The 128,973-nt window shown below is 35.5% G+C and overlaps 3 protein-coding genes and 1 long non-coding RNA gene across 10 annotated transcripts in view; 2 read left to right on the top strand and 2 right to left on the bottom strand.

The window, feature by feature from the left end:
- Positions 1-829, top strand: part of smg5 (SMG5 nonsense mediated mRNA decay factor) — a 41,187-nt gene extending 40,358 nt beyond the window's left edge. The window contains 1 exon segment of the mRNA NM_001024923.1: positions 604-829. Coding sequence (NP_001020094.1) covers positions 604-687 — 84 coding nt within the window. The 3' untranslated portion in view covers positions 688-829.
- Positions 830-6,019: 5,190 nt separating this feature from the next.
- paqr6 (progestin and adipoQ receptor family member VI) lies at positions 6,020-51,405 on the top strand. 6 transcript variants are annotated; one of them, XR_012392525.1, is made up of 10 exons: positions 6,020-6,203; positions 6,726-6,799; positions 22,530-22,774; positions 30,038-30,165; positions 32,410-32,615; positions 42,125-42,251; positions 44,899-44,995; positions 45,132-45,276; positions 48,822-49,684; positions 50,011-51,405. XR_012392525.1 is itself a non-coding variant. In XM_073926728.1 (9 exons), the coding sequence occupies exons 2-9, from the start codon at positions 6,784-6,786 to the stop codon at positions 49,064-49,066; spliced, it is 1,209 nt and encodes a 402-aa protein (XP_073782829.1). In that variant the 5' UTR covers positions 6,020-6,203; positions 6,726-6,783; the 3' UTR covers positions 49,067-51,405. The 6 variants fall into 6 exon arrangements, 3 of the variants coding, with proteins under 3 accessions (XP_073782829.1, XP_017207045.1, XP_699176.3); XR_012392524.1 differs by having other exon boundaries at positions 6,729-6,799; XR_012392526.1 differs by lacking the exon at positions 6,726-6,799.
- LOC141378321 (uncharacterized) lies at positions 31,161-34,113 on the bottom strand. The gene is made up of 3 exons (XR_012392534.1): positions 33,835-34,113; positions 32,385-32,639; positions 31,161-31,938 (listed from the first exon to the last, which is right to left on the bottom strand). It is a non-coding gene; the product is annotated as an uncharacterized lncRNA (long non-coding RNA).
- Positions 51,406-59,250: 7,845 nt separating the features above from the next.
- Positions 59,251-121,588, bottom strand: ntrk1 (neurotrophic tyrosine kinase, receptor, type 1). Of its 2 annotated transcripts, none has more exons than XM_073924580.1 (17): positions 121,269-121,556; positions 109,903-109,977; positions 109,529-109,600; positions 103,100-103,168; positions 102,751-102,902; positions 99,267-99,409; positions 97,617-97,755; positions 88,552-88,884; positions 88,445-88,462; positions 85,119-85,171; positions 84,933-85,035; positions 78,737-78,901; positions 78,518-78,648; positions 76,201-76,373; positions 70,875-71,115; positions 68,701-68,859; positions 59,251-64,052 (listed from the first exon to the last, which is right to left on the bottom strand). In XM_073924580.1, the coding sequence occupies exons 1-17, from the start codon at positions 121,445-121,447 to the stop codon at positions 63,867-63,869; spliced, it is 2,391 nt and encodes a 796-aa protein (XP_073780681.1). In that variant the 5' UTR covers positions 121,448-121,556; the 3' UTR covers positions 59,251-63,866. The 2 variants fall into 2 exon arrangements, with proteins under 2 accessions (XP_073780681.1, NP_001288285.1); NM_001301356.1 differs by having other exon boundaries at positions 63,288-64,052; positions 85,119-85,174; positions 121,269-121,588.
- Between the last annotated feature and the right edge of the window lie 7,385 nt (positions 121,589-128,973).

Below are 128,973 nucleotides of genomic sequence, written 5' to 3' on the forward strand. Positions count from 1 at the left end.
CCGAAAAGTTGTGCGATCCATGACTAAAAAAACCATAATGTGATCCAAACTGTGAGATTTGTGATCTGCACACCCCTACCAAACATGCTTTATAATCAATTATCAGCTAAGTGTGAACTCTTGATATGTTGATTGTGCTTGATCAGACTTCGGATGTGTCTGTGCTCAGTTTCAAACAGAGGAAGCAGTGCTCGGGCATCTGAGGTATACATCAGTTCTCATAAATGTGCGCAATATACTGACACTGAGGTGAAGAAACTGTTTTTAAAAAGTAGTTAAATTTGCTTCTTAATATTCCGATTGAACCACACATGGACAACATGGACTGTTTTGATCATGTTTTTGGTAGCTTTCTCACATAAAAAAGATCTTGGATTTAAAATAACTTGAGAGCCAGTAATTATTGACAGAATTTTCTTTTGTCCCTTTAAATCACATTAAAATTATCAGGGAAAACGATTGTTAGAGTATAAAATAAAGGACCGGCTTGGTGGTTAGTTCCAGTAACTGAGTTCCTGTAACCACACTTGTTTTACTACAGTAGAGTCATTTTGTAAGAAGTTGTTCCGCATTAACATTGTTTGTCTGCTGATATATCTGCAGGCGGCTGTCCAGGCGGTAGCAGCAGCAGGCATGGAGCTAAAAAACATCATCGAATTTTACCGGCAATGGAAAGAGATGGGCTGAGAAACGGTGCGGGACGCAGGGGGTGGACTCGGCATTCGCTGATCGCACACTCACTCCCCCTCACTCTCTCTATCTCTCTCGCTCTCTCTCTCTCCCACTTTGCTGCTCTGTCTGTATATGTGTCTCCAAGACAAAAAAAAAACTCAAAAGATGGAGGGTTGGGAAGGAAGGAGGTGCAGAAAGTGACGGGAGAAAAGAGAAGTCAGAGGCACAGGGGCTTAAAACGTACAGCAGAGCCTCCTCAAACCCCACGCAGGAGGGTTAATAGAAGCTAAAGGGGTGAAATAAAAGTGCGCCATAACCAGGCAGATATACCGATGAAATGAGTGTACATGTTTTTTTGAGAGAGAAACGAACATTCATGTGCATAAACATCACGAAAACCATAAAATCGAAATATATAGAACAAGTTTTTGGATGATTTTTGTTTTGTTTTCGTCTTTTTGGGGATGAACCACCACCGATATCTGTGTTGGAGAACACAAGTCATCCTGTCTAGCGTTTACCCTAGGCTCTGAGGGTCACGACGGATTCAGGGTTTAGGGTGTACACTTCTTTTTTTTGACGATTTGTTCTTTCTAACGTGGCTTTCCCCCAATTTTTCTTTTCTTTTCTTTTTATTTTTGCTGTGTAACTTTGTGGTTTAATGTATTGTGTTATCTGTGTATGAGCAGAAAGTCTGGCAAAATGGTTGCTTTTATTTGATTTTATTTTTGTATGTCGTACTATTGCCTTTGTATGCTGTGCTGAACACACAGGAATGAGACGTCATCTGACTCGGGTCACACGCGGCTGAAGAGTTTCTGTTTAAAATGAAACTACAGATGCTTGTCAGCTGAATCTAGTTCCAGCCGATCGCCATCACATTCTCATAGTAATTGTCCCATATTGCACATTGCAAAGGAATCCAGTGTATGTGTGAGGCAGTGCATTAAACAATAAAAGATTTCATTTAAATGAACATTGTCTCTTTTGTCTGTTGTGGTTGTCAAGTCAAGTTTTTTTCTTTAAGGTGATTGTTGGTGAACGGAAGTGCTTTACTTTTAGACAGTGGTCTCAAACTCTCTCAAAGTCTCTAGTAGACTTGAACACTTTTATTAGTTGGATCAACTGTGTTTGATAAAGGTTGGAGCAAAACTGCAGAGCTGTGGCCCTCCAGGAATTGAGATCCATGCCTTTAGAAAATGTTCGACTATGGTTTTAGTTTTTATATTATCTTTGACTATTATTGTTTGACTATATTATTATCTGTTTTGCAATTTAATTTATTCTTTGATAGTGTTCAGTCTAATATGCTGATATTTTATGGCACACTTCAAAAAATAAAGATGGTTTCGTATTCAAAAATGGTTTATTTATTTATTATTTTTTTTATTAATTAGTCTTACACTTGATAATTTTAGATTTTTCATAGCTTATGTATTAATTCCAGTTCTTTTACCACAAACCAACATATCAAACATTTGGTAGAAGCTGATACTTTAGAAATTATGGGATGTGTTGAGGGGGGGAGGGGGGGGGGAAGCATTGTTGATGCATGAATTAAGAAATGCAATCCAAACGTTTTTTTTTTTTCTTAGTGGGGCAGTTAAAGGATTAAACAAAATTGTTTTTGTTTTTAAGGATAAATGCATTTAATAAAATATATATATATATATATTTTAAAGAAAGAAATTTCCTTGTCAATTGTAAGTTTAAAATGATGCATTGTTCCACAATAAGGTTTTTTATTGATTTATTTGCATTTATTTTATTTAATGATTGGTAAATGTAAGGAAGTCACTGTGTTTTCAAGATTATTTGATGATACTTTGAACAAAATTAAGTTTTTTATTAAATGGTATAAATGCCGTTTCTGACACTTAAATGCCATTTATATATATATATATATATATATATATATATATATATATATATATATATATATATATATATATATATATATATATATATAAACAAACAAACACACATAGGGACAGCATTAAAAAACATGGAAAGTTGGGGTTTTTTAATGTACTTTGACTTATACTTCGTTGAAGGCAAAACAACAAGTGAAGTTTTAGAAACTATTTTCGAGAGGATCACATGCTATGATTGATCACGGCTGGTCCTGTTGCACAATCCTTGTTAAACCAATCAGGTGAATCCAAGTCTAAGCCCCCCCCCCCCCCCCCTTTCCTCTACCAAGGTAAGCTCTTAAGACCTTCCTGATCTCGGACCCCCTTCTATACTACATGACCAGGTGGGAGCCCTGGGCTCGAGTATCTACCGGGACAGCATGCCAAACCTGCAATCAGTATCAAGTACTAGCTAAGTGTGAACTATTCAAACATTATTTAATTGTTTATAATGTTTTTTTTTTTTCTAAATAAACACACATGTATTTTGGTTCTTGCAAAACGTTTCATAACAAGTTGGAACAGTGAATCATTTAACACTTTGTAATGTTGCCATTCCTTTTCACAACACTGAAAAGACATTTTGGGACTGTTCTGCAAACAGTAAGGGGTCTTCATTGTTGCAGTTTGAGCTTCAAAGTGCACCACAGGTTCTCTATTGGAGGCAGGTCGGGACTGCAGACAGGTCAGTCAACTTTGGACATTGTAATGTGTGCAGAGTGTGGTTTTGCATTGGCTTGTTGAAATATATATGGAAAAGAAGGCAGCATATTGTGTTCAAAAATCTATTTTTCAGCAATAATGATGCATCACAGGAGTGTGTTGGAGGTCTAAAGGACAGTAAAGGATGTGATACAAACGAAATAAAGTTGACCAGACAAAACATGAAATATGTTGTTTATATTTTCTGCAATGAAACACAAGTCAAAGTAAATTTGGAAATCACTACTTTTCTATATACTATATGTGTTGTTTTGCCTTAATAGTTTATAATTATATTACAAGTATTGTAATTTTTTGTTCTAACTACATGAAAATGTATTTGTGATTTAGGAAATTAGAAAAGGATGCTGTCTTAAAATATAAAGAGACTTAAATATTGAAAAGTAGAGAATCCTCCATAACCTGGTCATTCTCTCTCCTGCTCCAATCTCTGGCTCTTAGTGTCTGGTTGGTTTAAGTAGGTCTGTGTGCCCTCATTCAACCACGTTCCCTGTCTCGTGCCCTCAGTGGCTCTGGGCCTTCAGCCGAGGTCTCATTGTGGCTTTATGGCCAGTTCTCTGGCAAACACCCCAGTGCCACACTGGCAGAGAATGAGGCTCTGACCCACTTATAGAGGAGAATGATTCACAGTCCAGTCCAATGACCAAATGTAACCTAGGGAGGATGTGAAGAAGATCGTCTACCGCAGATCAAATCTAAACTCCCCTTTCACTGTGTTTGCTAGAGTGGATGCAGCTTCAATAATCAGAATTCAAAGCGTTTTCCTAACAGGCATGGATGGCCATGCTCAAAACATCTTCCATCTTAAATAGACCGATTCACCCTACTGCCCTATCTTCGTTGTAAAAAAATCTCCCCTTCCACCCCATCTCCTTCTTTACCAGAGGGAGCTCTCGAGACCTACCTGATCATGGACCCCCTACCTACTGCTTGACCAAGAAGGAGCCCTGGGCTCATTTATCTCTGAGCTCAGGGTTCTCTCCTGTGACAGCATGCCAAACCTGCTAATAGCATCAAGCAATATCTGTGTGAACTCTTGAAATGCCTGTTCAGAGCCAGTAGGTGGCGAAGTAGTGAACATTAATTAATAAATGGTTGACTCGACTGAATCTTTTTCGTAAATGATTTACAATTTGAGGGTTTTTTTAGGTATACAAGAGATATAGAAAATATATTGTATAACAATATTGTATAACAATAATTAAGTTGAACATTACTAAATTTAATTTGTTTAAATTACGCCCATATAACTAGTTTGCTATCACTTAGGCTGCCTTAAAAAAGTGTAGTAAATCAAACAGAAAAACCTTCGCCCCTGGTTAAGAAGCGACTTGTCATATTCAAATTTACATTGAGCTTTTTGTAATTTTATGAGAGCTGTACATTATATTAGTTATTTTTAGAGTGTCGTACATTTTATTCTTTTAGCAGACATTTAACGCATTGATGCACTGAAAAATGTTCATTGGTTTAATCCTACTATTTTTTTAAAAGTAAGTGGTTGCGAACAATTTATATGGGCTGATTTTAAACCAACAGATTTAGTTGAAAACGACTACATTTAATTTGTTTGTTTCAAAGTTAGCCCATATTGTTTACAACCAGACTACCTTAACAAAATAGTATATTCAATGAATAATTATTGTGCGCCTGGTTAAGAACTGTCACGTGCAAATTTACATTGAGCTTTTGGCATTTTTAGTGTTGTACATTTTTATTCTTATATGCTGAATTTAAACAAACAAATTAAGCTGAATATTACTAGATTTAATTTGTTGAAATTTAGCACATATAATTATTGCAACCACTTAGTCTACCTTAAAAAAATTGTTAATTCAAAAGAATAATTGAATAATAATTCGCACCTGGTTAAGAAGCGTCGCGGAAATTTACATTGAGCTTTTGGCATTTTTAGAGTGCCGTATATTACATTTGTCATGATTAGGGTGGCATACTTTTTATTCCTGTAGCAGACATTTAAAGAAATGACGCACTGAAATATGTTAATTGGAATTAGCCTACAATTTTTTTTAAAGGTAAGTGGTTGCAAACAGTTTATTTGGGCTGATTTTAAACAAACAGATTAGGTTGAAAATTACATTAATTTGTTTAAAATTAGCCCACATAAATTGTTTGCAACCATTTAGGCTACTTTAAAAAAAATTGTAAATCCAAAAAATAATTTGTTCACGCCTGGTTAAGAAGAATCATATGCTATGCAAATTTAGCTTGAGCTTTTGTCATGTTTAGAGTGCCATACATTTTATTCTTAGCAGACATTTAACGCATTGATGCACTGAAAAACATTCATTGGAATTTGTTTTTAAGGTAAGTAGTTGCAAACATTTTAAACAACCAAATTAAGTTGAACATTACTAAATGTAATTTGTTTGTTTGAAATTTAGCCCATTTAAATTTAAAATAAAAAACTTTTTTTTTTTGTTCTCAGTAAATCCAGTTAATATGTTTTTTTTTTCATCGCTCGTCATATGCAAATTTCCATTTAACTTTTTGTCATTTTTAGAGTGCCGTACATTTTATTCTTAGAAACGGATCGTAAAAGTAGCCGAACGGGTTTGTCGTCTTTGTGCTCGCTGGTCTCCTGATTCTGAACACTGGGCTTCTTTCATGTCTCCATCCAATGGGCGCGTGCTCGTGCGCGGAGGGTGGGATTTCGACTGCTGTTTGTGTTCCTTTCCCAAGGAATGTGAGAGACACAAAGTCCGAATGATTCTCGGGACTGTCCGCTAACTTTAGGATCTGGTTCGGCCATGGACCAGTAGCTATTCGCGCTTCTTTTTTCCATCAACCGTAACTCTTCGGATCCCAAACTGGCGACCTCACATCTCCAGCTGGCACGCGCAAATGAGCTCATAGATCAGATCAAGCTCAAAGGTTTGGAATCATTTTACGTCAAGTTTTGCTCTTTCTTCCACATTAAGCTTTATGTTGTTAAAACTGTGGAAACTTTATATGCTTTATAAGCGTAAAACTATAACTTTCAATATAATGGAACGCTTAATATAAAATTGTAGTGTATTACAAATACACAGTACAGTCATTCAGGCGAAAATGTGAGGGAGAAAATCTGTATACTTACGTTAATTTGGAAGGTTGTGTGTTATCATGTTTAAATGATCAAGTTTAAGCATCTAAAACTGGTTTGCAAAGTTGAGGAAATGTTTTTGCGAATTGTGGAAGTGTTGAGTTGACATTGAGCACCTCCTCATGGGTGACTGTAGCTATATATACTCTTATAGCATGCATATGGTTGGAAAGCATGGCTGCTTTTTGCAGAACTGACCGACTTTTCCTTGAACACATACACATATGGTCTATACAGTGCAGGAGTCCACGTGAGTAGGCTTCTGTAAGTAATACAGGGCCTCTTCCTAACTCTTCTTACTGTTCTGACAGCAGCAGTCTGTCTTGGTCTCTTGTTCTGCTGGACGCTTCCACGTTTCCACCAGGAGATATGAAGAAAGTGACATGTATGTGCTTCTCTTGTCTTATTTTAAAAGCTGTGTGGAGTGTCATTGTCAAGTGGTTTTAAACTTTAATAGTAGCCACTGTGCTGCATTTTCTGCTTTTTAGCCTATCAAACAATAGCAAATAAGTAGAAAAAAATAAAGTGTTTTGGAAGTTGGATTCTGCAGTAAATGCTGTTTTTGGCTGCATTTAATTTTATTAGATGGCAATGATCTGCCAAATATGGTTATCCCTTGTGAGGGACATTTTCTTAGAATATACAGACAGCTGTATATTATAATGCATACAGATGCATTTGTTTCAATTTCAGTAGTAGTACACTTAAATATGACACATTGTATGCTAAATTTAAGAAATTGTTGAAATATTATCTTGGAAATTTTTAGGCCATTTTTTGGATGACACAATATATTTTTGACAACATCTATTTTGTTTGACGAGTAGAACGCTTAATTATGAGGAATTTTTTGCAAAATTTAAGTAAATTAAATTTTTGTGTTATCTTGAATAAATGTAGTTGTTGAAATAATAATATACATTTTAACTACTTTTTTACTCATTTTGGCAATTTATCTTAAAAAACATGAAATTTTAAAACACAGACATAGGAAAAAAGGAAGTACGAAGTGCACATTCCTGAAAGCAATACCATTATTGTTAATGTCCAAACTACTAAAACACTTTATAAAATGGTAACTTCATGCACTTGTGACTTACATGTTTAGTCTATAGGCATGAAAGGCAATTGGGCCAAGAGTCTTTAAACCCAACACACTGAATAAATAAATAAATAAATAAATAATGGGTAAGCAAGCATGCACATTTTGTTTGACTGTGTGAAGGCGTCAAATTTAATGGACAACAAAATAACGTCTGGTGTTTGCATATGCACTGAAAAAAAAGTTATTATTAAGACAACAAATATTTTGTGTTGCTCTAATTTATTTTAATAAGTTAATCAGGTTTCATCAAAAAATTTAAGTTATACCAAATTTAAATGTAAAAATTTAGTCAGTTTGATTGATGTATGTTGAGATGACTAACCAATTTAAGTGTTTGTTTTCAGTTTAGCATCACTATATGATTCTCAAACAGATAAATGTTTTTATACATAAATCCCAACATAGCATGTAAATCCTAACATAGAATATGCTAATATAGTCCAAATATAGTTTCAGGTTGTGTCGACTAGATCAAATTTCATTTCGTTTAAAGACTTTCGGCTTCAATTGTTTTCTGAGCGAGTAGTTGAGCGCTAAAACAACAGGACTACAGGAGTGCTTTTGTGCATGTGTGCAGTGTTTCTTTTTTACAAAGTGCCATCGCCATCTAGTGGCCTGGCAGGCATGATACAGCATTTTGAGTCATTATCACGGATATGTGTGTGAAAGCAATTTGTTTGATTTGCAGTTTAAACGTTGTTAGTCATGGAAATCTCACTTAGTTTGTGTTGTCTTTTTTTCTGAATGCATTTGGCTATTTTGCATTTTGGTGAATTAGTGGCTAATTCAGAGAAGTATGATTTTTAGATAAAAAGCTGGGCAATAAAAGGTTTTAAAAGGTTTATTTTAGGCAATAAAAGGTAATTTATGATTAAATTGTTATGAATGTTATAAATGATTCATCCAGTAACAATTAGTGACGTTTAATAAAAATGTAAAAGCTAAAATAAACAAACCCTAACAAACCTTTAGTGAATAGAAATAGAATTAGATGTTTAGAATTAAATAAGATATCTAAACATATATATTAAATACAGTTAAAGTCAGAATTATTCACCCCCCTTGAATTAATTTTCTTTTAAAAATATTTCCTAAATGATGTTTAACAGAGCAAGGACATTTTCCTAGTATGTCTGATAATATATTTTTTTTTCTGGAGAAAGTCTTATTTGTTTTATTTCAGCTAGAATAAAAGCAATCATTTCTATTTTTTTAAACACCATTTTAAAGTCCAAATTATTAGCCCCTTTAAGCTATATTTTTTCAATAGTCTACAGAACAAACCATCATTGTACAATAGCTTGCCTAATTACCCTAACCTGCCTAGTTAACCTTATTAACCTAGTTACGCCTTTCAATGTCACCATAAGATGTATTCACCTTATTCTCAGCTGTCGAGTGGGCGCTGCCATTTGAATCTTTTTGTCTCGCGACTTCCGGTCACATTCACTTCCATTCATTTTTTGACGTTAACAACTGCTCGTTACGCTGCTTGATGTTGCAATTTAATATTTTCTTATTATATTATGCTACTTGGTCTGTGTAGTCATGCAAACATTTGTTTGTTGAGCAAGTAGTTTGGCCATTTTCTGCCGTTTATTATTCCTAGTCATTTCTCCCATAGGCGACTGAATCGGAAGTTCTAAGACAATCGCGAAAACAGGCGCACTTCCGCATTTTAGAATAAGGTCAATAGAAGTGTCTTGAAAAAGATCTAGTCAAATATTATTTACTGTCACCATGGCCAAAATAAATGAGTTGAAAAGTATTAGGTTTAGAAATGTGTTGAAAAAATATTTTCTCTGTTTAACAGAAATTGAGGAAAAGAATAAACAGGGGGCAAATAAATTAGGGGGGATAATAATTCTGACTTCAACTGTACAATCTAGGTCTGTTTTTTTTTTGACATTTTTTTTCTACTCACTATTATATTGAGTATAATAATCTAATTAAAACATTTTAGGATTTTCACATCACAAATATTTACTTAAAACTCCTGAAACGTGCATAATATCAACCCTTATACTAATAATAAAAATACTTTTGTTGCTTGTTCAAACTACTTATTTAAAATCAGCTGCATCAACACAATTCTTAAGCTTTTTTTTGGTACAAATATATTGTTTTATGTTCAATCCACAAAAATCTCAGTCTTGATCTCTGATAAGCCTTTAGAAATTGTGTGATGCATATTTAAGGATCTATCTTTAGCATCTACTGTACAATACAATATGCATGTCACATCAGGAGTTGACATGCTTTCTTTGGCATACAGACAGTAATGTTTGGCGCATACACTCAAAATAATGACGTTTGCTGTTTGTTCAGACTGTTTATGTAAAATGAGCTGAATCAGCACAATTCTTGAAGATTTTTTGGCACAACTTAATTGTTTCATGTTTAATCCACATAAATTTGTAAAAATAAGCTAAATTAGTTCCTTCATGTTGTCCCCAAAGCAAATTAATTTTGTGGAAAAAAGGCATTTCTTTTTTTTACAGTGTAGGAAGGAAGTACACCTTATGTAAATATGAAAAAAATGGCAGCACAGTGGCCCAGTGGTTAGCACTGTCGCCTCACGGCAAGAAGGTCACTCGCTCAAGTCTTGGCTGGGCCAGTTGGCATAAAGTCCAAAGACATGCACTATAGGTGAATTGAATAAACCAAATTGGCCGAAGTGTATGAGTGTGTGTGTGTGTGTGAATGAGAATGTATGGGTGTTTCCCAATGCTAGGTTGCAGCTAGAAGGACATCCACTGCATAAAATGTTCATCATTCCGTTGTGGCGACATCTGAGGTGGAGACTAAGCTGAAGAAAAATAAAAATGAATGAAAAATAGTCTCATACTATTGTAATGATCAGCTCTTGAAATGGTTTCCAAATTCCGCACACGTGTGTTCCATATCTGCTGCTTCTTGTTGGGAACTCCATGACCTGTGAAACGTTTTCTTTTTTTCTCTCTCTCACTGTATTCAGGAAGATTTAGCCTAGGAGATCTGCAAAATAAGCATTTTCCAGGGAAGAGCATGTTATTTTTTCAGTTTCATTCCCTACAAAGTCTGAAATTTGACTGCAAGGCATGTGATTTGGTTTAAGTCATTGTTTAGTGTGCACTCTTGTGGATTTCAACCATATGTTTGATAATGCGGACCGTATTCTGTTCTCCAGCATGGCTCTGAGTTATCAATTATCATCTGTCATATTTTTCATGAAATTGCATTCAGTCTGCTTGCAGGGGTGGCAAACTCAGTTCCTGGAGAGCCGCAGCTCTGCACATTTTAGATCCAACCCTGCTTTAACACACTTAAGCTGCGCTCATACTAGAGTTTGTGCTTGTGAAATTCTGTCGTACGGTGCAATGAAAAGGGGATTAAACAAAATAATAATGATTAGACATTAAAAAAAGCGAGTGATTGATTCTTATTTTTTATTTCTTTACATTGAGGTCATGTTTTGATCTTTGATTGGTCTCACGCAGCCATGTGATGTGCTTTCACAGGTCAGAGTTCGTCAAGCTTGAACTTTTCAAAGCAGCAAACTTGCAAAACTTGCCATTCTTGCCTAGTTGCATGCGTTTAAATGAAAGTCTATTGGGCGAAAAGTGTTGTGTGACCGCAGCTTTACCTGTACGTTTAAAACAAGCCTGAAGGGCTCAATTAGTTTGTCATGTTTAATTAGGGTTGGAACTAAACTGTGCAGAGCTGCGGCATTCCAGAGTTTGACACCTGTGGCTTACTGTATGAGGAAGCCTTTCTGTTTCCATCAGCAGTTAATTCATTAAAAACTACATACTTGCATTTAAATACATTAGATACTTTTGATATTTAAAATACTTCAATGTTTTTGATGTTTTATTGATGTAAATACGTTGTAATAAAATTGTTTTTTGTTTGTATTCATAAAACACATATTAAATGCGCATGTTTTAATACTTTAATGCACATATTTTAAAATACTTATTATTTTGAGGATATATGTAAATAAATGTGATCATACAACTTGTTTTGTTATATTTTAAATTATTTAAACTTGCAAATCAATAAAACCAAGTGGTTTGATAAATAATGGCAAAGTATAAAGATTTAAAATGCAATAAATATTTTATAATATTTAAAAATAATTATGTGATCCTTAAAAAGAGCTTTTACATGCGTATGTCTTTAGATGATTCATGTTGTAAATAAACTATTGTTTCAGGTAGATCATGGTAAAAATGTCTGACAGTTATATTTTGTTTCGCAAAAAAAAAAAAGATAGATAGATAGAAATAAAACGAATAAACTAATTAAAATAAAATAAAAATATCTTGGGCAGCACGGTGGCACAGTGGGTAGTGCTGTTCCCTCACAGCAAGGTAGCTGGTTCGGTTCGGCTGGGTCAGTTGCCATTTCTGTGTGGAGTTTGCATGTTTTCTCCGTGTTGCTGTGGGTTTCCTCCAGGTGCCCTGGTTTCTGCCACAGTCCAAAGACATATGGTACAGGTCAGGGGTGTCCAAACTCATTCCTGGAGGGCAGGTGTCCTGCATTTAGCTCCAACTTCCTTCAACACCCCTGCCTGGAGCTTTCTAGTATACTTAGAAAGAGCTTGATTAGATTGTTCATGTGTGTTAAATTAGGGTTGGAACTAAAATATGCAGGACACCGGCCCTCCAGGATCGAGTTTGAACACCCCTTGTATAGGTGAACCGGGTAAGCTAAATTGGCTGCAGTGTATGTGTGTGAATGAGTGTGTATGGATGTTTCCCAGTACTGGGCTGCAGCTGGAAGGGCATCCACTGTGTAAAACATATGCTGGATAAGTTGGCGGTTCATTCCGCTATGGTGACTTCTGATGAATAAAGGGATTAAGCCGAAAAGAAAATGAATGAATGAATTAAAACAGAATTTTATATTTGACAACTCACATTTGATTAATTGTTTTTTAACATTTTCAATGTTAAATATTGTTTATTATTATAGATAGATAGATAGATAGATAGATAGATAGATAGATAGATAGATAGATAGATAGATAGATAGATAGATAGATAGATAGATAGATAGATAGATAGATAGTAAGATAAACAGATCCCTCTTCTTTTTGTTTTTATGGTCTCCAGATAAAAAAGAAAATCTGTATATTAACGTAATCCTGTTTACATCTTTATGAATCTAAAATACTCAGAAACAAAGGTTATTATAAACATTTTTGTTAAAAAAAATTTTTTTTTAGATGTTAATTATTATTTATTATTTAACAAAAATATTATATATATATATATATATATATATATATATATATATATATATATATATATATTATAATTAACTATTTAATTTAATTATTATTATTATTATTTTATTATTATTATTATTATTATTATCACTTCTCTATATTGTAACCAATTTTTGTTCTTTATATAAGATGATAAACACATTTTTTATATACTTTAAATATATTTAAGTATATATTTAAATATATAGTTAAATATATAAAAGTTTTTAAATATACTTTTTAATTATTTCATAGGGAAAAATTGGAAATCTCCATTACATTTCACAGATTTCTTTTAAACAGTGATGTAAATAGATTCTTCATTCAATGCAATCTTTAGTTTTTTTTTATGGTCTCCAAATAAAAATAAATCTGCATAATAACATAACAAAAAGAGTTTTCCGCTTGTTCTGATTTAAGTTCAAGCAATGCATTAGCAAAACTCCCTAATCATTGGTTAAATCCACTGGAATCTACTGAAGTTTTGCATATAAGGTGAAGTTTAGCTCCACGTGCACTGCCTGGTATGGATAAAAGCTTTCATTTCTAGGAAAAAGCCTCAGGCAACATTTAAAACATTACACAGAAGTTCCAAAACGATGTTTTCTATGAAATCCATTCCTCACAAAACTTAGCAGGTCACCAATTAATATATTTAGTGGTGTTTAAAACCTAAACCACATTGATTTGTTTTGTTTTGCTCCCTGAAAGGAGGTTGCTCAGACTTGGTGGAAAATTCCTGTTCTCCCAGTAAAGCCATTTGCATAATTCTCAGTGTTGGGCATGTAGGTGGTAGCCAGACAGTTTCGTCCCATGATCATGCATTGACATGACAGAGGAATGCTTTGACGGTGAGATGCTGTTTGTGCATTTACACACATGCTGCAGCGAACATGCACATACAGGCTGCATTCATGTAGGCAGTGGGTTGTCAACACACAGTGATAAAGATGCCCATTGAGGCCGATCTTGTGACAACAATCACGAGCCAGAGAAAGAATGTTAGATTTGCTGAAGAGGGAAGACGCAAGGACTCAAGATTATCAAGGTTATTATAAACATCTGTTTTTGCAACCTAAAATGTTCTGCTTTGGATTGCGCAATGGTTTTTCTGGCAACATGTATTTTGCGCAACATAAAATACATTGCTCCGGGTACATTTTGTTGCACGTTTTACAAGACAAATCCACTTAAGGGCGCTGTCTACATTTTTAGGAATCTGAAATTTGAAGAAATGAAGGTTATTATGAACATCTGTGTTAGCATACTGAAATGTTCTGCTTTGAATTGCGCAATGGTTTGTGAGGTAACATCCATTTTTGCACAACATAAATTACATTGCTATGGGTACATTTTGCACGTTGCAGATTTCCGATAATAAAAAAATACTAGAGGGCGCTCTCTACATTTTTACGAATCTGAAATACTCAGAACTCATAAATTAAGGTTATCATAAACATCTGTGTTAGTTACCTGAAATGTTCTGCTTTGAATTGCGCAATGATTTTTGAGGCGATGTTCATTTTTGAGTGATGTAAAAAACATTAGTCTGGGTACATTTTGTTGCATGTTTCAGATGATAAATCCACTTGAGGGTGATGTCTACATTTTTACGACAGCAAAATAAATTTAGAACTCATAAATTAAGGTTATAATAAACATCTGTGTTAGTAACCTGAAATGTTCTGCTTTGGATTGCCAGTGGTTTGTGAGGTAACATCCAGTTTTGCACAACGTAACATGCATTGCTCCGGGTTCATTTTGCATTTTGCATGTTTTCGATAATAAATCCACTAGAGGGCGCTGTCTACATTTTTACAAATCTGAAATACTCAGAACTCATAAATCAAGGTTATTATAAACAGAAAAGTTCTGCTATGGATTGAGCTGTGGTTTGTGAGGAAATGTGCATTTTTGCGCGATGTATAATACGTCACTCCAGGTGCATTTTGTTGCACGTTTCAGATTATAAATCCACTAGAGGGCACTCTCTACATTTTTACAAATCTGAAATACTCAGAACTCAGAAATCAAAATTATTATAAAAATCTTTGTTAGTAACTTTAAATGTTTTGCTTTGGATTGTGCAATGGTTTGTGAGGCAGCGTGCATTTTTGCACAGCGTAAAATACGTCGCTCCGGGTGTATTTTGTTGCATGTTACAGATGATAAATCTACTAGAGGGCAATGTCTGCATTTTATGAATCTGAAATCAGGTTCTTTTCTTGCATGTACAAGATGAAAACATCCTGAAATCATGCTGTATGTCTTCAGTGGTTCAATTAATATATAATGAAGCTACGAAAGTACTTTTGTGTGCACATAAAACCAAAATAACGATTTCAATCAATGGATACTACTGACGGTGAGGAGAAGAAGCTATTGAATAAAGTTATTATTTCTGTTTTATGTGCACACAAGTTTTCTTATCACATAATAATATTTATATGGAACCACTGAAGGCATATAATCTGTTTTGAGGATGTTTTTAGTTCCTTTTTTGGATTTTAAAGGAGTCGCGATCATTGCTCTGGGTCAGAAAACTCTCTTATTACACCGAAAATGTCTTCATTTGTGTTCCAAAGATGAACGAAGGTCTCTTGGGTTTGGCCTGACACAAGTTTGAGTAATTAGTGACAGAACTTTCTTTTTTTTTTTCCTGGCTGACACCTCTTCCAACCATCTGGATCCATTCACACATACAATACGTAATATTAAGTTTCACAATCCAATCAGTTCCTAATGGATAAAATGTCCTGTTCCTTGAATATCTTAGCTGAATCAGAATTACATCAGTGAACTGCGACAATAACAGCTCTTGTTGAGCACATGCGGACAGACACAAGCTTCAGCTGACCTCATCTACTCGTCTTGTTTGGTCTGAATGGTGTGTCATGGGATTGGGTTAGTCAGACTGCAAACTAAAACATCTCCGCCTATCAACAAGACGCATCCAGTTGCGACTGAGGAGAGTTTCACAAGAGGCATTATGTGGAAAACTTCATATCCAGTATCAGATGAATTATGTTTATGTTTGACTTCCATAGAAACAGCTGATGGTGGAGACAGATATTCCTCAATCGGTTAATCCGTAAGATCAACACTGGCCCATGGATAATAATGACAGCATATTCCATTAATGGACGCCCAGCTCAGAGGGAATTCATCCGTTCTGTTGGCTTATGCAAATCTATTTGTTATGTCAGAGTTTATGTGCTTTTTGAAGGAATAATTTGATTAAAAACAAACAAAGATTCATATGACGTTCATCCATAGAGCGAATGGATGCTCTTGTTCAGGGCAACACTAGGGCGACACTGTGGCTCAGTGGTTAGCACTGTCGCCTCACAGCAAGAAGGACATTGGTTCGAGTCCCGGCTGGACCAGTTGGCATTTCTGTGTGGAGTTTGCATGTTTTCCCTGTGTTGCCGTGGGTTTTCTCCGGGTGCTCAGGTTTCCCCTACAGTCCAAAGACATAAGCTATAGGTGAATTAGATAACTAAATTGGCTGTAGTGTATGTGAATGCGAGAATGTATAGTTGTTTCCCAATACTGGGTTGCAGCTGGAAGGGCATCATCTGCATAAATATATGTTGGATAAGTTGGCAATTCATTTCGCTGTGGCGACCCTTTATAAATAAGACACTAAGCCAAAGGTTAATGAACGAACTAATGAATTAATTTAATTTAATGTACTGCAATGGGGCAATGCGGTGGCACCGTGGGTATCGCTGTCGCATCACAGCAAGAAGGTCACTGGTTTGAGCCTTGGGTTTCTGGGTGCTCTGGTTTTTTCCCACAAGTCCAAAGACGTGGTATAGGTGAATTGGGTAAGCTAAATTTTCTGCAGTGTATGTGTGTGAATGAGTGTGTATGGATGTTTCCCAGTGATGGATTGCAGCTGGAAGGGCATCCGCTGTTTAAAACTTGCAATGGATAAGTTGGCGGTTCATTCCGCTGTAGCGACCCCGGATTAAAAAAGGGACTAAGCCGTAAAGAAAATGAATGCATGAATTAATAGTTTAGTGCACAATATATCACTTTATCATCGACATCACAAATCTGCAATAGTCAAATTGCACATCTCGAGCGATTTCAAGTAAATTTAAACGTTTAATTTGCATATTTTTGTATAATTTTGTATTTTTCATGCTGATGTGCTCACCTACGAATTCATCCCAATCCATGAAAATTATGAATTCTTTCCGAATAGTGTCATCTTGTGAAATTATATTCATATTGCAATATAAATAGCAGAAAACCTAAATATCGCAATGTAGTTTTTTCCAATATTATACAATGCTAATTTAATTATTATATTGCAAAGTTTAAATAAAATGATAAATAAAATAAGTATGAATTTAGATAAAAAAAGATATGTTGTCCTGGACTGTATAGCAGACTACAATAAATAACTTTAATGTGACATAATACAATGACTAAAACTTAAATATAAACACAATTCATTTAAATATAATAAAAATATATATTTAATATAATTTAACTAAGTAAAAACAACGTTAGTGAAACTTCAAAACTTACATAAAATGAAAGCTAATTGATGAATAAATAATAAATTTAAAAAATACGAATCAATCCTGTAATATTGTATAAAAAATAATTTAGATAGCTAGCTGAATGTTCATGCTGCTCTGCTTCATACAGTAAAAGCACAGCTGGACAGGTGGGTGTGCTTAAATAAACCATATAAAAATCTAATTAGTTTGTTGGAATTTTGTAAGCTGTTTGGACAGGACTGTGTGTAGATGTAGTGTGTCCACAGTCATATTGGAGTGATAGAAACACAATTTTTTTTTTTTACTTCCTGAAGTTAAAATAGAATCCAAATCCCTCCCATTTTGAGGCCCACCACAACGTGACGTAGAAGTGCAGTTTCCCCACCCACCCAATTGATTGACAGACACGTATTAACATGTCTCTGTAGTAATGCATATAATCATATCAACAAGACAGGACGTGCGCAAAGCAACTGAGATTAAAAGATCTGTTCAGCTCTTTGTGATCAGCAGCACCTCAAGAATGAGGTTTACAAGTTTAAAATGTTTTTAAAACAGTGCATGTGTGTAATAAAGACAGGAAAATCACTGTAATCTATCACCACAGCCGCATAGTGTCAGTACAATTATATAAAAAAGATGCTTCAATCCCGGTTTGTGGACCTAAATTAGGCTTATTTTGATTATTAACATAACGGATGTCCATACAGCAGTGGATATTAACATGTGTGTGTCTGTCCACTTTACAAAAATCCATACATGGATGTGTGCTACTCTGAAAAAAAAAATCATTAATAAAAATATCAACAATTAGCAAATGCTATGAAATTGTGTGGCTACAATACATAGCTAGTTTTAATTATGATAGTCTAAAACACGTTCACAAACTGTGTGAGAGAGGATACCAATTGCTGGACTCAGTAAGAAATACTCTGAACAAATTGCCAAATACTGCTCTGTCTGCATGTTTGGAAAAGACATTATCCTTACTTTGCAGATATTCCTTTTAGTATTTATTTACTTCTTTGTGTTGAGCTGATTTGAGTGTTTTGATATTGTCCTGTAAAAGATATTCTGTGACTATAGTTATTTGCACATTGCTTGTACTGTGAAACATAATGGGCTCTTTGTGATTATTTGGATGCTGTAATGATTTAATTAGTACTAGTCATTCCAAATAAAATAATCCAGTGTGTGTGTGTGTGTGTGTGTGTGTGTGTGTGTGTGTGTGTGTGTGTGTGTGTGTGTGTGCTCGATTTTATATATCAAAACAAATAACAGTTGGGAAAATTTTAGCTGTATGAAGAAATTGTGCATTTTTTACATCACAGGTTTACTCACTTTTTGAAGTATTGCTTTTACAGTGTAATAATTATTTTATTTGCATCAAAAGTAATTTTTCAACAGTGTACTGAGTGATATAATACTTCATTACTAGTATAAATAGTAAGGGAGTATCTATGAACAGTAAGGAAGAAATGGTCAAGCATTTCCATCTGCTTTGTTTAGCCCAGCGTTGTGTGGCTGTGCAGAAAGGCGTGCTCATTTTCATAAAGCTCCACATCTAACAGTCAACTCTCTGACCCTCACAAAGCACATTCTGTTCTAGTTTACAGGAGCGGCCCTTACACACAACAAACCACAGACCCCTTATAGAGAGGCAGGTACTTACAGCTAAACAGCTCAGCTTCTGCTTCTGAGATGATGGTTATTGGTTAATGCATGTGCAAAAATGTTACATGCAAAATAGCTTCATGCAATTTCACAAATGTGCCAAGTTATGTTCCCTGCTATGGGCTGTTGAAATATTGAAATGAGAGGCTCATATTGGGGTCTGAGGTTGATTTTGGTGTTGATTGATCAATGTAATTGTAGCTTGTGCTACTTCACGCATACTATATATCAGGGCCGAAGTGGGACTCCTTTTCAGCCCTGGAGTTTTAAGCATAAGACCGGCCCACCTCAGTTCAGGACTGACTATATTAAAATAAGGTCATTTCCAATTCAGTTTCTAATTACACTATGTTTTAGTATGCCCCAAATTTTAGTATGTAAAGCGTTTCAGCATACCAAATAGGTTTTAGTATGGTTTGTGTTTATGCAAGTGAGACAAGTGTGGTGCTAATCGACAAGAGAAGGCACCAATAACGGTCCATACACCATACTAATCAAGCAATACAACTGTTTATTGCTGTTACACACAGCTGATATCAATTATCACAATAATATTCAATAACCATGAATCATACTCATGAACATCATCAATCAAAATATGACAAAATTGCATAAAAGACTTATAATGCGAAATAAAGATGAGATTACATGAATAAAAGACAGATAATGAAAACTTTAAGCAATTTGATACAAGTATATACAACCTCAGAGACGTGCCATCATTTTCCTCTTCAAAGACTGGGGAGCCCGTTGCAGTCACGTTGGAAAACCAACACGTGTGTCCGAGAATGCCGGGCGATGCACGCTTATCCCACAGCTGAGCTTCCAACGTTTCAGCAAGAAACCCTCACCTTTATAGTCAAAATTTGGGTGCTGGCCAAAGGTCGGCCTAATAGGCAAGAGAGAAGTGTGAGTTGATCAGGCCCACCTCCTCTCTCAGCTAGTTGCACATTATTTCTGATTGCAAAGCACTAATTTGAGGTTTGTAGTGTCCGCATGATTTTCTAAAGTCAATATTCTACCTTCGGAAATTTGGTGAAAGTTAACCTTAAGGTCCGGAGACCGTTCTCTGGTTATTTGGTCATGCTTAAGTGTCTATATTTTACCTCCTGAAATTTGGAGAAAGGTGTGAAGTTAACCTTAATGTCATGAGACCCTTCTCTGTTTATTTGGTTCTTTGTTGAGCTCAACAGAAGAAAAACAAAAAATATCTCATTTGTTGCACATTATCACGTCTTTTTCAAGAAAACAGCTGCTTTAGAACTTCAAATATTCAATAACCTTACAGTTTTATATGTCTTAACAATAAATAAATAAATAAAAAACGGAAAAAAAAGAAATACTCAGGTGAGGTTAGAATACGGATCGACGGCGTTGTAACACAACGTGCTGACCACTGGGCCACAATGGCACTGTTACGCTTGTGTGGCAGGCATGGTAGTTACATCATCATTACCCTGCAGGCTGCATTTTGCTCATGGGGCTTCGGGACAATAAAGAAGAAGAGCGGAGCTGCGGCAAAATAATAAATAAAAAGAGTGAGGCTATGGTCAAATAAATAAATAAATAAGAAAAAGAAAGTGCGACTGCTGAGAGTGCAAGCAGCTAGAAACACCGGCCCTCTCGGCCAAAAAACGGGCCGGCCCACCGGGAATTCTCCTGGTCCTCCCGATTAGCCAATCCGGGACTGCCATATATACAGTTGAAGCCACAAATATTAGCCCTCCTGTATATTTTTTTCCCCCAATTTCTGCATGAAATAATACTTTTTTTTCAACACATTTTTAAACATAATAATTTCAATAACTCATTTCTTATAACTGATTATCTTTTATCTTTGTCATGATGGCAGTAAATAATATTTTACTAGATAATTAAATCATCAGCTAAGTGTGAACTCTTGAAACGACAGTCAAACTTCTTGATCTACCGAGTGTGTTCATGACTATACATAAAAAGGAGAATAATAAAATAATTAAATTTGCAGTTTGCAACATTAATTTGCAAAACGAGCTGGTTTTAACGTCTTCAAACCAATAGAAGTGAATGAGACCTGGGGCCTCATGTATCAATGCTGCGTACGCACAAAAACTTTGCGTACGCCAGGTTTCACGCTCAGAATCGCTCACGTTTGGATTTACTAACAATGAACTGAACGTGGGAATGTGCGCAGGTTCACGGCAGCTTTCTGGCAGGCGTACGCACATTTTTTGTGCGTGTCTGTTTTATTTCCATTGGCGACTCCTAGAGGCAGTTGTGTTAAATTCCTCTCTACAAAGTGTCTGAGCCTTGCAATGGCAGCTGTATGAGACGGGTTCAGCAGGTATATAAGGTTTCCATACCATACATTTGACCAGCTAAACATTAAAGCACAATTTGCAGCAGTCGCCTGTTTTTCCAATGTAATCTGAGCGATCTACTGCACGCACATTGCTATAAAGACACTATCTGAAGATGAATTTGCATGCGTGAATCAGAAACATTTCCATTCAATAAATGTGCAAATAAAATATGATGCTTATTGATATGAACTTATTGATGATGCCTACTTGTCTTTCTCATGATAAATAGTTGGCAAAATCTGATATGTAGCGCGGGAAAAAACAAGAAAGAGTTTTTTAGACGCTGGATTCGAGCTGCGTTCATGCTCGAACGTATCAATTCACGATCACAAGCGTCTTACGAGCGCGCCACTGAGACTGCTAGGCGTCCTGTAACATTTTACAGGTATAAACCACACTATTTGTTTTTTTTTAATGCACTCACTGCGATATGTTCAGACCCAACTGTGTTGACCGCATCAGCTAAACTCTCCCACTCTATTTTTTTCTTTTGTTGTTAATTCCGAAGAACAAACTTGCAAATAACACCACTTTTCTCCGGTCTACCTACAAAAGCAGCACCTCCAATTCACATTCTGTTCAAAGTTTCTCTTTTTGCTTGCTTTTTCCATTGCTTTTTCGTTGGGTTTTGCAATTAGCATAGTCATTAGCATATTCATACGGGGGAGGAGGCAGGGAGGGGTTTTGTGCTCGTGCATGTTGCGCTCAGTTTCACGTTCATTCAGATGTACAAAAGAATATGTGAATATGTGAAAAATATGTGAATATGTGAAAGAATAATAGACCTTGATACGTGAGATTCCGCGTACGCAGTGTTTCATACATCTGAAATTTTTTCTGCGTACGCACATTTACAGCTTTGTGCGTACGCAATGTTTTAGTAAGATTTCCACGCAAGTCTTCGTACATGAGGCCCCTGAAGTCTTTATCCAAAAATATTCAAATGGCTGCACCCGCTCATACGTCAAGAATAAGCTCAATATACAGTTCTTTCAGGACATAACCGTTGTTACGTTTTTTCATTTTTTTGCGCCTAATAAACTCATAGTAGTTCAAATGTTGGATATTTCGGGATATTTTAGGTTCTTTGTTTAGTTGTCGAGCTAGATTCTAGGTCTTGAAGCAAAACCACTTATTCAAAGCTTTCAGCAGTAATCCAGCTTCCTTTTCACCACATGTGGGTCAAGTAATCATTGTGTGTGTGTGTGTGTTTGTCTCTGCAGTGTTTCCTGCGTGGCGGGGGGCTGGAGAGGGCCATGGTTGGGGCTGGGCTCAGTGTGTGAGGTGGGAGGCTGGAGAAGGAGGCCCGTCCCGGGGTCTGGAGTGTCCGCTTTGGTGCGTCCTGTGTCGAGGAGGAAGAGACAGACTTAAGCAGGCCTGCCAGATTGGGAGGGGAGCCCTTCGCCTGCCCACAGACATGCTGAGCCTCAGACTACCACAGCTATTCGACATCCACCAGGTGCCAAAGGTGAGAACGGGACGGCCTTTTAAATAGTAATAATGTCACACATTTCAGAAGGGATGCAATTCTGCTACATCAGTCATAATATCCTGAAGAAAAATTGTTATGAATCATGACATTAGTCTAATAAAAACAGCCGTGACTTTGTTAATAGTAATAAGATAAAAATATACTAGAAGATACTAATAAATAGGCGGACACAGTGGCTCAGTGGGTAGCTCTATCGCCTTACAGGAAGAAGGTCATTGTTTCGAGTCCCAGCTGGGACAGTTGGCATTACCGTGTGGAGTTTGCATGTTCTCCCCATGTTGGTGTGGGTTTCCTCCGGGTGCTCTGCTTTCCCCCTGAGTCCAAAGACATGCACTATAGGTGAATTGGTTAAACTAAATTAGCCATAGCCATCCAGAGTGTATGTGAGAGTGAATGGGTCTTTCCCAGTAATAAGTTGCGGCTGGAATGGCATCCACTGTGTAAAACATATGCTGGATAAGTTGGCGGTTCATTTCGCTGTGGCAACCCCTGATAAATAAGGGACTAAGCCGAAGGAAAATGAACGAATGAATGAAAATTAATTGAGCGTTATTAAATTGAAATTGTTTGTTTAAATTCAGCCCAAATTCATTGTTAGCTCACTGCTTTTAATATCTAACTGAGGAATAACTGAAGTAGAAGAACGTTCTTTAGGTGCAAACCATCTGATTTAAGCAGGTTTAGTAAGTTTGATTCGGCTCAGTGATTCTTTTGAATCTGATTCATTCACTGGTTTGAATCAGTGTCTATTTCTGTGGATCACATTTACACTGCACTATTCATAGGTGACTCAATTCCAATTTTTTTCTCTCATGTGGCACAGCTCAGATATGGCCCATGTACGTGTAAGCAGGAACAAATCACATGGATTCCAATTTACTCAAATCAGATTCAGGCCTTGTTCATATGTGGAAATTGATCCGATGTGAATCGGATCGGTGTTCTCGTGTCTGCAGTGTAAGCAGAAAGATTGGATTTTCACCTGTCAATGGGAGTCGCACATCATTAAAAAACATAGCGAATGATGTCAAGTCTGACACTTTCATTTCAGAACAGACTTCAGCAGGGTCCCAAACCTTAAATCTCATGCGCGAGGAATGAAACAGCTTTTATATTGTCATATCGCACAGGTATTTAAGCATGTTAACGAGAGAGAGGGAGCACAATGTCTGCCACGTAAATAATATAAACTAATACAAAACTAGTGCTTACCTACATCAAGTGCATAATGGACATTACATTAAGATGCCTAAAGGTTTAAAAAAGCCTATATATCAAAAGAAGATGGCCAAATAAGAACCTTTCTGTAATAAACTATAGTAAAACAGCTTGTCAAAAGCGGCGAACAGATTACATACAGGAATAGAGAAAATAGCACTCTTTAATTATTAGCTGTTAGTCAGCGGCCACTCTTTTTTTTTCTGCTCACTGTGCCTTTGCCATGTGCTGTGTAAATGCAGACCATCGGATACGAGTCACTTTTAAAAGACGATGTAAGCAGGTCAGCAAAAAAAATCAAATACAGTCACAAAATTGAAATTGACCATCAAGTTTTGCAGTGTAAATGCAGCCATAATGTTGAAGACAACCTTATTAGCTAAAGTTTTATTCTTAGTCAGATATTTCCTAAATGATGTTTAACAGATTCAGGATTTTTTCACAGTATTTCCTATAATATTTTTTCTTCTGGAAGAAGGCTTATCTGTTTTATTTCGGCTAGAATAAACACAGTTCTTAATTTTTATATTTATTTAAGTAATGTATTAATAGATGTGGAAGTGAACGTTAAGTAGGATTAATAGATGCTTTGAATGTGTGTGTATTATTTAATTAATAATTATTTGTAATAAAAGGTGTTCATTAGGGATGTAACGGTATTGTAAATACCGTCATACCGCAATATTAATTTTTTTCGATATTACCGAAGTCGCATGACTCGGTAAAACTATAGGTCTTCTGAGAAAATTTGCTCAGGCGAATGAAGCGAACGGGAGGTAGCGAAAACTACAATCCCCATCATCCCTTGCGGTCTGTTGTCGCTACAGATCCAGTAATGCGGAAATGGAGTGTGCTGCTAGAAGCGGGGATCAAAAAGAGCTGTAAAACTCTAAGGCCCCTTTTACAAGAGTGCATTTTAGTTTTAAAACGGCGTTGTAGAATGAAAACGATCCGCGTCCACACTCGCGTTTTACCCAGCGTTTCTGAACAGCTCTCCGTCCACACCAAAACGCTGAAAACGCACATCACGTGACCACACACACACTCTCGGGCAAGCGCTCCAGCATTTCTACCCAGATGAGAGCTCTGCTTGTCGGACTGCTCATCAAGCATCTCCCGCTGGATCTGATCTCGCTATATTTGCTAAGCGTGATATTTCATTCATGTTGTTGTCTTTATCTAACGACATAGGCCAATTCCCTGACTTTGGTCATTGGAATCTATTAAGTTACTTGTTCACGGGTAACATGTTTTGGTTAAGCGCAAAGATAAGTTAATGATTAATCCAGGTACATTGACTGATCGCTTGCCTTTATTTCCTACAATGTATAAACTTATTGTATGTTATACTTTTATAATTATCGATTATTAAAACTGATATTCAGCAAAAGAGAGGGTGTGTTTCGTATTTTCACTGAAATTGAAAGGAGGCAGTTGTTATCGGCTCCGTTTTGTTATAAATATGCACACAGTGAAGATGACGCTCATATATGCAGCACGGCGCCTCAACATTTCTGCTGTCTGTTAAGTTGCTAATATTAAAAAGAAAATAGGCAGTCCCTTATATCATGTTTACATTTTATTGATGAGAAAGTGAAACAACGTAGCCAGGGTGATGTGAATGAATTTATAAAGTACACTGTTCCCTTTGAAGATTTACCCGTGTCCTCGGTATGTTTTCCATATCAAACTGAGAAGGGGGAGACTGCAGCCTTGATCAAACTTGCGAAGTCTTAACTTACAAGAAGAGGATGCAAGACTGAACTGTGTGTGGGCTACTTAATATTGAGGAAAAGCCCCAATCAGATAGGCGAACGTTTGCAGCCCCGCCTCCGTTTTCAGATGTCTTCGTCTTTCCCCATCCACACTGAGACGGAGCAGCAGCGTTTTAGAATGAAAACGGCCTTTCCAGCGTTTCCAAAAAGCTCCGTTTTCGGCGCTCAAGAAATAAGTCATATAAGTCATATCTCTCTTGTCCCAGAAACCTCAGTACCAAATGAGAGGTTTTTTTTCTGTTGCAGGGGACATTGTAAATGCCCAGAGATACCAGCTTTTACCAGATTATATTTATATGATAATTTTCCTTTAAACCCATCTCTATCTAAGTGAGTGAGTGATTAAATGTTGAATGTGATGAGTTTTCAACAATACTAAATTAAAAACTTAAATTTTTTTTTACATGGTTTAATATTTTTTTTGTTATTAAAATTGAAGTTCCTGTTTCAAAGCTTACAGATAGATGGCTAATTTGTATGTCATTGACACTTTTGGCACTTTTTTGGAGTATTTTCATAAGTTTTGTTTTTTCCTGTAAATGATTCAATAAATACCGTACCGTGACATTGATACCGAGGTATTACCGTACCGTGAAATTCTGATACCGTTACATCCCTAGTGTTCATAGATAACACAAGCAGAATACATTCATAAAACCTGTACTTTTTAAGTTTAGCTGTTATATATTAATGTATTGTTATTATTTATCATGATTTTGCTTTTATGTTATAAAAAAGTCTTGTTTTTATTTTAAAATTGCAAATACAATAAATGCATAAAGGAGTTGAACAAATATCTAAAGCAGTATTACAGTACTGCAGTAAAACCCTTGCTTATTACAAGGAAATGTATCCAACCCTTGCTTATTACAAGGAAATGTATGCAACCCTTGCTTATTACAAGGAAATGTATGCAACCCTTGCTTATTTGTCCCCTTTAAGGGAAATCCCTGGGAAATCCAGCATTATGGTTAAAAGTTACAAGTCGAATAAGTGGAACCAGCCAGTGCAAGACACCGTTTTCAGTTCCGCTTTAATCTGGAGTTCAGCACTGTTTCAGCAGGATTGCATCAGATGAATAACTTGCGTTCAGGGTGTCAAAGTTTTTATTTTTTATTTTCATGTTAAGTTTTTATTTTTAAGACGCATTTAAAAGAAAAAGGTATGGGCAACACTAATAAAGGTTATGTTTGTTGTTTCAGCTTAGTATAACAGCTGTTTTATATGTTTTTGATCTCATGTCATAATTCTTAAAGGTCCAGTTAAATTAAAATAAAGTGTTTTAGATGTTAGTATCAGTATGCTAGTCTTCAAGGATGTATAGAAGCTAGTTTTCTACAAAACAAAGACAAAATTAATGTTTAGAAGATGTAAAACTGATATAAACATGTAAAGCTTGAAGTCTGTCATTTCTGCCTCAATTGATCTGGGGTTTTTTTATGTTACCTCATAGTTTTTCATCAAATCTTGACCATGACATGATCTTGATCTGACATGCCCCGCCCCCTTTAAGACACTTCACATTTGCTTTATGTTTTATGCACTTGAGCTCAGCCACTCTTACTGGCAGAGCTGTAATGAAGCAAAACGTTATTGGCTGCTTTTTAAAAAGGGGAGGAGCTACATGACTCGCCCTCTCTTCATTTTTCAGTGGAGATTACGTCAAACGTTGAAAATAAAAAGCACATTTCAAAGCATTTCACTGCTCTCTTAAAGTCATGAAGCTGCAGGCAAAACATTTTTTTCATGATTGAAAATTTAGAGAGTTTCTTTTTTTAAATGTTCCATTCTGATAAAAAATGCATGTTTAATATGATAATATTTTAAATATGATAATTTTTTAAATTAGTTTTATTATTTTTAACATTAAAAAAATTATAAATCATCTGCAGCACGTACAATACTAAATAATAAACAGTTTTATTAATATCTGTATTCTTAAGGTTTTTACAGAGGGATTTCATTCATCCATTCATTTTCTTTTCCGCTTAGTCTCTTTATTAATTCGGGGTTGCCACAGCAGAATGAATCGCCAACTTATCCAGTGCATGTTTCACGCAGCAGTTGCCCTTCCAGCTGCAACCCAGTACTGGGAAACACCCACATACTCTTGCGCACACTCATATACTCTATAGGCAATTTAGCTTACCCAATTCACTTGTACGGCATGTCTTTGGACTGTAGGGGAAACCGGAGCACCCGGAGGAAACCAACGCAAACATGAGAGAACATGCAAACTCCACACAGAAATGCCAACTGACCCAGCCGGGGACCGAACCAGCGATCTTCTTGCTGTGAGGCAATTGTGCTACCCACTGCGCCACCGTGCTGCAAAAGAGGCATTTGTTATTAGATCATTTTCCTAATCATACAGAACATTTTATTCAGAAAACAATTGTGAAAATTATGGAGTAAGAAAAAGAGACCTCTAAAAACCTAATAAGAACTTTAAAACAGGGGTCACCAATCTCGGTCCTGGAGGGCCAGTGTCTCTGCAGGGTTTAGCTTCAACTTTCCTCAACACACCTGCCTGGATGTTTCAAGTATACCTAGTAAGACCTTGATTAGGTTGTTGAGGTGTGTTTGATTGGGGTTGGACACCGGACCTCCAGGTACAAGTTTGGTGACTCCTGCAGTAAAGTATCAAAAAAAATGTTTAACCTGTATTTTGTCCTATTTTTGTGCTAGAAATGTTTGCAAATCACCACATACTGTACTTAAAAAAAGAAAGAATGTCTCCTTTGCATTTTTAAGCAGCATTTTTAAAAAGTTTTTGCACTTCTTACTTTAATCAATCAATTGGTGAAGTATAGTGATGATAAATATTAATTTTATATTAATTATATATAAATATTTCTTTATGAATAATATACAGTTGAAGTCAGAATTATTAGCCCCCCTGATAAAAATATTCAGGTGCCCTGTGTATTTGTTTCCCCAATTTCTGTTTAACAGAAACGCATTTCTAAACATAAAAGTTTTAATAATTAATTTCCAATGACTGATTTATTTTATCTTTTTTATTTTAATATTCAATTTAAAGGCTTAACTAGGTTAATTAGGCAGGAAAGAGTAACTAGGCAAATCATTGCATAACAGTGGTTTTTCCTGTAGAAAATTGAACAAAAATATTGCTTAAAAGGCACAAATGGTGAAAAATCTACCTTTTAAGCAGTTTGGACAGACATGTGTGTAGGTATAGTGTATATACCATCATATTGGGGGTGAAATAAACACACCCAGTATTTTTCAAATTTAACAACATAAAAACAGTGGACCAATTGGAGCAGTTTTGAGACCTACCACAACTTGACGTAGGAATGCGGTACCCCCGCCCACCGAATTGATTGACACTTGCGTATCAACATATCAACAAGACTGGAGATGTGCAAAGCAACCGGGAAAAAAAGGTCTTTTCAGTTTGCTAGGATCATCAATCATCATCAAATGTGTTTATAACATTTTAAAACAGTGCATGTTTGAAATGAATTACAGCGAATTACGCTTCAATCCCGGTTTGTTGACATTAAATGAGGTTTATTTTGTACATTAACATAACAGATATTCATACAGCAGTGGATATTAACCTGTATCCTGTCACATTTGCGTGTAAAAAGAGTGCAAAGCTAAACAAGCACGCTGTCTGTCTGTCTGTCTGTCTGTGTGTGTGTCTGTGCGTCTGTGTGAGTGTGTTTGTGTGTGTGTGTGTGTGTGTGTGTGTGTGCATGAACTTTGTAAGGTAATAATAAATAATCTGATAGGTGTTTTGAGCTGAAGCTTTACAGACACATTCTGGAGACACAAAAGACTTATATTAAGTCCAGAAAAAGGGGTAACCTGAGTCCCCTTTAAGTGGGCTAATAATATTGACCTTTAATGTTTTTTTTATTATTATTAAAAACGATTTATTTAAAATGATTTTTTAAAATTAAAACTGCTTTTATTCTAGCCAAACTAAAACAATAAGACATTCTCCTGAAGAAAAAAATATTTTAGGAAATACTGTGAAAAATTTCTTGCTCTGTTAAACATCATTTGGGAAATATTTGAAAAGAAAAAAAATCACAAGAGGGCTAACCATTTTAACTTCAACTGTATAAATCGATTTTTTTAGTCACCTATTCATCTGCAGTGTCTCGTCTTAAATGTTGGTTTAATGTTTGCATGTGTTTCAGTTACTCGTGTTCATGTTTGCAGCTGTTTCAGTGTTTGCATGTGTTTCAGTCACCCGTGTGCGTGGTTGCAGGTGTTTCGAGAGGATGGCATCATGTCTGGGTATCGTCATCCCAGGAGCTCAGCGCTGGACTGCATCCTCAGCAGTTTTCAAATGACCAACGAGACGGTCAATATCTGGACACACTTCCTGCCGACCTGGTAAAGAGCCCAGTTCCACATGTGATCTCCTGTTAGTGCCAGAACTAGCAGTCTTTCAGCTTTGTTTGGGCTGCTTTGTTATGCAAGTATGATTTAGCTTATAAGCAGACTCTTATAGGCTCTTAAATCTTAGACTCTTAAATCTTATCAGATTTTACAGACACTAAACGCATTACTTGGAGAGTAATATTCGTGTTAACTAATGCATTTTATATTGTTTTACATTTTATAGTGAACCTATTATGATGAAAACATAAGAATTCAATTTATAAAACAATGGAGTTATAACACAATGTCACCTTAGAATTATAAGGTTCTGTCTGCGTTCTAAAGGATTTTGAGATATTGAGCTTCAAAGTTTTTGCATTCCATATAGCAAACATTATGCGTGTAACAGTTCTCTTTCATACATTAACATGACAGGGACCCTAAGGGCTCTCTAAATGTAAATAATCAAAGTTCTCTTACATTTGCAAATTGAAGTAAATAAATCACGGTTAATGCAGATAGAACCTTTTAATTCTGAAAAGTATTTTCCACTTGGAATTATAAGGTTCTATCTGGCAGTTCATTCATTGAAGCATTACTTTTCAAGAAATACAATCAAAATATATATAATTTGGTGTTGAAACAATATGTTGATGCTTAAGAAATGGATTTTTTTTGCTTTCTGTAACATTTATTTTGTGTTTTAGGATGAATATATTTTCTTGTTCATATTTAGCATTCAAGGCTGTGCTTAAGATTGTTTTCCAGCGCAGATGTTAATTTTATCGATAATTAATATGTTAATATTTATTAATTTGCATCCTAATATGAATTATTGAATTAAATTTATTGAATTATATACCCCATGATTTAAATTAAGTATTTGCCCTTCAAGGCTTAAAGTTAAATTTAAAGACTTCGTAACAGACGATGAACAAATGAGTTTAATAAACACTGTAAAGTGTTTCACTGACTATATGTAAACAAATAAAAATATTTCACATTTAATATATACATTTTTTAATATTCATTTATTTTTCAACAATGTAAAATTGAACATTTCATCTCAATGTCGGCGACACAGTGGTGCAGTGGGTAGCAAAATTGCCACACAGCAAGAAGGTTTCTGGTTCGAACCTCGGCTGGGTCAGTTGGTATTTTTATTTATATTTGGTAATTTAATTCATTCAAAACATTTAATTGATAGATGTAATTAAACTATGCTTTTTTGAAGATTAACAGGAAACGAAAGGTTATGTTAAAATTAGAAATGATGATGTGTTTTAAAGGCATTTCCCCAACATTTTGCCTCTCTTCTCAGAGGGGATGGAGGGCCAAATCAAAGATTATCATGAGCCCATGGGCACTAGTTTGGGCATCTCTGCAATCTTAAACTGTACTTATTAGTTAACCAAGCACAGGGTGCTATGCTTAAGGTTGGTATATTGCTTGTCAATAAATGCAGTTGTCATATGATATTTGTAAAATACATTTATAAAACATGATTAATAAAAGGCTTCAATTACACCCTGTAATCTGTGATCGGTATCGGTCGATATGAATTCAAGTTTTCGGTGATCGGCCCCAAAAATCCTGATCGGAGCACCTCTAGTTTCCTCCACAGTTCAAAGACATGTGCTTTAGGTGAATTAGTTGTAGTGAATGAGTGTGTATGGGTGTTTGACAGTACTTTGTTGCGGCTGGAAGGGCATCCACTGCGTAAAACATATACTGGAATAGTGGGCAGTTCATTCCACTGTGGCGATCCATGATAATTAGACTAAGCTGAAGGAAAATGAATGAATGAACAATACATACATGTCAATATTCTGCTCAATCAAATAATTTACAAATGAATGTTTTGTGGCTTTACTAATCAAGTCCAATCTGTATAATCACACACAGTTGGACTTAAATGAAGGTGTAGAACCATTTCAAGGATGATCAAAAGAAATGGACCGCACATAACCTAAATATTAGATCTTCACAGCAAAGGGTCTGAATACTAAATACTGATGTTTTAGTAAATCTGCAAAAATATCAACAATTCTGTGTTTTTCTGTAAGTTTGGGTTGCTTCGTGTACATTAATAAAGAAAAAATGAACTTAATTGATTTTGGCAAATGACTGCAATGTAACAGAGTGAACATTTTAAGGGGGTCTGAATACTCTCCGTACCCACTGTAACTGAAATACACAACAGCAAAAAAGAATTATAATAACTATCTGACCTGCTCTCCTTCTCCTGTATTGTAGGTATTTTCTGTGGCGGTTCAGCGTCCTGTGCTCATCTCTGGACTTTGTGACGGATAGCTACACCTGGCCGCTGCTGGTCTACATGCTGCTGATCTGCCTTTATCCCTTCACCTCCAGCTGCGCTCACACCTTCAGCACCATGTCAGCCGAAGCTCGTCACATCTGCTACTTCTTCGACTACGGAGCGCTCAGTCTCTACAGTCTTGGTACGAGCTGCTTTTTGGGTCATCCTAGTGTGAGGGACGGAGGAATTCCTGATGCCTTTTTAACTACATCTGTTAAAGCTCTTCATGAGTTCTCAGCTGATACAGACACCATTAATCGTGTGCAAAATGACGTTTGTTCAAACTACTTATTTAAAATGAGCTAAAACAACACAATTCTTGATTATTGTTTGGGACAACTTAATTGTTTTATGTTCAATTTACAGGGTGGGCCATTTATATGTATACATCCTAATCAAATGGGAATGCTTGGTGATATTAACATCCTGTTTATGGCACATTAGTATATGTGAGGGGGCAAACTTTTCAAGATGGGTGGTGACCATGGTGGCCATTTTGAAGTCGGCCATCTTGGATCGAACTTTTGTTTTTTCAATAGGTAGAGGGTCATTTGACACATCTAACTTATTAGGAATTTCACAAGAAAATCAATTGTGTGAATGGTTTTAACATAACTTTATTCTTTCATGAGTTATTTACAAGTTTATGACCACTTATAAAATGTGTTCAATGTGCTGCCCATTGTGTTGGATTGTCAATGCAACCCTCTTCTCCCACTCTTCACACACTGATAACAACACCGCAGGAAAAATGCCAGCACAGGCTTCCAGTATCCGTAGTTTCAGGTGCTGCACTAATATATGTCTACAGCATCTTCCGTTTCACAAAGACATCAAAGTATCTTTATATTTTTGTACATATTGATCTGAAAGTACAATTTTGCAGTATCAATACTAGGGCTAGTTTTCTTCACAAGAAGAGTACTTTTAGGATGTAGTATAAACAGACGAATTGGGACACAGCAAGTTTAAAGATGTAAAGCTGTTCAACATTTATTTCAGGGAGAGGCGAGAGTTGAGATGTTCGAAACCTAGCAGTAAATAGGTTAAAAAGTGATTCTGATTCAGAGTTTTCAAGTTTGGTATGTGACTACGGGGAATTTGGTAGGCTTAGACCACAGGTGTCAAACTCAGTTCCAAAAGGGCCGCAGCTCTGCACAGTTTAGTTCCAACCCTAATTAAACACACCTGATCAAACTAATTGAGTCCTTCAGGCTTGTTTGAAACCTACAGGTAAGTGTGTTGGAGCAGGGTTGGAACTAAACTGTGCTGGGCTTCGGCCCTCCAGGAATTGAGTTTGACACCCCTGGCCTAGACGATCTATATATAGTTCATAGATATATACATTAGATGTCACCTACCCTGTTGTTGTCTTTTGGAAGGAATGCGTCAATTGAGCCGCCGTTTTAGTACAGGGTAGCACTCCTTTGAAATGAATGCGGGACCAAGCTCAGTGGAGAACTGTGGCCATCCAGAGCCAGAGATATGCACATTTATACAACAGTTCTGTCTGGTTCTTAAATCTGATTGGCTGATAGCCGTGATATATTTAAAGTAATATCAGCACCCGTAAAGCCTCTTTACCCTTTGTGTATTACTCCGCCCACATACAACCAGCAAAAAGCACACACTACAGATCTAAAGTTTAAAAGATGCACGCTCAGCTATTTAACTGTCAGCTTATGATTTGAATCCAAGGTGGAAGAAAGTAGTTCCTCATACAAAAGGGTTTTTGAGACTCTCCATGTTTGATTTTGTTTTTATATACACAATTATGCCGTCAAACTGTTGTATAAACGCAATATCACACGAGTAGCAGTGCGATATGCGGCCTCGTGTCAACGTACGCCTCCCACCAGTGCTGATCTACAGCCATATCGCACTGCTACTCGTGTGATATTGCTCATATAGCTCCTTCATTACTTACAAGTTTCTGGCACTGCAGCATCTTGTCAGATTTCTTTTGCATTGTTTGCCAATTTTATTCAACAAAACTAGCATAAGCTGAGTGTTTTGTGCGAGTTGGTGCTATTTTGCCTTATGGTGAACGCATTAAGAGACTGTATTATCATCAAAAATGTTACTTGTTTAGCACAAAAGTTCACAACATAAAAAAACGTAAAAAACTAAACCTTGCCTATGAAATGTTCTGCCTTTGTGCTTAGTTTTCTTTGTTTGCTTGTTACTACACCCGTAGACAGCGCTAAAGTCCAGCATCTTCACATAGTAACACTGTCTTGACTAGTGAGGTTGAATGATATGTGCCTTGGGAGCACTGTACAAATATGGCGGCGCTATTGACTCATGCTCAAAGTCCGTATGCGATATCTAGTGTATAAATATCTATGTATTTAGTTAATGTTAATTAAGATTCTTTCTATATTGTGTGTATGTAAGCATACGTGAAATGCTTATGCACACTAAAAAAATCTATAATAAAAAATCATGACAACAAACATTTTTATGTTGCTTTGACTTAATTTAAAAAGTGAATCAGGCTTCAACTAAGCTTATTTTTAGTTAGTTTTTTGTTATACAAAGTTTAACATAATATTATTAGTCCGTTTGGCTGATTTAAGCCAGTCAAAAAGTGAATGCAATGCAGAGATACTATCCATTAATCAAGTTTTGAATTGAGGGTGTAATGACGGGGGGGAGAGACAGAGACAATAGGAGGTAAGATCCACAATGCAGGTTTATCCAGTGTCAGGCAAGCAATGATCAAACAGGTGCAAACGGGTATATTCAGGCAGTCCAGAATCGTAGCCGTGTAAACAGGCAATAGGTTGTAAGGCAGGAGGCTAAACAAGGAAGAACAAGGCTAGGGTCTAAACACGGAGATAAACAAAGACAGGGAGAAACGCGTTGTAATGTCACTAGTTGTAAACAAAACTCGGCAAACTAGATGGGTGAAAGAGTGGCTTATGTAGGGTGTGTAATCAGTCTCTGACAAGGCTCAGCTGGTGAGAATGCAATCAGTCTTGATGAGTGAGCATGTGTGAGTGTTACCGGAGAGCATGTGTGAATATGTAGTCCAGGGGAAGGCGGAAGTGTAGTCTATAGTGTTCTTGTGAGAACCAGCGGTCTCTGGAGAGCGATCGCTGGTTATGTGACAGAGGGCAAGCTAATAATCTGCTGTTTTTCCATTAATATTAATCCAAGAACAAAAAAAAGAGAATCATTCAATACGATCGGCTGAATTCTGATGAAAAATAAAAAGAGACAGTAATATAAACAACAACTAAAAGTTGCCATGCAGGGAATTCTGGGAAACACAAATTTGCAGAAATTCCTGGTATATAGTAAGTAAATGTGTTATTAACCAGCTAACTTTTACTGTTTTTTTTTTTTTTTAAACCGTTAGAATCCCAGACATTTTTTTACACTATATATGATCACTTCTTATTTCTGTCAGGGTTTCAGGAAGGATGAGGGAGCGAGGACTCAAGTGCAAACAGGATGATTTATTGATAATAAAAATAAAACAAAATTAGAACAAAAACCACCCCGAGGGGGAAAAACATAACTATGACACTAACAAACTAACTTGGCTGGCATGACAAGAGCAGGAACACATGGGGAGTTTAGACGACAAACTGGCACAGAACAGAAAACATGAGGGGATTATAAAGCAAAAAGTAAATTGACACAGGTGAACATGACAAACTAATAATGAGTTAACAAGGAGGGTGGGACTAGACAATAGACGGGAGAGCGCATGACACAGAGAGACAACACAAGCCATGCGCTCAGGGCCAGAACATGCAGCCAATGAGAGAACTCATTAACCGCATGTTCATGACAAGACATAACACAACACTGAAGCACACGGCAAAAGCACGTGACCACAATGTAAACACCGAGCCACGTGCTTTGACAAGAGACGCAAGACACGAGCACACGATAGATAAACACCTTACCGTGCGCTCACACATAAGCAACGCGCATGCTTCATCTCAGCGCCAACCAAAACTGAAACCAACTAGACAGAGGCGCCGAGAATAAAGCAGCACGATACTGACAGAACAAACACAAACACTAGTACAAGAGCGCGCGCGTCTAAGAAACGCAGCGCGTGCGCGGCCACATCAAGCGGCAGTGCGCGAACTCCGCGTACACCCACGACGGCGCGCGCGCACACAGAGACAGAAACAGGACCAGACATGGGTAGTGTCAGAGCTCTGCCACCAAAACAAGAATTTACAAGACCAGAGTGGCAGAATCCTGACAATTTCATACATTTGAATGATCAGAAATTATTTTGGTGTCGTTTTTTAGTTACAACTACATTACATTCCTATAGCTCAACATTGGCAGCAACGCCAATGGCATTGGTTTGATTTCAAGTGAAAGCGTGAATGGATGAAATCTATATCTCAAATGCTTTAGATAACAAGCGTTGTGCAAAAGAATCCAATGCAAAGGCATGCGTCGCTGTGAGATAAATGTACCAGAATCTGCTGTCCTTGACAGGATACAGAAAACCTGACTGTAGGCCAGTGAAAAAATAAAAGAGGCACAGTCTTGATATATAACGCTGATGTTATATCAGAGGCTTTCATGGTGCTAGAAATGAATGTGTCTTGTAAGGTTGATGCGAGGTTATTTGTAAGGTTGATGCGAGGTTATAGGCGTTTGGAGGAAATGAGGCATCAAACACACACCGACTGTGAGTTCAAAGGCAAACGCTGGAGCTAAAGCTTTAATGTCTGCATTGATGAAGAGTGAAGGCTGAAGAAGTGCACGTATTGTTAAAGCCACTTAAGAAACCAAGTATAAGCGGCATTTTAATATGGGCTGGAACACTTCACCTTACGTTTGAGTGATTTATTAATGTGCCTTTTAAACATTAAAGACTCTTTTTTGTTGTTGATAAAAGAGCGATTATCCTTTCAAGATAAAAAAAATTGATTTATACGGTTGAAGTTAAAATGATTATTTTTATTGTTTTTAAAAGTTTTTCCTAAGTGATGTTAACAGAGAAAGGAAATTTTCGCAGTATTTCATGTATATATATATATATATATATATATATATATATATATATATATATATATATATATATATATATATATATTAGCCCCCCTGTTTTTTTTTTCTCCAATTTTTGTTTAACGGAGAGAAGATTTTCTTAACACATTTCTAAACATATTAGTTTTAATAACTCATGTCTAATAACTGATTTATTTTCATTTTTTGCCATGATGACAGGACATAATATATGCTAGATATTTTTCAAGACACGTTTATACAGCCTAAAGTGACATTTAAAGGCTTATTTAGGCTAATTAGGTGGTGTTTAAAAATGTAAAAATGTAATAACTGCTTTTATTCTAGCCGAAAAAAAAACAAATAAGACTTTCTCCAGAAGAAAAAATATTATCAGACATACTGTGAATATTTCCTTGCTCTGTTAAACATCATTTAGGAAATAAAAAAAAAAAAAAAAAAAATATATATATATATATATATATATATATATATATATATATATATATATATATATATATATATATATATATATATATATATATATATATATATATCAAATGGGGGCTAATAATTCTGATGTCAACTGTATATATATATATATATATATATATATATATATATATATATATATATATATATATATTCCCTCTCATCTCCTGCAAGCCATCTCTCCTGAAGTCATACCAGCACTGCCTCACATAATTAACACATCTCTTGACTCTGGTTTATTCCCCACTTCATTTAAGCAGGCTAGGGTAACCCCACTGCTAAAGAAACCCAACCTGGACCATACGCTACTTGAAAACTACAGACCAGTATCCCTGCTTCCATTCATGGCCAAGACTCTGGAGAAAGTAGTGTTCAATCAAGTCCTGGACTTTCTTACTCAAAACAATCTCATGAACAACAAGCAGTCCGGCTTTAAGAAAGGCCACTCAACTGAGACTGCCCTGCTCTCGGTCGTGGAGGATCTCAGACTGGCTAAAGCAGACTCTAAATCATCAGTCCTCATTTTGCTGGACTTGTCAGCTGCTTTTGACACTGTCAACCACCAGATCCTGCTATCTACGCTCGAGTCACTGGGCGTTGCGGGCACTGTTATACAACGGTTCAGATCTTACCTCTCTGACAGGTCATTCAGGGTGTCTTGGAGGGGAGAGGTGTCCAACCTACAGCATCTAAACACTGGGGTACCTCAAGGCTCTGTTCTTGGGCCACTTCTCTTCTCCATCTACACGTCATCCCTAGGACCAGTCATCCAGAGACATGGATTCTCCTACCACTGCTATGCTGATGATACCCAGCTATACCTCTCTTTTCATCCTGATGATCCCTTGGTTCCAGCTCGCATCTCAGCCTGCCTGTTGGATATTTTACACTGGATGAAAGATCATCATCTTCAGCTGAACCTCGCAAAAAACGGAAATGCTTGTAGTTTCTGCCAACCCGACTCTACACCATAACTTTTCAATCCAGATAGATGGGGCAACCAAGGTGAAAAGCCTTGGAGTAATGATTGATGACTAAGTAAACTTCTCTGACCACATTTCTAGAACTGCTCGATCGTGCAGATTCGCACTCTATAACATCAGAAAGATCCGACCCTTCTTATCTGAACATGCAGCTCAACTCCTTGTTCAAGCTCTTGTTCGCTCCAAACTGGATTACTGCAACTCTCTACTAGCTGGGCCTCCAGCTAACTCTATCAAGCCTCTTCAGCTGCTCTAGAATGCAGCAGTACGAGTGGTCTTCAATGAAACTAAACGAGCACATGTCACTCCGCTGCTACTCCGTTTGCACTGGCTGCCAGTTGCTGCTCGCATCAAATTCAAAGCTCTGATGTTTGCCTACAAAGTGACTTCTGGCCTTGCTCCATCTTATCTGCTCTCACTTCTGCAGATCTATGTGCCCTCCAGAAACTTGCGTTCTGTGAATGAATGTCGCCTCGTGGTTCCATCCCAAAGAGGGAATAAATCACATTTGCGAACGCTCACGCTCAATCTGCCCAGTTGGTGGAATGAACTCCCTAACTGCATCAGAACAGCAGAGTCACTCGCTATTTTCAAGAAACGACTAAAAACTCAACTATTTAGTCTCCACTTCACTTCCTAATCTGCAATTGCCTCTCTGGATATCACACCAACTGTACCCAAAAAGAAAAAAAAGAAAAAAAAATACTAATACTACTAATACTTTCCTTCTTAGACTTTACAGACCTGAAACTTGCCTATAGCACTTATTCATTGTTGCTCTTATAGTTGTGTAAATTGCTTCCTTGTCCTCATTTGTAAGTCGCTTTGGATAAAAGCGTCTGCTAAATGTAAATATATATATATATATATATATATATATGATGGTCATCTGTTCAATATCCTGCGTGTAAAGCTGTACGTTTTGTGCTCTAGTAGTCTAATACAAATATTATTCTTTCATTTGTGGAATTCACCGCTGCATGGTTACGGTTCAAGAAGTGGCTCAGAAAGGCCTCTTTTATTGGCAGAATAGCTGGATCTGTGCAGCAGCCGAGGGAATGTGAATGTTTGTGGACATAGTACAATAGCCAAACATTACAAAGGAAAAAAAAAATCTATGAAATGTGCATGCTTTATACAATGCTTGCCTCCAAAAAATTGTGCGGTACATACTGTACAGTCCGCATTTTCACAATAGTAAAACTTACAACTTTAGAATAGTTTTGTAGGAGCTGTGTTTTCTTGGAAATAATAAATCACTTGGTTATTATTTTCTGTGAAGGTCTCGGTGAAGTTTTGTCGTAGTCTGTTCTTCTAGGGTTTGTTGGAAATCTACACAGGATACTCAAGAAAAATAAAAGTAGTTTGGTAACATGAATTTATTATTATTATTATTATTATTATTATTATTATTATTATTAAAATTTGCATGCACTAAATTAAAACTAAAACTAGGACCACACCATCAGTTTTTTAGATTAATTTTAAAGACACATATTTACTGACTGAGATTTATGTGTAGAGTTTGCATATTCTCCCTGTGTTTGTGTGGGTTTCCTCCGGGCGCTCTGGTTTCCCCCAAAGTCCAAAGACATGTGGTATAGGTGAATTGGGTAAGCTAAAATTGGCCATATTGTATGTGTGTGAATGGGAGTATGGATGTTTCTTGGTGATGGGTTGGGGCTGGAAGGAACTAATCTAACAAAAAATAACCTGAAGGTCAGTCCAAAAATTACTACACCCAAATTGATATATTGGGGAAAATGTTGAATAAAATTGTAATAGACAGGGAAAAAAATCAACAGAAACAAAATTTAGTTGAAATGTTGTAGTTTGAATTTGTTTCATTTGCAATAACTTAAGTGAAATAAAATGGCATCAAATTACGGCAGTCAAAAAGTTTAAATTTAAGACTTGAAGACTTGGCCTGAGAGTTAACCTACCCCGGACCAGACTAGTTTTCCAGCCTAAGTTGCTAGAGTAACTGAGTTTGAACTACCATAAATTTGATTTATGAAACAGAATCCGCCATTAATAAACCTAACGTACCATATAAAGTCTTATTTGTTTTATTTTGGCTAGAATAAAAGCAGTTTTTAATTTTTTAAACACCATTTTAAGGTCAAAGTTATTAGCCCCTTTAAGCTATTTTTTTTATCGAGTCGTTATTTTATTTTATTTTATTTTATTTTAAAGTTGGCGGCTCATTACGCTGTGGCGACCCTGGATTAATAAAAGGGACTAAGCTGACAAGAAAATGAATGAATGAATTTTATTTTATTTATTTTTTATTTTATTTTATTTTATTTTATTTTATTATGAGTGCTGGACCAAAAATTAATCCCGATCAATCCAAAATAAAAAATTGTTTGTGTGTTACTGTTTATTTATTTTCTATATATAAAAACACAAATGCATGTATATGTTTGAAAAAATGTTTATTTATATTCAGAATAAAATATATTTAGAATATAAATATTAAAATAAAATATTTAGTGTACAGTATATGATACAAATTATATATTAATTTAAATATTTATATAACAAAATTGTTTTGTATGGTTTTGTTTCTATGTATATGTGTGTGTATCTTCTATACAAAATAAATATATAAAGTACACACACTTATAATATGTCAAAACAAGCACGATTAATCTATGCGCAGCACTATTTTTATTTTATGCTACTTTACGTGATGGTATTTATTTAGCTGTATTTTATTCTTTTTTTAATTATTTATTTTTTATTTTATTATGTTTATATATATGTATATATATTTTTTATTTTACTTTAGTTGTAGTTGTTGTGGGCGTTGCGATAGCACAGTGGGTAGCGATGTTGTCTTACAGCAAGAAGGCTGTGGGTTTGAGCCTTGGCTGGGTCAGTTGGCATTTCAGTGTGGAGTTAGCAGGTTCTCCCAGTGTTTGCGTGGGTTTCCTCCACCAGTCCAGTCCAAAGACATGCTATGGCAAATTTGGTAAGCTAAATTGCCCGTAGTGTGTGAATGAGTGTGTATGGATGTTTTCCAGTGATGGGTTGCAGCTGGAAGGGCATCTGCTGCATAAAAAATATGCTGGATAAGTTGGCGGTTCATTCAGCTGTGGCGACACCTGATAAACTGAATGAATGTTGTTGTTGTTGTTGATCATACATGCATATGTTGTAAATATGCTCTTGTGTTTTCCAGGCTGTGCCATCTCATACGGGTCCTACGCTATGCCCGACAGCTGGGTCAACAGTTGGCTTCACCAGCATTTCGTGACCATCGGCATCTGCAACTCTCTCTTCTGCACCAGCATGTCCTGCTACACCAGGTGAGGGCTCTTTCAGAGGCTAATTATGGCTAATTAACTGAGTCTGTGATTACAGGAGCTAATGTACATGTCATTTCAGAATAAGTGGGAGTTAATTACGTAACGCAAGTCCTTCTCACACAGACTTTGTTTGTCTGGAGCTTGAGTGTGCTTGCACAAAAGCTTTAGTCATTTTTTTTTTTGAGAGAGAAATTATTTACAAAAGGGCTTAACTGCTTGTTGAATTTACTGAATTGTTTAGTTCTGCATCGGTAAGCAGCTCTATTGCTCAAATATATAATGTTTAACTGGAACGTAACTCGCCTTATTCTGAAACCTTATAATCATTGTTGAAAATAAGTGTGTGGTTTGCTTTTACGAACAAATGGATTTATGATTTGTGTGTGGAGGAGAATGAAATTGTCAGTTAATATATACACAGAGATCATCATAGAGATGTGTGGTTGGTGTCTTTAGACTTGTCTGCCTAGCAACTGTCAACAATATCCTAGCAGCCACATAAAAACACATTGGTATTGTGCTGGATATTTTCTTCAGTGAATGATAAAATATGTGAAAATATTATTATTGTTTAATGTTACATTATATATTTAGATATATTATGTAAAATAATAATAATATTTAATTATACTTACACTACCTGCCAAAAGTTTGGGGTTAGTAGGATTTTTAAATGTATTAAATAAGCTTCGCCTACTCACCAAGACTGCATTTATTTAATCAAAAATAAATTGTAAAATTTGATTGCACTATAAAATAACTGTTCAAAAGTAGTTTATTTTAATAATTTATTCCAGTGATTTTAAAGATGAAAAAGCTTCATTACTCCAGTCTTCAGAGTCACATGATCCTTCAGAAATCACTCTAATATTAATTATTACTCATTCATTCATTCATTTTCTTTTCGGTTTAGTCCCTTTATTAATCTGGGGTCGCCACAGCGGAATGAACCGCCAACTTATCCAGCATATGTTTTACACAGTGGATGCCCTTTCAGCCACAACCCATCACTGGGAAACATCCATACATTATTATATACACACACACACATACTCTACGGGCAATTTAGCTTACCCAATTGACCTACAAATAAATACAAATAACAATCAAATTGCATGCCACAAAAGTCAATTTGACTGCAAGATTTTATTGCAGTCGGGCTTTGAGTAGGTATGACTGTAGAAAAACTTTAGAGAGGTGTGTGATGAGATTTAACTGTTCTATCCCTATTTTTGTATTACAATCTTAAATGCCAAAATTGAAACCGAATGTTAATTGGAATTGGTTAATAGTATTATGGTGAACTCGTAGCAAACTTGACTTGTGCATGTGTAGGCTGCTGAGGGTTGACGGAGCATTATTGTATTTTGAAGTCGATTAAATTATTGGTAGGCACGTTTCAGTAATTGGTGGATATTGGTGGGGACACGTCCCCTCCATCCATGCCAATTCTACGTCCTTGTGTGGGGGAAACCAGAGCACACAGGGGAAACCCACGCCAACTCCACACTGAAATGCCAACTGACCCAGCCGGGGCTCAAACCAGCAACCTTCTTGCTGTGAGGCGATCGTGCTACCTTTTGCGCCACTGGGCTGCCTATTATTATTATTATTATTATTATTATTATTATTATTATTAGTAGTAGTAGTAGTAGTAGTAGTAGTAGTAGTAGTAGTAGTAGTAGTAGTAGTAGTAATAAAAGCAATTATGACTGGAGTAATCATTTCATTTGAAACTACATACAATATGAAAGCAGTTATTTAATATTTTTAAAAATATTTAACAAATTACCTTTTTTTACATAACAAATGCCACCTTGATGAAAAGAATAATTTTCTTTAAAAAAAAACATGAAAGAAAAACTGACATCAAACTTTTGACCAATAGTCTATAAAACAAATATTTTTATTAAATGTGTCACAAAACAAACAAAAAAAAAATGTTAAACATGCATCTATTGTAGCTTTTTCATTATTATGTTATGTTTTTAAAAAATATTTTATAAAATTTTTTATTATATATATTATTATATATCATCAAAGCGTGACTGGTTTCTTAAACATGACAATGAGTTCACTGTACTCAAATGGCCTCCACAGTCACCAGACCTCAATCCAATAGAGCACATTTGGGATGTGGTGGAACGGGAGATTCGCATCATGGATGTGCAGCCGACAAATCTGCAGCAACTGCGTAATGCTGTCATGTCAATATGGAGTAAAATCTCTGAGGAATATTTCCACTACCTTGTTGAATCTATGCCACAAAGGATTATGGCAGTTCTGAAGGCAAAAGGGGTCCAACCTGGTACTAATAAGGTGTACCTAATAAAGTGGCCTGTGAGTGTATATACCTTACTATAACCTAGGTTGACCGAAGTGCTTTTCACCAGTAAAAACAAATTATGTAAAACAACTAAAAAGCAAAAAGTGCAAAACCAATACAAGATTAAGAAATATCAATAAAATACAGCAAAACATTAAAACAGAGAAAAGTGTCACTACTGGGCAAAAAACAAACATCTTAAACACATGGGTCTTATTGTTAACATTTATAAACATTTCTAAATTCTAAAATGTAAGAACCCCATATGAACAAAGCATATACTGTAGTCTACAATATTTAAGGTGTTTTCCTTTCCTACAGGTTCATAGAGCTGCAATTTCCACACAAAAGTAAAATCCTGCGAACGTCTGCATTTGTAGTCCCCTTCCTCTTCGACAGCTTCCCACTTTTTTACAGAGTGAGTAAAACCACACACGGTTACACATGTAAAGCAGATAAATACTATGAATGCTTATGCAGAGATATGATATGACTGATAGGAAAGCACCATTCATGCACAGTCTCTTTCTCTCCGCTTGTGTGTGTGTTCCTAGCTGCTGTCGTGCTGTTGGGGGAGCTGTAGTCCCAGTGAAGCTCTGGCCAGTCATTCCTACCATCTGCTCTTTGCCTTTCTCACATGTTTTCTGTTCGCATCGCACCTCCCTGAGAGACTCGCTCCAGGCCGCTTCGACTACATCGGTACTTCATTCTTAATGATTTCACCCTTGTTTTTGGCCCTGTTTACACCTGCTGTTAGGAGGCATTTTGGCTGATCGGATTGCAAGTAAATGAGGAGACACATTGCCGTTTTAACCTGGTGTTTGAGGAGAGATGCTGTAAGCTGTGAGCTAAAACTCTTTGGTTTATCATACATTTAATAGTGTTTTACTATATTAAAGTTAATACAGTTAATTTAGTGTTTTACAGGCTAACCTAATGACCAAAATACACTTTTCAATATTATATGGCACTTTATGAATTTGAGTCTGTAGATTTTCAATACACAACATTGTTTATATATATATATATATATATATATATATATATATATATATATATATATATATATATATTTTTTTTTAAGGGCTTTTCACCTTCATTGATAGGACAGTGGAGATTGACAGACAGGCTAGTGAGGGGAGCAGAGATAGGGGAAGGATTAGCAAAGGACCTCGAGCCGGGAATCGAACTAGGGTCGCCGTGAGCATCTGGATGCTATGCCTCGACACACTAACCACTAGGCTATTGGCGACGACAATACACAATATTGTTAATGGCTGTTTTATTTTTACTGAATTAATTTACTGAATTTTGGATGAATTATTTGAAACAGTGGTTTTCAAAGTTTTTTCACCAAGCACCACCTCAGAAAAAAAATTCTATCCTAGTACCACCATAATAATCAGTATTGAAGTACAGTAGCATAATAGGCCCAATTAAGCAGCTACAACTCTGCGCAGTTCAACAACGTGGCAGATTAATTTTTCTTATTAAGAATATGTATATTGTCAGCCACTTTAAACATTATAAATAGCTTGAACTTTAACACTGCACTGTGCTTACAGATAAAAAGAAATAAATAAAAGGTCAATGTTGAAATTAAAATGTTCTTTTAAAAGTTAATAAAAATGGCACTGTTCTTAAAAGGTTAAGAGAAAACTGCTGTACATAAATGTAAAACATTATCATATAGTAGCCTGTTCGTCAAAACCTGGAAATGTTCCTTGGACGTCATAAATATAGACAATATGTTGTCTTATTCATGTATAAACCCCTTTTTGCTAAATTTTTTATTATACAAATAAGACATACACTGCATCTAGAAATTATTCACAGCACTTCACTTTTTCCACTTTTTTATGTCACAGCCTTATTCCAAAATGGATTAAATTCATTTATTTCCTCAAAATTATACACACAATACCCCATAATGACAATGTGAAAAAAAGAGTTTTTGAAATTGTTGCAAATTTATTAAAAATAAAAAAAACTGAAAAATCACATGTCTAAATTGAGCTCATGTACATTCTGTATCCACTGGTCATTCTTGAGATGTTTCAGCAGCTTAATTGGAGTTCCAATATGGTAAATTTAGTTGATTGGACATGACTTGAAAAGGTATACACCTGTCTATATAAGGTTCCAGGGTTGACAGTGCATGTCAAAGCACAAACCAAGCATGAAGACAAAGGAACTGTCTGTAGACCTCTGAGACAGGATTGCCTCAAGGCACAAGGCTGGGGAAGGTTACAGAAAAAATTTCTGCTGCTCTGAAAGTTCCAATGAGCACAGTGGCCTCCATCATCCATAAGGGGAAGATGTTTAGAACCACCAGGACTCTTCCTAGCTGGCCGGCCATCTAAGCTGAGTGATCAGTGGAGTAGGGCTTTAGTCAGTGAGGTGATCAATAACCCATGGTCACTCTGTCTGAGCTCCAGCATTCTTCTGTGGAAAGAGGAGAACCTTACAGAAGGACAACCATCTGTGCAGCAATCCACCAATCAGGCCTGTATGGTAGAGTGGCCAGACAGAAGCCTCTCCCCACCTGGAATTTGCCAAAAGGCATCTGAAGAACTCTCAGACCATAAGCAACTACATTCTCTGGTGTGATGAGACTAAAATTGAACTCTTTGGAGTGAATGCCAGGCGTTACGTTTGGAGAAAACCAGGCACCGCTCATCACCAGGTTAATACCATCCCTATAGTGAAGCATGGTGGTGGCAGCATCATGCTGTGGGGATGTTTTTCAGCAGCAGGAACTGGAAGACTGGTCAAGATATAAGGAAAGATGAATGCAGCAATGTACAGAGACATCCTGAATGAAAACCTGCTTCAGAGTGCTCTTGACCTCAGACTGGGGCGACGGTTCATCTTCCAGCAGGACAATGACCCAAAGCACACTGCCAAAATATTATTGGAGCAGCTTTACAACAACTCAGCGAATGTCCTTGAGTGGCCCAACCAGAGCCCAGATCTATCCTATTGAACATCTCTGGAGAGATCTGAAAATGGCTGAAACAATAAAAAAGACTACTTTTTTCACATTATCATTATGGAGTATTGTGTGTAGAATATTGAGGAAATAAATCATTGAATTCATTTTGGATTAAGTCTGTAACATAAAAAATGTGGAAAAAGTGAGGCGCTATGAATACTTTCCGGATCCACTGTATATACATGCAACATATATCTTTGAAATATTAACATTAATTTGTATTTCAAATATATGAATTGGATTTACATACTTGAAAAATATAAATTAGATCTGATTAGTGCGTGTTAGAGTAGACTTTGGCCCAGTTTCACAAACAGGGCTTAGATTAAGCCAGGACTAGGCCTTAGTTAAATTAGGCTATTTAAGCCACATTTATAAAAATGGCCTCAGAAAAATATACTACTGGTGTGCACCTGGTGATAAAATATGACACTGACATATTTTAAGACATCTCACCGCAAGTTATTTTGAGTTCATTCAGCTCAAACATGCAATTTAATCTTGACTAGCCTTAAACCTTGTTTGTGAAACCGGGGGTTTGTGTGTCAAGTGATTAAATCCTACCTGTCAACATTGGGATATTAAAATACGGGATACATCCCCTAAAACCATTACAAATATGGAGAGGAAATTAGCTTCAAATGATCTAATACAAAACAAACATTAGAAAATTAAAAATAAAATAAACGGTTTAGCCTACTAAATTCCATTTACTGTTCACATCGATGTTATCAAGAGTTAAAAGTGTGTTCACTTTTTTACTTTAATTATTCAACGATTCCTCCACAGTTTAAGAACCACTTATTTAAAACAAGTGACAAAACAGTTCTTGAGGGTTTTCTTTGAGACAACCTAGTTGTTTTATGTTCAATTCTCTTAAATTTGTAAAAACAAATGAGTTGACTTAATTCCTTAATGTTGTCCCAACACAAATCGATTTTGTGGAATGCAGCATTTTACAATCTATATTACAATGTATATATACATTTTTACATTGTTAATTCTCAATAGAGTCCAAAAACACTTTCCAATTATTTTATAAAATAACCCGTTTGTGCTATTCTACCTTTAAACAGAAAGTAATGGTGTTTACATCTTCCAAATATCCATTACAATTGCTTTTTAGAGTGGGAGGGTTAAGGTTAAGGTTAGGGCTAGGTTTAGGCCAATCAGGGAAATTAGACTTTTTAGCTTTTTGTGTTTTTCAATGCATGTTTCAAAGCTCACACACTCTTTCTTCATCACTCAGGTCACAGTCACCAGCTCTTTCACATCTGTGCGGTCGTGGGCACTCATTTCCAGATGGAGGCCGCGTTATCAGACATGGCGTCCCGCAAAGACTGGCTCATATCCTACTCCGGACTGCCCACATTTCAGGGCACCATGGGGGCTCTCGCTCTGGGCGTCCTGTTAAACCTGGCCATCATTGGTGTGTTTAGCGCCAGTTTAATTCAGACTCCTCGCCAAAGCACTTCACACCCTCATCAGGAGTAACAAGCTTTCTTGAACACTCCGAACCTCACTGTGCACCTTTCCGGACGATTTTGACTTACAGAGCACTTATACAGTCACTTTCACTGATTTACAGTATATAGGCCTCTAGCATTAATACTTTTGTACTAAAAACGGTTATGCTAGATCATTTAATCTAGTTTTATTTTATTTTTTACTCACTGTTTATTATCTGAGCCGAAAACCCGATAATCGCAACCTTTCTGGGGATGTTTAACCACCGTGCCTTCGATTATTTTTATTATTTAGTTGTCTACTTGAAAGGTTGAGGGTTGAATGACGCTAATATTGATTTTCTTACAAGCTATATTCTAACATAGTTTGGGGTTTATTAACCAATATGATTGGTATATGTGTACTGGCATGTGTTAAAAGTTAGCATATCATTAACTGGAATTGGTTGAGTATAGCATTAATCAAGGGTTTTGTATTTGCATCATCATGAATAACAACATTAATATAAGTAATTCAGTTTTATGATGTTACATATTGAAATATTTGATGGTTTGGAAATTGTACATTGAAAAGTCTTGTTTGGTATTTTTGTCTTGTTATCCAACACAAATATCAATATTTGTAGTTACAAATAATTTGTTAACAGTAATTATTTTGACTAGTTGCTAAAATTTAACTTAAGCCCATAGCTAATGACCCCTACAGTTGAAGTCAGAATTATTAGCCCCCTGTTTATTTCCCCCCCTATTTTTTGTCTAGCATAAAGAATTTTTTTTAATTAAAGTAACATTTAAAGGCTTAACTAGGTTAATTAAGTTAACTAGGCAGGTTAGGGTAATTAGGCAAGTCATTGTATAACAGTGGTTTGTTCTGTAGATTATTAAAATTATTATGTTTAGAAATGTGTTGAAAAATCTTCTCTTTGTTAAACAGAAATTGGGGAAAAATAAACAAGCGGTCTAATAATTTAGGGGGGCTAATAATTCTGACTTCAACTGTATGTGTGTGTGTGTGTGTGTGTGTGTGTTACAATAACAATTAAATATTGAAATATTCAAATTGAATTTTAACTGTAGAAAGCTCCTAAATTGGCCAATTTTACTATTATTTGACTTAATAATAGTATTTTTGCTTCTCAGTTAAATGTATTTTCATTTGTAAAAAAAAATAGATAACAGTAATTAGTAACTAGAAATCAAGACAAAAATACTAAGAAAGAAACACATTTTTTTGTAATGTTTACTGTCGAGTGGGTGTTATTTTACCCCTTTTAAACCTGTATTTGTAACGTCCCTCATTAGCATCATTTAAATATGCTATAAATCCTCCCAGGTACAATTACAAATGAATAGTAGGTGAAAAGCCCTGTGTTTCTGAAAGAAAAAGGTCATATTATGAAGGATAAAGCTTGTCTAAGTATCATCCTCCTACTAAACTGCATCTCGTGGTAATATGGGGCCGCACTGGAGTCATTCAGATGTTTCTAGACGTCTGAAGAACAGCACATCAGGTCACATTTCTGTGCTATTGTTTTGTTCATTGCAGGTTTATGACATACAATACACTCTGTTTATACTGCAGGTTTTTAGCTTTTATAAGTTTGTCAGTGCACTTGTCAGTTCTCAAAATAGACGTATTGCTCATGTAACACTTGGGTTTTTATTCTTAAACCATTTCCTGTGGCTTTTAACCTCATTTTGTACCTCATTTTGTCATGCTGCACAGGTACGTCGGCTTATAATTCAGTGCAATTAATGCTGCATAAAGGCTATAGTTTTGCAGAACCTTTTCTAACAAGCTCTTAATAAGGTGGTCATGTGGTTGGAAGGATGTTTTAATTGGTGTTTATTAAAGGGATTTTGGGTTAAAAAGGAAAAGCAGGTGTTTTAGTGGTTAGCGGTGGAAAGGTTCTGAGTTTGTATAGTTGGACAGTAGATATTCTCGCTCGCACACCGTTTGCTTGGAGTAGGTGTGAGTGTTTTTTTTTTTTTCAAACTGTTCTTCTGCTCAAAGAGGTTTAGACGTGAATGTGAGTGGTGACAATTGTATTTGTGCACTAGAATTCAAAGAAATGTCAAAGGTTTTGGCATCCCAATCCCTGTGTTTGTTGGCCCAAATGAATGTACTGCAGTTTTGAAAACTGCTTTTTTTAATGTTACGATGTAGCATTTAAAACTACCAAGGAAATTAAAATAATACTTTTTTAAAGTGTTCCATATATATTTTTATTTTATATGAGTCCCTTTAAATTGAAATATGCAAGCATTACAGTGCCTTTTGTTTTCGTTGTCAGATTTGAAATGTTTTTGTAACAAATGTGAAAAATATGAAAGAGCTTAGAATTAAACTGACTCATTGTTCACTACTGTGGTTGTCCAGATATTGTGTTGTCATTGATTACATTGAAAAAAGGGGGGTAGTAATTTCAGTAGTAGTTTGGTAATACATGCTTCAGTGAATCAAATTTTAAATAACATCTAATTTACTAATAGAATGTACAGTTGAAGTCAGAATTATTAGCCCCCTTTTGATTTTGATTTTCTTTATTAAATATTTCCCAAATGATGTTTAACAGAGCAATGACATTTTTACAGTATGTCTGATAATATTTTTTCTTCTAGAGAAAGTCTTATTTGTTTTATTTCGGCTAGAATAAAAGTAGTTTTTAATTTTTTGAAAACCATTTTTGGGACAAAATTATTAGCCCCTTTAAGCTATTTTTTTTCTGATAGTCTACAGAACAAACCATCATCATACAATAACTTGCCGAATTACCCTAACCTCATAGTTCACCTTATTAACCTAGTTAAGCCTTTAAATGTCACTTTAAGCTGTATAGAAGTGTCTTGAAAAATATCAAGTAAAATATTATTTACTGTCATCATGACAAAGAGAAAATAAATCAGTTATTAGAAATACGTTTTTAAAACTATTATGCTTAGAAATGTGCTGAAACAATCTTCCCTCCATTAAACAGAAATTGGGGGGAAAAAAAACGGGCGCTAATAATACAGGGGGGCTAATAATTCTGACTTCAACTGTATACATTCTCAATGTTTTAGAGGTTACTGTAGGTCAAACTATACAAGTTATGTGTCCATTTTCTCTTTTTTTTAGGCTACATGCAAATATAAACACTTATTTTACAAGAAACGGGATTTGTAAATACTTAAGATGTCTATCGTTGCACTAGAACTGTTATAGATGGAATTACAGGGGAGTTTAGGGGGATCTTTTTTGATGCCCTTTTAACGGGAATCAATCCCCTATAGCGGGGTCAATCCCCCCCAAAACTCCCCTGTTATTTGCTCCATTTTACACATGGAACTATTCCTGAAAAGTCCTTGCTTTAGGGGAGCGTGGTGCACAAAGTAACGCGGGGTAAAATGTTTTAAGGTATTTGCTCAGGATTAACCATGGCATGCTTCCAAGTTTTTCACCACAGTGTCGGAAGATGTCTTTCTGCCAATTATTGAAAAAGTTTGGCAAAATTTGGAGGAGAAACAATTATTGCAGCATAATCGTATTTTTGGTTATAGTCGATTTATTTATTTATTTATTTTTAAATCTGAAAAAGTATGTATATGTACAATTTTATATTGTTGTGATTACCGTCTTTTAGACTAAAAGATGGAATTACTTTAAGCGATGTAAAACATTTACATTTAGTCATTTAGCAGACGCTTTTATCCAAAGCAACTTACAAATGAGGACAAGGAAGCAATTTACACAACTATACAAGCAACAATTAATAAGTGCTCTAGGCAAGTTTCAGGTATGCAAAGAAAGTGTAAGAAGCAAAACAGTAGTAATATTTTTTTTTTATTAATGTTGTTAGAGAGGGAATTGCAGATTAGTAAGGAAAGTGGAGTTCTGAGGAAAACCCGACGCAGCGGGGTTAGTTGTAACGGTGTTACAATTAAGCCACACACTGTTGGACACCAACTAAACTAACAAAATAATTGTTGAACTTTGAGTGTAATGTTAAGAGCTTTTTATATAAAATGTTTTTAAGAGAAAACAAAATAAAATGTATTGCTAGTAATGCAAATAAATACATTGTATAATAATGGATAATAATCCAAATAAATCAAAATGTGTTTATCCAATAGATAAATAAATAAATAAACTTACTGTGCTATGTAGAATAAAAATAAATTGAGCTAAGTATTGAGGAAATACAGCTACTATTAAAAGTAAACAGAAATTAAACTAACTGTGTGAAAAGCATTTGTACTACTAACCCTCTGCCTGTTACAACTTGACCCACAGGTTGGGTAAATAGTCCAATTTTTACTGTTGGCACTTTTGGCAATACTGCACGGAAACCATAGGTTTGGTGATCGTACAACCACTGCTCATTTGTAGGAGAGGCTTGTGTGTTATTGGTAAAAAAAAGAAATATGGTTTGTCTAAGCCCACTACTTTGTTCATTATTAGGCCAAAACCAAAAAGTGTTACTTTGTGCCCCGCTCTCCTCTATACCATATCACACTACAAACTATGTTGGGCAAAGCAGCTACTTTACAGTATTATATTGCAATCTTTAAAAAGGTAATTAATTGGTTATGTGATGTATTATTTTGTTGTTAAAAAACGTCTAGTAACTTTACAACCAACCAACATTTAGCTGCTGCTATACATTATCTCCTTTGTAGTGATTATCTTCACCAACAGAGGGGGCTACAGCGAGCTTTGATTCCTCTGCCGCGTGTCCCTGCTATGAACTGAACCTGCCACCTGGACTAATCAAGAGAGGAAAGTTGACACTTTTACTAATGTTTGAAGGTAATCCTCAATGTTGATGGTAAAATTATATCGTTTGTCTTTGTTAAATATCAGCGCCTGGACAGTTGCGATGATAAACTTTCCAGAATGGTTAGTTATTGGAAATTAGTAGCTTAATTCAGCTATTGACTGCTTACCTAACTAGAACCATACATGACTCGATTAAAAAAAGAATGTATTATCGACTGAACAATTACACCATCGTTTTTCCTTATATAAAATATCATATTTTGATATTTCCCTCAAAATGAGCCTGAAATGTAAACAATGAACCTCATTGAAATACTACAGATCAATTTATCCTACAAAAGCGCAAACGTAAAAATATGTAAAATATTTTACGTTAATAAGCTAGTTGAAAGGAAAATACATATTCAGTTCACATTTCACAAAACAAGATCATATTTAAAAAAATATTAATATGTTATATACAAAATGTATATGCAGTTTATGTTTATTGCATGTCTATTTAATTTCTAATATGCTGTGAATTGTGATAAAACCGTTTGGGCCACTCAACATCATCATAATCAGTGGTGGAAAGAGTACTGAAAAATCACTCTATTAAATGTACCATTACTTGCCCAAAATATAGTGCAAGAAGAGTAAAAGTATCTGTTGTAAACATTACTCAAAGTAGGAGTCAAAAATAGCTGTTTTAAAAGTAATCAAGAGTAGTTAGTAGTGAGTATTACACTGTGAAAAGTTGATGCGTTTACATGCATTTTGTACAGGGATGTGTAAACGTAAGATTCTGTAGTGCATTTAGTAATCTTATATTCCTTTGTTCTTTTTAACCTTCCTTCCATTGTTTGTTTGTTCCTTCATTCATTTGTTCCTCCGTTCCTCCCTTCATTTGTTCTTTCATTCGTTCATTCATTTGTTTTTGTTTATTTGTTTGTTCTCATATTTTTGTTGCTTTCTTCATTAGGTCCTTTGTTCGTTCATTCATTCCTTCCTTCCTTCCATCCTTCTTTCCTTTGTTAGTTCAGTCCTTCCTTGAATCCTTCCTTCATTCCTCCCTTTATTCGTTTGTTTTATTCGTATTAGGTCCTTTTGTTCATTTATTTATTCATTCATTCATTCGTTCCTTCCATCCTTCTTTCCTTCGTTTGTTCAGTCCTTCCTTGAATCCATCATTCATTTGGTCCTTCCTTCATTCCTCCCTTCATTCGTTCGCTCATACATTTGTTTGTTATTTTGTTCATATTTTTGTTCTTTCCTTCATTAGGTTCCTTATCCATTCATTAATTCATTCCTTCCATCCTTCTTTCCTTTGTTTGTTCAGTCCTTCCTTGAATCCTTCCTTTATTCATTTGGTCCTTCCTTCATTCTTTCCTACATTCGTTCGCTCATTCATTCCTTCGTTCATTTGTTCAGTTCTTTCTTGAATCCTTCCTTCATTCATTTGGTCCTTCTTTAGTTCGGTCCTTCCTTCATTTGGGTTTTCCTTCCATTCTTTGTTCGGTCCTTCCTTCATTTGGCCCTTCCTTCCATTCGTTATTCGTTCAATTTAGTGACTGATTAAGGCTGTTTGGTGATTTCAGTCATTATACAGTCGACATCCTTCATTTACTCATCAATGACATGCAGTCTATAAATAGTCTCTGCGTCATTGCGGTTAAAGATTTCGGACATCATCTTGGATATTTTTAATGCTTTCAAAAGGTTTGCTGCCTTTATAAAGTGCCCGTGTCTTGAGGTAGTTAACTATGATGCGATTTACCTTCTATATGCGATTTGATTGGACGGGAATCACAGGACTGATTTTTGTAGTTAGCCAATCCCCAAAGACAAGAACTAAATAAAGTAGTGACTGCAGATTGAAGCAAAGTTGAGGAGCAAAAGTACCGATACTGCACTAAAAATGTACTCAAGGGAAAGTAAAAGTACACATTTATAAAACTATTTCATAAATGACAATTTCTGAGAAAAACTACTCGCAGTAATTTGAGTATTTGTAATTTGTTACTTTATACCACTGATTATAATAATAGTTATTATACTACCAGGCCTATATGCAACCAACAACAACTAAAATACAAGAATATCCCAACAATGTTTTATGTTTGTCTCTTATTTCTATTTCAGAAATCTCTTCATCCTGCGTTAAATATCTGCATATGTTGAATGGAGAACATTTCTTCTTTTGTTTCTCATTGAAAATGTCATCTTTATACAGCGTATCAGTTTGGAAGGGAGTAAAAGGTGAGTAAATAGCACCATGATTTTAATTTAATGTAATCTGTCCCTTTAATTGCACATCACCCAAGTGTGTGTGAGGAATACAGCGACTGCCTGGAAAAGGGGTAAAATGGGATCGCGGTCCAGACACAAATGACCCATGAGAATTGAGTTTAGGCACCACAGAGGCAGCGATACCATTACCCAGAATGCATTACAGTTCTCCAGAGTCTCCGAGCTGAGATTTCAGGCAAAATAAATGCCTGCAAGTGTGATAGTAGGCCTGTGTTGTCCAATTTAATTCAGATGTACTGTATGTGTACTCAGTGTTTTGAATTCTTGCTAAAGCAGACACAGCATTTGTGAATGGCTTATTTGTTGTCAACTATACACAGATGCCACGTTTTAATCTACAGACTGCGACCCTGAAACAATGGTCTTTTCAGGCGTCAGCACAGTATGTTCGTGGCATGTATGTATGTTGTAATGTGTAATGATACTGGGGTTTCATTTTCACCTCCATCTGTCACTTTCTACCAGCATCTCTTCTGTCCATCTGTTGGTTTTTTGCTGTTTTTACTCTGGTAGGTTTCACTGATGATTTGAAAGAAACCAAAAATGCTATACTGAAATATATTCAAGCTTTTGTTTTTAGGCGATACTCTAGAAATCTTATCTATTTATTTTTATTTTTTAGTTATTCTTTTCAAACCAAATGATTAAATTTAATTAAAAATAATTAATAATTAAAAATCATAAATGTTTTCTTTATCAGCAAGCTGAAATTTAAAGTAGTCAGTTTTTGCTTAAGTTTTTTTTGCTTATATATTTAGTTTAATTTAATTCTTTGTTAATTAGTAAATTAATATTTATAAAAAATTACAAGATAAAATAAAAGTACAATATGATATACATTCATTAATTTTCTTTTCGGCTTAGTCCCTATATTAATCTGGGGTCGTCACAGTGGAATGACCGCCAACTTATCCAGCATATGTTTTTATGCAGCGGATGCTCTTCCAGCTGCAGCTCTTCACTGGGAAACACCTATACACTCTCATTCACACACACACACACCACGGACAATTTAGCTAACCCAATTCACCTGTACCCCATTTTTTTGGACTTGTGGGGGAAACCGGAGCAACATTTAGGTCTATTTGGAAAGTATTTTAAGACTTTTTGGAGAGTGTAGATCAGTGGTTCTCAAAGTGGGGGTAGGACCCCTTGAGGGGTGGCGGAACAATGAAGGGGGGTCGCCTGGTGATTTCCAAAAATCTACTTATTATTATTAGGCCATAAGAATTACCATATTTTATCCATAACCAACTGAAGAGAAAAAAAACAGTCGTTTATAGTTACTATAGTAGCTTATTTACTTGTTCTATTGGATTGCGACCCCTGGGGTAAATACATTATATTAAAGACAGCAATAGCGTCAGATGCAGCAGATTGATTTTATAACACCAGGGTAGACTTTCTGGCCCATTTACAGCACTGACATACATAAAAAAAATTAAACGAAGAATAGACTTGGGTCTATTGGTGTGTGTGTGCGCCATTGCTTGCAAGCTTTCTGTATTTATAACCACCTCAGAGGATATTGGGGGTCGCGAGTCACTGGCATTGTTATTTTAGGGGTCGCGTGCTGAACAGTTTGGGAACCCCTGGTGTAGATGGTGACTCACCGGCCAATTTATTAGGTACACCTGTTCAACTACTTGTTAACTCAAATTTCTAATCAGTCAATCACCTGGCAGCAACTTTTTACATTTAGGCATGTAGACATGGTCAAGATGATATGCTGCAGTTCAAACCAAGCATCAGTATGGGAAAGAAAGGCAGTTTAAGTGACTTTGAACGTGGCATGATTGTTAATGCCCGACAGGCTCGTCTGAGTATTTCAGAAACTGCTGATCTACTGGGATTTTCACACACAACCATCTCTAGGGTTTACAGAGAATGGTCTGAAAAAGAGAAAATCTACAGTAAATGACAGTCCAGAGAATGGCCAGACTGATTCAAGCTGATGGAAAGGCAACAGTAACTCAAATAACCACTGGTTACAGCTGAGGTATGCAGAGGAGCATCTCTGAACGGACAGCACATCCAACCTTGAGGCCTGATGGGCTACAGCAGAATTGGGCAATAGAAGATTGGAAAAACGTTGCCTGTCGAATTTGGCATCAACAACTTGAAAGCATGGATCCATACTGTCTTGCATAAATAGTTTAGGCTGGTAGTGGTGGTGATTTTAGTGGAGGAGATTTTCTTGGCACACTGTGGGCCCATTAGTACCAATTGAGCATCGTGCCAGCACCACAGCCTACCTGAGTATTGTAGCTGACCATGTCCATCCCTTTATGACCACAGTGTCCCCATCTTCTGATGGCTACTTTCAGCAAGATAATGCTCCATGTCATAAAGAGCGAATCATCTCAGACTGATTTCTTGAACATGACCATAAGTTCACTGTACTCAAATGGCCTCCACAGTCACCAGGGCTCAATCCAATAGAGCACCTTTGGGATGTGGTGTAACAGGAGATTCGCATCATGGATGTGCAGACGATAAATATGCAGTAACTGCGTGATGCTATCATGTCAATATTGACCAAAATCTCTTATAAATATTTTCAGTACTAGTAAGGTGTGCCTAAAAAGTGGCCGGTGATTGTATGTTATTGCTGTATTATTTAATATTATTATTTATTTATTTGTTTATTATTTTTTCATTCAAAGTGTATAAAGTTATTTCGAGTTTGTTTTATTGTTGTTGTTGTTTTGCTAAACTGCTAAATTAAACCTTTGTCAATTTGCATGACTGTTTAAAATAAAAAATGTTGTTAAAAAAAAAATGTCAAGAACTACAACTTTTTTTAAAGCTAATTAAAATTAAAGTAATAATGTAAAAAAGAAAATTAAATCTAATCCAAACTATATTAAAATCTACAGTTGTGTCTTGATCCAAAAAAAAGGTGAGCTTCAGATTTATGGGGCATAATAAAATGTACAATTAGTTTTAAATAAAACAGCAGCAGTCTATGGTATGTCTGCTGACTCAAATGTATTGTAGTGACAGCAAATTCATCAAGCACAATAAGCAGCACTATATAAGCATTATGCAGCAAAAATGTGAAATGAACAATATGGCAAACAAAAGCTGGCAATGAAAAGATCGAATAAAATCTTGTTCAATACAGCTATTCCACATCCACAAAATCATAAACCAAGTCCATATCCAAATCGTTATATTTATTTGTACAATGAAACAAAAGATACTGTCAGATGCCAACTTGAATATTATACATTTTTGTTCAAGAAATATGTATTTTTGATTTCATCACTGTGTTATGATTCCAAGCTGTAACTCCTAATAGTGTTAGGAGACATGGAAACCTTCAATTTTGAAACATATTTAGTACACTAGGTAAGAGTAAAGATAAAAAAAGTACAAATAGAAAATGATTTAGGCAAAATAATGCAGATCATTAACTATGTACAAGAGGCACGAATAATACATACAAATGATGCACCCATTAATGAAACAAAACGGTAAACTGACCACTATAGCTTAACATGCTGTTATCATAAATTAACATTTGATTGATTGACTGGCTTACACCAGTATCATGCTGTAATTCTGGCTGTGTTGGGAAGTGCATACTAACATGTGCTATTTATCATTTCTGCAGCGTGTGGCTCTGTAGGGATTATTGATATGGCATTTATAGCCTCAAAATACAGTGAATTCATAACTGATAAAGTTGTGAACAATGAACAGGCATGTTGTGTATTTCCTGAGCTGCATGCGTGCACTTACTGAGCCATTGAAATGAATGGGATTGCTAATAAAAAGCAGGTGTTATACAATTAATTGGAAACATTTTAGCCTTAAAATTTAGATTTAAAAGCATCATGATTTAAAGTAAAGCAAGAGACTACTGGAACAAGCTGTGTTTTTCAGGTTTGGAGAGTTCCGGCTCTTAAAGACTTGCATAACTTGTTTTTTTAGACTATTGAAATAAAAACATCCATGTTCAGTTTTTTTGAGCGAATGCATGACACAAAATTAGTCACAAGCACAGTTTGTTCCAATTTTCTAATTGCTCTTAGTATGATTGCATGTCTTCTTGCTAATTGTTTTGCAAATAATTTTTTAAAATACTACTTTAGTTTTTCTACAATATAGGTCTCAAACTCGATTCCTGGAAGGCCACAGCTCTTTTGCTCTTTTCCTCTAGTCTTAATTAAACAGCTGATCCAACTGATCAAGGTCTTCAAGACTTCTAGATACCATAAAGCAGGTGTGATTTGGAGATGGATAAAGCTAAGCTATGCAGAGCTGCGACCCTCCAGGAATTAAGTTTGAGACCATTGTACAAAGTAGCAACACATAACTGAGCTGTTTTTATACTGTCAAAAAAAAAAAGAAACAGAAGATGGATCAAGAAAAACATGGTACCTGATGTTATGCATGGGACGGAAAAAGATTCTAACGGCCAAGATGATAACCTTTGATAAAAGTATCACGATTTCACGGTATTGTGATTACTCCTCTAAAATATATTATTTTTAAATGTCTGTGTAAAAAACAAAAAAAAATTGCCCTTTTGAACACAATATATTTTATTTTGAGAAACATTTAAAATATTTTGGTGCAGTGGACATATCAGGCTAAATAATGAAAAAAAATAATTGACTTCTGCTGTCTTAGTTTAAAAAACACAGCTTTAATTTCATTAAAGACGTATAACGTGTCTTTTTGAGCACTTATGTGTAAAAACTGGTCATCGTATAAAGAAATATTAATCTTTGGAAAGACGATTCACAGACAGCGGATAAGGATAATTTTTGTAGTGCACTTGTACAGTAAATGAAGTTTTTCCACAGTATTTTCAATGATATTTCTATTTTAAGAAAAAAAGACTTTATTTATTTATTTATTTTATTTGTCTGGCAATTATATAAAAAAACATAAAAGCGCTAGATCAATATTATTACCCCCCCTTTTAAGATGCTGTCTTTGACTACAGAACAAATCACTGAGTACGTTTACATGGATGCCAATAATCTGATTTGAATATGATTAAGACAATACTCTGATTAAGAGTCTACCATGTAAAGTTATAATCAAACTAAACAGAAATAAAATTAAGATGTGGAGTATCAGTTGCTGATTTTAGTCGCATTATTGAAGTGCAATCAGACTATTATCGTGTTGGATTTTCATCACATTTTGCAACAGGATAGTCTATCCGACACCTACCGAGTCAGAGAAGGACCACAGACACCTAAATTGCAAAATGCAGAGGTTTTTCCCCCATGCGGCGTGCACTATCAAATTCCATTAAAACAACACTCTTCCAGCAGTTAATCGCATCCAATACCTCAGTTTGTAACGGGGGGCACACATGAAATGTTCCTAAATGAAAGTGAAAGTGCCAAACTAGTTAAAATCGACAAATCAAAAATGAAACAACCGAAATTACATGAAACTTTGGAGAAAATGTGAATAGCGCTGTGACGCCATGATGTTAATCAAATTATGTGCTATAACATGTAAAACGGGATCATGAAAGAAACATTAAAAAAGCAACACGTTAAAACCTTAATCATATTATTGTCTTATTCAGATTAAGGCAAATAATTTGTTTACTGATGTCAATGTAAATGTAGTTATTGTTGTTCAATGACTTGCCTAATTAAAGAAATGTGCCTTTAAAGAAAATTAAATTGGCCTTTAAGTTGCATAGTAGTATCTTCAAAATAAATGTAAAATATGATGTACTGTCAATATGACAGATAAAGTAGTTATTTAAAAATTGTTTTAAACCATATTTAAAAAAAAAATAGAAAAAAAATCTGTTTAACATCACAGGACATAATTGATAAATAATTAAATGCACTGGGGGGCTAATAATTGTGTATATAACTATATTTGAAAGCCAATAACTAATATATAGGCTGTTGAATTATAAATATTTTTCTAGCCTATTACAAAAACAAAAAGTAAACAAATACAGTGGGCAGCTGATTTTTCAAAACAATTTCTATTGTTTTGCAATTTCTATTTGAATTTGCAATTCTAATGATGAAATTAGGGCTGCACAGTGGTGCAGTGGGTTGCACGTTCGCCTCACAGCAAGAAGGTCGGTAGTTCGAGCCTTGTTTCTGTGTGGGTTTCTTCCGGGTGCTCCAGTTTCCTCTCAAGTCCAAAGACATACAGTATAGGTTAACCTAAATTATCCGTAGTGTATGTGTGTGAATGAATGTTTATGAGTGTTTCCCAGTAATAGGTTGTGGCTGGAAGGGCATCTGCTGCGTGTGTGCCGCTGTGGTGACCCCACATTCATAAAGGGACTAAGCCAAAGGAAAATAAATGAATGAATGTTTTTTTTACGATTTAAGGAGTGGTTAGGAGTCCCCCTGACAAAGTAATTGAACCCATAATATGTAAATAAAATGAAAGAATTTTTGAGCCTGACTTTTTCAAGTGCTCAGATTTCTGTTCTGGAAAGCCTGATAATTCATCAAACAACACACAAATTCAATCGGAAATTTTGTCCACTTGTTAAATCCTGTAGTTTCTTAAACACAATACGTGTGACAAAAATACTACTCAAAGTATGCCATTTCATACTACACGTTTTTAGTATGCAGTAAGTTAATATTCATTTCCCCACACAGCCACATTTCTGCAGAAATTCTTGATGCTTTTGATGCAGAAAAATAAATCAGAACAGTGGAGCCGTAAACATTGAGAGATGTACAATACATGCATGTGTAGATCACGCATAACAGGTTGATGTAATATATTCATAATCCCAAGACACTGAAAAAATGCATCAGCTTGGCACAACGTGTAAACTACAGCAACTTAAGAGTCTTGTTTTTGAGGCACATTACATAGAAAATGGACTTGATGGTCAAAGGTGAAGTATGTAATTCATAATTTACCAAAAGTGAAAATCAGGATCTGAAGGTATAATACAGAAACATATGTTTATTCGTGATTTAAAGGGATAGTTCACACAAAACCCCAAATTCTGTCTTTATTTACTCAGTGAACACAAAAGCAATTATTCTGAAAAATGTTGGAAACCTGTAACCAGTCACTTCCATAGTATGTGTTTTTTCTATTATGGAAGTCATTGGTTGCAGGTCTACAAACATTTTTCTAAATATCTTCTTTTGTGTTCAACAGAAGACAGAAACTTCATAAAGGTTTGGAGGATTAGTAAATGGTGAGTACATTTTTGGGTGTACTATCTCTTTAAGACTTCATCTTTTTTAAATGAAAATCACCATGGTTTATGAACACATATGAAAGGATTATAAGTTGTTGTTTTCACTCTACCTGTCTCTACCTGGTCAAACAAACACTAAGCCCCGCCTCTAATCTCACATCATTATTTGAAGTGCTGTTGCAATGTCAATCTGGGCGGGATGCTCAAACAAATAGAGCCAGATACATTTATCGAAACATCAGCCTACTAAGTGTCTGCATATTACAATACATGCAGAAAACAAAATGGCACACTTCACCTTTAATTACAAGACTGTGACGTCAGTATCCTCGAATAGAAAATCTAGTGTGGAGATCCATCAGCCATTTCCACTAATGCATATTCAAAGTGTCCACTGTTCAGTCTGCATCTTGAAACACGTGGACAGGCATTCAGTGGATTAAACACACACAAGTCAACAAACACCGGAAATGTTCATACTGCACACATTTGAGACAGTTTGTCCGTTCTGTCCGTGCCAAAACCCACCATTGATTTTTTTTGTTTGTTTGTTTCCTTCTCAGCCTGCTTTCAGAAGTGTGTCATTTTTTATGGGCTGATCAACTGCTACTCCAGGATGTCCAGGTAGACGGGTGGGTTTTTGACGAGGGCCACGAGGCGACTGTAGATGTCCTTGATGACCAACCTTTGCTGTGGTTCTCTCTGCCAGCAGCCCTGCATCAGGAGGTGCACTTCTTTTGGGCAGGTGCGAGGCCGCTCCAGCTCTCGGCCCTGCGTGATGCACTCAATGGCCTGGGGATAGGGTAATATAGTAAAAACATTTTTTTCCTCACACACTTCTTTTTCCATCCAAATCATTACTTTAAATTTATTCTGAAGTCCAGTTAGAATATTATTCCTCCTGTGAAATTTGTCAAATATTTCTTAAGAGATGTTTAACAGATCAAGGATATTTTCACAGTTTTTCCTAATATATTTTTATTCCGGATTTTTTTCTTTTAGTTTGGCTGGATTTAAGCAGTTTTTTTTTTCAAATATGTCATTAATATTATTAGCCCTCTAAGATTAAATTTTTTGATTGGCTACAGAACAAACCACGGTTATAAAATTACTTGTCTATTATTTTAACTTGCCTAGTTAACCTAAATAGCCTAGTTAAGCCTTTAAATGTTGCTTTAAGCTGACTAAATATATTAGTTAGCAAAAATGTGTTTTTTAAACTATTATGTATAAATCTTTTAGAAGTATTTGAAAAACTAAATACAAGAGGGCAAATAATTTGGTATTTAAATATATGTAAATATTTTATTTCATTATTATTATTTAGCATTTTTCCTGAGGTCCACATGTGTACAATATCATTTATTGTGCAGTATCATTTATTATTTTTTACACTTCAAAATAGAAATGCTTTTACAGAGCTAATAAAGCTATACATTTTTTATAAATATTTGATTCATTTTTAATAAGAATAATTTTATTTTGAAATGCATTACCTTTATTATATTAGTGTAAAATATTACAATTATAATTTAATAATTATTTGCAATCATATGTTTCAACTTAGCATTTTAATATATATATATATATATATATATATATATATATATATATATATATATATATATATATATATATATATATATATATATATATACAGTTGAAGTCAGAATTATTAGCCCCCATGTTTATTTTTTTTCCCCAATTTCTGTTTAACGGAGAGCAGATTTTTTTCAACAACATAATAGTTTTAATAACTCATTTCTAATAGATGATTTATTTTATCTTTGCCATGATGACAGTAAATAATATTTGACTAGACCTTTTTCAAGACACTTCTATACAGCTTAAAGTGACATTTAAAGGCTTAACTAGTGTAATTACGTTAACTAGGCAGGTTAGGGTAATTATTGTATCATGATGGTTTGTTCTTTAGACTGTCGAAAAAAATATGTAGCTTAAAGGGGCTAATAATTTTGTCCTTAAAATGGTGTATAAAAAATTTAAAACTGCTTTTATTCTAGTCCAAAGTAAAACAAAGACTTTCTCTAAAAGAGAAAAAATATTATTTTGGAAATATTTAAAAAAGAAAAAAAATCAAAGGGGGGCTAATAATTTTGACTTCATTTATTTATTTATTTATTTAAATGCTTTGTTTTGTTTACTTACTTTTTCCTTAAAGATTATTATACAAACATTCCCACAAAGAAAACAGATATTCAAATGTAGATTTTCAGTGCTAGATTTTTGCGGAGAGAAGATCATTTCAACACATTTCTAAACATAATAGTTTTAATAACTCATTTCTAATAACTGATTTATTTCAAGACACCTCTATACAGCTTAAAGTGACATTTAAGGGCTTAACTACTATAGGTTAATTAGACAGGTCAGGGTAATTAGGCAAGTCATTGTATAACGATAGACCATCGAAAAAAATGCTTAAGGTGGCTAATAATATTGACCTTAAAATAGATTTTTTTAAAAAGTTTTATTAGCCAAAATAAAACAAATAAGACTTCCTCCAGAAGAAAAAATATTTTAGGAAATCCTGTGAAAAATTCATTGCTCTGTATTTCATCATTTGTGAAATATTTGAAAAAACAAAAAACAAAATAAATCACAGGAGGGCTAATAATTTTGACTTGTATATACACGTGTATTTTATACTAACTGAAAATCAAAATAAATGAGATTTTACTCTCGTTTCTATAGTCGGCACGTGAGTGTAAAGAATCACTCATTCTCTACAAGGCTATTTCTAGTTTCTATTTAAAAAACGGCAGTGACTTTAAGCTCTTATAGCGTTGCCTCTTAATCCAATGAGGTGAAGAGACTGTCAGCACCACACAACATCATTCTCAAATGGGCTTTCAATCACTGCAATAAATTAACAAAAATTCCCATTGACCCCTTCTGAGAGTCTGGCACCCCCCCCCCCGTCCTCACAGATGGAAATTCACCCACAATCCGTCTCCGTCCCATACAATTAGACTGGCCATAATTAGCTGTGTCCATCAGGGCTTGGGATGGATTAGGTTAACGAGGTTAAACAACGTCGGCCCAAGGCGAAGATGAGCTTTAATGGGATTAAAATCGAGTCGGCAGGAAAGCGATCTACCTCTCTGCTGAAAGAAGAGAGGCTTCTCCAGCATAATAGTGCAGTTGTGGTCGCACCAGAGTCCACTTTTTGGTGCCTAATCTGAGCAGTCTGGATCCAAAAAAATCTATTGATCCACTTGCTCATCATAAGTGCTTAAGAGCACAGTCTGATCCAAAATGGATGTTGGCATCAGGATGAAGGTTTGGGAATAGCTCTGTGTCTGTTTGCTTTTTTAACTCACTGACCAGCACTGATGCCTTCAGACAGATTCAATTTCTCCTGTCACTGCTGGTAAATCTTACTGAAATCGCTTACTGACTAATGAAAATTCATTTGCTGTTGTTCTTAACCTGTGTGATTTTTATTTTTTATTTTTTGGTGAAAAAAAAAGTACATGGTTGGATGTATTATCAATTTTTATTCCTCCAAAAAAAGAGGATAATATTAATAATACAATTTTGATGAAAGTCGCATGAACAGGAACAAAATTATTATATCTTTTTGTTCTAAACCTGCGTGATTTTTGTTTTTCAGTGAAACTTAAAAGGACACACTGTATGATCATATTTACACTTACTGGCCACTTTATTAGTTACACTTGTCCAACTGCTCTTTACCGCAAATTTCTAATCAGCCAATCACATGGCAGCATTTAAGCATGTAGACATGGTCAAGACGATCTGCTGCAGTTCAAACCAGACATCAGAACGGGGGGAAAGGTAATTTAAGTAACTTTTAATGTGGCATGGTTGTTTGTGCCAGACGGACTGATCTGAGTATTTCAGAAACTGCTGATCTACTGGGATTTTCACGCACAACCATCTTTTGGGTTTACAGAGAATGGTCTGAAAAAGAGAAAATATCCCTTAAGCGCAAATGCTTTGTTGATGCCAGAAGTCAAAGGAGAATGGCCAGACTGGTTCCAGCTAATGGAAAGGCAACAGTAACTTAAATAACCACTTGTTACAACAGAGGAATGCAGATGAGCATCTCTAAATGCACAACACATCCAACCTTGAGGCAGATGGGCACCTTGAGGCAGATGGGCTACAGCAGCAGAAGACCACAACGGGTGCCACTCCTGTCAGCTTAAAACAGGAAACTGAGGCTAGCATTTTTTCTGCTGCGACATTCGGATGGTAAGGGTCAGAATTTGGCATCAACAACATGAAAGCATGGATCCATCCTGTATTGCATCAATAGTTCAGGCTGGTAGTGGTGGTGTAATGGTGCGAGGGATACTTTTTGGCACACTTTGGGCCCATTAGTACCAATTGAGCATCGTGTCACAGCCTACTGAGTATTGTTGCTGACCATGTCCATCCCTTTATGACCACAGTGTCCCCATCTTCTGATGGCTACTTTCAGCAGGATAACGCAGCATGTCATAAAGTGAGAATCATCTCAGACTGGTTTCTTGAACATGACAATGAGTTCACTGTACTGAAATGGCCTCCACAGTCACCAGATCCTCAATCCAATAGAGTAACTTTGGGATGTGGTGGAACGGCAGATTTGCATCATAGATGTGCAGCCAACAAATCTGCAGCAACTGCGTGATGCCGTCATATCAATATGGACCGAAATCTCAAGAATATTTCCAGTACATTGTTGAATCTATGCCACAAAGGATTATAGCAAATGAGGGTCCAACCCAGTATTTGTAAGATGTACCTAATAAAGTGGCCAGTGAGTGTATGTTCCTCCAAAAAAGCAAAATTATAATAAAATTCATAAATAATGTAGCATTAATAAACAAAAAATTATATTTTTGTTCTAAACTTTAGATTTTTTTTTCACTGAAACACAAAAGATATATTTTTATGTATGTTTTATGTATATTTTTATACATAAATGTATATTTTTATGTTTTATGTTTTTTTTAATTCTCCAAAAAAAGAGAAAAAAAACAGCACAAAAAATCTGATTAATGTAGTGTAAAAAAATGTATTATATCTTTTTTTTGTTTTAAATTTTAAATTTGATGTATGATAATTTTTTATTCCCCCAAACAACAGGAAAAAAACCCACAAAAAAATGCAGATTAAGGTAGCATAAATAGGAACAAAATTATTTTATCTTCTTGTTCTAAACCTAAGATTTACTTTTTGATGTGTACGATCATTTTACACCTCAAAAAAAAAAACACCTCAAAAACTGATAAAATTCTGATTAATATAGGATGGATAAACAAAAAATATACATCTTTTTGTTCTAAACCTGTGAGATTTTTATTTTTCAGTGAAACTCAAAATAATATATTTTGACATTGACAAATATAATAAAATGGATGAATGAATATAGCAGAAATAAACTAAAACAAATAAGGTAATGTACCTCACTGTTGGATAGCTGATACCAGGGTTGTTTGCCATAGGTGAAGATTTCCCACAAAACGACTCCGAAGCTCCAGATGTCACTCTCTGTGGTGAACTTCCTGTACATAATGCTTTCCGGTGGCATCCAGCGAATGGGCAGCATCGTCCTGCCTCCGACCTGAGGATGTAAATGTGGACAAATCACTACCAAACATCTCTGCAGAGGGTAAATAAACACATATTTACTACACTGTAAACTGTTAACTTCATTGTTGCTACAAATTTAAGTTGATTGAACATAAAATAATTAAGTTTTCAACAAAAACCTTAAGAATTGTTGATTCAGCTCATTATAAATAAGTAGTTTGAACAAGCAGCAAAAAAATGTTTTTAGTGTAAAAACGAAAGCATTTCCTTTAGTAAACAACATATTCCATTAATGTAGTTGTTGTAGTAGAGTTTAGGTATTAGAGATGTAGAGTATAATTGTGCGAAATTAGACATGTTTTTATTAATATGCAGTTTATAAGTACTTACAGGCAGTATGCTAGCTGTGTGCATGCACTGTAAAACCCGATAAGTTAATGTTATGAAACTGATTGCAACAAACTTTTTAAGTTAAAAAACTAATCCTACTGAGTGCTGTGAACTTAATCCATTTGAGTAAATGAAGCAATTTGAGCACAGTAAAACCCAATACATGAAGAGAACTCAAACCCGCTGAGTACTGTAAAACCAAACAAGTTAAGAGGAAACTGATTGCCACTAACCATTTGAGTTATACTTATCTACATGAGTTCTGTGAACTTACTCCATTTAAGTTGAAGCAATGAGCTATTTAATGAACTCATTACCTTCAACTCTGAGTTCAAAACTCTTCAAATGAAACTTTCAGTCAATTTTGAGTTAACTACACCCATTTCACTTGATAAAGTTGACTGTTGGGTTTTACAGTGTGATAAGCAACTAATTAATAATAGTTAATGAAGTGTTATCAAAATAATTAATTATTTTATTGTCTTGTTTCTAGTCCAAACAACTAAAAAATCTTAAATCAAGAAGCATTTTCTAAACAAGTATAAAATATGGTTTTGTTTTCAGAGATATTAAGTCAAATTTAAGTGATTTTTTTCTGAAAATAAGCTAACTTATCTGCCAGTGGGGTGAATAAAATAAACTTGTTTTTTGGTTTTAAGATTTGATTTGATTTGTTTCGAACAGTATAATCAACTCTTAAAATATTTATTCGAACACAAATACATTTAATCATAATCAACAAAACATTTTCATATGAAAACTCAAAAATAACAATTGATTTATCCAGTTTAAAATAAAAGATGCTTTTACTTGTCCCACTGACAGATAATTTAGCTTGTTTTTAAGAAAAAGTCTCTTAATTTTGACTTCTTATTTCTGAAAACAAAACAATGTTGTGTATTTTTCTTAAAAATGCTTCTTGATTTAATTTTTTTATATGCGGCTTGAAACAAGAAGAAAATTAATATTTTGTTGTGTATAATTAATTATTTTCTTGATTATTTTGGTGTTTAATTTTTGGCATTAAATATTATTCAATTTGGAAAATATTTGATTGACAGTTGTTTTATTGAAAATATAGCAAATCTGATAGCTGAATCTTAATAATTGATGATTAATTATTTTTAAATCAATATACAGTTGAATTCAAAATGATCAGCCCTCTTGTAAATGCTTTTTTTTTTTATATATATATATATATATTTCCTAAATTATGTTTATCAGCACAAGGTGATTTTCCCCCTGTATTTCCTATAATAATTTAGTCCCAATTCTTTTGTTTCTGCTAGAATAAAAGCAGTTTTACTTTTTTTAAAAAAACATTTTAAGGTCAATATTATTAGCCCCATTAAACAGGGTTCTAATCAACCTAGTTAAGCCTTTAAATGTCACTTTAAGCTGAATACTAGTGTCTTAAAAAATATCAAGTCAAATATAATTTACTGTCATCATGGCAAAGAAAAAAAAAATCCGTCATTAGAAATGAGTTAGAAATGTGTTGAAAAAAATCTTCTCTCCTTTAAACAGAAAGAGGGAAAAAAGTATAAAAGGGTTCAATGTAAAAGGATTATATATACACTATAGACCAACACCACAAAACTGGTAGATCATTTGAGAATTATATCTTAGCTGTAATAATGTGTTGTATGTTTTTACCCTGTAGTAGTCAGTACTGTAAATGTCTCTTGACATCCCAAAGTCCCCGATCTTCACTACCAGCCCTTCTCCCACTAGACAGTTCCTTGTGGCCAGGTCTCTGTGGACAAAATGAAGGGACGCCAGGTACACCATTCCTGAGGCGATCTGAGCGGCAATGTGGAGCATCTGAGGAAGAGTCAACTGACCCATCGGAGGAACCTTCATCTCATCTAATATACGAGCATCGGGACCGTGAGCCCTGTACAAAAACAACACGCATTACAGTATGTTACAGCTGCTCTGTATATGTACAGAAGGAGAGTTTGGATGTGTTCAGAATGGCATACTAATTTACTTCAAGTGCTCCCTCTGCTGTGTGTGTCATGAGCATTTTGTGTGTGCAGGTCTTTTTACTCATGGTTTAGTATATATTCTGTTTACAAACATACATTTATTTAAGCCCAAATGGGATATTACTAATCTATTTTTTGTGAAAATTAAACCATTACCAAAACTTTTGACTTCAGGATGATGGTAATGGAACTTAAAGAATGAGAAAACCATGTTTCAAGTTCAAGTTGAGCTGTATTGTTGTTCTGCTACGTAATTGAACACACACTACCTGACAAAAGTCTTGTCGCCTATCTAAGTTTTAACAACAACAGATAATAACTTCTGTTATTATCTTCTAGTTGATCGTTTGGTATCTGAAGTGGTTTATATGAAAGGCAAAGGCCTCTAGAATATGCTTATTTAACCAAAATAAAAATGATCATGCCTTGATTTAAAAAATTTTTTTATTTAAGACAGTAAGGTCTGACTTTGCTTGGACAAAAGTCTGTTCACTTAATAGAAATAATGTACAGTATAGAATATAAAGTCATGCTGCAGTAGAAACAGAATGAATATTGTCAATGACTCCCATGAGCTTGGAGGACTGCATCCATACATTTCTGCAAGAATTGAATAACTTATTAATAAAGTCATGAAAGCATTCTTGCAGGATTCCCAGAGTTCATCAACATTCTTTGGATTCATCTTCAATGCCTCGTCCATCTTACCTCAGACATTATTAATAATGTTCATGTCTGGTGACTGGGATGGCCAATCCTGAAGCACCTTGACCTTCTTTGCTTTCAAGAACTTAGATGTGGAGGCTGAAGTATGAGAAGGAGTGCTATCCTGCGGAAGAATTTGCCCTCTCCTGTGGTTTGTAATGTAATGGGCGGCACAAATGTCTTGATACCTCAGGCTGTTGATGTTGCCATCTACTCTGCAGATCTCCCACACACCCCCATATTGAATGTAACCCCAAACCATGATTTTTCCTTCACCAAACTTGACTGAATTCTGTGAGAATCTTGGGTTCATGCAAGTTCCAATAGGTTTTCTGCAGTATTTGTGATGATTGGGATTCAGTTCGACAGATGATTAATTGGTAAATCCACCTTTCGCCAGTTTTCCAAAAGATTTTTTGTTTTGGATTTTTAGCTCTTACAATTGGAATCTAACACAAGACTTTTGTCAGGTAGTGTAATCCACTATATAAAAAAATACCCATTGTGACTTCTCTGCTGCATATTGCATTTGTGAATTATATTTGGCACCTATTTATCAGGAAGAGATGATTGTTTTGTTTTTGACTTAATGGGAAAGAAAGAGGAAAAGGTACTTTATTTGCAAATGTTGTATACAATACTTCAGTTTTACACCTACTTATAATTCACATCTTTGAATGGAAACCTAACTAATAAAATCCAAATTCATGCAGTCAAAATTGATCCATTTAAATGCATGTGTATTCAAGGTGGAAGCAATACTGCATCTTTGCTGGCCACCTACGATCAAATAACTAAAGACACACATTTATGCCAGGTTTTAGGACTAATTCCTTAGGCTAGTACTATATTGCTAGCCTAATGAATGTTTGCCATATGTTGAAGCTGTTTAACTTGGATACACATTGGATACATATTGCAACTTCAACTAGTAACAATAGAGCGGGCCTACCAAATGTTTATTTAATGAGAAATCAAATTTCCCTTAATGTTTTGGACATATCAGAGTTCATTCTACTCTAAAAACAGGTTTCAGACTTCAGATCATCCCCACTGGTTCAAAAAACAAGCTGCCAAGCAAGCTTTTTTTTTTCTTTTGTCTTGGCATGACTTACAGGGGACATGAAATGCTTAAACACACACATATTTTTTCTATGGGGTCCACTTATAAAGTTAGCAAGGTTTTAAATGAATGGAAGTTTAATGAATGTGTGGCATGTTTTTGCACAAAACTAAAAAATACATCTTATTTTTTATTGTTGGCTACTTATAAGCATTTGACGGTATTCAATCATCAATATCCATTCTGAACACATTTGAACACAATCTGTGATGCATGATTTATACTTTAATAATTTCTAACGAACTCCAGAGTCTCTTTGTAGTCCTGCAAGTCTCTTTGGGAAAGAAAACATCTGCTAAATGACAGCAGACGCACCATAGCTCACCATTGCCTTGCATGTCAGGCCTCAATGTGCAAACCACTGTCTCCATTCATCCTAATATAAGCATCCAAACTCTCTCTGAGGTTTAGCGTGTGATCCTATTAGTTTATCAGGCAGGTGGCAGGATGGGACAGCTGGAAACTGAGACTGGAGCCACATCCATACACGTGAAAATGCGATTTCATCTCCCCCTCAAACATTCACATGTCCCCACTCCCAATCTGGCCCCAGCAAACCACCTGGCAAACAGACTGGATCTTTACGCACCGAGACTCAGCTGTGCTGGGACATATGGCCAGTCAATCTCCCATCAGCCACTTCATACTTCAGTCAACTTTATGTCTTAATTAAGACTGGAGCATCGCAAAAACAGGATTCGCATTTCAGCTTGAAGGTTTGGCTCAGTAGATGTGAATGCGGTTACATTTTTGGATATGGATGTAACTTGAAAGACCAGAAGTTGACTTGCAAGCAAGATTATTAGTCACTGTGAAATTTAAGTGTCATTTAAAATGAATATTATTTGTTTTCCTCCATCTTTAACCACATTTAGTCTTTACTGATGATGTATTTATTGACATAATTATGGGCTCAACCTGTCGATCACATTAGATCCACCAATGACAAACTCCAACCATCCAATTATTTAATTCATTTCCTTTGGCTTAGTGCCTTATTTATCAGGGGGTGCCACAGCAGAATGAACCACCAACTATTCCGGATGCCCTTTCAGCTGCATTCCAGCATTGGAAAATACCCATACACTTTCGCATTCACACACGCACACACACTCATACACTACGGACAATTTAGTTAATTCAGTTCACCTATGGCGCTTGTCGTTGAACTGTGGGGGAAACAGTAGCACCTGGAGGAAACCCATGTGAACACGGAGAGAACATGCAAACTCCTCACTGAACTGCCAACTGACCCAGCGGGGGCTCAAATCAGCTTCTTGCTGTGAGGTATACCTATGGGTACCACTATGGGTATACCATAGGGAGCACCGGTCAATCTGTCCTGCCACCGTACCCCCCCCTCCTCCTCTTCACTTACCGATTGGCAACCACCACCCCCAACCCCCTGCACTTAAAAATAAAATGAAAATAAGTAAAATGAGGTGCCGGATCAAATTTCAGAGGTGCCAGATCCGGAGTCGGCATGTTCTGGCACAAATTAATCCATCGCCACCATCGAATTCCCCCAGTCAAAATCAAGTTCTTCCTTAATACTATTTATCTGGTCCGTGAAGCTGTTTGCACATCACAATAGGGAAGAAAAGACTTTTGCAACTTCAACTACTCAACTTGACCTTAACTAGTAACACTTGAGCAGCCCTTTTAAATGTTAATAGATTGATGAATCAAATTTACCTTCATTTTTTTGACATCATGTGACAAGTTTCTGACTTCAGATAATTACTGATTTAAAAAAACTTTTGTTGAAACAAAGCTACCAAGCTGGCTTGTTTCTTCTTTTGTCTTGGCATGACTTACAGGGTCGAAAAGTGCTTTAAAAAACACATATTTAGCTGTTCTATGGGCTCTGCTTATGAAGTTATCATGCAGTAAATAAAATCATTATTTAGGGGTAATGCGCTAATTTCTGTCCTATTTTGAGCACTCTAATAACTTAAATTAAAAAAAAACATATAGCAGACAGTAGACCCAGAAGTAAATGCCCATTAGTATGACTGGCTAATAGTTTTGCAGTGGGCGCCAACATGTCAATTGCGGTTTTATCAATTAAACAGATTAAAGTAGGTCAAACTAGTGCTTTAACATTGTTAAAAATGTTAAATTAAATGCCTCCAGCTGGAAATATAAATTTTAAATGTAGCTTTATTTTTCTGTTGAGTTTTTTGATGGGTTCAGCAATGCCGAGTTTAGGGATCTTGGGTTAAAAAGGCTTGTGACCACTGGATTTGCATACACTGTAAAAAATGCTGCATTCACAAATCAATTAAGCTAACTTAATCATTTTTACAAATTTAAATGGATTGAACACAAAAACAATTAATTCCCCCCCCCCCCCCCCACCCCAAAAAACCTTGAGAATTTAGTTGTTTCCCCCTGATTTTAAATAAGTGTTTTGAACAAGAAGAAAAGGTCTTTTTTTTTTTTTAAGTGAATCGAAAATTTTGAACACTTTGGTTCTTAAATAAGTGAGGCCGGCAGGGGGAGCGCTCAACCTGTGGTCTGCGTGGGTCCTAATGCCTCAGTATATTGATAGTGACTCTATACTGCTCAGTGAGCACCGTCTTTCGGATGAACGTTAAACTGATTACTTGACTCTCTGTGGTCAATAAAAAAAAAAAAAGAATAGGGGTTTAGCCCTGGCCGCATGGCCAAATTTGCTCACTGGCCTCATAGCCATCATGGCCTTTTAACCATCTCCAGATCATTAAAATAGAGCCAGATGTTTTCAACGTACATCAAAGCAGCATTCCTTTATTATTTAAATATCCAAATCTATCCCCTATTAAAACATAGGGCTTCAAAATATTAGGCTCAAGATATAAAATACGCTATAAGATATAAATGATGAATTTTTTCATGTAAAAAAAAATCACATTACACTGTAAATCTTCCTCAAAGGACCTGAAAATGCAGTTCATGACACCTTAAAACGTTCTTTTCTCTACTACTGTAATTTCACAGACGCTCTATGCCATATCCATCCAAACAAAAACATGTGTTTGTGTTTCTGAGGTTTTCCTAGGACAGCAAATTGAAGCTCTTTCTCAGAGGTCTCTTTTAGCTGGTCAGTTTTCGACCGCTACGCCGCATTGCTGCCACTGTAGTTAATTCATTGTGAGTGGCTGCTGGTTATTAGACTGACCTTAGAAAGCGGTTGAGGTCTCCGTGTCGCATGTACTCAAACACCATGGCCAGGGGTTCTCCGTCTGCGCACACACCGTAGAAGCGCACAATGTGTTCGTGCTGAAGCACCGTGAGCAGCTCAGCCTCGCGCTGGAAGTCCTGCCGGGTGGACTCATTGGCTATTTTCAAAGTCTACACATGAAAGATACTTAGAATTAATCAGATGTTCAAAATTAGTGAAAAGCAGTTGATACATGATGCTTAATTGTTGTTTTTTTTAAACCGACCATTGTATTTTGCCTCTCATTTTAATGCCATTTAATAGGGCTGCACAATATTGGAAAAATCTGATATTGCTGTATTTTATTTTTCTGCAACAAACACTTCGATATAAATACAGTTTCACAAGATGATTTAAATAGCTGTATTTGACGGTGTTCAGGGGAGTAACAGCATTCAGGTACAGAAATTGAATTTGAATGTAAATATTTGTACTAAAAACAAGACAAAAACTCAAAGTTTAAAAGTTTTTAAGTTTTCTAAGCTTTTTTTCATAAATCGTATAAATAATTAAAAACAATACATTTTTGGAGATTTGTTACACCTTTACATTAGTGAGCAATAGTTGATGTATGATGCATACTTATTATTATTTTTTAATTGACCCATTTTATTTTACCTTAATTTTAATGCCATTTAATAGGGCTGCACGATATTGAAAAAATCTGATGTCATGGTATATTAATTTTCTGCAATAAACACAGCAGTACAAGTACAGTTTCACAAGATGGTTTGAATAGCTCTATTTGACGGTCTTCAGGGGAGTCTAACAGCATTTAGGTACAGAAATTGAACAATCATGATGCAAAAAACTAATTGATTTGTCTTGTTTCTTATTGCTTTCACGTTTTCTGCCAATTTAATAATTAAATTATCTTATTTTGCTTTGAAATGTAAATATTTGTACTAGAAACAAGACAAAGATTCTAAGTTTAAAAGTTTCTGTTTTTTTTCTGATGCATAAATCATATAAATAGTTTTTAAAAATTATTTTTTAAAATTTTTTTACACCTCCATACATTGTTTAAAAATGCTCAGTCAAAGGTCTTAAAAGCATGCAAATGATAAACTTTCACTCTACTATAATTAAACCTAGCAATGACTCTACAAATCAGATGTGTTCTGTGGCACCTGGTCAACTATAATTCAGACTAATTATAGTTAAACACTGCATATCTTGAGTTGTGACTATTGCAGATGCGCACATTGCGATATCGATGCTGAAACATTATGTTATGCAGCACTACTATTTAATTGCATTCCTTTTTTAGTTCAATTCAATTTCTCTTTATTTTTGCATTGCACTCAATCTGGATTTATCTTTTGCAGCATACATATCTGTTTTAGTATTATTTATGTAATATTACATGGATATTTAAAATTATATTTATTTTTTATAAAAAATATAATTTTTTAAAAATATTTATATATTTTGTAATTTTTTTTTTATTATTTTGTTTCGTTCAAAGTCAACAAAGATTTCAAGCATCAAAACAATAAAACTGTATTTTTTTCTGCATTACTGCGCATGTTTACCTGCTTTGAGGTTTTTTTTCACATTTTTTTTTACTTTCGCACATTTTATTGAAATTCAGTGTAGCACTAGCTTATAAACGAAGTCTTATCAAGCATGTTTAGAAAAATAAGCGTTTTATGATGCTTATTGTTCATATCATCATCAGCATCAAATGCTTAATCTAACAATATTTTCAAGTGTAACCAAAAATCTAATGTTTTAATTTCACTCAAATAGCTAAAAATATCACATAAAATGTCTTTAATTACATTTAAATGGATGGTTCACCCAAAAATGAAAATATTGTCGTCATTTACTGTCCCTCCATTTATTCCAAAACTTTTTTAACTTTCTTTTTTCTATTGAACACAAAACAAGATTTGCTGAAGAATGCTGAAAACCTGTAAACATTGACTCGAATTGAAATCTGGACAATTTATAATTCCCAGAATATCAAAATCAACTGTAGACGGTAGTTAAGCTGCTTTGGCACAAAAAGCGCTATAGAAATAAAAATGAATTGAAATTGAACTTCCATAGCATTTGTTTTTCCTATCATGGATGTCAATGGTTACCAGTTTCCAGCATTCTTCAAAATATCTTCTTTTTTGTTTAACAGAATAAAGAAACTAAAGGTTTGGAACCACGTGAGTGAGTGAGTGAGTGAGTGAGTGAGTGAGTGAGTGAGTGAGTGAGTGAGTGAGTGAGTGAGTGAGTGAGTGAGTAAATGGTGTCTTGAAAACTCAAAGCACAATCATACCTTGATAGCAACCAGCATCTTGTCAGTATCAGGACAGAGATTGGCACATTCAGCCAGATAAACCTTGCCAAAAGCTCCTTCACCCAGTTCCCACTTCAAAACAATGTCTTTTCTTTTAATGTGCTGAACACCTGCAGAAAGAAACAATGGCTTTCAATCAACATGCTGTACAACAATAACAATAACTTGTGTGCTGTCATGTGATTGTTAGACACTCACACATGTCTTTATCTTTGATAATGCCACAGAAATATTGCGGGTTCTCCACAAAACTGGACAAGCCAGAATCCAGTGTGCCGTCATCTGAAGATGGAGGACTAGCACCGAAGTTCATGAAGCGGAGAGACACTGCCAGATCATCCTCGGTGCCCAGAACTGATGAACCTGTGGACAGAATGCACAGAAAATAAGTGGTTCCGAAAAAGCTCTGGTATGGTATATTTTATTTTTCCCTACCACATCTGTAAAAGTTGTGTTCACAATTGGCAGAATAGGTTCAGTTAATAATAAGTTCAGTTAGCAATAAGTGTCAGCACTCTCATTTAGATCTTGGTGAAACCAAAAAAAAGTGGATCAAGCACTGCAGAAAAAAAAAACACTTACAGTTTTTGTGTTTTTCTAATCCAAATATCTAAAAAAAAATCTTAAAGGGCATCTATTTTACCCTTTTTACACGATGTGAAATAAACCTTTGGTGGCTCCAGAAAATGTCTGTAGGTTCAGCTCAAAATTTCTATCAGATTATTTATTATAGCTTCCAGTATCTGCTGATTTTTGTGTCTGAGGACAATGTAGCTGTTTTTGTAGCATGTGGTTTTAAATGTAAATAAGCTGCTTCTTCCTGCCCACCGTTTCCTCTTGCATGTCTGCTTTAGTTGCCTTATAGCAGATAAACAGCAGTCAGTGATAGAGACAGACACTTAAAAAACTGAAATACAGCTCATTAGTCAAAAATACCAAGTAAGTTTTTTTTTTATGTATTTGTGGTGGAGGTTATTCAAGCCTTTCTGAAATGAATCACACACAAATACCGGTTGCAGTACACACATGCACACACACACACATATTAGTGTTTACTGTAACCATGCGGCCGTGGTGATTATAGCGGTTAAGAATTACATGACAATTTTGCTGTCTTTATTACAAACATTCTTTGTTTTAAAAACTTTTAAACTTATAAAATCACAGAGTTGGAACAAAGTTTTAATTAAAAGTTTCTTTGCAAAATAAGTTTTGTGGACATGTGTATACATGTTATCATAGAAACATGGTGCCTGTCAATCAGTTCGGAGGGTGGGGGAAACTGCACTCCTATGTTATGTTGCGGTAGGCCTCAAAATCACTGGGATTTGGGTCCTCTTTGGACTTGTGGGGGAAACCAGGGAAGAACACGGGGAGAACATGCAAAGTCCACACAGAAGTGCCAACTGACCCAGCCGAGCCTCAAACCAGCAACCTTTTTACTGTGAGGCAACAGCGCTACCCACTGCACCATTGCGCCGCCTTAGAGACATTCATTCATTTATTCATTTTTTTTTTCGTCCCTTTATTAATCTGGGGTCGCCATAGTGGAATGAACCGCCAACTTATCTAGCATACGCTATACGCAGTGGATACCCTTCCAGCTGCAACCCATCACTGGGAAACATCCATACACCCTCATTCACACACATACACCTGGGACAATTTAGCCTACCCCAATTCACCTATACCACATGTCTTTTTACTTTGAGGGAAACCAGAGCACCCGAAGGAAACCCATGTAAACACGGGAAGAACATGCCAACTCCACACAGAAATGCCAACTGACCCAGCCAGGGCTCGAACCAGTGACCTTCTTGCGGTGAGGGGATTTTGCTACTCACTGCACCACCATGCTGACCTTAAAGAGACATATTCTATTCTATCTTGTCTAATATTAGTTGAATATCAATATTAAATATTGTGTGTTCATGAATCAAAAAACAGCATAAGGACGATTATATCTGGGCATCTGCGGCTTCTAGAAGATTACAAAGCCCTGGTTTAAAGAGAAAAGTAGTCACACAACTTTCCTCAGCAAGCTGCAGGATTGGAGGTATCATGTGGCGCAAATGATTACATAGTGTAATTTAACACTTGAGGTTAGGATTTAGTTCAGATGGCTAACCCTATAAGTGCGAGAATCAGTACGAGTGATGCTTGCCTTAACAAACAGCACGAACTGAGTGTTATCTAAAACTGACAACAAGCGCACACACTGACAAAACAGACACCCAGCAGATTGTTGACTTGATCCCAGTTTTAGGAAGCGGAATTAAACGCAAAAAGCTTCTCCTACAAATCACGAAATCCACTCAAGCAATAACCACAGAGAGACCCCAGACTGGGCAGAGAAGAGGAACGCAGGGAATAGAGGGCGAGAGGGGAGGGAGGCAATCAGGTCCACTTAGGCACTTTGTGAACGGAGCGAGTGGACCTGAAAAGCCTGGCTCCATCACTCTTCTTTAATGGCTCGCTCGCGGCTGGGGCTCCCGATGCTATTTACTTTGCATGCTGTAATTAAGACCTGGCAGCACTTTGCCGAGCTGTTAGGCTGACACTGTACAAAGTTACAGCTTCCAAGAGACCGTATTTTGCTGCCTTTTTTGTGCATTACTTAAAAGAAACACAATGCCTCCTGTGGAACTCCAAAATAATAATGGAGAAGTCGCTTTTTTTTGGCATGGGCTGTGATTGCGCTGTCTCTGGCTTGTTTAAAGGGATAGTTCATTCAATTATTGTGTCACTCTAGTGCTGTTCCAATGTTTTCACAAGACTGTTATGACGCGTTTAATGGTCATCAGCATCTTAAATCCTTGAAAGTTTTTAATTTTTAGATTTTTATGTATATTTATATGCATTTGTGTATGCATTAAATCATATTTGCATTAAATTACAAAAACAAAATACCACTTATGCCGAGTTCAGACTGCATGATTTTAGCCCCGACAGGTTTTGAGAAATCGCTAACAAATGCCTGAAATCACAGGCAAATCGGTGCTCGTGCACGTGAGTGACAATCACACAGTATGAACTATCAAAGACGGGGGCGCCACTGAGCGATGACGGAGTAAGACGTGTTTTTAAGAGCTCCCTTAGCCAAATCCGTTAAAAAATACTTACAAGGACCAATAATTTTGTAATGAACTATCAAAGACGTGATCTGAGAGACTCGCAGATGAGTCGCTAATGCCTGTGAGATGTTTGTCGTGCTGAATATCTGGAGCTATTGGCGATTCAAATTATGCCGTGTGAAATGAGTTTTGACTGAAAATAACATCGGCGATCACCTACAGCCAATGAGAGAGCAGCATTCACTTGTGTGTGTACCTGCAGGCCAGCGGGAGGCTAGGGGAGAAGTTAAAAGCGCTCCTTTTCAGTTTATTTGGAGCCAAGAAATGGAGAAAAAACTAGTGGAGGTTTGACAGGAGCACCCGTGTCTGTTTGACGTTTCATACAGAAAGTAAAAAAAAAAGTTGAGGAGAAATTGCTAATTTCCTTCAAACCCAGGTGAGCAAATATGTACATTTTCTACCCCATTAAAGGCTTCTTTCTCATTATGCACATAATACCTGTGAGACGTGGATTGGACGAAGTTGTCGGCGATTCTTCCTATTGTAAAGTCATGCAATGAGAAAGCCCCTGTCGCCAATCCATCTTGCAGTGTAAACAAAGCAGCGACGAAACGCAAGCCCAGATAGTCATGCAGTGTGAAAACATCTGTGACACAACTACTTTGAAAATCATGCAGTCTGAACTCGGCATTATGCGAGGTGTTTGTAATGCAGCATCTATGGAGGCGAGATGATAAATTTGACATTGTTTTCTCTTCTGGCTGCCGTTATCAGTCTCACACTATTTAATTTCTTTTTTTCTGAAAGTCTTAAGAACACCATTGTGAAGTTTTTCTTTTATTATTTCGGCAAATAGGACAGCAAAAAATGATTGTTGTACTCTCCCATTTACTGCGCTCTGAGTTTTCCAACTATGATGACTTCTGCTTCTGAGAGAAATGTGAAAAGGGTCCATAAAAGGAAATTTATTCATTCATTCATTTTCTTTTGGCTTAGTCCCTTTGTTCATGAGGGGTCATCACAGCGGAATGAACCGCCAATTAATCCAGCATATGTTTTACACAGCAGATGCCCTTCCAGCTGCAACCCAATAATGGGAATTAAACCAGTCTGAGATTATTTGCGCTTTATGACATGGCACGTTATCCTGCTGGAAGTAACCATTCAGACGAAGGGTACACTGTGGTCATAAAGGGATGAACATGGTCAGCAACAATACTCAAATACTAGGTAGGCTGTAGCATTGACATGATGATCAATTGGTGCCCAAAGTGTACCAAGAATATATCCCCTACACCATTAAACCATCACCACCAGCCTAAACCGTTGATATAAGGCAGAATGAATCCATGCTTTCATGTTGTTGTCCCCAAATTCTAACCCTACCATCTGAATGTCACAGCAGAACTTGAGACTCATCAGACCAGGCAACGTTTTTTCAATCTTCTATTGTCCATTTTTGGTGAGCATTTGTGAATTGTAGCCTGTTTTTAGCTGACAGGAGTGTAACACGATGTGGTCTTCTGCTGCTGTAGCCCATCCGCCTCAAGGTTGGACATGTTGTGTGTTCAGAGATGCTCTTCTGCATACCTCTGTTGTAGCAAGTGGTTATTTGAGTTACTGTTGCCTTTCTATCAGCTGGAACCAGTCTGGCCATTGTCCTCTGACCACATCAACATCAACAACGCATTTGTGCCCACAGAACTGCCGCTTTCTGCATATTTTCTCTTTTTCAGACCATTCTTTGTGAATCCTAGAGAGGGGTGTGCGTGAAAATCCCAGTACATCAGCAGTTTCTGAAATACTTAGACCAGCCTGTCTGGCACTAACTAACCATGCCACATTGAAAGTCGCTCAAATCCCCTTTCTTCCCCATTCTGATGCTCGGTTTGAACTGCAGCAGATCGTCTTGACCATGTCTACACGCCTAAATGCATTTAGTTGCTGCCATGTGATTGGCTGATTAGAAATTTGCAGTAACAAGCAGTTAGACAGGTTTACCTCATAAAGTCGCCGGTGAGTGTATAGTAGTGCTTCTTATAAATGACGTATCTGTGCATGTCAATATTTTGTAAAAACTAATTTAGCATCATAATCTTTAATCAAATACCATAACCTTTCCTCCTCCCTCGAAACTACTTTTTTCACTTCTGGTCACATGGAATGGCTTTAGGGCGGGGCTATCAATACTGATATTATTTCTGAGATATTATTTCATAAGTCAGTATAGTTACTCATAGTTTCTGCTCTTCTTGTGCTATAAACTTTTGGTGAAGCAAAAATTGGTAGGGACAGAATAATAATATTTATTATTATCATTATTATGACTATTTAAATGTCAAAATGCTAATCTAAACAGGCACAGATATATTTTAGCAGCTGTGTAAAGCAATAAATGTGCTGATTCGCCTTATCACGGGTAATGCTTGAAATGTAAACATCAGGTCTGTTGTCCTAGGATGCATCAATTACCTCACTTTTTTTTCTTGTGCTTGAATGTTTAAAAGGCCCTTCTATGAATTGTCAGTCACTGAAATGACTCCTTTGAATTCTTTTTCAACTATTTCCCAAGTAATGTTTAATAGCAAGGGATTTTTCACAGTATGTCTGATAATATTTTTTCTTCTGAAGGAAGTCTTATTTGTTTTATTTCAGCTAGAATAAAAGCAGTTTTTGAATTTTAAAAAAAAATTAGGTCAATATTATTAGAAGACTTTGATTGTCTACAGAGCAAACCATCGTTATACAATGACTTGCCTAATTACCTCAACTTGCCTAATTAACCCAGTTAAGCCTTTAAATGTCACTTTAAGCTGAATACTAGCATCTTGGAAACTATATAGTAATATGTTATGTACTGTCATCATGGCAAAGATAAAATAATTCAGTTATTATAAAGGATTTATTAAAACTGTTTAGAAATGTGCTAAAAAAAAATCTTCTGTCCGCTAAACAGAAATTTTGGAAAAAAATATATATACAGAGGGGCTAATAATTTTGAAATCAACTGTGTTTGCATGAACCGGCAGTTGCTGCAGACGTTTTTTTCAGTATGATGATTTCCATCTGAAATGGAATATTGACACATATAAAAGAAAAAATAATCAATCAATCATAACAAATATATTTTCCCTTCAGTGTGTAGAGTAGACCATAAGAACTTTTTAAGAAATATAAAGAAAAAGTTGTGTCATGTGCAAAAAATGTAGAAGATAAGTTGGAACGACATGCACAATTAAACCAGGGACATGCATTGAGAATATAAAAAGATTATGATTTTATTTAGACATTTAAGCCTGTATTTTGTTAGAAAAACTTACGGTGGATGCCAAACTTGGAGTGCTGTCCACATTTATTAATGACAACAACCATGATGAGCAGAAATGTGCACGCAAACACAGCGAGGCCCACAGCTACTGACACCTGTGGACATGCAAATAGACAAAATTAGATTGAGAAGAGATATAAAAAAAAAGGTTATACATTTTCTGTGACTCGTTTCTTACCCCAAACACTCTGCTCTCTATTTTCTCCGTCTCCGTTGATTGGTTAGTGGGAGCTGCTAATGTGGAAGCATTTAATGAAATGTTACTTTAATAAATAATATTTACACATGCTGCATGAAATTATAAGTTGTTTTTGGAAGAAAAATTGTCTTTTTATTAAAAGATGCATTTATTTGATCAAAAAGTAAAAACTGTAATTTTGTGAAATATTATTTCAATTTAAAAAGACAGTGTAAATACATGTAAATATAGTTCAGCCTGTAATTTATTCCTGTGATTCAAGGCAGAATTTTCAGCATCATAAATACACTGTCACGTGATCCATCAGATATCATTTTAATACGATGATCTGCTTTTCAAGAAAAAAATTCCTATTGCAGTTTTTCTGAGTGGTTTTGGTACATTTCTCAGATTCTCAAAACTACCTGCTCAGTCTTCAGACCACTGCGTCACTTGTGCACATCAAAAAAGCAGATTCTCATTCCTTTGAACGAGCTGCAAATGCTTTTGTACATCCATACAAAGGATTATGTGCAATTCTCTGATGTTTCCTACTTTATCAATTGCTTATGTCATGTTGATCAAAATTTATTATATTGGTCTCTGTTGAGTAGTCTCACCCCCCACAGCATTTAATCCTTCATGGCAAGTATTTACATGCAAAATGGCTGAACAAGTTGTCAACATTTCTCTCATAGTGTATTTTCCTAAACATTTCCATTAGACTTTTAATCTAATTCAGTCTACAATTAGTTAATTTCTCCCAGGTGAATCTTGACATTTTCTAATGAAGGTGCATCTCAAAAGAGATTGTTCTGTGTTCAGGTTTGTACTTTGCACTATACAGTGCTGTCTTTTCCTTTTTGTATCACAATGACATGATCGTCAACAAATTACAGTACAAATAGGGTAAAATAATTGGCATAGATTACATCAGAAGACCTCTCCAGAGTACACTGTAATATTGACAACATGACTAAGTAACAATGACACAAGGACTAGTCATTCTGAGGTCACTGACAAGTTTTTAACACTGAAATGTTGTTTTGAGAGATGAACTAAGGATTATGAGCAAGAGACTGCCTTTTGCAGGTAATCCATGGTGTTTTCCTATTTGTACACGAGATGCACTTACTGTTTAGCAAATTTTATTTCAGATCTGAGAAATGTAATAAAGCGACTGAGAAAAACTATAGCAATGTCGAACCTTTTTGGCTCTTTATTTTCATTTTTAGAAGAAACCATGTACATAATGACATTCAAAAATACTATTAAATAAAATATTTTATCATCATTAAATTAATCAAACATAAATGGTAAATGCATTGTCATAAAACTTAAGGCATAAATAAAACATTTCACATTGTAAGATGATTGAGCACCAGCAATAACTGATCATAACACAGCAGCATATCACCTTTATATTTGAAATCTCAACGTTTCCAAGCTTCTGAACTTTTCATGTCTAAAACTAAACAAAATATAAATAAAAAATTTATATATATATATATATATATATATATATTAGTATATTTCACAATTATGTTTTTTTTCTTTGCTTGCTTCAGAAAGATTTTGTTTTCGCATTAGAAAAATGAGAAAAAAAGGATTTTAATACAAATAAATATGAGTTAAAGAGATAGTTCATCCCAAAATGAGAGTTTACACATTATTTACTGACCCTCAAGTGGTTTCAAACCTTTATGGGCTCTATTTTAATGATCTAGGCCAGGGATGTCAAACTCAATTCCTGGAGGGCCGCAGCCTTGCACAGTTTAGTTTCAACCCTAATTAAACACACCTGATCAAACTAATTGAGTCCTTCAGCCTTGTTTGAAACCTACAGGTAAGTATGTTGGAGCAGGGTTAAAACTAAATTGTGCAGGGCTGCGGCCCTCCAGGAATTGAAGTTGACATCCCTGATCTAGGCGCAAAATGTAAAGCGCATGTCGCAAACGCATTAAGGACGTGTCCGAATCCACTTTTGCTATTTTAAAGATGGAAAAACATTCTGTGCTCTCTGGCGCATGGTCTAACAGGATTGTGCTTATTCTCTTAATGAGTTCTGGGTGTGTTTTGAGCATAACGTGCATTAAACCAAGTCAGAGTCTGATCTCCCATTCCCTTTAAGAGTCAGTTGCATCACGCCATTGTGCATTTGCTATTTACATGGCGGACTTCAAGACAACACTTCACTAGAGAGAAAACAGTTAAACAGACCACCTGCAGCACGAGGATAAAGAACAAGCCTCCTCCATTCGGCCTCTTTACTTTCTCTTGTCTTTTACTCTTTACTTTACTCCATTTAGTAAGTAAAGAGTAAGGAAACATTGTTGTACGCACTACACAGAAAACATTCATTAGCTTACATGTTTAATTTTTTAAGCGCAAATATTTGTTATAAAACTATTTCTAAATTCAGTTCTAACTTTCAGCGAATGAATAAATGATCAATAATAACAAAGTGTGGTTTAAAAAAAAGTTATATCCAAACACACATCCTATTCTTATGCCCCATATGGTGATGCATACATCTCCAAAACCTGACAGGTGGACAAATCTGAACTTGTTTTATTAAAACAAATACATAAATATGAATATTATAAATAATACTGCTAATAATAATAACATTATACAAAAGCAGATAGTCATAAATAAACTGAAAACATCCCCCCGGCATGAAGAAGATATGGAGGTAGTGGTTTTTATATTTAAGTAGAAAATAATAATTGTAACATTTTCATATGTAAAGATATCTGTGTATTGCTGTACATCCTGTGTGTTTGGACCTGCATATGCGCATAACTAACACGCTCTGCGCTGGATTTTAGACCTGCTTTGGTCAATGGTGTGGTCTATTTTAGTTCCTCAAAATAGTAACATGGTTTAACACACCTCCTTTTCAGACCGGCACACCCATGAGTCCACAAAGTGGTGCAAATTAATTTGCTATTGAAACAACGTGGCACAAAATGATAAAATTACTTTGCGCTGGTCTGAAAATAGCAAAAAATCGCACCAAACACATCCTGAGCCTTATTGTGCCGAGTGTATGATAGAGCCCTTTGAGTTTCTTTCCTCTGTTAAACACTAAATAATATTTTCTGAATGCTGAAAACTTGCTTAATACTACTGACTTCCATAATAGGAAAAACAAATATTATGAAAGTGAATAGTTACAGGTTTCCAACTTAATATCCTCTTTTCTATTCCAAAGAAGAAAAAACTCATTAAGGGTGAATAAATGTTGACAGTGTTTTTGGTGTTTGGGTGAACTACCCTTTTTAACAACATTTAGACATTTAACCTTATATAGAGTAACTTACTTGGGTCGTCATTGAGCACTGGCATGTGAAAAGAGAGAGAATACAACAAACAATTACTCAATGCACCACACAGTTGGTGTAATATAATTTAGATGAAGTGCCCTCACCAGGGATGATGCCCTCCGGGTCAGAGGGATCAAAAGGATTGTCCATGAACTTGGCTCGGACTGTTCTCTGGTCTCTGCCCAGTTTGTTCTTCACGATGATTGTGTAGTTGCCGTTGTTGAGATGAGTGGGTTTGTTAAGGAACAGACAGCCGTGTTGCTGTGAGCCGTCGTACACGTCTCTGATGAGTTCAGTGTAGGCATAGCGGGTCTCAGTGAGAGGCATGTTGTTGTACAGCCATTTGATGCTGGCGGGAGGATTGCTGTCTACGGCGAACGGGAAACACCAGTGATGTTGAGATTCTGGGTTCTTGAGATATATGATCCGCACTGGAACTGGAACACAGACAGAGACATTACATGTGTGTGCAGTAAGACGCGCACAGTTGAAGTCACAATGATTAGCTCTCCTGTGGATTTCTTTTATTAAATATTTCCTAAATGATGTTTAACAGAACAAGGCTTTTTTTACAGTATTTGAAGTATATTTAAAATATATTTTTTCTTCTGGAGAAAGTGTTGTTTGTTTTATTTTGGCTGTGCATTTATTTTACAGTGCATCTGGAAAGTATTTATAGCGCTTGCCTATTTCCACATTTTTTTTATGTTACAGCATTATTCTAAAATAGATTGAATTATGTATTTCCTAAATTCTACACACAATACCCCATAATGACAATGTGAAAAAAGTTTTTTGAAATTGTTGCAAATTTATAATAAAAAAAGGTGAAAAATCACATGTACAGAAGTATTCACAGCCTTTGGCGTGAAGCTTTGATGTTAAGCAGCTTAATTGGAGTTCACCTGTGGTAAATCAGTTGATTGGACAAGATTTGAAAAGGCAGACACCTGTCTATATAAGATCCCAGGGTTGACAGTACATGTCAAAGCACAAACCAAGCATGAAGACAAAGGAATTGTCTATAGACCTCCGAGACAAGATTGTCTTGAGACACAAAGCTGGGGAAGATTACAGAAAAATTTCTGCTGCTCTGAAAGTTCCAATGAGCACAGTGGCCTCCATCATTCATAAGTAGAAGATGTTTGGAACCACCAGGACTCTTTCTAGAGCTGGCCGGCCATCTAAGCTGAGTGATCAGGGGAGAAGGGCCTTTTTCAGGGAGGTGATCAGTAACCCGATGGTCACTCTGTCTGAGCTCCAACATTCTTCTGTGGAAAGAGGAGAACCTTACAGAAGGACAACCATCTGTGCAGCAATCCACCAATCAGGCCTGTATGATAGAGTGGCCAGACAGAAGCCTCTTCCCACCTGGAATTTGCCAAAAGGCATCTAAAGGACTCTCAGACCATAAGCAACTAAATTCTCTGGTCTGATGAGACTAAAATTGAACTTTTTGGAGTGAATGCCAGGCGTTACGTTTGAAGAAAACCAGGCACCGCTCATCACCAGGCTAATACCATCCCTACAGTGAAGCTTGGTGGTGGCAGCATCATGCTGTGGGGATGTTTTTCAGCAGCAGGAACTGGAAGACTGGTCAGGATTGAGGTGCTATGAATACTTTCCAGATGCACTGTACACAGCATGATATGTAGAGAATAATGTGTTATTAAATAATGTTATTTTATTATTATGTTTCCTTTAATGCATTTATTAAGCACCAATAAGCAAAACAGCAGTTGACCATGGTGCTGTAAAATAGAAATAAGCCAAGAAAAGGAAAGGAATATCCAAAAAAAAAGTATATGACATGCACAATTTTAAATGCCAAGGTAATAAATATTCAAGTTTTAAACTCAAAGAAAAAAAGGTTATTTCATAGCTATACAACAACAATTATATACAATTAACAAATTTAATAGCATATAATAACATACATAAATTGTTACTCTTATTTAGGATTTTTAATCGTTGACTGGGACTGTCATAATCATGAATCATGAAATCATGTACAGAAAATAATACATAATAAAGTAATACACTACCATTAATAATTTATTTCCATTTTGTTTATGTCACTTAGGGCAATCTTAACTTATTTAAAATAAAATGTACAACAATTTATGCAAAAATAGTAAAATAATGTTCTTTAATTAGATGTGTTTTTGGAATATTAATGATATATTAGTGAGATTAGTGTTGCAATATTAGTGAAAATAGCTCAGAAATTAATATATGATATGATATATTTAAAAACAATCAGTAAATTTATTGATTAATTATAATTACTGATTAATTATTGACTAGAACTGTCACGAACATGACTTTAGTGCAGAAAATAATGCATAATAAATTACAGTTAATTATTCAATTTTGTTTTGTTCATGTCACTTAGTGTAATCTTAACTTTACTACTATAAAATAATACAACAATTTATGCAAAAATAGTAATAAAATATTCTTTATTTTGATTTGTGATTGAATTCTTAGTGATATATTAATAGTGTAGAATAAGTGAAAATTGCTCAGAATTAATTATTTTAATTTCTAGGGAAATTAATATAATATGATATAATATATTAATATTTAAAGACAATCTGTTATTTTTTGATTAATGATTATTATTGATTAATTATTGACTAGGACTGTCACAATCATGAATTATGTGCACAAAATAATACATATTAAAATAATTCCATAAAATTTATTATTTAGCGTGCAATCTTAAATTATTTACTATAAAATAATACGGCAATTTATGCAAAGATAGTAATATAATATTCTATATTCTATATATTATAGTAATATGATATTAGTATTGCAATATTTGTGAAAATAGCTCAGAATTAATGTCTGAGGAAATTAGTAATATAATATAGTTAATATAAAATAATATAATATTTAAAGACAATCAATAAATTAATCAAAATACATGCAGTTAATTAAAGTAATTACAGCAGACCTTTTACTGACTTCAATAATTATTTAAAATAATACAATTATTTTAAATATTCATACTGCACATAGTTTTTTTTGTTTATGTATTAATTTTTTTGTTTGCGTTTTCTTTTCCCCCACTGAAACTTAATAAAGCAGATTTCCAAAAGTGTTTTAGTTTTGCAACTTTGAAGTTACTCAGCTATTGGTTTTCAATCACTAATTTGACAGGCTTCCCTATGAAGAATCAGATGTATAAACAAATTGGTCAAACATCATTGCACGGTTTGTTAAAAAAATCCCATAATGTTCCTATATAAATATTGCTGGCCTGTATCTAGAATAGCTCAAATAAGTGACGCATCCATCATCATTTTTTTTCTCCATGAATCAATGTGCTCCATCTTTACAGTAAACCTGTTGACCTGTTATAAATAATAAATATCTATCTGTTTAGGGGACCTAACCACAAGAGGCAATTGAAGGTGGGATGCAGGAAATGGTTTCTTTTAGCCGGGAGAAGATGCTGATGCTCCATAACCATTTCTCTGCTCTTAACCTGTGACCTGTATGTGGAAAAGTGCTGCGCTCTGAGATTCACAGTCATTTGTGTCGTGGCCTGGAGTTCACAATTGAAGAACCATCCTCGTTAGACCGACCCCATGTTAGTGGTTGAGCGGTTGGCGAGCCATCTGTGAACTACGCTAATTGTGGTAATCAAGTGGAATTAAATAATTGTATCCAATTATTGAGTTGCAGTTAAGGTAGACAGGCAAAGGTGGATGTCTTCATCTGGAGCTATAGTTAGATGGAAGTACAGAACGCTGAGGCTGTAACTAAAGCTATACAAGCATTATGTTATCGATTGGCGTCTGGGTTTGTTGAAAATCTGCTGTTAATTTGTTTACCTGTTGGCAATCCAAGATGCTCCAGATGTATTTCTTTTCTAGTTGGCACCTTGATGTCAAAACGTCAAGCTTCAAATCGATTAGCATTTTTGACTTTTTTTTTTTCATGTCAAAACCTTGACGTCTATTTGACATCCACACATTGATGCCCTTTTGACCACCAGAATAAAGACTCAAAAAGAATTACAGTACAAGCAAAACCTCGGCTCTGTTGGCGTTTCTTTGCGGAGTTTGCATGTTCTCCCTGCCTTCGCGTGGGTTTCTTCCGGGTGCTCCGGTTTCCCCCACAATCCAAAGACATGCGGTACAGGTGAATTGGGTAGGCTAAATTGTCCGTAGTGTATGAGTGTGTGTGTGTGAATGTGTGTGTGGATGTTACCCAGAGATGGGTTGCAGCTGGAAGGGCATCCGCTGCGTAAAAACTTGCTGGATAAGTTGGCGGTTCATTCCGCTGTGGCGACCCCGGATTAATAAAGGGACTAAGCTGACAAGAAAATTAATGAATGAAAAGCGTCTGGATTTTGTATTTTTACAATGCATGTAAATATACCTTGACGTTAGAATGACATCAAATCGACGTCTGACATTGTCCCACTGTTTTTGATCCCAACTATAGAGGTCCATTTGATGTTGTTTTGACATCAAGGTAGTCATTTTACCTTAAGCAAGATGTCAAATCATGTCAAAAATGCTAATTGATTTGATGTCAAAACCTTTACGTCTATTTGACATCCACATATTGATACCCTTTTGACCACCAGAATAATGGTATAAAAAGTGTTATAATATAAGAAATTTTTAATTCATCATATTCCGATTTGATTCCAAATTCATAAATTACATCATAATTACATAAAAATACATAAATGACATCAAATTGACGTCTAATATTGTTCCATTTTTTAATGCCAGTTTTAGATGTCATTTTGATGGTGTTTTGATATCAAGGTCAGTAGACAATCAAATGTCAAGCAGGACGTCAAAATACACGTCAACAACGCTAATCGATTTGATGTCAAAACCTTGACGTCTCTGACATCCACACATTGATTCCCTTTTGACCATTAGAATCATGGCATAAAAAGTGTTATAATATAGGAAATTTTGAATTAATGTGGAAGTTTCAATTCCAAATTCCAAAATTAGACTTGATTTTGTATCCCTACAATGCATGGACATATACCTTGATGTTAAAATGACATCAAATTAACGTCTTATATTGTTCCATTGTTTTTTGATGCCAATTTTAGATGTCATTTTGATGTCGTTTTGACGTTAAGGTAGTCAATTAACATCAAATACCAATTAAGACGTCAAAAACATATCAAAAATGCTAATCAATTTGATGTCAAAACCTTGACGTCTATTTGACATTCACTCATTGATGCCCTTTTGACCCCCAGAATATTGGTGCAAAAAGAAAACAAAACAAAAATTGTATCACTGGATTTTGTATCTCTACACTGCATATAAACAACATATTAAAACAACATCAAGTTGACATCTAACATTGTCCCATTGTTTTTGTTGCCAATTTTAAATGTAAATATGATGTCATATTGATATCAGGGTAGTCAATTGCATCAAATTGATTTGCATTTTTAATGTGTTCTTTTTATGTCGTTTTGACATCAAGGTGCAATTTTTTTGCTTAAACTGTGGTTCTGTGGTGATAAAATGCAAATGCTATTGGCATCTTAAAAGTCTAAAGCTTAATTTACATGACAACAATGAAGAAAACTACTTCTTTTAAAAAAGTTTCATGTCTACAAGACTTTTTCAGAAAATAATGTACAGTATCTACACATTGGTGAAAACTGCCAAAAATGCTGCATTATGTATGCCATACCAGTATTATTTTTTGACTCTCAAAGTGCCATTTGTAATTTATCATTATCTTCTTGTAACTGAAGATAATAAAATGTATAAAGCCACTTAGAACCAAATTAACAACATAATTTTATTTTAAAGCCACAATTGAACAGGAATTTACCATTCCTAATCTTACTGGAATATTGCATTATTTATTTTTAATGATTTATTATTATTTCCTAAACATTTGTGTGACCTTGTAGTTTTTTTTTTTAAATAACTTTTCCTTGCTCTCCAATCTCTTCTAAATTCATTGTTTACTGGCTCGAGAAAGGATCACATGAGATCCACCAATAGCAGTTCAAAAATATATAAGTAACAATTAAAACAACATATTTAACCTCTACAGTGAAAAAATAAAATAAAGACTAATCCAAAAAATTTCTATAATATATAATGGCTATATATATATATATATATATATATATATATATATATATATATATATATATATATATATATATTAACATTAATATAAATAGGAGAAATATAAAAAAATTTAATTATACACTGGAATTACAATAAAATTTAAATGTGACCCGAATACATAAAAACAAAAACTGACTTAAAAAAACATTTTAATATACAGTAGTATTGTTTAATCATTCATTCATTCATTTATTTATTTTCTTTTCGGCTTAGTCCCTTTATTAATCTGGGGTCGCCACAGCGGAATGAACCGCCAACTTATATAGCATATGTTTTACCCTTCCAGCTGCAACCCATCACTGGGAAACATCCATACACATTCATTCGCACTTTGGACAATTTAAGTTTATCCAATTCACCTATAGCGCGTGTCATTGGACTAGTGGGGGAAACCGGAGCACCCAGAGGAAACCCACGCAAACGCGGTCAGAACATGCAAACTCCACACAGAAATGCCAATTGACCCAGCCGAGACTTGAACCAGCAACCTTCTTGCTGTGAGGCAATAGCACTACCTACTGCGCCACCACCTTGCCCGGATCATAATTTCCTCAAGTTATTTCAGACTATAACTTTTTGTGAGGATCTTTCAGTTTCAGCACTTGCTCGACTGTAAATTTCTCAAACAAATCAGTACAAAGTTTATTGGCGGCCAACACTGAATAACCTGATTTTCATTTAACGCCATATGGCTTAGTATTTTGTGTGCACACTGCTATAACCGCTCTGCTAATTTCTGTGCTAATTAAGCTGTGGCCGTAAACGAGCCGTTTTTCACTAGTCATGTGATTCTGATAGACTTGCACACTTGCTATCTGCCAATCAGCCCTCACAATTATATTTCCGGACTATGGGGGAGAGAAATCCATTAGTAGAGAACAAACAAGATCTGAAGACGGTTATCATCCCATTTTCCTGACAGTCATTATCGCTCCCCTGATGGCCATACATTTGTCTGAAGTCAAGCACTGTTTTTCTTCTTTTTGAAGAGGAGGTGATAAACACTGATAATTGCTGCGGTGTGGAGTGCGGCCGTATGGCTGGATTTTCAATGAAAAATTCTCGGTCGCTGCTATGTTTTTGACCCGGTCAAGAGTGGGGTTATTATCGTAAACAAACTATGAACGAAGTATATGTATCAAGATAAAGCAGAAAAATGAAATAAAATATAAAAAAATTTGAGGAAATGTTTGACTTTATAAAAATGAGGGATGTGTTGGATGATGTTTCTGGAAATAAGAAATGAATCGAAAAATCTAAACAAAACTAATTTAAGGATGGTCGTAATTAGTTTGTTAGGTTTATATCTTGTTATTAGTCTTGTATAGTTTGTATAACTAGTTCATCTAGTGCAGTGTTTCTCAACCATTCTCCTCGGGGACCACAAGCACTGCGTGTTTTGGATGGCTCCTTTGTCTGTCACACCCATTACAGGTCTTTCAGTGTCTGGCTAATGAGCTGTTAATTTGAATCAGGTGTGTTTGTTTAAGGAGACATTGAAAATGTGCAGAGCTGGTGGTCCTCTAGGAACATGGTCGAGAAACGCTGATTTAAAGGATTTCCTATGTTAATTTACAGTGTTTTGATTTAAGCCAAAACTGTTAATAAATGTGAAAAAAAACACCAAAAATTATTAAACTAAACAGAAATACATTTATAAAAATGTTTAACTGAATTAAAACAGGAACAAAATTTAATGAAACCTACAAATTCAAGTTGGTAATGCAAAATTTAATTTAGTTAACCTTAACTACAACTAATAAACATGAAATTATATAGAAATAAAAAAGTCATAGAAATGACAAATCAACAAAATTAGTACAACTTTACAAATTGAAAAAATAAAAAAATTAAAAACTACTTCAGAATATTAATTGAGAGCTATAATAGCCTCTTTAGTGACGCTACATTATTACTGATTCTGAATATTACTATTTAAAAATTTTTAATTAAAATGATACATTGTTCAAATGAAAAATAAGTTTAAAACATAAACATAAAAGCATAAAAAACATATATATATATATATATATATATATATATATATATATATATATATATATATATATATATATATATATATATATATATATGAGCAGTACCAGCATTATGGATGTGACATTTGCAGTAAAATCTCAAAACATAAATTAACATAGGAAGTATATGTTAACATTATATTGAAACATCTCAAAACAACTAGCCACAGAGTTGTGGGAGCAGAATAATATCAAGCTGTAAACATTATTTATATTTTAAATGAGGAAAATAAACATGCGTTACGGATGTGACAAAAAAAGACTGCAAGTTTACAGTATACAACATACTTTGTAAAAATTCTGTGAATTAAACTGCACAACCCAAAAGAAACCATGCTATTGAAGAGGATAAGAGTTGGCTCTCTATAGAACAAACATAATTGCTTTTATTTGATTTTACATCTTTGCATTTAAGAGGAAAAAGTGTCGTTATGGATGTGACAGATGTGAAATTGCAATTTGTGTGACTTTGGCAAATTAAATATAATTGTTTAAAAACACTGACAGAGACATTTGTCAGTATTTTTTAAGTATGGCAAGGTTGACATTTGCATGGAATTGCTTCTTTATATATATATATATATATATATATATATATATATATATATATATATATATATATAAGTACATATTTGTTTTAGGCTTATTTTGGCTTTGTTAGTCAGTTCAACATTTGGTTTCAGTAATCACATATGTAGGTCTGCTATAGAAACAGCCAAAGCTTATTTGATATTCAGAATCCTAAAATAAAAAAGTTAAATAAGAGATTTCCACTTGATAAATCAAAATCTTAGCAATTTCACATCTCGCAGCTTTACTTTTTTTATTTGTATTCAGATGCAGAAACAAGTTTCCATCAGAATTCAATTGTGCTGCCGAACATTTATGCAAAATATTTAGTTTTTTTTTTTTTTGTCAGAAAGGCGAGAGCATTAAAGAGGGAAAAAATGGACGAAATATAAAGAGCAGAAAGATGTCAGTGCCTACATTCAATGTCCAGCTGCACCACAGCATCTCCCATTCCAGCGCGATTCTCCGCTTCACAGGTGAGGTTGTGCAGGTTGTCAGCAGAAGACACATTTCTCATGTGCAGAACCACCTCCAGGGTTGATCCCCAGATTCCTTGCTGTGGACAACAGTACAGGTTTAACTGTCTGAGCATGTAAACAACTGAACAACATTTGATTAAAAGTTATGCCAGTTATGCTCACTACATAGAAATCTGATTTATTTAATTTACATATATGACAAAATAGTGGATATTCGGCTTTCACGAACAGTATTTAACATATGTCATATACGCAACATATTTGTAGACATATAGAAAAGCGGACCCCTTTTTCCAACCATATCAACCAAACATACAATATATTAGTTATAGTTTTATATTGGTGTTCATATATGGCTATATATGCAGAAACTATTTATGAACTATGCCTATATATATAATAGGGTTGGGTCGATAGACATCACAACGCTGAGCCGGCATCGCAATCTTCCACCCCGCAACTGTCGCAGCAGCAAATCACTCGTCAAAAACACACTCAGGCCTCGTTTACACTAATACGTCTTAGTTTTAAAATGGCATTTTAGAATGAAAACGATTCCCTTCCACACTGGCGTTTCATCTAGCATTTCTGAAGCGATCTTCTTCCACACTATATTGCTGAAAAGGCATTTTTATAAAATTGATATTCAGTGAAATTCTAGTGTTGGAAAAAAAAACATTCATTGACATCCATAGTAGGAACAAAAAATGGAAGTCGATGGCTTTTTTTTTGTTTTTTTCAACATTCTTCAGAATACCTTCCTTTGTGTTCAACAGATGCAGAAGACATTGAGAAAAAACTCAAACAGCTTTTGAACAAGTGAAGGGTGATTAAATTATAACAAAATGTGTTTATTTTTGGGTGAATTATCCCTTTAACAGTTCACATTTACAGACATACCCAACATTATGTGAACGTGTGTGTTTTTATATACTTTTTCTTACAATAAAATTAGGTGACCTACTTTCTCAAAAAGGTGGCCTACTTTGTGTGTGTGTGTTAGAAATCTGGATTACAGAACTTTTAATTGACAAGGCTTTTAAACATGCCAGTGATTTGTTTGTTGTTGCCAGAGCTATCAGGGTACAATCTATAAAGGCTCCGCCCTCTTCTGAAAAGGTGGGCGGGAGCAGTAGCTCATTTGCATTTATAGAAACACACACAAATACATGTTATTTGTTCCACTCATAAAGGGGAGCGTCTTCAGCAGAAACTTTACCAGATTTGCTTTTACTGGTACTTTGTTTATTGTCATTACATAGTTAATTAGATCACAGATCATTACATAGATCACATACAACCGGTTTATTTGTATATTAAGTTTATAGTACATCCATCTGAACATTTTACCCATAGTTTTCTATAAGTGCACTTATAAATTATACCTATATCCTGAACTTGCTGCTTTTGCACTCCTGGTTAGAGCTAAACTGCATACTGTTACCTTGTATTTGTAGATGTGTAATGACAATAAAGTTGAATCTAATCTAATCATTGTGTTGCCTGTGTTTTATGTTGCCAGTGCCAACAAGTAATTCTGATCCAGTGATATACTTATATGGTCAGTTTCCATAGATGTCTCATGTACCTCCAGGGTCCAGCTGGACCGAAGCTGCTCAGTTCTCCAGTGGATCGTCGGTGTGGGAACTCCAGTCACTCTGCAGGTAAATGTCAAATTTCCACCTTCTTGAGTGGTCACTGTCGGTGGGTCAATCATGACCTCAGGAACACCTGCAGATCACAGAAACATTTTGAAAATGGAAGTGATAGGGGAAAGAGAAGAACAACATGATCATCTGAAATGTGTGAGCGTATAAAATGTGGCAACATTTTGCTTCAAATAAACACTTTAATTTCACACAGATGCATTTTAAACTGATCAAAAGTGGCAGTAAAACATTTAGAATGTAACAAAAGCTTGCTATTTCCAATTCACGTTGTCTTTTTAAGCTTTTAAACACCACAAATCTTGAAAAGGTCTTGATTTCCACCAATAACAGTTTAAAATATTGGTAATAAAAACATTTTAGCTGTAAATCAGCAAATTTGGATGATTTCTGAAAAAAATAATTATATATAGATATACACAGATATACATTTTAAAACATATTTAGCTTTTAATTTGTAATAATATTTCACAATATAACTGTATTTTTAATCAAAAACCTGCAAGGGTGAGCATAAGCAACTTATGTCGAATGTGTTTAAAAATCCATCTCAAGTGTGTAACGTATTTTATTTAATTTTGACAGATTAGTGGCTAACTCATATGAATTTGTACAATCTGATCTGTATTTTCTTCCCATAAAATTAAAAATTAAACTAATTGACATGCATTAGACAATAATTCACCACAATCTAAACTGTTCTTGTAAAACAAATCTTCCTGCCTCCAAACTTTTGAACACTAGTGAATGTAATGTAGTAAAGTAACCATCATGACAATTTAGTTTCATCTTTAAGAAAAACTATGTATTTTAATCTGAAATAATTATTAGTTTCATAATGGTCTTATGGGATCAAAATCCCGCCAAATATATCGTGGTCGTAAATCGAAAAATAATGAGCGCAAATCAAAAAATTGTCAGTGTGAGTAAAATTATAACGCGCAAAAGCTAAAACTAAATGCAGAATAAGAAACGACAAGTTCACTTGCCAAAGGATAATAAGCATGAATCAAAATGAAAATGCGTTTAGAATTAAATTGCACAAAACTGAAACCTAAATGCTAATCAAATCAGTTTTTTTGAGTGTTTTGTGTGCTTGTCGTTTTTTCCTTTTGCTCTTGTTCCCACATTCCACACGTTTATAAAAGATGCAATTCCATATGACTGTTCCAGAGCCATATTAGCTAAAGCAGTGGTCTTTAACTCAAATTGGCGGGGAGGCCATTTCAGTGACTGACAATTCATAAGAGGGCCGTTTTAACATTTAAGTACAAGAAAAAAAGTGGAAACCTGATCTAAATGTTGCATCATGGGATAACAGACATGACGTTTATATTTCAAGCGTTCCCTGTCACCAGTGATAATGCAAATCAGCACGTTTACCATGTCACACATCAGCTGCTGAAGTATATCTGTGGTTGTGTGTATTATAATCAGAAAAATATATTAAATGAAATCATTTGATTAGAATATTAGCAAAATTAGGATTAGGTTAGGTTACTTTTTACCCAAAGGTAGATTTGGTTTGCAGTCAGGAGTCCTCATCTCATAACAATGCCACACAAAGGAACTCGCATAGTAACAGCAACAAATGAACAATAAGACATAAAACATAAACATAAAAACACTTATAAAGAATACATAAATAATCACTTCAAGTGTCCACCCCCCCCCAGATAAATGTTTAAAGTGATCTAAAATATACAAGTCTCCGAAACATCTCTGCTTTAGTCCATGCCTTGTTTAAATGTCTAATGGCTGCTGGTATGAAACTATTTTTGTATCGTTTCGTTCTACAGCTTAATACTAGAAACCTGCAACCAGAAGGAAGGAGCTGAAACTCTTAGTGTAGGACAGGGATCACCAAATTTGTTCCTGGAGGGCCGGTGTCCTGCAATTATAGCTCCAACTCTAATCAAACACACCTGAACAAGCTAATCAAAGTCTTACTAGGTATACTTGAAACATCCAGGCAGGTGTGTTGAGGCAAGTTGGAGCTAAACCCTGCAGGGACAGTGGCCCTCCGGGACCGAGATTGGTGAGCCCTGGTGTAGGGGATGAGCTGTGTCTCTTAAAATTAAATTTGTGATTCTCTTTAGTTGCCTGGTGTACACAGCCTCTAGATTGGCTAGTGACACCCCGGTCAGCTTACTGGACCACTTAACTATTTGATTGAGTGAGTTTTTATTATTGACAGAGAGATTCCCAAACCATGACACCAAAGCAAAGGATAAAGCGGATTCAAGGAAAGCATGGTAAAATAGAGTCATCATGTGTTTATTGATATGGAAATGATTTAACTTTCTCAAGCAAAATAGTCACTAGTGCCCCTTTTTACACACTGCTGCACAACTCTCATCAAAGGAAAGTTTAGAGTCAATAATTGTGCCAAGGTATTTGTATGATTACACACTTTCCACAGTCTTGTGTGTGAGCAGCCTTCCTAAAATCAATGATCATATCTTTTGTCTTTAAAACATTTAATTGAATATATGACTCCTCACACCATCTGACAAAGTTAGTAAGTACTGGACCATGACCTGTTTCATTATCATGAAGTTGGCTGACAATGACAGTGTCATCTGCATACTTGATAATGGTTCTCTTTTCCCACCTGCTCTGATTATCATATGATGATGATGAAATGATCATATGTGTTACACCAGCAGCATAACATGTAAGCCATGAAGAATTGTTTTTACAACAAAATACAAGAGGTATAAAACTGATAATAATCAAACACCCCTCGATTATTTACAAAAATAGAGCTTTAGTAAAAATAGAGCTCTTACGGACATATATTTTAACGTTTAAATCAGCCACACAATTAAACACATGTGCTACTTGGCCGAACACTGAGAGAAAATGAAAGTAAAAGTAATTTGAATGCAGTACTTTAAATGTCGACTAGTAGTCAAAACCACAAGTGGCTGGATGTCAATGCACAACAATGATAGTGGTTCAAAAATATATGTTTTGGCAGGCCACATTATATTTTATATTTATATATTATATTATATTTTATAATATATTATATTATAAAATTACATATTTATAATACATATTTTATATTTTTGATGGCATTATATTTTTGATGGCAGTTACAGGCCAGAGGAGGGAGAAGGGTGGGCTGTAAATGGCCCGCAGGCTGGCAGTTTGAGACCCCTGAGCTTGAAGATCAACTGTCATTCTTAACTATTGGACCAATGATGAAGATGAAGCCTGCTCATTTTCTAAATGAACCTTAAATATGAGTGGATCCCATATGTTCTCCCTAATAAATCCACCTCCAAACACACAGCATCACAGTGAGTATGCATTTCTGTGAATGGCTAACTTGTTGTCTTTGCATATTAAACCGCAATGGAAGTAAGTAAAACTATAGGGACGTATAAGCACACTTACTGCAGTTATCCATTTCGAATGAATCCAGCGGAATCTGGCTGCCATTGTAAATGCAATTTTGCTGAGAATCAATTTCGTTTAGTCTTTTTCTGTGCCACTGCTGAAGCCAGTAAATGTCACACGAGCAGGTGAGCAGATTGTCCCTCAAAATCCTGTGCCAAAGAGAAGTAGCTGACATTTCCCATGCTTTCAGCAAAATAATACGTGCAAATGACTTAAGATCTATCACTTCAATTTTTTTTCAGACAGAGGCAAATTGTTCACATTTTCAGTCTCAAATCACCAGCTGAGCAGAATAAATCAGTAAATTTGAGCACAGCAGTGTTTTTGAGTGCAGTGCGCTACTTACAGACTCAATAGAGTCACAGATTGGAACACCCTCCAACTGATGTGCGTCAGTGCATTAGAGGCCAGGTTTCTGGAAAGGAAGAGAAAAGATTTATAGTTATTGTAGAATTATACTTGATAAAGATTTCTTGTGCGTTCAGAATGCATTGGAAGTTGCTAGGACATTGCTAAATGGTTGCTATTTCAGCATTCACTCCCAAGATGGCCTGTATGATATATATTGTCAACGCTTAATATCAGGGTTGTTATTTTAGTGCTATGTGCGCTAGGGTTGAGCAATGTCGACCAATTAAAACATCGCGATGGATGATGGTGTTGTTGTAGGTGGCGGATAATTCATTATTTATGAATAATTAATTAATTAATAACGAATTAATTATTTGTAGCCTACTGTTTCAACTACCTGACCCGCATATATAAAGTTACATACAAATGATTTCTGGGGGACTCTGGCATGAATAGGCAGAGTGATCTGTGTTGTAATGGTGTCGACAAACTTGGTTGGTAAAAAAAAAGGTGCACAACCAACAGAAACCAACCAACAGTATCTGAGGTTTTCGCTAAAATGACTTAGTACGAGCGTGAAAGCGAAAGACTTGCTGTGACACGTTACCTGATAGATTAAAAAGACTAAAGAGTCATTAGATTAATAAATATTACATTTAACAACTATAGTGAGAGGCGATCCAGCAGTACATCCTTGATAAACTGTCCGATGTGCACTGCTCTCTGGGGTTTTGTGCTCAAAGCACGATGGTCTATCGACCCAACCCTAATGTGAGCTGACATTTTTGATTGTTATTTAAACAAAAACAATTACTGCGTCAAGCCTGTTATGGTGCATTCACACCAGGACACAAATAGACATCCTGTCATGCTATTCACATGAATGAGGCTAGAAAATGATGCGTTTGACGCTCTTAACACTTGTGTTGGAAAATCTGAGCTATGTTGGCCATTTGTGCCGTATTCATCAATCAGGAGTTAGCTCTTATAGGGGCGTTATTATGATGTATCGCCTTTTGTTGGTGTCCCAGGGGGAAATCCTCCTGCCGACATGGGACAACCGCTGTTCAAATTGGGATTGGAGTTGATGAACGCACGTCTGAAAGAATTTAATAGACTCAGACACATAGCCAAATGAATCTATTCCATTTATCAGCCTTCCTAAAGCACATAAAAGCACAGCTACTGTCTCTTTAGCTACTGGCATTTAGCAATGAAACTCGACTCTACAGGCAGACAGAAGCACCTCCCCAAGTTTGCATCTATTGTGGAGTGAATTTCACATGTGAATGAAGCAAGTAAACTCAAAATATGCACATGCCTAATTATGCGTGAATATCGAGATTTATTCATTTGCGCAAGCCACGTCTGGTTAGAATAAGCCTATAATTTAAGATAAAGAGTCAAAAAGAGCCTTGTTTCATCTTTTTAATAAGATATTATATAGTTTAAGTAATATCACACAAGCAAGAGTGCCGTTGTAGTAAATATTGTTGGCATTGCAAATGTATTAGCTTTCAACTGATTTCATACAGCAGTTCAGTAGATAAGAATTTAGTTCATATGTTAGATTATAGACACAGTATTAGAAAATGAAAACCATTCCAAACAAAGCAGGAGCAGAACATTTCGCATGTCAGAGCAACACTGTGGTGTTTCATTCCTGAATAAATATGTTATGAATGAAATGAGTCAACTGATGATTCAGTGATTTAGTTTTTAATTAGAATTCTGTGAATGAATAAATGAATCGCTTATTAGGACTAAAACTTGCCAACATCTACTGGCATTTTTAGTGCCATATATATTTATACATGTTAAAAGCTTGTCAAAAACACACTTAACATTATTAAAGTTTTTTTTTTTTTTTTTTTTTTTCAAATATACAGTTCAAGGGGTTATTTATGAATATCTGACACCCCTAGCTCAAAGTAATGTTTGTTTGTTTTTTATTAAAACTATTAAAAGCCTATTTGTTTATTTAAATAATGCTTCAAATAAACATTATTATGGGATGAAACTTTTTTTTTTAAAGTATTAAAAAAACTAAAAGAAAAACAAAGTGGATTAAAAAGATTGAGTACTGAAGTAATAAAAACTCAAATAGAAAATCTGTGTACAAATAAAACAGAGAAATGTACAAATAAAACAGAAAATACAAAAATAAAACTTTAGTTATGCACCTATGCAGGTCCAAATGCTTACACATTGCTTAATACACACAGGATATACAGCAATTCACAAATATCTTTACATATGAAAAATATAAGGATTAAAATGTTACAAAAATATTATTTTATACCTAAATATAAAAACTACCTCCATACCTCACCTTGGGGGGCTTTTTCAGTTTATTCATGACAATTAGCATTTTTTAACGTTATTATTATCAGCAGTATTATTTAAAATATGCATATTTATTTTTGTTTTAATAAAAACAAGCTTAGACTTGTCCACCTTTCGGGTTTTGGAGACGTATGCATTGCCTTATGGGGCATAAGAATAGTATGTGTGTTTGAATATAACTCTATTTTTTGACCACACTTCACTATTTTTGTTCATTTATTTGTTTGCTGGAAATTAGAATTGAATTTAGCAATAGTTTTGAAACAAATCTTCGCACTTAAGAAATGAAATTAAATATGTAGACTAATGAATGTCTTCAGTGGAGTGCGTACTACACAATTTCCTTACTCCACTAAAGTAAAGGAGTAAAGATTAAAAGTAAAGTAAAGTGAAAGTAAAGTGGCTGAATGGAGGAGGCCAGTTCTTTATCCTTACCCAGATGGCCTGTTTAACCGATTTCTCGCTAGTGAAGCGTTCCGTTTTTCCACTTACAAAGTAAGTAGATAGCAAATAGCAAAAAACACAACGAACTCTTAAAGGGAATGTGAAATGAGACTATGTTTGGTTTAATGCACGTTATACTCAAAACACACCCATAACTCATTAAGAGAATAAGTACAACTGTCTTAGACCAGTGAATTCAGAAATGCCCTTAATGATTTTGCATCTAGATGGTTAAAATAGAGCCCATTGTTTCATGATTAAAGCTTTAGAATTTATTCTAACGTCTGGCCTCACAGTATACAGAAATAACAAGTGCCACTATATTGACAGATTCAGTGCAACGGAATATTTCATAGCAGCACTGCATTTCTAAATAAAACTGGCACCCATCTCTCTTTATTGGCTGACACTAGACTCAATGCTTAATTAGAGTAGTGAATTTCCTCTCTCACAAACAAGCCATAACACCTTTGACAAGAATCGTGAAAGTGAAAATTTGAAAGGCTGTAATGTTGAGCACAGGCATTTTTTGTTTTTTTTGTTTTATGCTTTTACACAGAAAATGTTGTGATTCAAGGTTTCTGATTGAAAGATATTTGTTAGCTTGTCTAAATGAATTGGCGAGACCTTTCTAGGATGCTATAAAAAGAGAGATGACAGGATGATAACGGCTTTGCAGATATAGATTCTCTGTGGCAGGGCTAATGGGGGCCAGCAAGGGTTCAAATATTTGTTTTCCCTACTCCCAAAAGTTCATGTCAGATGGGTCGGCCATCGGGGCCTATCTATTACAGCTCGATTCTACCGTAGGGAGAAAGCGTCTGAGAATAGCAGCTGCCGTTTCATACTGGCGTCGAAGGGAGGGAAGACCGCTGATTTAAGAATTACACTGATTGAATTGGTCAAGCGGATAAAAAGATAGATTCATTTATACGTATTATTTTTTAATACTGTACATCCCTAGTGCTTGCAGATCTAAGACACATCTGGTCCTCCTCACAGCCCTCTGTGAAATATTGATTGCGTGATAATGGACCCTTAGTGGAGTGTATTTATTATGCATCAGTTGTCAATAATACGCCAAAGTGGGCGAGTAAAAGGTGACTGCTGGATATGCTCTCATGTTTCCCCCAGAACCCTCGCATTCCCCCCCTTTCTCCTATGTGACCGCTTTTCCCCCCACATCAACAACAGTGGGCATGTCGCACACACTGAGAGATAACGATTACAAGATAGTGGAGATAAGGGTCAACAACCTTTCAGCTAATATTATTAGTGTTTGTCAAGGCGGTGATTAGAAATCTTCCCTCCGAGCGGGAATAGATGTCAGCTCTTTTGGCTATAGAGTGGGTGATCAAAAATAGTTGTGTGTACTTGTTCTCGCAATATTAGAAGAATGATTGTAGTAATGAGGTCTTTAGTAGGTTAGGCATTTTATTGTACAAAATTCATATTTGTTATTTGAGATGGATAGAAGGACAAGGATTAATTAACTGACAAGTGAATGGAGGATTAGACTGATATATTGAGGATTGAAAGAAGGATGGATGATTAGATGCATAAACAGATGGATGGATGGATGGATGTTAAAAAGATTGATGTGCGAACAATAAATAAATGCATGGATGGATGGATAATTAGAAAGATTGATGGGTTAATGAATGGATGAATGAAGAGGAATGAATGGATGGCTGAATGAACAAATGGAGGATCTTTAGATAAATGGATGGATGGTTAGAAGAATCGATGATAGATGGGTGGGTGGATGAAGAGATAGAGATGAATGAACTGAGAGATGGATGGACGGATGAATTGACATAAAATAACTGAATGGAGGATTAGACCGATATATTGAGGATTGAAAGAAAGAAAAATGATTAGATGGATGGATGTTGAAGAGATTGGTGGTGTGGTCAATGAATAAATGCATGAATGAATGGATGGATGAATGAATGAATGGACAGTTGAAGAAGTGATGGATTGATCTTTAGATAAATGGATGAATGGCTAGAAGAATAAATGGATGAGTGGATGAAGAGACAGACAGATGGATATACAAGTGAATGGAGGATTAGACCGATATATTGAGGATTAAAAGAAAGATGGATGATAAGATGGAGAAAAAGATTGATGTGCGATCCATAAATAAATGCATGGATGGATTAATGGATAGATGGATAATTAGAAAGATTGATGGGTTAATGGATGGATGAATGAATAGGAATGAATGGATGGCTGAATGGACAGATGGAGGATCTTTAGATAAATGGATGGATGGATGGCTAGAAGAATCGACGATTGATGGGTGGGTGGATGAAGAGACAGAGAGATTTCTGAACTGAGACATAGATGGATGGATGGATGGATGAATGAAATGACAGATAAAATAACTGACAAGTGAACGGAGGATTAGACCGATATATTGAAGATTAGAAGAAAGATGGATGGATGGATGTTGAATAGATTGGTGGTGCGATCAAATAAATGCATGAATAGATGGATGAATGAATGGACAGATGAAGAAGTGATGGATTGATTTTTAGATTAATGTATGAATGGTTAAAAAAATACATTGGTGGGTGGATGAAGAGACAGACAGATGGATAGACAGATGTATGAACTGAGAGATGGATGGATGGATAGACAGATGTATTGACAGATAAATTAACTGACAAGTGAATTAAGGATTAGACTGATATATTGAGACTTGAAAGAAAGATGGATGAGTAGATGGATGGATGTTGAAGAGACTGGTAGTGTGATCAATCAATAAATAAATGCATGAATGGATGGATGAATGAATGGACGGATGAAGAAGTGATGGATTGATCTTTAGATAAATGTATGAATGGCTAGAAGAATAAATGGATGGGTGGATGAAGAGACAGACAGATGGATAGTCAGATGAATGAAGTGAGAGATGGATGGATGAATGTATTGACAGATAAATTAACTGACTAATGTATGGATGAATAGAGGATTAGACATGGATTGAAAGAAATGGATGATTAGATGGATAAATGGATGGATGTTGATGTGATTTGGTGCGATCAATAAATAAATCGATGAATGGATGGCTGGATGGATGAAAAAGATGGATGGGTTAATGGATGGATAAATAAATAAGCATAAAAGAATGGATGAATGGACAGATGGAGAAGTGATGGATCTATGGATAATTGGATGGATGGGTGGCTAAAGGAATCATCAAATAAATAGATATATGGACAGATAGAGCCTCTGTAATATGGTTACAATAAGCTACTGGATCTCATGTCACATCATTAATACTCATTAACCAAGCTGATTTTAGGAAGTTTCCCACCCAAAAACATTTTCAGATTGTCCTCAAGGACTAAGATCACATGATTATAATGAGCAACACATTTCTTCCAATTTCCTCTTGATTTAGCGGGAAGGAGGACATCAAATGATTTCTGGAAATGTGGTGTGGAAATGTGTTTTCATATTTTGGTTGAATAACTTTAAATGTGTCTTGGGTTTTTACCGCCGGAGACCAATAATGCAGCTTCACTCATCAGAATGGAAGAGGATTTGAAGTGATTGACAGGTACAAGCCTGGAGACCCAAGTGTATTGTGGGAAGGCCAGTATTATATGTAAAGAACACTCACACATACTGCAGCTTGAAGTTATGCTGAAAGGCATTTTCAGAGATGTACACCAACCCACAATCTGTGATCGTCCTGAAACAAACAAGAAAAGCATTAACCTTTCTTTTGTGTGTCCACCCAAAATATTAGGCAACACAATAACAATCAGAAATCTTCTAAAAGCAGCATATCAGTATATAAGGAATGATTTCTGAAGGATTCTTTGACACTAATGACTGTAGGAATGATGCTAAAAATTCAGCTTTGCATCACAGGAATATAACTTGACTTAAAATCACCTGTCCCCAAACGTATATCTAATTCTATATCTATGTTTGTAAGTACCATTTACCTCTTAAACCACTTGAAAATCTTTTGTAGGCTGTCATACTTACAGATTCTTCAGTTCTCTGTAGTTGGCGAGGTCTACATCTGTGATGTTCTCCAGGTTGGGTTGACTCTCTATGTAGCTAAAAGAAAAACAGGTTGATATTAAACGAGTTTTTCATCAGCAATGCCTCAGAACAATCATTTTTTGTTTTCTCAGAGAACTTTTCAGTGAACAGTTCTTAAAATGAGTTTATTGATAAACATTGAAAAATGATCTTATAGCAACAATTTTATTTGAGATATTCGTATTGCAGAGAAGTGCAGTAAACAAAATACATTTTATTTTCCAAGCATTTGGTTGATGCATGCATATATTGTTAGTTGTTAATCCAAATCTGGCCAATCAGGTAAGGTCTTTTCTATCTTCATCCCGACCTCTCCACACTGTAAAATCACTGCTGCCTTAAATTTTTTAGTTGAATCAAATTAACTTTTCTAGTCATCTCAAGTCCTTTGCCGAGTAATGACCGTGACCCACGGTGCCTGCCTTGCACATAGTCGTGCATTTATACTTCTGCATGCTGTTTATGTTGCTCTGCAATAACACTTCCGAAGCGTTAGCTTGCAGTAGGTTTTTATTTTCATCTTTGTCGAGTTTCTTCGCTGGTGTTTTGTTCTTTCGGAATGCTACAACAGCTAAAACTCATGTAGTTAAATTTTTTTTAGAGGTGTGCATCAGCATCTGCGTCAGCCACTGCGAGGGCTATGCAACCATGCGAAGGCTGGGCCAGACCATACTCTTGCACTTGATGCAGAAGTATAAATCAGCTGTTACATCAATCATCTAAAAAATATTAATTTAAATTTTGTATAACTTAAAAAATGAGTTGAAACCTAATTAACTTCTTAAAATAAGTTAAAGCAATATAAAAATATTTGTTGTCGTGACTTTCACCAACTATTCCGGCATTCACACACACACTTATACACTATGGCCAATTTAGTTCATTCAATTCACCTATAGCGTGTGTCTTTGGACTGTGGGGGAAACCGGAGCACCTGGAGCCCGGGAAAATGTCTAGTCTTGATTTTTTTAAAGGTGCAGTATGTAAGTTTGACACCCAGTGGTTGAACTAGGTATTGCAACACTGGATCAAAACACGAACAAAAGCAGGTTGCCAGATTGACACGAGTGTACCTGAATATCGAGCCAAAAGTCCTATTTGAATCGTTCTCTGACTAAAAGCAACGGCACACAATAGAAGGAATATTTTTTTTCATACTTAAAAGAGTTTTCGTAACCAACACCTGAAATTTATATTTTAAAAATGACAAGTGAATAACAGGATAAACAATGATCAGCTCAGGTACACCTTATGTGCTTTTTTTTAGTGTTAAATGCTAATAATGTGAGTTTAAATGCTCTTTTACCTTAAAATTTATTGCCATACTACAGCAGATAGTTTCACCTCAGATCTTGAAAATAAAATAAACCGTGTGAAATTTAACTTTAGAACTGTGAAACAAATATCATATAGTCATTCAGCATGTACATTTAATAATGTTAAAGAGGTTTAATATGTTTTAATTAGATTATAAACCTTACCATTTCATGAGTAAGTGCATATTCTGTGCTTCTAAATGGCTATATTTAAATTTATGTCATGTTTCGTCTGGTGCAAACATCCTAATTAATTGTCCCAATTAGGCAGTGACCCAATGTGGGACTCTGAATCTGCGTCTCATTTCGGAGTCTGCTACTGTCCACCAGAGGATGCATTTCAGCCATGGACGCATGTTTTGAGAGCCCTCCTCAACGAATAAATGAATAAAATAAATTGTTTTCCAGCAAGGTAACCCAGGGTGCTGAAATATAATTGGCTAAAGTAGCAGTGGGCAGGTTAAAATAAAATAGCTGTTCCGGCACTTAACACACATTTTTAAAGCAGAAAATCCGACTTCAGCATTGTTTTTCAGATAAACAGCAATGTTCACTTGGCATGTTTCTTAAATATCTGCAAACATATTATGATATTTTAAGCTTTAGAAGAGTCAGAAACTTACACACAGCACATTTACTTGCTGATAAAATAGCATTTCACAAGTTAGTTATATCATAAGAAATATTGTTATGGCAACACTGAACACCAATATCACTTTGCATATTTTCCCAGTATTGTGCAGCCCTATGAAGAACCCTTTTCAACTATAACGAACCATCAATACCAATATATATTTCCTTTTTTAAAAGGTTGATTATCTGTTGAGTGGTAGTTGGTCCCTAGCTGGCACTATTCTCTGTGTTTTGAATCAAGACACTTATTTTCTGTATGATTTTGATCTATTTATTTTATCAGATTTAGTTTTAATGATCAAAATGCAATCAGTTGCTTCTGAAACCATTTTTCCTGTGATGACACAGATTCATCTTGCTTCATCTACACTTCCAGCCATTTTTGCAAGCTTTTGATTTCCTTTCATGAGGATATTCCATTCAAAGGATCTGTATGTTGAATTCACTTGCACAATTTCCTTTTTAAAAACCCTAAGTACATCACATTATTGTATAGGCTTTCATTGACAGCATAGGATATCATGGAGTTTTGTTATGGGCTGTTCACATATGTTCAATTACAAAAAAAGCAATTAATATACACAATTTATTCCATATGGTCCATTTAAAGTGGAAATATGTTAGATCTTGTAATTAAAATAGTTTTCAAAGTTCATTTTATATTGACTGGAAAGGATTCAGCTTTGTATTGAAACTTGAATAGCTCCATTGCCATGTTTGTTAATATTTGTTCTTGAGGTTGCATTGCAAGAATCTTAAACCGGCAATGCCTTAATGTGCACCTGAGTACATATAGGGGAGGAAAAACCTTGTTTCATATCCACTCCAAGGCTCCTGAATGTTGTGTCATTGAAGTGCATGCGTGTGTGTGTGTGTGATTCCCACTCTGTGAGTAAATTAAATATCGCTGTGCCCTTGCAAGGCATGAGCACCATCAGTGAAGTATTTTGAAATCGATTACTTTTTCAATTCCACATAAGCAGTTTCACTGAACAGCACTTATACTACCAGGAATGAGGACTCAGATTCTTTTTGAGAAACTTTAAATGTTTTATTTTTTTTCGTAATGGCTGAAAGGGAATCGAACTACAGAGCTTGTCTTTGTATGTGAATTAATGCATTGGGCTATAGCTGTGTTCAGTAGAAAAAGCATAGCTGAAAGTATATAAATACTGAACATTAAAAACTGATTTTTAGTCCATAATCATCTTAAAAATATCAGTCAATTGAGGACATCACTTGACCAAATGAACCACAGAACTAATATCATAAATACTTTTCATCTTCATCATCCTGCTAATGTAGACGTTGGACTGAAGCAGCTAATATTAATTTCCACTGAGGAAGGGCAGAGGGTTTCTAAAGAACTACTGAGAGATTCCAGCTGCTGTCTGGGCTTTCACTGCCTTTCTATACCTTCCTTTCTTCATGTGTTTAAGACTTTTTTCCTTCGTCATTTCATTTTATTATGTATAACTTAATTTGTAAACTAATTCGATTTGTTTCGTTTGCATATATGGATTTCTTTGGTTGTTATCAAGTCAACGGCAGCTTTAGAATGTTTTCTGAAAAGGATGGTATAGATAGCGAAATTTAGTGGATTTTATTTTAGCGTTTTTGTTAAAAACCATGATGGTAAATCACGTACGCGGTTATGAATGTATTAAAACATGTGCTTGCTCGTCTTGAAAATTCATAATAATGACAAAAAACGTTAATTTGTGCATCTCCTTACTTTCGTGTGCAGCCATGCTGCCGTTGTAGATGGTTAATTTTGGAAAATTTTCTTACCCCTTGGTTTTGAGTGTGGTCCTGAAAAATCTCAGTTTCAAGAGCTATCTAGCCCTTCCCCTTAGCCCTACGCCTTCAAGCTAAAGAGAGTTGGGATACTCCTACCCCTTCACGTTAATGCTCAGATTGAGGGGTAGGAGTAAAGGGAGGGGCAAAGGAGTAGAATTGGAATTGGGCCTTATTTTCATTGCTGTATACATGAATGTGTAGCTCTCAAAGATTTTACTTTTAAATAAATGCTATAGGATCAGTGTCAATCGAGGACATAACTTGACTATATGAACTATAGAACTAATATAAATACTTTTGTGAACCTTCTTGGTGAAATTACATCGGTTCATTTTCAGTGCATATTTAAGCATGCGCTAAAAAATGTTTTTGATATATATTAAAGGGATTGTTCACCAGAACTGAAAAATCATTGAGTCATCATTTACTCACCATTGACTTGTTACAAACATGTTTGACTTCTGTTGAACACAAATTAAGATATTTGGATGAAAGCTGTAAACCTGTAACCATTGACTTCCATAGAATTAATTTTTTTTCTACTACGGAAGTCAATGGTTACCGGTTTTCCGCATTCTTTAAACAATATGGAAACTCTTGAAGGTTTATAGTGAGTAACTAGTATGTAAATGTTTTTTTTTTTAACTATCACGTTAATTAATTTCATTCATTTTCTTTCGGCTTAGTCCCTTCATTTATCAGGGGTCGCCACAGCGGAATCAACTGCCAACTTATCCAGCTTTATATAATATAGCTTGTGAAGATATTTTCAAGTATGCTGAAAACCGGTAACCATTGACTTCCATAGTATGTGTTTTTTTCCTGTAATGGAAGTCAGTGGTTACCGGCTTTCAGCATACATCAAAGTATCTTCTTTTTGGTTCAACAGAATGAGTAAATAGTGCGTAAATGTTCATTTTCTGTCCCTTTAATTCCAAATAAAAAGAAAAGAAAAGTTTGATCACTACATTGAGGCAATACAGTGATGTTAGTAATAATGCTGCTGTATATTAATATATGCCAATAACTAAAGACATTTCCACTGGACTTCACTGGAATCTGTTGATTCTGTTCGAGAAGCACAAACAGATATTTATTAGCGTCTGATTGACCTAGAGAGCCATAATGCAATTACAGAGCAGGTGGGGACGACATCTCAAACTGCTTTGGCTTATTGAATCGAGTGGAGTGGGCAATATTTCATCTATTGTTTTCAGCGGGGGCATTCGCGAGCAATCCACAGAATGGAATTTACTGCATGATGAATGATGTATTTCTGCCGCTGGTATGAAGTTAATGGTCTCTTGTTTTCCTCCCTGGTAGAAGCTCTGGTCCTCTGTGCTGTGCCCGTCTCACTAATACAGCCAAATGCTGCCGGTTTTTTTACGGGTACAAAGTGTTCTGTGTAAACACATGGCGAAAGAGCGTTCTCGTTTATTGATTGAATGCTTGTAGTAAATGTAGAGAGTCTACTGGAGTTCAGAGAATTAGACTTGAGCAGGTGCACTGAGACAAACAACAAATTGCAATGGCAACTCTGCAGACCTTTATACAGGGATGATGTCAGGCATTGTGAGATGGCAGTGTAGGCATATACTATAGAATACAGCCTCATACTGTATACATACAACGGGGAAAATAAGTATTGAACATATTGGGGTTTTTTTCCTGGGAATAATACTTCTATTATTATTAGCTGTTGACTTGGAATCGAACAAGATTTTGGTAAAAACCCAAATAATACACTCACAAAAATAAAACAAAACAAATAAAATCTGGAAAATGAGTTCTGTTTTATAACAAATAAAATGAAGGAGAAACTACTGAAACGTATTGAATACTTTATATAAAAGGCTTTTTTGGTGATGGCAGCTAAAAGATTTGTATTCTCTATTGGATTCAAGTCAGGTAATTGGCTGGGCCATTCTACAGTTTGATTTTCTTTCGCTGAAAACATTTGAGAGTTCTATTGGCTGTGTTTTGGATCATTGTCCTGCTGAAATGTCCACCCTGGTTTCATTTTTATCCTCCTGCTAACGTAGACGTTGGACTGAAGCATCTGATATTCATTTACACCAAGGAAGGGTAGAGGGTTGCTGAAAGACAACTGAGAGAATTCAGCTGCTGTCTGGGCTTTCACTGCCTTTTTACACCTCCCTTCCTTCATGTGTTCAATACTTTTTCTCTGCGTCATTTCATTTTATTATGCATAACTTCATTTGTAAACTAACTAGATTTGTTTTCTTTGCCCATATGGATTTCTTTGGTAGCTGTCAACATTCATGGAAAACTTCAAGTCAACGGCACCTTTAGAAATATGTTTTCTGAGAAAAATGGCTTATGTCTTGAGCCAGGACACTGCCACTCCACCAGCCATCACAGTAGACGATTACCAGCTTGATGTCGTCCACCAGTACATGTACTTGGGCTCCACCATCACCAATAACCTCTCCATGGATGCTGAGCTTGACAGGAGGATCGGGAAGGCAGCCTCTACTCTAGCCCGTCTGACAACCCGAGTGTGGACAAACCATAGACTGACAACTGCAACAAAGATAGCAGTGGACAACGCTTGCGTCATCAGCACTCTGCTGTATGGGAGTGAGACATGGACCACTTATGCAAGATAGGAGAGGAGACTGCACACCTTCCACCTAAGAGGTCTGTGCCGCATTCTGGGCATTATCTGGCAGGACAAAGTCCTCAACGTCAAAGTCTTGACTCGAGTCGGCCTTCCCAGCATGTATACCATGCTCTGACAATGTCGCCTGCGCTGGCTTGACCATGTGCGCCGCATGAAGGATGGGAGAATCCCAAAGGATATCCTCTACGGAGAACTCTCATCTGGGAAGAGAACCACAGGACGCCCAATTCTGAGATTGAAAGATGTCATGAAGAGGGACATGAAAGCCCTCGACATAAACACCAAGTCCTGGGAAGACCTCACAGCAGACCGCCTGAAATGGAGGTGCACCATGACCAAACAGCTCAAGTCAGGTGAGAAGAACATGATGCGTGCGTCTGAGGACAAGCAAGTTCACTAAAAGGTGCAGAACGTCAGCCAGGGAGCCACCTATCAATGCTACTGCTGCGGTAATGAATGCCTTTCCCGTATTGGTCTCTTCAGCCACCAACGATGCTGTCTCAGACAATCAGTCATGCCTCAAAATAAGAGCTAGGATACACAATCCATGGTCAACACTGACCGACGGAGGCCTACTATGCTTTAGTTGTGTTGCTCTCAAACATTTGTCTATACTTTCTCGTATTTCTTGAAGCTATGTCACATTTTTCCTCTATAGTAGGAATGCCCAAACCTTTTCATGTTCAGGGCTAAAAACCAAATACCATTGATAACCATAGGTCGAAGATAAATACCAAACTATTTAACATTATAATTGCCATGGGTAATTTCCGAAATCATTCCATAATATTGATAAAAAATAAATAGAAAACATTACTATGAATCACATTAACTAATACAGGATAACTTTTTTTAATTCTAACTTGTTTCAATAAAAACATAAACATTTATAACACAGTGGAGTTTTGAGAATCTGCTATTGTCTTGATTCACTAAAGTCTCTGCTTTGTCCTCTATCCATCGTATGTACATTTGAAACAAAATCTGATTAATTTACACTGTTTACATTAAAACATTTAATTTCAGATGGCTTTTTTGTAGCCTAACAATAAAACAAACAAATATAAGGTTACATTAAATTTGAAATGACAATCTCTAAACCACTCTCAGATGAAAGGGTGGGCCAAATCAAAGGTTTTTATGGGCTAACTTTTTGGGCATCTCTGCTTTATAGTAAACAGCTGCAGTTACACCGACATGTCAAAGCTGCTCTTTTCCATTCAGCAAAATTGAATTGAGTTTCAGTTTAAGGCATTTGCATTTTAAATCGAGTCAATCAGGTTGCAGTCGAAAACATTTCGTCGTCTTCTATTAGTTGTAATGTCACTTTAAACTCGTGTGACATTTCCACCCCCATAGAAATCAACAGAAGTTATATCAGCATGTCAAAGCAGCTTTTTTTCTGTGCATTGGCATTGAATCTAGTTTCAATTTAATCCATTTGCATTTTTGAGTGCAACTCTGAAAGCGTTATCTATTTCGATGGCACTTAACATATTTTCTACTAATGAAACAACAGGAGGTAGTATTATAAATGTCAAAGCTGCTCTTTTCATGCATTTCATACAGTGAAAATGCATTCCATTTCATTTGAGCTTCATTTAATTTTTATTTTTCATCTCTTCCAGTGCACAAAGTGATCCAGATCCTGAAAACCTAATCTAAAAAAATTCATCATTTCAGCATAATGATGCAGGTTGGGAAAATGAAAAAGCACCTGATGACGTACATTCGATCAAAAACATTCTCTCCAGCCTCTATGACACAGATATGGGCAGTGCACAGTGTGACCCACATACACCATGAAGGTAACACACATCTCAGTGGCACCAAATTGCAATTAACATGAACTAAAATACAGTAAAACACATTTATAGAACAGAAGTTGCAGCATGGTTTTGAAGCAGGTGCGTGTAAGGATGTTTGTTTGACTTAATGAATCATCATGTTTCTCAGTAACAGTTACCTTTTCATGGCTTATGGTAAAGTGATATATTTAACCAACTGACAGGCTTTTTCTATCGTCGTTTACACTGAAGGGATGAGAAATAGAATGCATGATATTGTAAAAGGTATGATTATTATGTCTCTCTATACACTTGAGTGATATAAACACCATTCTGAATGGAGTGCACTAAACTGATCTCAACACTCTCTGCAAATCTTGCACCTCTGAGTTTTATTTGTCTAACTGTACACACAAGATGTTTTCTCACAGTTTCCGAGAATAGATTACATATCTAACACTCTTAAAGGCACTTAAAGAGAAGCTCAGCAGCACAAAAGTACTGTATGTAGCAGGCCATTTTCCTCCAGTCCTTGATTAGTTCCCAAGGATTTCTTTGTTTTTGAAGTTCTGCTTCTGTGTGTTGAGGTTTTACAAATTAAAGGGATAGTTCACCCAAGAAATGAAACCCTCAAATTGGTTATAAACCTTTATGTGCTTCCTTCTTCTGTTGAGCTCTAAAGAAGATATTTTGAAGAAAGCTGGAAAAAATGACTTCTATTTTTCTTCCTAATATTGCTACTAATGGTTTCAGATTTTCTTCAGGAACAAGTGTAGGGAGAGTAAACTAAGACATTCTTTTCTTACATTTATTTTTATTTTTTTGGTTAAACTATCCCTTTAAATTAAATGTACAGTAGTTAACATTCAAAGTGGATAAAAATGACGTCCAAATGGATGTAAAACAAGAATGGGGCCTGTGTTTTTCCTTTGAATTGAAAACAAAGATGTAAATATGATAGCGATGTATTAAATTGTCACTTTTTTTTTTACATCTTAATAAAAAGATTGTAAAAAAAAAAACAAGAATGGCCGTTGTTCAATAGTTTTAACACAACTTTGATGAAAGGTGATGAACCACTTCAAATGTTGACTTCTGAATTTAAAGTACTGTATTTACTACAATAAATGCTGGATGATAATTTGATTGGTCTGCCAGGGAAAAACAAATTCATGCACAAACTTACTAGCTAAATGCACTAATTTCTCCATAAAAAAAAATCATGAAGGCCAATACCTTGGATTGAACTCATCCGTCTTTACCATTTTTCCAACTTTGATGGAAGTCTGAGCAACTTTACCCAATCACCTTACCTAAAGCTAACCTGAATACTTGGTCAAAACCAAACTCAGCAACTTCAGCCAATTATCTCAACGTGTTATCTTCTTAAACCTCCAGAACTAACCTGAATACTTGCTCAAAACCAAACTCACCATCTTTTTCCCATCTCAGCTTTTATTCACTCTAAAAAAAATGCTGGGTTTCACAAAATTACTTTGTGTTGTTTCAACACAAATTAAGTTAACTTCATTTTTTTTTACAAATATAAGTGGATTAAACACAAAACAATTAAGTTGTACCAAAAAACTAAATTTTAAATAAGTAGTTTGAACAAGTTGGAAAAAATCATTTTTTATTCAAAACCAAATTCAGCAACTTTACTTTAGCATCTCAAAGTTTTATCGTCTTTAACTTACAGAACTAACCTGAATACTTCATCAAAGACAAACTCAGCAACTTTACCCAATCACCTTAACGTTTATTCCTTAAGCCTACAGCTTGCAAAACTTACCAGAATCCTTGGTCAAATCCAAACTCAGAAAGTTTTATTTTCTTAAACCTACAGAACTAACCTGAATACTTCATCAACACCAAACCCAGCAACTTTACCCAATAATCTCAACATTTTATCTTCTTAAACTTACAGACCTAACCGGGATCCTTGGTCATAACCAAACTAAGCAACTTTACCCAATCATCTCAACGTTTATTCACTGTAAAAATGCTGGGTTCCACACAGTTCCTTTATATTGTCTCAACACAAATTGATTAAGTTAACTTCATTGTTTTACAAATTTAAGTGGATAGAACACAAAACAATAAAGTTGCCCCCCCCCCCCCCCCCCCCAAAAAAAAAAAACATGACAATTGTGTAAAATCAGCTTATTTTAAATAAGTAATTTGGACAAGTAGGAAAAAACTTTTTTTGAGTGTTCCTGCTTGCAGAACTAACCCAAATACTTGGTCAAAACCAAACTCAGCAACTTTACATAATCATCTCAATGTTTTATTTCATTAAACGTTCAACATTAACCTGAATGCTTCATCAACACCAAATTCAGCAACTTCACCCAATTATCACCATCATAAAATTCAAGAATTGTCTTGATTCCCAACACAAATACTTGGTCAAAACCAAACTCAGCAACTTTACCCAATTATCTCAACAATCTTAAGAACTAACCTTGACTCTTGGTCAAAACAAAACTCTGCAACTTTGCCCAATCCTCTGAGCATTTATTCATTAAGCCTACAGCTCGCAGAACTAACCCGAATACTTCATCAACACCAAACTCTGCAACTTCACCCAATCATCACCATCATAAAACTCAAGAATTGTCTTGATTCCCAACACAAATGCTTGGTCAAAACCAAATTCAGCAACTTTACCCAATTATCTCAACATTCTTAAACCTACAGAACTTACTTTGATTTTTGGTCAAAACCAAACTAAGCAACTTTACCAAAGCACCTCATAGTTTTATCATCTTAAACCTACAGAATTAACCTTAATCTTTGGTCAAAACAAAACTCAGCAATTTTACCCAATTATCTCAGCGTTTATTCATTAAGCCTACAGCTCGCAGAACTTACCCAAATACTTAGTCAAAAGTAAACTCAGCATCTTTAGCCAAACATCTCACCAAAAGCTAACCTGAAAACTTTCTCAAAACAAAATACTCAGCAACTTTACCCAATCATCTCAATGTTTTTATTTCTCCTTAACCTACAGAACTAACCTGAATACTTCATCAAAACCAAATTCAGCAACTTTACCAAAACATCTCCACATTTTATCTTCTTAAACCTATAGAACTAACCCAATTACTTCCCAACTCAACTTACATTTCAGTGACGTTTTCACTCTCCTGCGCTGCCAGCGCCGGGATGCTGGTGATGCCATCTGACTCCAGGCATTGTAGCATAGCGAAGGAGCAGCGGCATGCGCTTGGGCATCCGCTCCAGACCGGTGCAACCAAAAAAAGGAGAAAACCCACAACCGGGGCCACCCTATGGTCAGCCATGCTGGGGTTTGGAGTGAGTTTGTTATCCTGGGGGGGAACTCCACCCTGCAAGCAACAACTCTGGATGTGAGAAGACGCAGCTTTTCTCTTGGCCAGCACTCAGGGTTATGATCCCATCCAGGAGCTGAGCTATTGAGCCGTGTAGCAGGGCCCTGGGGAACGGTGGGCTGTTGCCTCCTCTCCTCCTCTCACTACCTCCCAGTCCGAGATGGAGAAACGAAGGGGAGGGGCAAAAACAGTCCATTAGTTGAGTGAGAGTGTGAGATGAGAGAGAGAGAGAGTAATGGTCACCAAACACCTCTGTGACACTCTTAGAAGAGAACAGGTTGGCCTGATCTGTGAGCTGCAGGTGGATGTGGATGGGATCCACCTGTTAGAGCTTTGACCTCAATCAATTAATCAATCAATCAAGCATTTATTGTCACTACACTTTCGTATAGCGAAATTGGACCCCCCAGAACATACACAAAACATCACAATTTTCAGGGGAGACAGATCATAGGAGGTAGCATTTAAAAACGAAGAAAGATACATCTGGACAGCTAGGTAAAAAAACACCCCCTCAGCTTGCTCTTGATTAGGACAAAGTGAGAAAAGGGAGAAACACAGCCCTCTCTTAGCATAAGCACACCGGCAAGACACGACATTGACAAAGGGGATGGGAACAGGGGAAATGGAAAACAATCCGATGAGTGCGGGCAGCCAACTGGTCCAGCAGACAGCAAGCGCAAGTCACAGTCCCGCCCACACCCCTCGTGGGTAAAAGCACACGAAGGCGTTTGGATGGTGATCGGTGGTAAATGTTTATCTGTAGATATGTTTGTGTGTGTGAGCCTGCAGAGTCCAGGGTCCAGCAGGTGTCCTTGGCAGGGGCAGGAATTTCCGAGCGTCTGCTTATCTTGCTTGTCCCGCGGAGTTGTTTACTTCCAGCCGAGGCCGTCTGGCAGGAGTAAGAAGAGAGCCGAAAAAAAGACAGGAAGATATTTCAACTTTTGGTCAATATCTGCCAATTTCACAGATATTTAATGTCCATCACTCATCTCCCGATCTGGCCAAAATTTGTTGCAGAGCCGCAAGCTTCACCTCGATGGTTTCCAGTTTGCGGTCAAGGATCATAGTCTGATTCGCGACCCTACCCATCAGTGTTTCAATCAAGCCGGCCAGCCTGGTGGGGTTTTGAGCTGCGCTGACAGTTTTTATCAGTTTCCGATATCCCAGGGCCCCGCATAAGCCCATCAGCAGAAACCCTGTTATCAAAGTTCCGAATAGGTAGATATCTTCAATATCCTCCAGAGACAGAGCAGCTAGACACAGAACTCTCCACTTCTCCCACCCGTCCATCAAGTATCCAGCTGCGACCGTCCCTGCAGGACAACTGGGTTCCCTGGAGCCCAGCGATCTCGTTGAGAAGATGGTGTCAATTGCATTCCTCTCACTACCTCCCAGTCCTACCTCTCATAACTTAAAATTCATAACTCTCCATTCCTCTAGAATGGGGCAGGACAATAGTGTAGTGTAGTGTAGTCTGATAGGGCGGTATTTTACTGTGATTAAATATTGGAATATGAATACAGTTCCACAAGATAACTTGAATAGCACTTTTTGACTTTTTTTAGGGAGCCTAACAGTATTCAGGGACAGAATTTGAATAATCACAATGCAATAAATGCTTTGCTTTGTCTCGTTTCTAGTCGAAATATCTCAAAATTCTTAGAGTAATTATTAATATTGTTTTGTTTTTAACTTGAAGAAATAAGTGTGTGGTGAGATTAATGTAATATTACACTCCTGCCGGTTTTGGTTAGGGTTCAGACATATGCTACAAAAATTGTCTTGCTTTTAGTTCAAAATCTAAAAAATTATGAATCAAAAACCAATTTCTAGACAAGTAAAAACTTTTTTTTTTTTCATTTTATTAATTTTTTAGGGCTTTTCACTTTTACTATAATAAATTTGAGATTTACAGACAGTAACAAAAGTTATTGATTTGTTTTCAGAAATGAATCATAAAAAAGTTTTTCTATAAAACAAGCAAAATAAACTTGTTTTTAGTTTGAAATAAGATTATTTTAATTGCCCCACTGGCAGATTATTTTGCTTGTTTTAAGGAAAAAAATCATTTTAATAATTTATTTCTGAAAACCAAACCATATTTCTTATTTTAAAAATCATAAATCCAAAGCCATTAAAAAGTGAAAGTGAAAAAGGCTTTATTGACAAGGCCAAAACGCATAGGTGCAGTGCACAATAGTGTTGTTTTAAAAAATGTTTCACTTATTATAGGAGTAACTCTGCATTCCTTTAAAATAGGGCCGCACGATATTGGTAAAATCTGATATGTCGATATTTTCTGTGATTAAATATTGCGATATGAAAACAGTTCCACAAGATAGTTTGAATATAGCACTAAATAGCACTGACTTTTTTTGGGAGCCTAACAGTATTCAGGTACTGAAATTGAATAATCAAAGTGCAATAAATGCTTTTCTTGTTTTGTCTTGATTCGAGAGTAAATATCAAAAACTTCTAGTAATTATTAATATAGTTTTGTTTTCAACTTGAAAAGAAATAAGTCAAAATTAAGAGTTTTTCCATGAAACAAGCAAAATCATCTGCTAGTGGGGGAAGTTAAATAATCATGTTATCAGTTTGAATTGAACAGTTTGAGTAATAAATACAATTCTGTGGCTCCTGTTTAACTGTAATTCAGACTCACCCTTGTATATCGTACAATTTGACCATTGTGGATGCGCATATTGCAATGTCGATGTTGAAATGATATAATGTGTGGCCATGCTCTAGAATTGTCTAGTGTTTATCTAAAGGAGGTACGCTCAAAAAAATGATGTTTTCTGTTTGTTCAAACTACTAATTTAAAATGAGCTCAAACTAAACTATTATTTAATTGTTTTAAGTTAAATCCACTTAAATTTGTAAAAGCTAATAAGTTAACATAATTTCTTCATGTTGTCCCAACACATTTTTTTACAGTGTATGCAATGGAATGGATTAGACATTTTTCATTCGAGTTGGTCCAGTGGTTTGTTTGTTTTGTTTGTTTCACAATGAAGGGACAGTGTACATTAATCAACATTCCTCAAATGTACATAATTTAAAAACAAAGGCTATACTCAAAAAATGACTTTTGCTCTTTGTTAAAATTACTTAGTCAAAATGAGCTGAAACACAATTCTTGAGTTTTTTGGAAAAACTTAATTGTTTTATATTCAATACAGTTAAATTTGTAAAAACTAATTAACTTAATTGCCTCATTATGTCCCAGCATAATTCGATTGTATGGAACCCAACATTTTTTTTGCAGTGGAGTTTTCGTTGGTAGTCTCTTTGCCAGATGTGATATCTCTATTATTAATGGTCCAGTGATTTGTGATGAGATAAATGTGAGATTACACACCTGCCGTTTTGGTATGGGTTCAAACAAAAATCGTGTTGCTTTTTACTTGGAGTTTTTGTCTTATTTTCATCCAATATTGAAAAAATGTTAAATCAAAAAGTATTTTCTAGACCAGTGGTTCTCAAAGAGTGGGTCGGAACCCCCTGGGGGTCGGGAAACAATGGGGGGAGGGGTCGCTTTTTATAAAAATTTTAATTTTTATTAAATAATTAGAATTACCATATTTTATCTAGAACCTGCAGAAGATAAATTGTTTTTTACTTATAATATATACTTCATATATAATTTATATTTTAATATTATTTATAGATAATATGTATTTAATATTTAATACTTACATAAAAAAAAAAACCTGCAAATAAAAAGCCATCAGCCTTTAAATTTTTTTCCATTGGATTGCGACTCCTGGGGTGATTATGTTAGATTAACGTCATAGCGATAGCATTAGGTGCAGTAAATTGATTTTACGGTACAATATTAAACTTTGACACCTTTACGACACGCACATATATTAAAAATAAAGGTCATGACTGAACAAGGAGGACCAAGTCTCCAAGTCTCCAAGATTAAACCAAGAATAGTCTTGTGCTATAAACATTGTGCCCACCATTCTGATTAAGTGAGATTAATATTAAATTAAACAAACGAATAATGATTATAAAAATATATGGTTGTAAGACTGTTACACTTTTTTGTGTTGTCAATATGCTTATGTTTATATAGTTCCTATTGATGAGTGTGCACCGTTGTGTGCAATATTTGCATACCTATAACCATCTCTGAGCATACTGAGGCTCGCGAGTCATTGAAGTTGTAATTTTAGCGGTCGCGGGCTAAAAGATTTTAAGAACCCCTGTTCTAGACAAGTAAAAGTATTGTTTTTTGTTTTGTTTTTTTATTAATATTTTTAGGGCTTTTCAACCTTTATTATAACAGAATTTATAAATTACAGACAGGAAAAAAAGTTATTGTTTTGTTTTTAGAAATGAATTATTAAAAAGCAAGTGAGTTTTTCTTTAAAACAAGCAAATCCTGTAAGCTAAATAAACCTTTTTTTCTTTTAAAATAAGATTATTTTACTTGCCCCGCTGGCAGATTAGCTTGTTTTGAGGAAAAACTTAATTTTGATAATTTATTTCTGAAAACCAAATAAATGCCATACTTTTTACTTTAAAAATCATAAGTCCAAGGCTTTTAGAAAGTGAAAAAATAAAAAAGGCTTTATTGACATAGCCAAAGCGCATAGGTCAAGAGCAGAATAGTGTTGGATTTAAAATAATAATATTAACGTTTTTTCACTTATTATTCGAGTGCCTTGGACTTACAATTTTTTTGTGTGTCTTTATGAATCTCTTATTCAAAGAGCACCAACACATCAGCTACCCCTGAAGCACTTTTGTGTTTGATTCTGGATTTAAAGATGTTTTACTTGTCTAGAAATGCTTCTTTATTTCAGAGTTTTTAGATATTTGGACTAAAAACAAGACAAAAACTCTAAGTTAGAAAATCCTTTAATGCAGCGCACATTTGAGTCAGTGTTAACGCTGCTTATAGTGAAATCAAGCAAAAGGACTCAGATCTCAGAAAATGACAGATCTTGGCCAGGGTGTGAATTACACGTTACAATTAACACTTGATCCCCCCTGAAGGACTTCAAACAAGATTTGTGGGGGTTGAGCCGTTTTAAATAGGGCAAAATAGTTTGTTATATACAGGGTGGGCCATTTATATGGATACACCATAATAAAATGGGAATGGTGATATTAACATCCTATTTGTGGCACATTAGTATATGTGAGGGGGCAAACTTTTCAAGATGGGTGGTGAGCATGGTGGCCATTTTGATGTCAGCCATCTTGGATCCAACTTTTGTTTTTTTAATTGGAAGAGGGTTATTTGACACATCTAACTTATTGTGAATTTCACAAGAAAATCAATGGTGTGCTTGGTTTTAACGTAACTTTATTCTTTCATGAGTTATTTACAAGTTTCTGACCACTTAAATGTAATAATATGTGTTCAAATGTGCTGCCCATTGTGTTGGATTGTCAATGCAACCCTCTTCTCCCACTCAACACACACTGATAGCAACACCGCAGGAAAAATGCCAGCACAATTTATTGCAGAAAATTTATTGCAATATCAGATTTTTCCAATATCGTGCAGCCCTATCTCGAATGTTTAGAGTAGGGGTGTCAAACTCAATTCCTGGAGGGCCGAAGCCCTGCACAGTTTAGTTCCAACCCTGCTCCAACACACTTACCTGTAGGTTTCAAACAAGCCTGAAGGACTCAATTAGTTTGATCAGGTGTGTTTAATTAGGGTTGGAACTAAACTGTGCAGAGCTGCAGCCCTTTTGGAACTGAGTTGACACCTGTGGTTTGGAGTATCAAAAACTCCATAGGCTATAAAATGTACATTAGATATTAGCACTAATGTTGTTTTAAAAATATGAGTTCATGTGAGATCTGTGACTACTGCATATGAGAGATTACTGGAGTCTCAACCTTAGGCATGGGCCGGTATAAGATTGTGATGGTATGATAACCTTGGATAAACATATCACGGTATCACAGTATTGTAACTACTGCTCTAAAATATATTCTTTTTAAATGTCTGGGTAAAAAACTAAAACTTCTTTCCCCTTTGAAAACAAAATATTTTATTTTTTGAAAGATTTATAATATTTTTGAGCAGTAAACAAGTCTGCTAAATAATTCAAATAAATCATTGACTTCTGCTGTCTTCATTAGTTTTAAAAACATTTCATTACAATTTAAAACGGTATCATTGGATATTTTTTGTGCTGAAGATACTGTTGTTCTACAAAATAAATAAATAAATAAATGAATAAATAAATATTACACATACCTTGGGAACGGTATTACCTAAAATTTTGGCTGTTTTAAAACTGTGACTTTCCAAACCGCGGTATACCTTGAAAACGGTTATTATCCCATGCCTACTCAAGCTAAAGTCTCCATTTGCTCTGCTATTTAAATGCAGCTGTCACTTCTGAAACTTTTCTCTCTGTATGTGAGATATTTGAACTAATACTAAGATCTTTAAATTTGCTGACTGTTTGGGAAATTAGAGTTTTATTGATCTATTTTTGACCAAATGACTATTACAGCAACCAAATAGCAATTATATTCTGCAGTTTTACCTAAAGGAGCATCGACTGAAGAATTGTGTTTTGGTAATGCTTGAACATCTGCTTTACAAAGTGCTTTCTGTTGCCATGTCCACTTGTTTTTTTTGGGCTTATTAAGGGATCAGGTTAATGGATAAATAAAGAGGCAATATTTCTTTTAGGCTTGTGGTCAATATAAAGCACTTGGATTTATTTTGGTTTGTTCCAGTTTGGGGTTGTTGGTTTTTTCTACCCCTAGAAAGATCTGGCAAGACAGACGAGATATCTTTCTCTTTTATTCCTTGCAGTACACAAACAATTAAATTCATCAATAGCTATGTTTTCATCCACCTGTTTTTATGCGCATTTTGGATTTGCACATTAAAAAACGGTTGATGGAAATGCCAACATGTGCATACATTTAAAAAATGTGCATAAAAAGGTATGCGCATGACTAGGATAAATGTTTAGTTCAATAAGAAAAGATGTGCATGAACTACGATGGAAGCACTTTTGCTGATGAAATTCCAGTATGTGCATTAAAAAAGCGATTTTGTTATAAGAGATCATGTGATGATAAAAATGTGTGTAAATGGACAAACCAGCAGGCTGACTGCATTGTAAAACATCTGTAATGTTGTTTTGGTCATTCTTAAATGTCTTAACCGTTTCAGTATTAGTGTTATTATATTATTAATTATAATACAGAGACAGATAATTATAAACAAAAATATAGGGATACAGGAGTTATTCATCAGGGGATCGTTCATACTGTATGTCAGCTTATAGACAAACCAGCTGGTCGGCGCAACTTTGAAATGCTGTATCTGTGTTTATACTCAGTAAACAGCAGCGAGTTTAGTGAACTGATGACCTTCACGGCCAATCACAATTGTTTCTGTTGAGCATGTGAATACAATGGCAATCAGCAGTGTTTAAGAACATGCTCAATATCGCTTAAATGTTAGTGGTCAATGG

This window comes from Danio rerio, chromosome 16 (assembly GCF_049306965.1).
Source record: "Danio rerio strain Tuebingen ecotype United States chromosome 16, GRCz12tu, whole genome shotgun sequence".
In the NCBI taxonomy this organism is placed as follows: Eukaryota; Metazoa; Chordata; class Actinopteri; order Cypriniformes; family Danionidae; genus Danio; species Danio rerio.

Coding starts and splice junctions, on each gene's coding strand:
- paqr6 (XM_073926728.1), top strand. Junction 22,775..30,037: donor ACATCCACCAGGTGCCAAAG/GTGAGAACGGGA, acceptor GCGTGGTTGCAG/GTGTTTCGAGAGGATGGCAT. Junction 44,996..45,131: donor GCTTCCCACTTTTTTACAGA/GTGAGTAAAACC, acceptor GTGTGTTCCTAG/CTGCTGTCGTGCTGTTGGGG.
- ntrk1 (NM_001301356.1), bottom strand. CDS start 121,447: ATGGCTGACCATAGGGTGGCCCCGGTTGTGGGTTTTCTCCTTTTTTTG. Junction 99,410..102,750: donor ATTCGAAATGGATAACTGCA/GTAAGTGTGCTT, acceptor TGTGATCTGCAG/GTGTTCCTGAGGTCATGATT. Junction 78,649..78,736: donor TATCAAAGATAAAGACATGT/GTGAGTGTCTAA, acceptor TTCTTTCTGCAG/GTGTTCAGCACATTAAAAGA.